At 39.1% G+C, this 144,179-nt stretch overlaps 1 protein-coding gene across 1 annotated transcript; it reads right to left on the reverse strand.

The window, feature by feature from the left end:
- Positions 1–42,301: 42,301 nt before the first annotated feature.
- LOC149211904 (uncharacterized) lies at positions 42,302–106,582 on the reverse strand. Its single transcript, XM_089388510.1, has 2 exons — positions 106,406–106,582; positions 42,302–43,111 (listed from the first exon to the last, which is right to left on the reverse strand). Exons 1-2 carry the CDS (start codon positions 106,580–106,582, stop codon positions 42,302–42,304), a joined length of 987 nt encoding a protein of 328 aa, XP_089244636.1.
- Between the last annotated feature and the right edge of the window lie 37,597 nt (positions 106,583–144,179).

Genomic DNA, 144,179 nt, shown 5'->3' on the forward strand with positions numbered 1-144,179 from the left:
CTCGGTACCTTGGTACACTTGCTGGAACTGCGGTTGTTGATACTGCACCAACCATGGTTGTGACGCCATTGGTTGTTGTGCTATGCTTACCACTGGGCCAAGATGAGGGGTAGGGGTACCCGTTTGTGCTTGTGTCGCCCCGGCAGTTGGCGATTGTGGTTGAGTTGCAGGGTCAAATGGTTGTTGCATTATAACCTGAGAAAACTGAGGTTAACATGCAACAGGTATTGTTTGAACTTGCGACACAGTCACAATAGCTGGTGTCGTCGGGATGTTCGTCACAGGCACCTGTTGTTGCATAGAATACACAACTCTTGGTTGCTAGGGTAGCATAGGTATCCAACCACTGGTAGTTATTCCAGTGTAACTTGGGTATGGTTGTGAACTCCCGTATGGGTAACCTCCCGGAGGGGGTAATGAGAAAGCATATTGCCCCCCATACGGTGGTGGTCCGGCACCGAGAGGATTTATTACACCTCGAGGACCGGATTGCCCAAGTTGATTCCCGAAAGGATCAATTTGTTGAGTTCCAACATAGGAGTTACCGGGTATTATCCCGGGAGAACAAACAGGAACAGACCACTCTGTCGCCATGCCCCCCGAAGGGACTCTCTCCAGCTGTTGAGAGTTAGGGACATATGGTATGTCGGCGAACATTGTCGGAATGACAGCAGGGAGTTATGCTGTCGCTGTGTCACTTGGCACAGTCCTAGATGTCGACGGCTGTTCAGACATTTTTAGTCTATCCAGTAGATTGCCTAGTGATTCTTCAGGAACTTCCCTGGATGATAGGCTAGCTTCTGATGCAGTAGGAAGTAGAGTGATCCCTGCTCCAAAATGTGTTGGAGTAGTTGCTTGCGGATTTTCTACAATTTCTTCTATTGCGATCAGACCGGGTGGAAGAGGAAGACCGTCAGGTCCGTAGAATATTTCTGGTGCCGAAGAAGGGGTTGTTTCGACAGCGACAGTTGTTTGAGGGGCAAGACTTTCTGAACCGATCACTGACGGAACTGATTCAGTAACACAAGTATTTGCTCTCAGACTAGGATCAGTATTACTGTCCTTCTGGGGCTGTCGAACTTCTTCACTAGGGGCAGGGTTTCCAGAAATGTTTGGAGTAACCGGAACCTCTGATGTCGTCGGAACACTTGTTCTAACTTTGACAGGAGATTTGGAACCAGTTGAACGAGGTCGCTTTGCCCGGGTTGTTTTCGATTCCGGGGACAAAGACTTTTTCCTCGTATTGCTCCGCAAACGACGGTTCATCGATTGACTTTCTTCCACGATTGCGGATTACTTGATCAACCAACAATGCACAGGGTAAAATGTGTTTTCGAATTGAATTAATTTTAGACGCTTTTTAAGACACAACTTGCTTTTTCATGTTTTAAGAGTCGAGAAAAAGCTAAAGATGACTCTAGTCTCCTTCGATGTATTAACGAGCCCGAAGTGACAAATGCTCGGATGGACTTTTTCAGTTATAGAGTTTGAAAAAGGCCAAAAGAAACTACTCTGGAGTTCTAGGCAAGGGTGTGCCAAACCTTTCGCGAAACCACAGAATACGTTTTACGGTACGAGTGGTCGATCTTCGTGAATGCTATGTTCACTGCATCGCGATCAGTAGGGCGGCCGACACGGTTTCCTATGGATAAAGGCTTTGTTCCTATAGGGGTCCCCCAATATACGCGACGATATGCGGGGGCACAAGTCCGTATTAGTGCTCTCGTCCCTCAGGAGGAATCACCCACCTTCGTAGAGATCGATAGTCACTATGTTTAACGACGCCGGTTCACGTCTCTACCTAGACCTCTAATGTGTGTCGTTATATTTCAATGCGTTGTTAGATAAATTCAGTTCTTTTTAGGTTGATCTTGCTTAGCGGTTTGCCTTTATGGATCACCACGTGATGTATGAGACAACTCCTAAATGCAGTCTAAGAATGATAAGCAAGCTTTTTTTCAATTCTTTCAACTTATGAAAACCTTAACTACTGAAGGAAAAGAAAGACATCATCTTTTCAAACAGATCATGGAGCACACACTAATGCACTTTCCTAAATCGTCATGCAAACTGTCAAAATGCACATGCACAATGCAAGTATTTCTTTTCTTCTCTCTTAATGTTTAGTGTATGACAAAAAGAAAGCTGTTGTACGATTTCGAATTCAACTTCAAGCGAAAGCAAACAAGTATTTGTCCAATAATCAAAAGAACACCTTAAGATTTACTCGTTTCTACACAAGAAATACTGAAATTCGAACCATATAATGAAAGCAAATGCTCAAGTAGCTATGAACAGCAATAAACTAGCTCTTAGAATCACAACGACACTTTCTCACAGGTCTAGATCCAAGAGGTCACAGCAAGACTAGTTCACTTTCGCTATGGGAAACTGTGAATGAAAGCAAGAAATACAATAAGAACAATCACGGTTTCAACATACAACTGAGGCGGAATGAGGGCAAAGAGAAGTGGTTTCAGCTGGGTATACAGGTTGACAACAGGCTGCAAAAACACTACTGAAAACTGGGCAACAGACAGTGGAGAATCCAAATTGCACAAAGCAAAACTGGATCAGCGCAGGTGCTGCACTGTCAATCTGAGATGCAGCGCAGGTAGCCCCTTCGGGACCTGCGTTGCAGTGCAGGTAGCCTTTGTTGCAGCTGCACTGATGAGACAACTCACGTCTCTCTCAGATTCCGGGTCACAGTTTGCTAAAAAATGAGCGGTTTTTGGCCAAATCAGAAGCTATCAGTCAAGTATACTCTAGAGGATGATTAAGGAAGATGAACACTATCACAAAGAGCTAAAAAGAGTCCTTGTGGATCAGCTCTTTAAATCATGAACATGCCCAGCACTGGGCTAGAGTAGCTGCCCTCTACTTTGCATTCGAAGGATTCGAATGTAGTTCGATTCGGTACTCCCTTTGTTCAAGAGATAAATAGCAAGAATACACAAGCTACCAACAAGACACGATCCCCAGCGGAGTCGCCAGTCTGTTGTGGGGGAAAGTATCCAACTCGGAATGACCCTAACCCACTCTAAGGGTGATAGTTTCCTTAGCAACAGCTGAAAGCAAAGCAATCTAAAGTTTCTTCTTTATAACATGCAAGAGATAAAAGGAAGAAATCCACTTACCGATGTCTTGCGCAAATGGTCGATCCAATCTCTTTTGTTTGCCGCTTGCTCCCAGATACAAGTCTTTTCACGGGCCCAGCTACACGAGATCCTGCAAATAAGACAAGAGAAGGAAACTACAAGAAGCATGCATGTATAATTGATTCAAGGATTAGCATAAATCAAAGACGCAAGTAAGACAATTCACCATTGAAACACATGCGAATAGAAGAAACCTCAAATGCTTTATTAATATATGGAAGTAAGGTTCAGGCGGTGATACAACCATGAGAGGTCCAATCCAGCATCACCTTCCCGACGGAGAGAAATCTCTTCTTCACCTCCCTCAAGCAATCACCCAATACTAACAACTGTAAACCAACAGCAATTCTTTGCACAAAATTCCGGCCTCCAGATCCCATGGGATGAGATCCTTATATAGAGTTTTGGAGTGAAGATAAGTCATCTTGATGTGTGACTTGTTGTCCTCTTCAACTCCAGTTGTTCTTCAGTCCTTCACTCAGAGTTTCTGCCTTCCACTTGGAGTTTTAGAACCTCTTAACTCAACCTTAGGCGAATCTTCTGATCCAAGTGTCAATTTAGAAGCTTCCTGGGCACTGGCACATTGAGAAAAGATTCCTCCACATGTCCAAGTACGCTCAGCACAGGTAGCCTTTGTCCTACTTGCTCTGCAACACAGGTAGCCTTTGCTGTACCTGCTATGCAGCGCAGATGCCTAGTGGATCAGCTGCAATGATCCAAAACTGACCTGTTTTTGAGTGTTTTTTAGTGGAGAACTGAACTGTAGTGCTGTGGTTTGCTGACCTTGTTCCTCTAGGGGTAGGAACAACATGTTTAGGGACTTTGGATCCCTCAGATTATTGACATTTCATGCTCTATGCTGTAAGGCACAAAAATGTCTATAACATTGAGGTGCGATGTCAGCGCGCCAGTATCGTCATAATCCGCGCTGATCCTGTTTGGGCGAATTTGTTCTAACAGCCAACCTTCCAGATGACTCCAGACCTAGTTGTTGGCCTTGTGAGTGTCGCCCTCCCTTCTATGGCAGGTCTGTTCGTCATATGGGCCACCTTTCTTGGAGATAAGCTTATCCTTCCACCCTCCATGGAGACTCCTTCTCCTATATATTCCTCCACCATTACCATCAGCAGCTAGTTTTTGACAACAAGGAATTCATAGTGTTTTTGTGTGTTGCTGCTAAAAGGTAGTTGGTGTGATAAAGTGTGGATTGCTAGAGAGCTAGAGAAAGGTTGTGAAGTCTTAGAGTTTTGTGTGAGAGAGAGTTGCTTGACTTGGGAGATCTACTTCTTGGGTGAATGCTTATGAGACTTGCTGGCTGGACCCTCTTGAGAAGGACTCAGCGTCAGAACAATGGTTGTATCTTTCTCTGATTATTGATTAATAATAGATGACTACTGTTATGGTTCCATTCTCATTTGTCTATGCAATGGTTAAATGTGAATTACATCCTTTCTGACTGATGTATAATTGCTTTTATTAGATTTCACGCTTGTGTTTGCATTTCTCTTTGTGTGTGCAGGTGTCCGACCACGAGGATAGTGGAGGATTGTGACCGGCCAGAGCAAAGGAGCGAGTGTGGCATCTCTTCATCAAACAAGAGCATTGGAATCCAAGTAGGTGTTCTTTGCCTATCTTTTAATTGCAATTAGGAGCTTGCATAGTAGCATTGATTGATTGTTGCTAGACCCATGCTGGGCTAGTAGGGATCGCCTCTATCCGTAGAGGGGATTTACCTCTCCAACAATTTGGCGACTTAGCTGGGGAAGGCCAGCCCTTGTCCTTTTTGTTCATCCTTGTCTTGAGTTTGATTGTTGGTCTCTTTTGAAATTTTGGGGATTAATTATCAGTCTTTTGCGTTTCCTGGGTTGATCTGGGAAATGCCCCTGTTTGATTGAAAGATTGGCTGTCTTGATTTGGGAGTTTTGATTTGCCTGTCACCATTTTTGAGCTCCATCGCGGATTTAATTTTAACAGTCGCGCTGACATCGCGCTCACCCTTTTGCAACATCCTATTCATCGCATAAATACGCCTAACAGTCGCGACGATCTTGGAAAATTGGATCAGCGCGGAAAAGACGTATATAGTCGCGATGTCAGCGCCACTTGCTTTCTACCCGCGCTGACCTTGGGTTTCTAGCTTAATTCCCGCGACGACTGTGTTTTTCTGAGATCGGCTCGGTTTTTTGGACAAAAGTCGCGCTGACAGCGCGGGTGGTCTGTGTAAAAGTTGCGCTGACCCTTGATCATCTCGGGTTCTCAGTGTAAAACTTGCGCTGATTCCTAAAAAGTTGTTTTTATAACTTTATCTCCTGAATTCATCAATCTTTCTTATCCCCTGTTGTTTCTTGTCCCTCATTAGCTTGCTTTGATTGCTTTTGGTTAAGGGACGCTCTCTCTTTGATTTCATTCGAGTGAGTCTTGTGTTTTTAGACCATGTGACCTAGCCCTTTAGAAGTTTCATCGAGAAACCGTTTGCTTGGGTTACTTGTCTATTCAAGGTTCATCCACAACCCTCTTATTGATTTGCTTGAGGCTTTTCCACTGCTTGTTGCTGGTTGATTTTTAGTGTCGATTATTGAACCACTTTTTATGTTGATTCGATTTCTTCACTACCAAGCATAGATCACAATTGTTTGGATCGATCAGTTCACACTTGCTTCCTTCTTGCTTGAATTCCTTTTTGCCTTGTTGGGCTTAGATCACATAGCTCGTACAAGCCTTTGTTTTCCTTTGATTTGGAGAACTGTTTTGGTGTCTTGGGAACTTTGTTGTGTTTTCATTGAGTGATTTTGTTTCTCTTTACTCGGTGTTGCTGTCTCTCAAAATTCATTTTAAATGCATTGTGCCATTGGAAAAAGAAATTGAACTAATATCTTTTGCATTCAATAGTTAATGGGAAAAAGAGCATTTCATTGATTTGTATTCTCAAAAGAAAAGTTTCATTTCCTTGCCATTAGCTGCATTAGATTGTTTGATTTCTTGTGTTCCTTTTGTTGGATTGAAAACTCTTAACCCTCTCATAGTTAGAATTCATCGAACAAAATGGCATTCTTTGGCATGTAGTTTGCATCTAAGCAATTGTGAGAGATCACACGGTAGGACCTGAAACCGAAACTTAATTCAAGATCAACCATAAAATAAACTGAATAAACCTAAAAACGCATTGGAACTTAACGCAAACAATTAGAGGTCTAGGCTAGAGACGTGTTCCGGCGTCTTTAAACATAGTCACTATTGTTTCACATTACGGTTGGGTGATTCCTCCTTCTGTGACTCGATAGTGGTCTAACACGGACTGTGCTCCGACGTACCGTCGTGTATATAGGGAGACCCCACTAGGCTTTTATCCTTGATCCATAGGAAGCCGAGTCTGCCGCCTTGTGAGCCGTAACGCACCGAACACGGCATTCGGGAAGATTGACTGCAGTACGGAAAGTCCTTGGTTCTCATAGATTGCCAAGGTGTATAAGCAGTTTTACGAATTGCTTGGTAAACCCTTTGCCTAGAATCTCCAGAGCAGTCACTTTTGATCCTTTTCGGACTCCTTAAAAGAAAAGGTGCCAGTGAGCGTCTTGTCACTTCGTGCTCATTAAACATTCGAAGGAGACTAGAGTCATCTTTTCGTCCTTTTCTCGACTCTTGAAACATGAAAAGGTCAAGTTTAGTTCCAGTGTCTTAAAATTTTTTATTCGGCCACGTTACATTTAGCTGGTTAGATTTTGTGTGCGATAGCTTGAGTAGGTTTCGTTTTCTTTCTCAATGGCAACTTTTCCGGGGTTCACCAACCCAAGCTCCCCTACTGACGGGAATCCTGGTCATTTCCCTCCTCTCGGGAATGTTGGTGCTCCTTATATGGCAACGTTATCCCTTCCAGGGTTAACTGTCGGGTTGCCTGTCTGGTTGTTTTCGACCTCTTTGGTCCCTGCCGTGTCGGCTGTTAGTCCATCAGTCCCTCCACCTGAACAACATCATGTTAATCCTAAGGTGGACCTCTCCCCTTCGACGCCTACTTCTACGTCCTCATCTTCTACTTCGCCTGGTGAAGACCTCGGTGCGAGTAACCAGGTGGCTAAGAAGAAGAAGAAGAAGACCAAGAAGAAGAAGTCCCCTAAGGGAGAGGCTAAAAATACAACTGTTACTTCCTCGAGTACACCTGAAGTCGGGCCCCCTTCCACTCCTCCGCGGAAGGTTAAGTTTCCTTGTCGATTATGCAAGGAGGACCATCTTCTTCGCGATTGTCCTGGCATTCCCAGGGTACTAGAAGTATGGTCTCGCGATCCGGCCCGCCCCTCATCGTCCGCTGAAGCTCACGGCGATGCTACCTCATCAGTTGGGAATGGCAAGGGAAAAGGGAAGATTCGAATCCCCTGCAGACTTTGTGAAGGCAATCATCCCCTTCACCTTTGTCCACTCATGGATAAAGCCTCCACTGTTTTGGAAAGTCTCCCAGCTCCCTCACCCCAACTCCCCGTTGGATATCAACGTCTTTCTGCAGCTGCAGAGCATTCGCCTCCCGACAATGAGATTGGTTCACATTCTTCTCTTGTCCAGGCCCCTCTTCCCGAACCTGGCTGTGTCCAGCCTGTTCCAGACCAACCATTGGTCGGAAAGAGTGTCGACTGGAGTTCACCTCCTGTCGACCACTCTGTTTCGGAAGAGCAAAATTCCCATGTTCTTCTCGTCTCATCAAATTCTCCTGAGCTTGATAATGGTTTTCCCATCCCAACCTCTCCGGAGAATTCTGATTCGGTTCCTTCCGAGCAGGGGGGCAACCATATGGTTCCCCCACCAAGTAGTTCGGTCGTTTCCTTCGATTGGAGTCGTTTGACTACCCCTCCCCTTCCATCCCATGTGCCTTTCTGGGTCACCGCCTATGCCTCCCATATGGCGCTGCCTGGCACTGTGTTAGATGAAGGAGCATCGGTTAGTCTTATGCCCGTTACTACTTGGCAGGCTTTGGGTTCCCCATCACTTGTACCTGTCGCACCGAATCTCACCGCTTTTGACGGAGGAACGAGTCAACCATTAGGGATCCTTCCGCAGTTCCCTATTACTTTGGGAGGTAAGACTGTCTATATAGACGTCTCGGTTACCCAAGGTTCGTTAGACTTCAGTCTTCTCCTTGGTCGGGACTACGTGTATGCCATGGGAGCCCTTGTTTCTTCACTTTTCCGTGTGGTTTGCTTTCCACACGATGGAAGAATAGTGACAATAGACCAATTATCGTTCGTTCGTCCACAAGCCCCTCCGGCACAATTGTCCTTCCCTCTTGGTTCTCATCCACCAGTTGTATCTGTCTCACCCCAGATCAACTACGTGGCCACCTCTCCCGTGCCTATATCCAGCAATGCCGCCGTCGTGCATAGTGTCCTAGGGGCATTGGGTCCTGACTTCCGAGACATTGACCTCCCACCGGGAGCGCCACTCTTGGAAGCCCCGACTTCCTGTTCATTATGATGAAGTTCGGTCGGAGCATAGTTCACTTTCCTATGTCAAGCTCCCTAAAAAATGAAATTAGGTCGGAGCATAGTTCACTTTCCTATGTCAAGCTCCTTAAAAAATGAAATTGGGTCTGGTCGGAGCATAGTTCACTTTCCTATGTCAAGCTCCCTAAAAAATGAAATTGGGTCTGGTTGGAGCATAGTTCCTGATCTTGTGTCAAGCTCGTTAAAAAATGAAACGAGGGTTATGAGGATAGTTCTTTTACTGTGTCAACCTCATTAAAAAATGAAACAACTCCCTTTCCAAATCGAGTCTTTTGATTAAGATCTCGTAAAATACAAGTCGAGTCTTTCCTAGATCTCGAGAGTGAACCTTCATTCCATCCACTTTGTTGAATGCAATGAAGCTGGGGCGGCATGTACCTCGATTTGCGTTATTATGCTGGGGGCATGCGAACTTATAACAAGCATAGTTTTTCGTTTCAAGCTTGTGTAAACATGAAACCGAATCCAAGCAAAGTTCTCCATGGTTCAAGCTTGTGTAAAAATGAACCCATACCTGATTTACATCTCGTGATTGCCTTTTATCTGCTAATTTCTGTTAGATGAACCTTGGTTGTTTCATTCCATTGCTACCATCTCTTTCGCCGATCATATGCTCTCACTTGGTTGTTTATCCTTTCCTGAGGAACCGCAGCGATGAGTGGTTTTATTAGCCAGCCTCTTGACCATTACATGTTTTGAGCAGTTCCACCATTGCCGGAACCAGTTGCTACCCTTTATACCACTCGTTCCTCTAGGACGAGTCACCTTTAAGCTCTTTTCTGACTCGTAAAATGTGAAAAGATTGCCAAGTATTTTTCCCTTTTTGACTCGTTAAAGAGAATAAAAATGGAGGTCTGCTTTCAGCTCTTTTCCGACCGTTTAAAGATGAAAAGATTGCCGAGTTCCCTCTTGACTCGTTAAAAGGAATGAGAGGCGGTCGCCTTTAAAGCTCTTTTTTCGACCGTTTAAACTAAAAAAGATTGCCGGGTTTTTGTCGTTTCGAACTCGTTATTGGCTCCAAAACGACGTGCTTCTGACCGCTTTTTTACTTTTTCGGGTCGAAGTCACTACTTACGAAAAGTACTCCTCGATCATACTGATCGGGCGGTTCTTTCGAGCATTGTTTTATACTTTTTCGGGCTCGAGAGACACAACTTTACGAAAAAGGACCCCCCTGGAGTTTTCTTTTCCGCTGTCTTTTCAAACTCTCTAAACAGGAAAAGGCGCCGAGTTCTTCCTTTGTCAGACTCGTTAAAACTTAATGACATCAGATAGCGTCGTAATGACACTTCTTCAAGCATATGCTATCCCCGTCAAGCTTGTCATCCAAAAATAATCAGGGTACCTGCCAGAAATGATGGGGAAAATGGAACTATAATCATAGTCGTGTCGGCAGTATGTCGCTCTTGAACATGGCACTTCTCTGCTTCGTGTCTGGGTGGGACCATCTCATCTTGTTTTTCACTGGCCTCCATGGGTTTGGGTTATCCTATTTGACCTCTCATCTGCTCGTTTGCCTTGTCACCATGACCTCTACTCATTTGATGTCAAATACTGCCAAGTCCGCTGTCGTGCCGCCGATATGTTCAAGAGAAGTTGACCTCTGCAGAGTTACAATCTATCCCTGACGCCTCACATACTTCTGATTCATCACACTAATCTTCCTTTGTCTCGTGTCGATGATGTGGGAAACATTATGGCCCACCTTCGATCAAGGTTACCTCCTGTCGACTTCAGCTCATTATCCAGGATGGTGACTTAGAGACCCCTTCCAGGTGCCTTAGAGCCTGCATGCCTCAATGGCAGGTTCTTCGTGTTCGACGCGAGGTTTTCATCATTGGCCTCCGATCGGATGATTCCGCGGGTGTTCGATGCCAGCTCATTGATTCGCATGCCGTGGATTGTACCTATAGTACCTTGAGGACCATTGTCATTATTGGTGGCCCCTCTCGCGTCTGTTAACAGTTTTCATCATTGACTGGTAATTAGACGATGCTCATGCATGTTCGACTCCAACTCATGAATTCACATGCTTGAACTTGTACTCTGTTCGGATTGGGATGGAGCGCAAGACCCTGGTTCTAGTCTGTTGTGAGCCAGGCTGCGATTTTTGTGGATTAATATTACATGACTCATTGATGGATGGCTGCGACCATACCTGAGTCTTTTAGGATGGCTGCGACCATACCTTGTTATCATCATGGTCTCTTCAGCTGGGTGGCTGCGTCCATACCACAGACCTTTCTTCATATGTCTTTTGGATGGCTGTGCCCATGCCTAGACTACATGTAATCAAGCTATCAGTTGTACATACGTGCAGGTACTTCCTGGTGGTGTTCCAGTTCGGCAGTTTTGTAAAGCATTTCACCCCTCCCACTCTCTCGGGCTTCATGCTTTAGGGGGCATCTGTTACACAGCAAATTGTCACTGTCATCTAGTCAGTATCCCTACTGTGTCATAAAATCACACTTATGCTTTCTGAATTGGCCAAATGACCCTCTTTTCCAAAGTTTACTGCATCAGCGTGTCTGTTATTAAAATATCCGCGCTGACTGGCGGCTCATAGTGTAATCAGTGCGCTGCCAGTGCGGAAGCACATCACTTTTCCGCGCTGGTCGCATTTCATGAGCCAGCGCACCTCTCCTTTGTATTGGGTCGCGCTGACATGGCCTTCCCAGTTATTGAGGTGCGACGTCAGCGCGCCAGTATCGTCATAATCCACGCTGATCCTGTTTGGGCGAATTTGTTCTAACAGCCAACCTTCCAGATGACTCCAGACCTGGTTGTTGGCCTTGTGAGTGTCGCCCTCCCTTCTATGGCATGTCTGTTCGTCATATGGGCCACCTTTCTTGGAGATAAGCTTATCCTTCCACCCTCCATGGAGACTCCTTCTCCTATATATTCCTCCACCATTACCATCAGCAGCTAGTTTTTGACAACAAGGAATTCATAGTGTTTTTGTGTGCTGCTGCTAGTAGGTAGTTGGTGTGATAAAGTGTGGATTGCTAGAGAGCTAGAGAAAGGTTGTGAAGTCTTAGAGTTTTGTGTGAGAGAGAGTTGCTTGACTTGGGAGATCTACTTCTTGGGTGAATGCTTATGAGACTTGCTGGCTGGACCCTCTTGAGAAGGACTTAGCGTCAGAACAATGGTTGTATCTTTCTCTGATTATTGATTAATAATAGATGACTACTGTTATGGTTCCATTCTCATTTGTCTATGAAATGGTTAAATGTGAATTACATCCTTTCTGACTGATGTATAATTGCTTTTATTAGATTTCACGCTTGTGTTTGCATTTCTCTTTGTGTGTGCAGGTGTCCGACCACGAGGATAGTGGAGGATTGTGACCGGCCAGAGCAAAGGAGCGAGTGTGGCATCTCTTCATCAAACAAGAGTGTTGGAATCCAAGTAGGTGTTCTTTGCCTATCTTTTAATTGCAATTAGGAGCTTGCATAGTAGCATTGATTGATTGTTGCTAGACCCATGCTGGGCTAGTAGGGATCGCCTCTATCCGTAGAGGGGATTTCTCTTTCTGCCTTCATTAGTTGCGTTTGCCATTCTAGGAACAGGATGTCTTTGTGTGATTCTAGAATTTTGGGCAGATTCGAAGCCTGTCCTTCACTAGAGTCTTGCCAAGCAAGAAAGCTGGTTAAGGTCTCGTCGGCCTGCTCTAAATCCTGCCTAGCTTCAACTGACTTATCAATTATTGATGTAGTAATTTCACAAAGAGGTTCAGCTAGCGAAATGTTATGACATAGCAGTTTTAGCTGTGTCATCAATGCCTTGTTGATTTGTAGAGCTTCTGTTCTGAATTCTGCTACTTGTGGGAGGCTCCTGAACTTTTCTATTTCTTGTGACAGTTGAGCGATTCGCTCATCCTTAGTCTTGCTCATTTGTTCATTCATTGCCTTTAATTTAGCCAATGCCTCGGAAAATTCTTTCTGTTTCTGTACTGCACTTGAATCTATCCTCTGTTTTTCTTTGAGCAACTGCTCATTCAATTGACTATTTGTCTGCCTCTGTGCTGATAATTGTTGTTCTAATTGTTCCATTTTCCGCTGTGCTTCAGATACCTGCGATTGCAATGAACCAATCATTTGATCCTTTTCTTTCAGGAGACTGCTTACTTCCGAGGCTTTATCCATGGTGGCTGCTGAATAAGCTCCAGCATACTGGGAAAGCTTCGTAAGGTCATCGGAAGGGCTAAATTCCTCCTTCCACACCACATTAGCTATCTCTGATTGTTCTGGCAAAGGGAAGGTTGATCAAGTCTCCTCCTTTTCCTCTGTCTTTTCACCACAGCCCTGTGTTTGGGGCTGTAGAAGACATCTAATGGCGGTATGTCTTCTATTTGTAAAACAATTTGATCAGATGGATCTTTGGGAATTATTTCCGTATCTTTACTACTGGGTAGGCCGCTGGTCCCTTCACCTGGAACCGTAGTTGTGGTTGTTTCTTGACTGACTGTCACTTGGGGTATGCCGAATCCTGGTGGAGTCTCAGGATTATTTATAATAGAGTCAAATTGCTGCCACTCTTGGAGGAGTTTGGGATCAATTTGGGTCTCTAAATCAATCACTTCACTGCTCTGCTTTCTTTCTTTTTCCTGTTTTTCTTCCTGCTCTTTTCCTTTTTCGGGCTCTTTTCCCTTTTCGGGCTCTTTCTCTGTTGCAGGAGGCTCATCACTACTCTTCTGTCCAGGCTCGCTTGACTTAGTTGTTGGTGTAGTAGCCAATAAGTCCAGAGGCAGAGTTTGCAACCTCTGTTCTCTGAGCCTATTGAATTCTACTAGTCCTTCATCATTAAATCTCATTCTGGCCAATGTTTTAACTTGAGACAATGATTCTGCCGAGGAGAATAAATCATCAAAATCATCTTTTTCATGGTCAAACTTAGTAAGTTTGGCCTGTTCAAGCACATTATAGGCAACCTTCCGGGGGTCGAATTGCCTACTAGGAATAGTTGCAAGGTTGAGCATATTTATTTTCCCTGCCTCCTTCTCAGCATGTTTCCAATCAAGTATGGTATAAACACCACATCTTAAAGGGAATATGGGCCATAGGTGCTTTTTAGAAGTCCTCAGGGTTTTAGATGTTCCAGCAGTTGTGATCTGGTAAGCCAACTCTCGTGCCAACAGTTTATCGGGTATATACAATGGGAGGACATGGGGTCTTGTGGCGCTACCAAACACCCATATACATGTGAATTTATCTTCCCCGAACCAATTTCCCACAGCAGTCAAGTCAACTTCTGCCTCTTCGGAAATCCTTGGGGTAGGATTATCAAAAATGGTGTAATAGATAAGCAACATAAAACCATTACAGATTTGATATAAGTGGTCCTCTGGCGTCCACCTCCACCCAAGTATTGGGTATTCAGAATTAAAACAAAGCATATCCATCACATAAGCACTATAATAGAAAGGAGGAATAATCTTGGTAGTTTTGCGTGACTTGAATCTAAAATCAAGAATTGCAGTGGCTAGTTTATCAGACAAAATATTCGCCCAATCCATGACATAACTACTAGTTGCCGCTTCCATTAAAGGAACCATTTCGATATCAAATTTTGATGAATCATGCAATCCCCATATCCTACACATCATTGCCCCAGCGTAACAGTAAGGAGATGCCAAGGAATCCACGGAGTACTTACCCGATGATTCATGTTTGTGCTTTGCAGGATTCTGTCTCCACTGTCTAATCGGGGCTGATTCTGTCTCGTTCTCGTCTGCAAATTTCTTCAGAAAATCTTTGTTGTATTTCTTCTCGGGTTCGGGCAGATGATACATTTTCCTTAAGTCGTCTGGCTGAAATGAACCGAAAACTCTTCCATCAACTGTGCAAAATGTCCTGTTAGAAACAGGAATCTCTTCAACCACCCATCTGACCACATCTGTGTAAGGAAGAATCTTCTCTCGAGCTGCTATTCTATGCAAGAATGAGTCGGCCAAATCTTTCAGAGAGGCTTCAGATTTACTAGTTGAGCCTGCAGTAGCCTGTTCTTCCATTTCCTCTGGTTCCTCGGCCTCAATTAAATTATATATACTCTGCCAGCTTGTGTTTCCAAGGCCGAGACATGTGGTGTCTGAAATTAGGCCCTTTTTGCTTGGTCCTGGATCACTGGTGGGCTGGATTGTTACTGCAGGGGCCGCTGCCGTAGCAGATCTTTTGGATTTCTTTCCCATTTGCTTAAAACTTGGTTCTTCGACGGAATTCTGCACAGGGAAGAGAAACAACGTGATACAAAGAAATAGATAGCAAAAGCCAATATGAAAGAGTTATATTGAATAATCAATAAACATAATGACATTGCCGCCGATATGATCTAAATGGAAATCTCGGCATAACTGCTTCATTAATTGGCCACTTCACTCGTCAATCATAATAAGGGAGCTTTTAAGTGTTTGTCATAACGTCCATATAATTCAAGCATGGCTTGGATTTTGGCGGCTAATCGCATTTGATGATTGGTGACGTGAAGTGGAAGATTTTAATATATAGCCCAAAATATCGTCTAATCACCAAAGGTGGTATAATGCATGGCAATCTTAAATATGCTTCGAAGTACACGCCATGAATTAATGCATCGCAATCGGGACATGGCTCGGGCCACTTTATTTTTGGTATTGCGAAATCGCCGATTGCCGATACCGATCGCCGATAGTGATACGCCTCATCGCATCGGGGATTTTGAATGTGTCATGGTTAAGGTGTTGGTTATCACAGCCGATGGCCGATACCGATAGCTTTTATCGTGTCGGGGAATGGAAGGGGGTGCCTTTTAAATGTGCGCTTTGCCTTGCTCCGATATCCGATAGCGATTTGCCTTTTCGGATCGGAGTAATCCAATGGGCCTTTATGCATGTTTTCCTTATTATTGCGATATGCGATCTTGCGATCGCTTTATCGTAATAATAAAAAGTTTTATGATTTTTTTAAAAGACCCATTTTATCATTATTTTAAAAGGTATATCATATTTTGGTTGGACCTTTTAATGAGGGTTTTTTCTAATAATGAGTTAATACCAACTTATTCACACATCTATGTTTAAAAGGGACCCATTTCATATTATGATTTTTGAGAAAAATTTTATGAAATGGGGGGTTGTTGTATAGCACAACAATTGGCGATTCACTGGGAGAAACAGTTATCTCTGGGAAAAGTTAGAATACTAAACTTTTTAAATCTGAAAATCTTATGTGACAAAAAATTCTAATATAACTAGGCAAACATAAATTCTGAATAAAATGATAACTATTTTTGCTATTCTCTTCTCATGTTACAATTAAATACATTTGATGTTTAAATTTAGCCTTTATTGGTTGATAATGATAAAAAAAAAACTTTTCTAACTTAGCTTTATAATGACTCCTTTGTCATAGGTAGAGCCTCTGCTGCCAGCAAACGTCTATAGTCTCGACAAGGATACCTTTTAACCATTTGATTGTTCATTATCCCATCCATTTCGAAGTATAATTAGAAAGAATGAATCTAGAAATATGTTTTTATATTTTTGTATCATTTTTTCTTTTTCTTTTGGAAGATAAAAAGCCATTGTCCTGGTTTGGTAGCCAGCTATTTGACAATGCCATTCACTGGTTGTAACTTAACTGAACAAGCTGGCTCGTGATGAGACCCCTTGTCTTATAATTATAAGCCATTACCCTGTTTTGATATGCAGTATTGGTAATGTCAGTTGAATTATTTCCCTATGATCATGGTAAGCAGGCTTGTAATAAGACCTCTTATCTTTATATCAAGTATATTTTAGAATTACACTCTGAGTAATTATAATCCTTGATGAATGGGATGAACAATTTTCTCCTTAAGAGAAGATGGATGACATGATAAGAGTTGAAGATGCTAAGATTGAATCAGTATTTGTTTTGTATTGATAACCTCTTTCAGGCTGCTTTAAAAACATCAAAATGATTTACAGTAGTTCTAATCTTTGAGAAGAGTTTACAAAAATAAAATGGGGTTTCAGAATCTAAATAAACCTAGTTTTGCAGAAATTTTCCTTTCGTTTAAGGCTTCCATTTTAAAAGAAAATATCACAACTGTTCCTTTAAGAAACTTTTTCAATATAGAAAAAAACAATGGAAGGCTAACTTTATTTTTCTATAGTCTAAAAATCTTAAGCTATGTACAAAAATTTAACTAAAAATTGAATATTTACAAGGGAGAAGGGGTTACCTCCTCAATTGAAGAATTTTTTCAGGATAAGGCCATTAACAGGAAGAGAGTCTCTCTTTCCTGATAGATCTTGCAGGATGAAAGTAGAAGGGCCTATCTTCTCATTGATTTGAAATGGTCCAAGCCACATTTTCTGGAACTTTGTGTGTTTTCCTTTATCTTCATGGGCTTTGTCCCACTTCAAAACTAGATCACCAACTTGTAATTGTTTTGAACTGGTTGAAGTTGTATCGAAAGATGACTTGATCATTTGCTGATGTTTAGCATGTATGTTTCTGGCTTTTTCCCTTTCTTCTTCTAGTTTCAAAATTTGATCGTGTCTTAGTTGAATAGAAGATGAGGGACTTTCTTCAATAAATTGCACTAAAGCTAAGGATGGAAGCACTAAGTTGGCTGGTATGACAGCTTCCTTTCCATACACTAGATTGAATGGTGAAGTGCCTATAGAGGCTTTTTGAGTTATTCTATCAGCCCATAGTGCAAATATCAAAGATTTATGCCAATTTTTATGATTCTGTTCGATGGTTCGCTTAATAATTCTAATAAGGTTTTTATTGGTGGATTCTGCCAAACCATTGCCATGAGGGTAGTAATTTGCAGAATATCTCAATTTAAATCCCCTTTTGATAGCAAACTCAAACATAGAATTTCCAGAAAAATAAGATGCATTATCAAAAACAAGAGCATTCAGGACACCAAACCTGGTAATAATGAATTGGTCTATGAATTCCATAATTGCCTCAGAGTTCGTTGTTTTTAAAGGAACTGCTTCAACCCACTTGGTAAAGTAATCAGTGGCAGTAAGGATATAATTATGCTGTTTGGATGAATGTGGAGTGATTTCTCCAATGATGTCCAATCCCCATTGCTCAAAAGGTTGCTCAATGTTCACTGGTTGCAAAGGGAAAGCTGGCTTTCTTTGTCTTCCACTAGATGTTTGACAACTTTGGCATTTCCCTACATATTCATGAGTATCTTTGAACAAGGTGGGCCAATAATACCCAGCATGAATGATTTTGTGAGCTGTTGTGTCAGCTCCATAGTGTCCTCCTGCTGGTCCATCATGTAGTTCCTGCAAAACTTTTTGTGCTTCAGTTTTTTCTAAGCATCTTAACAAAATTGAATCATAATTTTGTCTAAAAAATACATCATCTATAATTCTGAAGTTTTTCGCTTTCAATCTAATGGCACGTTTGTTTTTATACGAAAGATTAGAAGGAGCGTACCCATTTTTTAAATAGAAAATCATATCTGCATATTGTGATTGAGGATTTGTAGTACTTATCTGATTGATTTCTTCAGTCTCCTCTGTACTTTCAGGTTCATGAATATTAGATGCTCCTGCTAACAATCTGCAAAAACCTTGGCCTTTGACAATTTTTGCTGGCTTGATTTCCAAGTCATATTCTTGTAATGTTGTGACCCAATTTTCTCTCTTTTCTCCTAATTCCCTTTGAACTAGTAATTTTCTTACTGCTGAAAAAGGAACTATAACCTTTGTGTGAGATTTTAAGAGGAAGGGTCTGTAGTGTTTAATGGCTTTGTATACAGCGAAGGCTTGTTTTTCAACTTCCGAATAATTTAGTTCAGCACCTTGAAGATTTGAGCTGTAAAATGAAATTGGTGCTTCCAAGTTTTGATCATTAATCTGAGTCAATACTGCTGCATATGATGAAGCGGATGCGAGGGTATATAATATGAAATGACTAGAAAAATTGGGAGTGCTTAAAGCAGGGGCGTTTATTATTGATTGTTTGATGGAATCAAATGCCTCTTTTTCTGGAGATCCCCACTTGAACACTGAATTTTTCTTAATCATCATTTGTAATGGTAAAATAATCTGGGAAAAATCTGGAACGAACCTTTTAACAAAATTAATTTGACCCAAAAATGACTGCATGGATTTTTTATTATGAGGAAATGGAATTTCGGAAATCTCTTTAATTCTATCTGGGTCAATATAGATACCATCTTTTGAAACAATGAAGCCTAAAAGCTTTCCTTGATTGAGAGCGAAAAAGGACTTCTTTGGATTAAGGGAGATACCATACCTTCTACAACGTTCAAAGATTTGTTTTAAATCATGCAAATGATTGGACCTTTTCTTGGAAAATACAGTAATATCGTCTAAATAGACAACTACTGATTTATTGAGCAATCCTTTGAATGTTGTGTCCATTGCTCTCTGAAATGTAGCTCCTGCATTGATAAGTCCAAAAGGCATTTTCTGGTAAGCATAAGTTCCCCATTTAGTTCTGAAGGTAGTTTTGAGCCTGTCATCAGGATGAACCAACACTTGGTTGTATCCGGAAAAACCATCTAAAAAGGACATTAGTTCAGAACCAGCTACTGAATGTAGTGTTTGCTCCATAGTAGGTAAAGGGAAGTTATCCTTTTGGCTCGCCTTATTAAGATTTCTGAAATCTATGCAAATCCTGATGTCACCATTCTTTTTCCTTACTGGCACCATATTGGAGACCCAGTTTGAATGTCTAATGGGAAAAATTATCTTAGCCTTTAAGAGTTTATTTAATTCAGTCTTTATTTGACTCTCTAGGTTAGGATGAATTTTCCTCAATTTTTGTTGCACGGGTTTTTGTTCAGACAGCATTGGAATGGTATGTTGAATAATTGATGGATCGTATGTTTTTAAATCATCATATTTCCAAGCGAAGACAGATTTATTTTTTGTTAACAGCCTAATGAATGTTGTTCTTTCTTCTAAAGAAAGTCCTAGTCCCAAATTGATGTTTTGAGGATTTTCCTTAGTACCTAGGTTTATCAATTCAAATCTTAAAGTGGAACTCTGGAGTTTTGAATTGGTCACCTGTTTAAACCTATCTTTAATATCATAAAGATCTTCAAGCTTGACTACTGGTTTTGGTATTGAGTTTTCCTCTTGCTTTTCTTTCATTTGCAAGTCATGATCACTTTCATCAATGATTTGGTCATCATAGGACTTATCAGAAGTCAAGAAGTTTAGAATGTCTTCATCATGGTTGAATACTCTCCAATTGGTGACATTATCAGGAATTGATGGTCTAAAAATTAACTCAACTGAAAATCTATCTGGACTGTAATCTTCGGATGGAAGGAGTTTGGAGGCAACATTAGCTAGAAGGTCTGCTGCAGAATTTTGAGATCTAGGGATGGGAGAAATATTGAATGCTAAAAATTGAGAAATGAGTTCCTGTACTAAAGACTGATAGTGTTTAAGATGACCAGAAAGGCAATGAATTGCATTTCTAACCTGTTTAATGACAATCTCTGAGTCACCAAACACTTTCAAATATTGTACTTTGAGACCGATTGCTTTATAGAGTCCTTGGACCAGGGCCTCATACTCAGCTGTATTGTTTGTGCACTCAAATTCTAGTCTGCATGATAACATAGTTTTTTCTCCATCAGGGCTAACTAAAATACATCCTGCTCCTGCACCTTCACTAGATTTAGAACCGTCAAAATATAGTGACCAAAATAAAGGATTATCAACAATTTTATTTACATTTCCCTCAGCAATATTAACACATCTTGACCTATCAGTTTGTGAAAAGTTTTCAACCTGAGATGTGAAATTATTAACTGGGAAAGGAGATGGTTGGGCAGTGAAATTGCCAAAAAATGATTCAGATGAATAATTCCCCAAAATATTGTTATTGAACGCTATTGGTTGATTTTCTTGTTCAAATTCAGTGACAGTATGGGTCATGTGTTTTTCCCGATCGATTTTGATCTGATTTGGCTTGCCTTTATAAGGGAGCCACATATGGGACCAATCAGTGGAAATATAACCATGGAGTTTTTCAGACCAATCTCTGCTTAAAATTAACCCATAGAATTCAGGTATATCACCGATCAAAATATCAATTATTTGAACCACTCTAGGGTCAGCTGATAGCCTAATAGTTATTGAGTTGATTTCGCCTAAAACCTGGACCTTAGTTCTATCCAACTGTACAGTATGAATTGCAGAATTTTGGGGTTCAATGTTTAGTTTTGAAAAAACTGAAGTTGGCATTATATTATAGGAAGCCCCTGAGTCAATCAAACAGTTGTGTAGATTTCTATTATAGATCTCATAGGTTAAAAGGAAAGGATGTGTATGAGAATTTGATCTATCCCCAATTAAGACTGCATCAGTAGCTTCCACTCTACCAGAAGGTGGTTGACCTGAATCATTGGCAGCCTTGGACAATACAACATTAGGAAGAGGTGAAGAAGGAACGGCATTTAACTCTTTAAGGAGTAATTTCTGCTGATGTTTGAGTTTGCTAAGTTCAAACATGGTTATATTTGCCTTAGTCTTCTTCATATCTTCGATAATATTGTAGTCCATAGAATCTGATACTACCAATGTCTTAGATGTTGAAGGTAGATTTGAAGATGAAGGTTGATTTTGGGATGGTATCGTTGTTGCTTTCTTTACGGGAACCTTTTCTTTGGTAGTAGTGGAACCTGCATTCCTTTTCTTGGAAGTTGCCTGAAGAGGTTCAGGAGTACCTTTACTCCTAGTAGTCACAGGGAAAGCTTCTTGTTCGTTTTCTGTATCAGAGTTAGGTAAAATGAAATCCCACATTCCATGGCATTCAATAGTCTCCTCTTGTTCTGGTTCTTCAGATGGTAAGACTGTTTCATCTTCTTCGTCTTCTTCAGGATCTGAATCTGCATTAGATATAGCATTTGGTGGCTTTGGTTCAGGTTTTTTGAAATTTCTAAATGGCCTTTTTGTTGAGGTTTCAGCTACTTGTTTTTTGATTTCAACCATTTCGTTGGACATAGTCTTGAGGACTTTTTGTAAACCTTCCATATCATATGGATCCTTAGGGGTTTTCTTCTTTGAATCATCCTTGAAAGAAACTTTTTTGGATTTCCTATCTTCAAGAGCAGCTTTCTTTTCTAAAGAAATAATACGTTTCTCTACGGAGAGTGCCTCTTTCATGTTTTCAGCTAACGTTGGTTTTGCAGCCCTGTCTACGAAAATAGCTATATTTGATGGTAGGGCGGTTATATACCATTCGCTTCTGATTTGCTCACTTGGTTTAGAGGCGGTTGGAATCTTATTCAAAAGTTTGTTGAATCATGAGTTGAATTCCTTGATAGGTTCTTTAGATTCTATCCTAAGATTGGCGAGATCATTAATTAATGTTGCTAAAGATCTATCATCACCATACTTAGTAAGAAACTGTTCTTGGAAAATATTCCAGCTAGTGATGGATCCAGAGGGCAGGGAAAAATACCAAGATCCCGCTGATCCTTGTAAGGTATAAGGGAAAAGCCTAACTACAACATCTTCTTCTGTCACTCCTTTTAAATTAACTGATAACATGAAATTGTTAATATGTTCTTCAGCTTGTGTTCCCGCATCTGGATTAAATTTGGGTAACCATTTTTCAGGAGAATCAGGTAATGGATGTAATGGTGCAGGCATATTGACCGCACCAGGACTATTCCATGGATTCTGAGCCATTGAAAAACTGATAGCAGATGAAATTCCAGATGTTTGAGAAGGAGTTGATACTGAGGATTGACTAGGTTGGGATGTTGAAGCTGTTGATCCCTGTTGAACAACAATATGTAATGGAGGAGTGGATGGCTGACTTCGCACTGGAGAAAATGAAATGGAGGATGATGATGAAAAAGATTCACTCTCAGATCCTTCAGTATTATTTTTTTCCCTTTTCCTTTTGGGTAAAGGCAATTCAGTTGGCTCGATACCGAGCTTACCACTCTGAAGTCTGGTGAGAGGGTGAGGTATATTGAATTGCGAAGTTTGACTGCCTTGAGATACTTCAGATTTCTGGGGCGATATTGAAAAGCCTTGAAGTTTATGGATGAGAGACTGAACTTTAGGAGATTCAGTATCTAATCGTTCTGAAGTATGGTGGGTTTGAGCAGTGGTAGTTGACTCCTCTTCTTCTCGTTTGAACACTGGAGTTCCAGCAGGCAACCGAGAGGTACGAGGTGAGGTGGAGGGAGATTTACTCTCAGAATGGGTTATTGGTTTGGATTTGCTCGCCATTCATAGTTCATGCCCTCCTTCTAGCGCCAAAAATGTTGAAGCCTCGAAAATCGCTGCAACAACATCGGGGATAACCACCCGGTCCGGACCTTAAAGGCAGCTCCTTTTCCGTTTGGTGTGGTGGCTCCGACTGGATATAATGGGACCAGTTTCCCAATGATTGATAAATAGGTTGGATAAATGGTGGGTTTTCTGATATTTAATGATAATGGATGAATGTTTTTAATCTAAAAGTAAAATTATAAACAACTATTCTATCCCGGGAAATTTCTGCTATTAGTGTAACTTCTGATAGTCTTTATTCACGCACAGGCATATAGATGACTCTCTAGGTAAATAAAGATGTTTATTTGTATAATAATTGCTTTGCTCAACTATTTGGATTTAGCAATTCTTATACAAATAAACATCTTTATTTACCTAGAGAGTCATCTATATGCCTGTGCGTGAATAAAGACTATCAGAAGTTACACTAATAGCAGAAATTTCATGGGATAGAATAGTTGTTTATAATTTTACTTTTAGATTAAAAAAATTCATCCTTTATCATTAAATATCAGAAAACCCACCATTTATCCAACTCATTTATCAATCATTGGGAAACTGGTCCCATTATATCCAGTCGGAGCCACCACACCAAACGGAAAAGGAGCTGCCTTTAAGGTTCGGACCGAGTGGTTATCCCCAATGTTGTTGCAGCAATTTTCGAGGCTTCAACATGTCCTTAAAAGGAAAAAGATAAAAACATTGTTTTGTTGCCTTTCTTTTTCCTTTTTGGTTTTGTTTTTGGTCTTTTTATTGTTTTGAGCAATTGTGAACTTTTTTCATTAGGTTGAGTTCACTTGATTTTAAGAATATTTTGTGATTGAACTTGTTCTTCCTCTTGTTAAGTTTGGCCTCTTGATCACTTTAAGAAACACATTTTCTTGTTTTTAGAGTAGTCTTTTGAATCTTGCATAAGAAATTTAGTTTGCATTAAGATAGTTGCATTGTAAGCATTTTTAGTCCTTTTTTTTAAGATTTTGAATATGTGAGTGTTTGTTTTGAGAAAAGAAAATTAATTTTTTTCTTTCATAGTTTGTTCATAGAACCTTGTAGAAATATCTTTTCATCGAAAGAAAAAAAAGTTGCATGTGCATATAGCTAAGTTTTCTATTGATTTCTTTTGCGTCCATAACATCATAAAGTTGCACTTTCGTCTTACCCCTTACCAAAAGAAAAGCCATTATAATCAAGTGCCTAATTTAAAATGAACTAGAATTTTTTTATTTGTCATTAGTAACATCAACTAGTCTAGATCATATTAGGGCCTTGGAATAGGCGAGTGGAGAGTTAACTCTCCATGGCCACTCTAAATTCAAAATGTAGAAGTTGATTAAAAGAGTGAAATTCAGTGTCATGAAGTTGATCGGGAAATATCTTCTCTTCTCGGAGTTAAGCACGAGGGCAAGTGAAGGCAGGAAAGAGAGATACCCCCTCTCCACTTTGTTGGATCCTAATCAAAGACTATTTCGCTCAGCTGCCGATATGAACTGGTATCCATAGTTGCCTTTACTAGGGACCACATAAGTGACTGCGGGGGGGAATACACGTGGTACCTGAGGCAGACATTGCATCACTCTCATTAGTACTTTTGGAGGGTGCCCATACGAATCTTGGGTACTTGCACCGGCAAAGGATTTTGATTGGAGGCCAACGTAACTGTATCTGTTACCTTTGCTGGTAGGATTGGGCCATAATTATCCCAAACTATCTTTGGAAGGTCCTTTATATAACTTTCTTGTATTTTGGTGTCCAATCCTAATCACCCGGAGCAGAAATACCTGAAAGTAGCTTGATTTATTGTATCTTTAGGGATATTTTAATGAGTGCTCTTTGCTCCTAGATTGCCATGGATTTGTAATTTTTTGAGTCTTTACAAGTTCTCATAATAATAAAAAGTGGTTGATCGACCAATTCATCAGTCCAGGAGGCTTCATGGGCTCTCACCTATGAGTGTCGAGCCTTCTTTTAGAAGGTGTAGGAGAAATTCTTTTGGTAATTTCCAATCAGTAGCAGCGAACGCATCAAAGATTGATCCTCCACATCAGGATATAGTTTCACATGGTAGACCTAGTGCAAGTCGTGATTTGGATAGGGATACCCCTGTCCTTTCTAGGGTCCTCTTCCAATTGGAAGACGAAGTTGAAGTTTAAGAGACACCTGATTCACCTATGACTCTTTATTCACCTCTTCCTCCTAATTATCCATACGTTCTTTTATACATTGGGACCCCGACTCACAGGTTGGAAAGCCTTGGTTTTTATCGTCCTTTTCCTTCGATGGCCACTAGTTGGAGCAAGAATCCGACTATGAGTGCTACTAGTGAGCATACTCCTCTTTCAGTTCAAGGAGGAGGTATTATTTCTATATCTACTATGAATCCTAATACTGCAATATTTGGCTCTTCCATTCCATATTTGAGTGGGGGAAACCAAGATTTTTCTTCACACACTGGTTCCTTCCCCTTTGGGATGCCTTCTAGTGCAATTCCTTTGGTTCCTCTATCCACCCATCTGTTGTTTCCACAACCATGACTTATATGGCCAGTGGTTAGCCTCTTTTCAAGGTTTTCCTTTTGTGAGTGGTCACATTCCTCATTATAATCCTTCTTTAGGATCTCTTCCTTTTTCCACTCAAGGTCAAAGTTATAATCCTTTTCAAGGGTGGACTAACCCTGCTTTTAGCGGTTAGGAACCGGGAATTAGTTTTATTTTGTCAACAAGGGCTCATTCCTTACTCCTCCATAAGTTCCCTTAAAGGTTTTTCTCCCTTTGCTAATGCATGGAACTCTTATCAAGGGCTCTCCTCTCCTTTTAATACTTCGCTTGGGGGAAATATTCCTGGTTATGGTAACTTTATGACAGGAGTTGGTAAAGCTCCGAATTTCTTTGGACCACAAGGTTTTCCTTATGGTTCAGTTCCTTCTACGAGAAATCCTTGGCAACTTGGTGCCTCTACAAATCCAGGATATTCTTTTCAAACTGTTGGGAATTCGTCTCATAGTGGATGGAATTCTCAAGCTCCTTCGCACTTACCATTCCTGGCAACCCTAAATTTTCTAGATCTATCAAAATTGATGAATGATCCTATCCGATATAATCTGGCGTGGCCTCCGGTTCCTACCAAACTTCCATTGGATATTCCAAAATTTGAAGGAAAGTCTAGGGAGGATCTGGCTGACCATATAACAACATTTCATTTATGGTGTTCCTCTAACTCCCTAATTGACGATTCAATCAGGTTGAGATTGTTTCAGTGCACCTTAACTGGAAATGCTACTAAATGGTATATAGAGCTTAATGGGGGTACCTTTTCTTCATTTAGTGAGTTGGATGCTATGTTTTTAAACCATTTCTAGTTGCCTGTTTGATATGATGATGGAACTGAGCTATTGGCCAGTTTCCACCAAGATATGACACTCACATTTCTGACCATATTCAGAAATGGTGGAGAAGGGAGAGGCTCATCAAAGCCTATATTCCTAATGTAGTATACCTAGGGGGGATAATATGGGGTAAAAAGGGAGGTACCCAAGGGAATAATGTAATAATGGGATGGACCATAGTAATAAATAAGGTGGTTAACTCGTATCATGTAAGGGACCACAAGTAGTTAGCAATAATGTAGTAAGCCCATGGTCTTAGATAGATGGTATTGAGGGAACCATGGTAATGACCCATGGTATTGTATGTATGAGGCCTATATAGAGGCTAGAGACTCCCCATTGAGATATGTCAAGGATTGTTGTATGAACATGCATATGGCTTGTGGAGTGTTCTCCTTCCTTAAGGAGTGAATGTATGGTGTTGCCCTACCTTAACGGTTTGATTAGTAAAGTGAAGCATTTCTATCTATATTCATATCTTGTTATTCTTGGGTATATTTGTATTATCTTATATTTTTGGATCAGATCTATCACAGGTGGTATCAGAGCACTTTCTTGGGCAAAGTGGAGCATTTTTTTTTTATTTTTACAGGAATTTTTTGGGGCGGTGAGTTTGCAGATCAGATCTGTATGTTCTGGTGCAAAATCTACAAAATCTAATTGCAGATTTGGATTTTTTGTGCAAAAATACCCAATTTCAAAAAAAAAATCGGCCGAATCGGAGTCCGGATGAGGGAGATATTGTTGATTTAAAAATCAGTTCGTTTGCAGACATTTTTCGGGGCGGCGAGTTTGCAGAGCAGATCTGTACGTTCTGGTGCAAAATCTGCAAAATCTAATTGTAGATCTGGATTGTTTGTGAAAACAAGATAAGGAGAAACAAGTGGGGTTATTTCCTACTGGTATCTCATTATTTCAGGTTCATGGATTGATTCAGAAGGAGAAAATCATTGTGTCTATAAATCCGAGTTGCAAGTAAAATATCATAAATGTCAATTTGGTAAAAAAATTACAAGTGCCAGCGAAACACACGGAGCACACACAAGTTAATAATGAGCAGGTGAAAGTTTATAAAGATTTGAAGATTTCTATGGACAAGTATGTATTGCATTCTGATTTTTATGCTTCATATATGGCTAATGATGATGTTGTTTTGGGATACCCGTGGATGGAATTGGTGGGTACTATAAATATTAATGTGCAAAAGAAATTCCTGAAGCTCTGGTATAAAAAGAAGAAAATTACATTACAGGATATTTCCATCAATAAATGGGTAGAGTCCAAGGAGACTGAAGTAGAAGATGTTTCAGGGACTGGCATATTAGATGATGAGCCATTGATGGTAAAAAACCAAACACAAACATCAAACCAGGTACTAGAAAAACAGGTAGAGTCTAAGGAGGCTGAAGCAGAAAATGTTACATCAGATGAGGATTCAGTGGTAGAAGTAATATTGGAAGATAAGAAACAATAGCAGGCACCACAACATGTACCAGATACCAATTAGGCTCCATTAGGTGGTGAATTAAAGGAAAAGACATCGTTGGTTAAAACTTCAGCATATCACCACCCACATCACCCCGCAAGAAAACAACCAACAAGATGGCAACAAACTAGCCACAAGGACAACGACCCCTGCATGACAGATAAAGAGGGGGCAACGATCCACCTACTACACATCAACACAGAAGAGCAGCCAGGGTCAACTTCCATCTCAAGCAAGCGAGGCACTAGCTAGATCGAGGGTTCACCTTTCTCTTGGATGGCTAGATGCATGTGCATGGTACCAGTGGACTACTCTTTTGAGTAGATCTTATTATTTGTGTTCTTCCCATGTTTCAGGGACGAAACATGTTAAGGGGGTGGAATGTAGTATACCTAGGGGGGATAATATGGGATACAATGGGAGGTACCTAAGGGAATAATGTAATAATGGGATGGACCATAGTAATAAATAAGGTGGTTAACCCGTATCATGTAAGGGACCACAAGTAGTTAGCAATAATGTAATAAGCCCATCGTATTGGATAGATGGTATTGAGGGAACCATGGTAATGACCCATGGTATTGTATGTATGAGGCCTATATAGAGGCTAGAGACTCCCCATTGAGAGATGTCAAGGATTGTTGTATGAACAGGCATATGGCTTGTGGAGTGTTCTCCTTCCTTAAGGAATGAATGTATGGTGTTGCCCTACCTTAAGGGTTTGATTAATAAAGTGAAGCATTTCTATCTATATTCAGATCTTGTTATTCTTGGGTATATTTGTATTATCTTATATTTTTGGATCAGATCTATAACACCTAATGAATTCCTTCTCGAATGGTTTCTAAAATCCTTACAACTAGAAATTTAGAAGGATGTATCACACTCTGGAGTGTTCACTGAAGAACAGGCTATCTTTAGAGCCCAAGAATTAGAACTTATATATTCTCAGCCTAGGATTCTTGAGAATATTTTTCCTGATGCTCCTCGATCCAAGATATATTTAGCTAAACCGAAGTCACATCCCCACGCCAATGAAATTGTCAGATCGATTGATAGTAGTACGAATATCCTGCTAAGTCAATTGTATCAATTGTCTTTACAAATTGCTTCTTCAATTCATGCATCACCGTCAGTGTATATGCATTCCAAACCTTCAACTATTAATATTGTCCAATATTCCAACCCCAAAGGAAATTAACAATCCGATGGGAAGAAGAAGGGACGAGGTAAGAAGAAAGATAAGGATGGGAAGGGTAATGCAAACAAACCTAGTAATAATACTAGGGAGGTTAAAAAGGAGTCTAAAAAGAAAGTTAAGCTCCCTTGCAAATTATGAAATGGAGACCATTTAACTCACGTTTTCCCCAAGATTCAGGACTATTAGCACTTGTTAGTACAACAGGGTTCTTCTAACTCCCAGGAAGTTCTAACTAATCCTTTTCCCCAAGGGTAGCAAATGTTTGTTGGCGCAAATGATAGTATTAGAAATCCCACAGGGGGTAACCAGGGAGGGGAAAATCCATCAAATGTATATATGATGAGTACGCATGTCGATGTTGCAACAATATCACATGATTATGGTGAACTGGAATCCTTTAAGGCTAAGGCCGCTCCCGATGTTTTAGAGCCGCTCCATATTTAGAGGTACTCTAGTCGTGTCTGACAAAAAGGAGTGTGTTACTCAATGTGATCAAGGCTATAGATCCGAAAAAATCTGCTATTGTTACATTTGACATGTCAAATATTAAGAAGAGACTACCTCATCACATTTATTTCAAATTAAATCTACATATCGTAAGATCAATATCTTTTAAACTATAGTTGATGAGGGAGCTTCCACATGTGTCATGTCTATCACATGTTGGAAAGCTATCGAATCTCCTCAAGTTGTTCCTTCACCTACTCTCTTGACTACATTTGATGGTCATTATCATAGGCCAAATATTCCAGCCTTTCCTATATGTGTTGGGGGAAAGGTTGTCAATATAGAGGTGGAAATAGTTGATGCAAATTTGGACTATAATCTTCTATTGGGGTGGAATTGGATTTATGAAATGGATTCCATTGTATCATCATTATTTTGCATCATATACTTTCCCCATGAAGGGAGAATTGTTATTTTTGACCAGATGGATTATTCTCTAAAAGAATCTAATGCATCCTCTGATTCCTCCATTCCTTTGGTGAATAATCCCAAGCAACCTGTTGAGAATCTAGGAGTTGGAATGTATTCCTCATTGATGGGTACTTTTGATCTTCCTTCTCATGTCGCTTGAATAAATTCCATTTCATTGTCCAAGACTCCTTCTAGAAGAGAATTTTTTAGAACTCATTATTTTTCAGATCCTTGGCCCTTACCCTCTTCTACCACCACATTCTAATTATGGCAAGTGGGTGGAATGGCATATCCTATGTGTGCACCTGAAATGGCATATCCTACTCCGTTTTCACTGGAGGAATTGGATGGAGATGTGGCTCCGACTTGAACTCTTGACTCTAATTCTTATATGGACTACCTTGATATTGTTTTACCATCTGAGGAATATATCCTAGAAGCAATGATGGGTATAAACAGACCATGGGATGATTTGCATCATTGGTCATATTTTCTCCCAGACTTGCATGAAGTAGAATCAAGTTTGTCTAGTCCTTCGTCGACTGGTGATTTTTACATAGTTTTAAATCCTTTGGCTCCAGCATCGGTTTCTCCTAAAGGTAACATGTCTGTTATTTCAAAAACTATTCTGGTGAACATATCTAGGAATCCCAATATAATCGAGAATGTTTTCATTGGAGCTGAGTGCTCCCCTAAAGAAATTCAAATATATACTGATCTTTTTAAAGAATTATGTGATGTGTTTTCTTGGTCTTATGAGGAAATTACTGGAATCGATCCATCAATAGTCTGGCATGAGATCAAGACTTACGCGAATGCAAAGGCTATACAGAAAAATCTTCCTCTACTAAACCCTAGGAAAGTGGTAGCTATCAAAGTTGAGGTTGAGAAGATGCTCAAGGTAGGTTTTATATACCCCGTTCCATTGACTGAGTGGGTCTTGAATCCATACCCAGTTGATAAGAAACAAGGAACAATCTGTGTATGCATAAACTTTAGGGATTTAAATAAGGCTTATCCTAAAGATAATTTCTCCACTACGTTTATTGATCAGATTATCGATGAATGTGTAGGAAATGAGATTTTCACATTCATGGATGGTTTCTCGAGTTATAATCATATTACTATTCGTACTGAAGATCAACATAAGACAACTTTTATCTACCCCTGGGGTACTTTTGCATACAAAAAGATGCCTTTTGGCCTTAAAAATGCTGGAGATACTTTTCAGTGGTCCATGTCATACTCTTTCCGCGATATCAAAACATATCATCAAAGATTATTTGGATGACCTAGCTACTCATTCTCAAAAGAGAATTGATCATCTTCATCATCTTTGATTGGTTTATGAGCGATGTCGTTTTTACAAAATCTGGTTGAATCTAAATAAATGCATTTTCACTGTCACATCTGGTTAATTATTGGGATTCATCGTATCTATTGAAGGGATTCATGTAGATCCTTTCAAGGTTGAGGCAATACTTCAAATGCCTCCCCCGTCCACCATCCATCAACTTCAAAATCTCCAAGGAAAAGCCAATTTCTTGAGGAGATTCATCGTCAATTACGCTGATATTACAAAGGGATTTATGCGATCACTGAAGAAATGAGTTTCGTTTCTATGGGACGATTTCACTCAACACTCGTTCGATGCTTTGAAAAAATCAGTGACCTATGCTCCATTACTGAGTCCACCCGATTATAGTAGGGATTTTATCTTATATCTTGCTTCAACATAATCAACCATTGGTATGGTTCTGGCTAAAGAAGACGATGCTCTCTGTGAGCATGTGATTTATTATCTGAGTCAGGGCTTAGTAGGTCCCGAACTATGATATTCGCCTGTAGAGAAATTAGCATTGGGAGTTGTTCATGTTGTCCAACGACTTAGACACTATATTCTGCTTAGGAAAACTTTTGTCTTAGCGGCTTCCAATCCACTTCAGTTTTTTCTCAGTAGGTGAGTGATTGGGGGGAAATACAACAGATGGATTGTTATTTTACAAGAGTTCGATCTCGATTTCTTGTTAGCCAAATCTAAGAAATTGCTAGTATTTGAAGAATTAATATCAAAGTAGCCTTGTGAAGAAGAAATAGTTTATGAGTAATCATGCCCCGTTGAGCATATTTTTCTTATTTCTTCACAAGATCCTTGGTATGGAGATATAATTATATATCTTCATACTTTGAAGTTTCCCCTCTATTTTTCGAAGGATGAGCGAAGAAAATTGCGTCACTTAACGAAAAGTTATATTATTATCAGTGACACTTTATATCGTCATGGGGTTGATTCAATCCTTAGACACTGCTTAACCTTATAAGACACTGAGTCAATGCTGAATGATTGCCACAGTGGAGCTTGTGGTGGTTATCTATCTAGGCTTGCTATTGTCCAAAAAATCTTGCATGCAAGGTATTTTTGGCCTTCGATTTTCAAAGATTGTGTTGAAGTGGTAAAAAAAATTCCATCCTTGTTAGGTTTATACTCGAAAAATGTGCGCTCATCCAGCTCACTCTTTCTTGTTATCACCATCGGTCCATTCATGAAATGGGGCATTTTTTTTACAATTTGTAACCCGAATTCAGCAAAGGGTCATACGTATATTATTGTAGCAGTGGACTACTTTACCAAGTGGGCCAAAGCTATGCCTATTGTAGTGAATAATGGTGAAACAACAACCCTATTTCTTTTCAACAAAGTCATTTCTCATTTTGGTATTCCAAAAGAGATTGTCATTAACCATGGAAGTCATTTCTAGAATAAGATGATGGTTGAATTGGCTCTTAAGTTGGGTTTCTGGTAGGAGCATTCATCTCCGTACTATGCTCAGGCCAATGGTCAGGTGGAAGCCTTGAATAAATCCTTGAAAGTTATCCTACAAAGGACAATTAATAAGGCTCAATCCAATTGGCATATCATGTTATATCCTACGGTTTGGGCATACCGGATGTCGGTTAAGACCGCTACGGGTTTCACTCCTTTTCAACTAGTTTATGGTTTGGAATAAATATTCCCTATGGAATTTGAAATTACTTATCCTAAATTAGATGTAGCACTTCTTCCAGACACTTCTAGTATTGATGAACACCTCGTTCATTTGGAAAATTTTGATGAGGAGTGTTGAAAATAGCAACAAGAAATGTTAAAAATAGAATCCAGAAATTGCAGTTTAATTTATCCTTGAATTAAACTGAGAATTAAAATTGAATTCTATTCTCATATCAACTTGTAATAGTTAAATAGAGTGAGTTTACTTAATTAACTTAGGAATTTTGAGTTGGAAGTATTTCTGAAGTCATATATATGTTCCCCCTATATTATAGGGGTCTAGGATGAGTTAATTGTGAGTTGTAATTAGACAACTCAGTTTACTAAGTTAAGTTCAATTAAATTAGTTCCAAACTGTTTGAGGAACTAATAGTGAGTTAGCAGTCAGTTGGTGCACTAATGCATTCACTAGTTCTACTCTAGTTAACTAAAGATTCCCTCATCAGAAACTCATGCATGTCTATTATGAGAAAGACCAAGTTGAGACTAGAGTGTAGGGACAATGTACTACCAATTGTATAATTTTGTGAGTTGTACAGATGGTGCATGCAATGAGGAACTGAACTTAGAAGGGATTGCACAATTTTGGATGCACTGGCTTCCCTTTAAGATGGGTTAATCAACCATAGGAATTGCGCAAGGAAATAGGGGCTTGGGTAGCTGGAGAATTGGTTAAGTGTTGGCCAAGAGTTTTCTTGTGAGTTGGAGATTGATTTTACTGAGTGTTGGGATTGTTCTTGTGAGAACAAGCATTGTATTATCATCTTGGATTTTTGATTAATGCAATATAGATAGTAAGGGGTTTGAACTGTGGCTTTCCCCGAGAAAAATTATTGTGTTATGTGCCATTGATTTGTCTTCCTTTTGTCGATTACTATTTCCATCGATCTATTGGATTCCACTGGTTGAAAGTAGAAGTAGATTGTTGTCTTTTGCTTTAGTACATTGTATGTGTTTGAGAATATATAGGTAATTCTAAATGGCATTGAAGATAAGAAAAATATACACAAGGAGATTTTAACAGATGACGTTCTACGGTTTGCAGCTCGAGTATGCCTTGGATGGTAGCTCGAATTATATAGCCTGGAAGGACAATATGGAGGCCATGTTCGAAGACAATGGCTTGAAGGAATTCATTGATAAGGATATTCCTAAGCCACCAACATTGGATGCTCAGAATCTAGTGGAATGGAAGAAGTGTGTGGCAAGGGCGAGGCAGATTATACTTGAGGGAGTTCAAGACCACATTGTCTCGAGTCTCCATGGGAAGGAAGCTCTACATGCTATGTGGAAAGCATTGAAGGACCTTTTCTAGAATAGCAGTGACCAAAGAAAGTTGGCACTGAAAGATAAACTTTGAGAAATCAAGATGGAGGCATGCAAATCAATTCCAAGTTACTTTACCAAGTTCACTCAATGTCGTGATGAACTTGGAAGTGTTGAAATCATGGTTGTTGAGGATGATATGGTGAGCCTAGCTCTTCTAGGACTTCCCGAGAGTTGGGATAGTTATCAAGACTCTGCCAATGGTCCGGAGAAGCTACCAGATTGGGAACGACTGTGGTCTGATTTGATGCAGGAGGAGGTCAGGAGGAACACCGAAGATGGGATCTCTTCCAAGGAAGTGGAAGAGGATTTTGCCTTAGCGAGTAAGGAAAATAAGGCCAAGGGAAACAAGTGCCAAGGCGAGGAGGGCAGAAAGAATATGGACTTGAAGAAATTCAAGTGTTTTCACTGTCACGAGCACAGGAACTATGCCAAGAACCGCCCATAGAAGAAAGAAAGCAAGAAGGAGCCGATAGTAGTGGCAATAGGTGAAGCTCTAGCTTCACAATTTGAACTTGATTTCACTCTCATTGCATGCATGACCAACAATGCCATAGGAGGCGTGTGGTATCTTGATAGTGGTGCCTCATTCCATATGACGGGGAATATAGATCTCTTTAGTGATTTTGCGGAGAAAGACATCAAGCAAAGCATAAAGTTTGGAGATGATGAGAAGTATAGAGCTACCAAGATCAGTACAATTACCTTTCAAAGGGATTCTGGCTCCCCTCTCAGGATCACAGATGTGATATATGTTTCAAGACTAAAGAAGAATCTTGTTTCAGTCGTAGTATTGGAAGACCGTGGCTATTATGTGGTTTTTAGTAAGGGAAAGGTTTTCCTTAGACACATAACCATGGGAGGTGAAACATATTGGTTCACGGGTCAAGAACCTGTATGCTCTTTAGGTTCAAGATACATGCAAAGCCTTGAGGAGCAAGGCAAAGGTTAGTGACGTGGTGGTTGAGACGAAGAGTAAATTAGCTCTCAAGATGCAGCCCCAAAAGAAGCTTCGGAAGCAGCTTCAGGAAGTTATGGAGCAACCACAACTAGAGAACCTGAGAGGAGACTGAGTGGAGGGATCGACTCAATCAGAGAAGAAGCAGTCTCAAAAGTAGTCTCAAACAATTGTGGAGCTGCCACAATTGGAGAAGTAGAGAGGAGACCGAGTGGAAGCATCCACTGACACAGATACATCTAGTAGGGGGGGAATTTCGAGCCAAGTGGGCTAAGGGATCACATGCAACCATACCTCCATGTGTGAGGTGGGTAATGTGAAGTGCTAGTCCCAAGGTGGTTGAAATTGGGCAGGGTCCATTGAGAGGTTTTATCTCATAGATCGTACCTTGCTATGGGAGCCCAAACTACATAGTAGTGGGAGGAATTAGTGGGATTGATGCAGTCAGATATCAGAGTGATAGAGGCTAGAGAAGTTAGATACTGAGGAGCATATATAAGGTTTGAAAATAGTACATAAAGGTAGAGTCAATAGAAGTGCAAAGTTTTCAGTTGACAGAGGCAATAACAGTCTGAGACTTTGATGGCAGAGGCAACATTTTGATTCAGGTTGGATATTTTTTTGTTTTTGGAGTTGCTGGAGAAACATCACTAGAGAGAAGTGTTGCATGAAAAACATTCCAAAGGTTCAAGATCAGGATCAAGTTGAATTCCTTTCTTTTTGAGATGGAGTTTTGAAAATAACAACAAGAAATGTTAAAAATATAATCCAAATATTCCAGTTTAATTTTTCCTTGAATTAAACTGAGAATTAAAATCGAATTCTATTCTCATAGCAACTTGTAATAGTTAACTAGAGTGAGTTGACTTAGTTAACTTAGGAATTTTGAGTTGGAAGTATTTTTGAAGTCATGTATATGTTATTCCTATATTATAGGGGTCTAGGATGAGTTAATTGTGAGTTGTAATTAGACAACTTAGTTCACTGAGTTAAGTTCAGTTAAACTAGTTCCAAACTATTTGAGGAACTAATAGTGAGTTAACAGTCAGTTGGTGCACTAATGCATTCACTAGTGCTATTCTAGTTATCTGAAGATTCCTTCATCAAAAACTCATGCATGTCGCTTGTTAGCACCTAAATCTGCCTTAGGCTGAAGGAAGGAAAAATTCAGGGTAACCACAAACCACGCTCAGTCTGGTAGCTAGCCCTACCAGAACAGGAGAGGGCTCTCTCCGGGTCATGCTCAGTGAAGAATAAACAATATGGTATGAGATTACTTACAATGAATATTGATTTAGGCTAGTAAACAAATGTGACAGAGGTATTTTGATGAATGACTGAGTTTTCTGGGATGTGTGGAGCCAAGGAACAGCATGAGCAGAGAACTTAACTCAAAGACGCAGATTATTTCGTGAGGCAAGACAGGCGGAAAGTCTAGCAATTAAATTTTGAAATAATATGAGGTGGAGAGATTGTTTAAGAGTGTGAAAAGGGCATACATACATGAATCCTTTTCAACAGACGAAAACATAGAACATGAAAACTATCCCAAGGCAGAGCAGTGCACTGAATTCTACCTTTTTTACTTAGAAAGCTTTCACTGGAAATGAATATGAATGAAAATATGAAACATAACGAAATACATATGAAACATAAAGAAGATACATTTGCAAAACTCACGCCACAGGAATCTCATGAACTAGAGCTGCAATCTTTCATTAATTCTCTGTCAAAATGTACAGTGAGTGACTGGGTGTCTCTCCCACAGTTTCCTAGAAATTCCAACCCTTTACAAAATGACTCTCAATATAATAAATAAGATTTTCCATGAGAAGGTCAATCAACCCAGGAAGTGAAGAGCCAACCATCAGCAATTACATTCAGTTTTCTATGAGGACCAACTAGAAAAAAGAAAATATGAGCATAGATTTTGTGGGTGGCTATTCGCCTTCATTTGGCCACTTGGATAGAAGCCAAAAATGATTTTTAAACTTTGCCTTTGATGCCGGGAAAAAATTATTGCAAATGAGCAGGCCCACTTGGAGAAAATTGCGAATCGAAATTTCGCGAAGCGGGCGCGATTTTGGCCTTTGGGTGTCTATGCGCCGCGCCAAAAACTGTATGCGTCGCGCTACTTTGGAGCTAGTTTTGAGGCCCTTGCCGAAGTCCAAATTGAGCCCAAGTGTGCTTGTTGGAAAGCCCTGCCTGTCTACTCTCCAACCCAAGTGGAATTTCTGAATTTTGTTCCCATTTTCCCCTCCAAAACTGCAATCTCCCAAGACTGCTTCCTGTGTGTCAAAATAGGGGCAGAGAGGTCATTTTTTGGGTGTTTTTGACCTCCTGAGGACTCAAAACTGGCCCAAACTTCTGGGAAATGCACCAAAAGTCATGATTTTCCATGGAAAATCCAAAAATTCAAACCATTTGTCATTTGGGGCTCCCTATTGTAAGCGCGCGCTAGGGAGAAAAACCTTGTTTTTTGCACAAAAATTTCCAAAAACAAAAAAAATGTCCCAAATTTCTTGAAATTTGGGCTGGAGATTCCTTATCAAGTGTTATGCTGGGCCAAAGAGGATTTGGCCAATATATGAATTCGATCGAGCTCCCTTTGCCTCTTTTGTTTCTTGATTGCCTTCCTCAATTTCGCCTTCAAATTCCTGATTCGGGCCTTGCACACTTTGTTTCGCGCCATGTAGTGGAAAGCGATGTGTCTGAGCAATGCATGTTCCTTGTCGGCCTTGTCCAGAAGCCTCTCTAAGTGCATGTTGACTGTCTCGAGATTGGCTTCCCGATCCTCATTAATCTCTTGCTCCAATGACGTGAGCTCAACTCTTCTTCTTTGTGCAGCTTGGCGATGCTCACGAATGTTTTGTAGCTCCATGATCACTTGCTGATCCTCCAACTGTTTGTTCCTCTGCTCCAGATATTTCATGTGTCATTTGGCTCTTTCCAAATCAAGGGACAAGGCTTGAATCTCTGCTTGCTTCTCCTGGATGATCTCTTTAAGCTGTGCACTTGTCGGATCTATATCTGTATCATCATCGTGAAGGAGAACGAATTCGGTCTCTCGTTCACCTGATGGCTCACCTAAAGGTCCCTCATCCTACATTGGCTCCTTACCTCTGTCCTGTACCTATAGTGCTGATGTCGGAAGCGAGGCCCCTTCCACCCCGGGTGGAGATAACACTCGCTTTGCTGCTGCAAACAAATGTCTAGCACCCCTCTGATATGTGATGAAAACCGGCACACTAGCAGTCTCATGGCGCTCATACCGATGAGAAGGTTCACCCTCATGCTTAACCTCTGTTACTCTCCATGAAGCTCTGAAGAAATCACGTGAGATGAAATCATCCCAAGTGATGCCCTGCAATCCAAGCTGATGAACCACCAAAATCTTGATAAGAGAAAAATGATAGACACTGTTAAGTTGCTGCTGAGGTGTTTTGCGCTGTATAAAGGTGTTCATCCTCTCTATGTTCCGGAAAATGAAATATGGAATGTTCATCATCCGTACCCTGGTGAAATGCATGAGCAACCTGATGTGATAAGCATAAAGACGAGAAAATCGCCCCTCACAGCTGAAATATTTCATTATCAATCCCATTAAGGAGCATATTCATCTTTCAGATACCGGAATGGGAACACTCTCTTGAGATTCCTTAAGAAACTGGTTTTGATGTATGGCTCATAATGCTGCCGGTCAATCTTCTTTTTCTTGTGCCATGGTTCGCCAATGTTCGGTATACCGGTTGCTAATGAGACAGATTCTGGTGTAAGTGTGAAGGTGACACCAACCAAGATAGCTTGATCTTTGTGTAAGTGCAACACAAAAAGATGAGCCAACTCATGATGAAATTGTACACTTGCTACCTTTTGACAAAACTCGTAGCATGACTGACGCTGAAAACATGACATAGCAAGAGGACAGGCCTGCAATTCTGTAAGGGTGGTTGGTTCCTCTCTCACATGTCTGCCACTTTTATGAGGCCTCCGGGTGCCTGTTCTTCCAAGGATGAATCACTATGTGTTTCCATCTCATACTCCGATGAATGCTCAGATGCCATGACTGTTGTATGTGTACTGTGCTTGGACTGCCCTTTGATGATGGTATGAAACTAGGTGTTGTTGTAAGATCTGCCACCAAGGGGAACAATGCAAAAAGGGAGTGTTAGGAAGGGGAATAATATGTGGTGGGCTCCAGTATTGCAGCAATAATGCTGCAACTCCTGGGACTCCTGTCTTTACTTTTATCAACCCGGTAGTTCGTAACAAACTTGGAAGCGACGGTGCTGTATGCACAAGTACTAGCTCTTGCCGCAGCTGTCACTTGGTCAGCTGGCACAAGTCTGCTAGGGGCTTAAGCCAACTTCTATGAGCTCTTAGAAGAAGCTTTTTAACTGATGGATGAAAGCTAACTCAAAGGAAGCTAATCTACTTGCGGAAAGAAACTGAAAGCCAAAAAGAAACGCAAACCCTAGCAAACCCTAATTCTACCAGCTAGTCCTACTGACGCAAAGGAGAGCATGCAAACTACTGAAAGAGATGCCATTACTTCTATGAAGGTAAAATACATGTGTCTAGACTACCTCTATCTGAAGAAAACATCTTTTTGTATTTTTGAATAAGTTGTTAGAATTATCATGCATGTGCTTTTAACTATTTTTTTACTGTGCAGAGGTGGATTGGCGAGAGGAAATGCTTGGAGGAGGTTGGGAAGGTTTAGAGAGGGCCTAAGGGGTCCCTAGCACCCTTCCAGAGAGTTTCACAGAGTTTGGCTATCAAGAAACCTCATTCGTGAGCTTCTACAGGAAGTCTGCAGGGGTTCTACAGGATGTTCAGGAATTTCTACAGGATGTTCTGTAATTTTTCTACAGGATGTTCAGAAATGGGATTTTGGAGCATGGATGGAGGGAAAAAGGTGGAGGAATGAGTATGGAGGTGAAATAGGGGTGTAGGGAAGTTCAAGACTTGGGGAATGGAGCTGAGGAGTGGCAAGGATGTTGGGATTTGTTGAAGGAAGAATGAAGCAATGTTGCACAAAAGTTAGGGTTTTGGGAGCAAATGGAAAACGTGAGGCAAGGATTCTAAGTGGAGGGTGGAGTGGATGGTGCTGATGGAGAATAAGTAGATGAAGAAGTGGTATAGGTGCTCTGCAAGTCGTTTTTCCAATCTGAACCAACAAAGACTTGTAAATTCAAAGACCTAGTTACGTTGACCTAATATGCTAGCTGCCAGTAAAGAGAATGAACAGAAGTGTGACCTGCAATGAAACCATGTATTTTAACTCATGCAACTAAGAAAATGAAAGTCTGAACTTGTAACCAACTTCTACACATGAAGATCAAACACTAGTGATTGCATGGCAAAGCAAAATCAGTGTTTTTGTGGGCAGCAAAGTCATCCTAGTCACAGCTCCTGATCCCACTGAGGGAGAGGTGAAACCACAGATGTTTGATGGCCCTTTTCTTGAAGCTTTTTCTGTTAACAACCTATCAACTAAATCTGAGCATGAAAAGCTATTTTACTCATAAAAAACAACCTAAATAATAAAACAAGATTTAAATCTAAATAGCAGATTTTATTCTAAGAATGCAACAAAGACAAATGAAAGTAAACAAAGGAGGTACTGGGCGCTTGAGATGGGCCCAACCCCAAGAGCTACAGCCTCCTAAGAGAGATTTAGAGCTGGTGAAAAGCTGGATTCATCTTTATTGATCAAAGGAAATGTTACATTCCAAAAACTGTCCACAAGGAGAACTTGAAAATGTGCTGAAAGAAAAGCTAATCTACTGCCTAAAAATCGAACTACAAAATGACTACAAAATGACTACAAAATGACTATAAAGTGACTATAAAATGACTAACTACTGGCTAACCAAAATGAGGCCCTAAGCCTTCTTATTTATACAAATTGAGGACCCCAACAGTCCTCCTAAACTTTAGGGACTCGACTGCCCAAAACTTGTAGTTAACAGCAATCCTACTTGACTTGCTTGGCTGCCCTTGTGATAATCGATTTGGTGGCCCTTGAACTCTGAGCTGATGGTGGAGAATTCAAGGTAAGGGCCCATAAATGAAGGGGACACCTTCCTACAAATCCTCTCCCTTGTTCTCCCACGAATTTGGCTACCAAGTGCTCATTAAAACCTTCAATTTTGTCTCCAAATTGACCAAAAAGGCTACACAAAGCACACATTAGACTTGTTGGCATAATGACTAACCCAATTCACTCTATTAGCATAAATATAATAAAAAACATGCAATAAACTAATGAGAATGGTGGATTAAGTCGAATTAGGAGGTTGAATGAGCCCAAATAATTATCCATTTTTGGGGCTCATCATCACCCCCTACTAAAAGTGTTGCTCATCCTCTGAGCAACCAATCTATCTCCTCATCTTTGATGGCCCTGGTGGCCTCCCTGTCATGCCAAGCTTCTGAAGTGATGTCCTCTTCTCGGTCATGAAATCATGCTTTTCTCTCTGCCTCTTCCCACTGCCTCCTCCTTTTCCTAGAGAATTCTCAGCTTTGGTATGATTGTGCAAGTATATTCAATCAGATGGTGGCAATGGTGGTTAAAGGAGATGAAACCAGTGGAGGATGGAAGAAAAGAGTGGTTGCATGCCTCCTCAACAGACTTCAAGCTTCAAATCCCTCTCCATAATCGATTCTGGCTTGCCCAAAGGCTCTACAGGATGTTTCTGGTAGAAATACAGAACTTCCTGTAGAAAGTCCTGTAGCTTCCTGTAGAAGGTTGAACCATGATTAGATTGTGTCCGAACCCTGAAAAAATGAGTGTTCATGGAGGGGATGGATGTGAGGATGCCTGGGAACTTGGTAGGGACCCTTTTGCTTGTGTTGGGAGGCCCCCTTTCTGCATTGTGTACCTGCAACCTGCAACAATTACCAGGGATTAAACTTGTTTTTTTCTCTCTGTTTCTTCCTTGTTTCTCTTTCTTGCTTTTCCTATGATGGTTTGCCCTAGGTTTTCTTTCCCTTAGCTTCCTTACCCTTAGTTTTCTTCTCTGCCTCAATATCTTGCTTCCTCACGCTCTGTTTTGGCTTGTGCACTGATCAGAATGGGAATTCTGTATATGGTTTCCTCCCCAGAACGTGGAGGACAGTATCCCTCAAGTGTTTGTTCTTTGCAAACCATTCAACCAGTCCTGTCATGTTTTTCACTCTATCGAGTCTTGCCATAGAAAAGATAATGGGCTTTTTACGGTCATTCAAAATACACATGTGTTCAACTTTCTGTTTAGGATTGAACAAGAGTTCCTCAATTGAACCATGTAAAGAAGTAAGACGATGCTGCTTCTCTGTATAAGGGAAATAAATCTGCATGTCTGCTCTAGGAGAAACAATGATGAATTTGGGATCAAAAACATCAATTCCATGAACCACACGATAAAGACTAGGAAGGGTGAAAGCAGTGCGGCTCTCATACTGTCCAACAATATCCTTGCTTCCGGCAATCTCTTGATATGTGTTGGTGATAATAAAATTTGCATGATTCATTGCAATTAGATCTGCAGTAAACTGGCAAGAGAAATGAGATGGCCGTGTTGGGCGAGGAAAAGATTCATTGAAGGGCTCAAGGTCTAGCTCCCATGCATATTTATCCTTGACACTTTCATCCACAAGGTGCTCCTTGAATTCCAAATATTCAGCCATAGAAAGAGATTCATTGAAGGGCTCAAGGTCTAGCTCCCATGCATATTTATCCTTGACACTTTCATCCACAAGGTGCTCCTTGAATTCCAAATATTCAGCCATAGAAAGTTGTTCAACAGCAAGTTCATCAACATTGACACAGACATAATCCCACACACCAGGCCTTGGCCGTACTGCAAGAACAATCCATGGTGGAAGAATGATGGCCTCCTGTGTGGACCTTAACACATCTCCAAATAGCCCATCTTTGAGCGTTTGAAGTTCATAATTCTCTCCCAATACCTCTATTAGTCCATCTAATAAATGATGAGGCTGCCAAATCTTCTTCCCTTGTGCTACATATCTCTCTTCAGGCTCCAAATTTGATGAAGAAAAACTCGGGATTTTCTGCTCTGGAAGGCTTTGCTATACTTTCCCGTAGGACTTCTTCCTGTAGAAATGCCTGTAGAGTGCCCCTGCGCCTCTGAGAGAGCCTGATACGCAGCAGAATATTGAAGACATGTAGAAAAACTCAGTGGAGGATGATAGGTTAACCGATTGTGCACACTTCAGTTGAGGATGTGGAAAGTGCAGATGAATAGCAGTTCATTAGTTTCAGCTAAGCCGTCTTTAATTGCTGCGTGATTTGTGGTGAGGTGGCAAAAACATGTGCGCCATGCAGATGGAAGTGCTGCCACAAATCATCACATTTCCTACCTATGATCACTCCATCAATCACGTTGAAGGTCAAACAGTCACCATTACCTGTTTCCCAATTTCCTCCTGAGATGGCTGAGCGCACGTGTCTTATTCACCCACCGAGTGCTGTTGAACTGGATGAGGGTGGCCAGTTAGCTGGCCACCGATTTTTGTAATCCCAACCATCTCATTGCTCATGTTGTTTCTGAATTACATTCATGCAATCAGAGGAATGAGTTTTAGTCACGTACCTGAAGTCAAATGGTTGCTGTGAGGTGCTTTTTGCTGCTGCATGCATCTGTTTCGGTGGTTGCATGATGGATCCTTTGTGCTATAAGCTCTTTGCTGTCTGATGTGTGGTTATTTTTCTTGTGCAGGTATCCTCTAGCCGAATCTAAGCTGCAGGAGTTCGTTTCCACGTTCAGATCTGCACCCTCAAGCTGCTGCTGCTGAATTTTCACAGGACCAAAACTTGTTTTCGCCATTGCTCCCGAACGATAGATCGGATCGATCTGAAACTTGCTGAGCATGTTCCTATCATCATGATGCACCTCCCATAGCAAAATTGAGATCAATGGATGCACAGATTTCGAGAAAAATGGAAAATGGTTGAAGATTTTAGAGATCAATTTCTCGGAAACCGTGCATCGGAATCAGCTGAAACTGCTTGGGTAGGTTACTATCACCCATATGCATCTCCCCATGAAACAGGTTTTGAAATGGATGCACGAATATGGAGAAAATGCAAAAATGGCTGACGGTGATGGAGGCAGATTTCTTGGAAACCGTGCATTAGAATGGGCTGAAACTGCTCGGGCATGTTTCCATCATCCCTATACAATTCTCTGTAAAACGGTTTTTCAAATGGATGCATGGTTTTCAAGTTAGGGAAAAAACAAATTCTGTTCTATGTATTTTTTTCTTCAAAGCATTCTGCAAGTTTTTGCATGGAAAGAAAAGCTGAGCTTGGGCTGTGATGCAGGCATGGAGATGATGGAGGAGGAGTTTTAAGATTGCAGGAGGACTTCTGAACCCTTGCAGAAGCTATCATGTTCGCCAAACCACCTTTTTGCAATCCATTTTTAGCTTCTTGTAATTTCTACAGGAACTTCCTGTAGAAAACACAGTTTTCATAAAAGAAGCACAATGAGGTGGAAAAAATGATGGAAAAGGGTGAGGAATGGAAACATGGATGCTTGTAGGCATAACCAACAGATTCCAAGCTTTAGATTCCCTTCCAAAATCAAATCTGGCTCGCCTGAAGGTTCTACAGGATGTTTCCTATAGAAATACAGAACTTCCTGTAGAAGGCACAAAAACTCCTTTGTCTTTGTTTTGAGTGATCCTCCTGACCTGTAATGTCCTTCTTGCAACCTGCAATTATTCAATGGAAATTAGCTTTATTTTCCTTTTCTTTTTCTCTTTTTTTTTTTTTGAAAACAACTAGGGCGCCTCATGGAGGTTTTCACCCAGGTATCTTATTCTCTTTTTATTTCCTCTTCTTTCCAACCCATTGACCGCCTCATGGAGGTTTTCGATCGATGAGCCGATCTAAGGCACCTCCGAGGAGGTTTTCACCTTAGATCTTTATTTCTCTCTTATTTTCATTTTTTCTCTTTTTTTCTACCCTACCCTACTTGAAAAACAAAATCATTTTCAAGTATAAGAATACTTCCAATGGAGCCATGTGCACATTGAGATTAGAGACAAAATGATGTGGAGGCTTGAAATGCATGCTTTGACAGCTATCTGGATCTTAGAGACCAAATGATCTGACTTTGAAGGGACCAAACATAGTTGAGGAAGAGAGTACTGCTGCAACTTAGTGACGATTTGAAACCATATCTCAATATAGCTCTGATATCCTTGGTCCTTTTGCTGATCTGGATCATTCTTTGTGTCACCTTCTATCATGACCTTCTCATCTTCCTCTTTTTGCTGATTTTTCTCTTGATTACATGGAGGATTTGATGGTAACCATGAGGGAACTCTCTTGATCTCTGATTCTGATCTCTTCTCTTCATCAAGAGCAGCCCATGGTGCTTTGATCTCCTCTTTTGAATCTTCTTTTGCCTTTGGTCCTTCAATGTTGTCAATATAATCTCTGATTTGCAACACTCTTCCTGAGCTATGGTGAAGATCATTGAGCTCATGAGGAGTCATTTGGACATGTTGTGCCTCAGCTTTGCAATTGGATGGAGCTACTCCATTGTATGGTTTTGGGAATGGTGGTACGGGTAGCTGAGTGGGGATGTTTATTTGAGATGGATGTGGATGGGGTTGTGGTTGGGCAGGCATTTGGGGTTGCCTTGGTGGAGGAGGAGGCGATGGTTGTGGACGAGCAGGTGGTGGAGGAAACGAAGCGGGAGGAGTGTTGTATTGGGGTCTCCACCCCTGATGAGGTGCATTCCACTGAGGCTGTGGCTGAGCATAAGAGTGAAACGAATGAGCAGCTGGTTGGGCATAATATGGATCTATGAAGGAATAAGGAGGAGGTGTGAACCAAGAAGGATGAGCAGGGGGACCCCAAGAAGGCATGAAAGTGGCTTGATAGGGTTCATAATAGGTCTCGGATGTCCCTTGCAGTTCCTGCTGATAAGATCTAGGTTCATGTGGCCTCCTTTAGTTCATATAGTAGAGTGATTCAGTGGCTCATTTTGCCCTCTGATATGCAGCTTTGATTCCAGGCAAGGAAGGGCACTGATTCGTAGGATGGTATTCTTCACAGACGAAACACACTTCTAGGGAGTGCATTGGACATTCGTCCCTAGGATGCCTTCTAGTGCACCTGGGACAAAAGATGGCCAAAGCCCTCTTGGCTTCCTCTTGCTTCTTTTGGATCCACAGGGTATCCAATTGCATGGCAAGAAACTGCCTCATATCACTCTTGAAATCTTCCATCTGATCTTCAAATTCGTCTTTGGACAAGGTGCTGCTCCCAACATTTCTGCTTGTAGCCATTTGCTCTAGAGGAATGGTTTCTTCTTCTTCTTCCCTTGAGGTTCTTCAAATATGTCTTGTTGTCCACCTAAGGGTTCTTTAATCACAGCCATCAAAGAAGAGAGAATGTTGGCTATGTGAAGCAGTGGGGGTGTTGTGCAATCATTTTTCTAACTTATCTCTACTCCTACAAGGCATGAAATGAAATCTTTTTGGTTGATTTTTGCTTTTTTCAACTTCTACCTGCAAAACTGAAATAGATTGAACTGCAACTAACTATCTTGCTAAAATGAAAATGCGGAATTGAAATGAAAACAGGAAAGGACTAATCTATTTTGCTCAAATTAAATTGCAGGAATGAAATGCTAGTCTACGCTTGTAGAATTGAAATGCTAATCTACGCTTGCAAAAATGAAATTGCGGAATTGAAATGCTAATCTATGAAAGCGGGAAATGCTAATCTACTTTTGCATAAAGGAAATTTCATAATGGAAATGAAATAAACTACTTAGCAGAAGATTGTAATGGAAAATAGAAGAAAAGCGACAATCACCAATACTCTGACGCTTCCCTGGCAACGGCACCAAAAAGATGGTGGGCTCCAGTATTGTAGCAATAATGCTGCAACTCCTGGGACTCCCGTCTTTACTTTTATCAACCCGGTAGTTCGTAACAAACTTGGAAGCGACGGTGCTGTATGCACAAGTACTAGCTCTTGCCGTAGCTGTTACTTGGTCAGCTGGCACAAGTCCACTAGGGGCTTAAGCCAACTTCTATGAGCTCTTAGAAGAAGCTTTTTAACTGATGGATGAAAGCTAACTCAAAGGAAGCTAATCTACTTGCGGAAAGAAACTGAAAGCCAAAAAGAAATGCAAACCCTAGCAAACCCTAGCAAACCCTAATTCTACCAGCTAGTCCTACTGACGCAAAGGAGAGCATGCAAACTACTGACAGACATTCCATTACTTCTATGAAGGTAAAATACATGCTTCTAGACTACCTCTATCTGAAGAAAACATCTTTTTTTATTTTTGAATAAGTTGTTAGAATTATCATGCATGTGCTTTTAAATATTTTTCTACTGTGCAGAGGTGGATTGGCGAGAGGAAATGCTTGGAGGAGGTCGGGAAGGTTTATAGAGGGCCTAAGGGGTCCCTAGCACCCTTCCAGAGAGTTTCACAGAGTTTGGCTATCAAGAAACCTCATTCGTGAGGTTCTACAGGAAGTCTGCAGGGGTTCTACAGGATATTCAGGAATTTCTACAGGATGTTCTGTAATTTTTCTACAGGATGTTCAGAAATGGGATTTTGGAGCATGGATGGAGGGAAAAAGGTGGAGGAATGCGTATGCAGGTGAAATAGGGGTGTAGGGAAGTTCAAGACTTGGGGAATGGAGCTGAGGAGTGGCAAGGATGGTGGGATTTGTTCAAGGAAGACTGAAGCAATGTTGCACAAAAGTTAGGGTTTTGGGAGCAAATGGAAAACGTGAGGCAAGGATTCTAAGTAGAGGGTGGAGTGGATGGTACTGATGGAGAATAAGCAGATGAAGAAGTGGTACAGGTGCTCTGCAAGTCCCTTTTCCAATCTGAACCAACAAAGACTTGTAAATTCAAAGACCTAGTTACGTTGACCTAATATGCTAGATGTCAGTAAAGAGAATGAACATAAGTGTGACCTGCAATGAAACCATGTATTTTAACTCATGCAACTAAGAAAATGGAAGTCTGAACTTGTAACCAACTTCTACACATGAAAATCAAACACTAGTGATTGCATGGCAAAGCAAAATCAGTGTTTTTGTGGGCAACAAAGTCATCCTAGTCACAGCTCCTGATCCCACTTAGGGAGATGTGAAACCACAGATGTTTGATGGCCCTTTTCTTGAATATTTTTATGTTAACAACCTATCAACTAAATCTGAGCTTGAAAAGCTATTTTACTCATCAAAAACAACCTAAATAATAAAACAAGATTTATATCTAAATAGCAGATTTTATTCCAAGAATGCAGCAAAGACACATGAAAGTAAACAAAGGAGGTACTGGGCGCTTGAGATGGGCCCAAACCCAAGAGATACAGCCTCCTAAGAAATATTTAGAGCTGGCGCAAAGCTGGATTCATCTTTATTGATCAAAGGAAATGTTACATTCCAAAAACTGTCCACAAGGAGAACTTGAAAATGTGCTGAAAGCAAAGCTAATCTACTGCCTAAAAATCGAACTACAAAATGACTACAAAATGAATACAAAATGACTATAAAGTGACTATAAAATGACTAACTACTGGCTAACCAAAATGAGGCCCTAAGCCTTCTTATTTATACAAATTGAGGACCCCAACAGTCCTCCTAAACTTTAGGGACTCGGCTGCCCAAAACTTGTAGTTAACAACAATCCTACTTGACTTGCTTGGCTGCCCTTGTGATAATCGATTTGGTGGCCCTTGAACTCCGAGCTGATGGTGGAGAATTCGAGGTAAGGGCCCATAAATGAAGGGGACACCTTCTTACAAATTCTCTCCCTTGTTCTCCCACAAATTTGGCTGCCAAGTGCTCATTAAAACCTTCAATTTTGTCTCCAAATTGACCAAAAAGGCTACACAAAGCACACATTAGACTTGTTGGCATAATGACTAACCCAATTCACTCTATTAGCATAAATATAATAAAAAACATGCAATAAACGAATGATAATGGTGGATTAAGTCGAATTAGGAGGTTGAATGAGACCAAATAATTATCCATTTTTGGGGCTCATCAATATGATCGGAATAGGGGTTATGGGGGGAAATTTTGTTTAGGGATATGTAGGAGGGTTTGGGGATTTTATAGGGTAGGGTTTTGGGGTTTACATTGACCAATGAGTGGAGAGATAGGGAATATGGGTTTAGTAATGTTTTAGGGTAGGGAAAATAGGGAAAAATGGGATAGGGGGAAGGGAACAATGGAAAGGAGTGAAAAAATGAGAGGTGAAAGAGGAGCCTTGGCATCAATACCACAAGTTTGCAACCCTAGCAACAATGGCTTTGATGTTTTCTAGTGGTAGGTTTTAGGCATTTTTATTGCAAGTATAAACGACCATGAACCATCACTACATTCCATAAAATTTGATAAGCAATCCAAGATATAGAGCCTACCAGTCAATTTGAAGGGTTTCAAAATGATTGGTTGCAAGTTTGGCACAAATTCGGGCCTCTGTAGGTATGCGCCGCGCAACAAACCCAGTGCGCCGCACAACAAACCCAGTGCGTCGCGCTTGGTATATGCATCGCGCCCATGTTAACTTTACATTGCGGGGTCACGCTCTGTGCGCTGCGCTCCCTATGTGCGCCGCGCCCCTCTGTGTGTGCGTCGCGCTCCTGAAAACGACTCCAAACTCACTCCAAATGCGTGCTTGCACTCTTACACTCACTTTGCAATGTTTCTCTCTTCCTTGTTGTTCACAATGACTTTGTTTCTTGTGGAAACTTGTATATAAAGGCCTGGAAGTCATGGGTTTGATTTTTTCTTCTCCAAAACCCATTTTGCTAATGTTTTGTTTTGACACTTTTCACTGATTTAATGCAACACTGAATTTCACTTTTCCCTTTGAATTTTTAGCTAAAATGATGAAATTTTTTGGCACTTTGGCAGGAATCGCATGACATGGCGTTTGGCCAAGGAAACCATGACTGTGCCTGAAGAGATCAACCGGAAACTTTTTTTGAAAATTATCACAAATGACACACTGTTTGACTTTTCTTCAAAACAGATTTTTGAAGAACAATCGTAATCTATCAACATGACGATGAAATTCTTTAAATCATAACTTTGTAAGGGCCTCCCTCTGGCCTGCATGGCTTTATTGGACATGTTTGAAGACCAATTTATCTGATCCCTAGACCTAATGACTGAAAATGACTCTCGTCCATTAAACGATCGAACATTGACTGTCATGGACTTTAGTGAACCTTGACAAAAGACTTGAGCCAGCAGGTGCCAGACATGAGGGGAATTGACTAACAAGACCTTTTCCGTCATATTATGGCATGCCCCTAGTAGAATGTAGCTAAGTGAATGGAGCGAGACACCTAAAAATGAAATGCAAAAAGAGTTTTGATCTTTGAGGAGGACTGACAAGACCGACTCTAACATTGGCTCCAATGGGGGATGGTAGCTCCCTGGAGGTGCCAAGAACTGTAGATCTTTGGGAGAGCAGACAGTGCCTTCATCCATTGGGCTACAGAGTCCATTATTCTGACAAACCAACATGACTCAATTTATTGACTGAAACTTGATTGAAACTGACTCAATGCAAACTGAAATGACTGAAAAACTTGACTCTAACAAACTAACTCAAAATACCAAGACCTGAACTTAAAACTTAAATCTTGGTGGTAGTACATGACCACATGTGTTTCTTACAAGACAATATACCATCAAACTATATCAAAATGCCAATGTAACCAATCAAGCAAATGCCTTGCTGATTGATTCTCCTGATCAGATCTCCTGGTCAACAACAGATACTGGTAATTGGGCATCCACAAACACAGTTGACCATGATCTCCTTCATCAAGAATACTGCAATAATCACCTTCACTACTGACTGCAATAGATTTGCCATTGGATCATGAAAAACATGAAGATTTACCTCTTGCTGAGGAAACAAGACGTCTTTTTCTTTTGATTCTGATCTTCCTTCATAATGTACTTCAGAAAAAGTATGGTCCTGGTCCTCAAAAATTTCTGAACAAGTGGATGAGTAGATTTCCTCTTTAAATAACATTTCAAAACATGAAACATAGGAAGAAGAAAGGGAATCCCGAATGGTCTGGTCTGCTGAACTCTGAATATATTGTAGGTCATCTTCATATGATATGACAGCCAGATTGTCTTTGCATCCATCAATCATGAGAAAGGAAACTTCAAATGATTCTTGAAACCCAACACTAACATTTATATCATCTACCACAGATTCATCCAGAGAAACCCTTTTACTTACTTGAACAAAATTTTCATCTTGTTGTTCATGAACAGACTGGATTACCTCTTTATGAAGGCTTCGTTCTGATGACATGAGAACGTTTGGATTCATAACTCTGTCTTCTTTATTCCAGATGATTTCAGCAACGGGGTTCCCTTCATGAGATTCAGCACACTGTATTCTTCGTCATTAAAATATGATTCTGTATCTGAAATAACTATCTTGACATTATCACATTCTGGAATTAGAACTGGACTTCCTTGCATGCTGTCTTCTTCTATGGACAGATCTGAAACGACACTTTTTCTTTCATCACTTTCAGCCATATGGACATCTTCAACCTGCTGATCTATAAAGCTGTTTACAGGACTGTCATCCTTTTCAGCAGAGGAAGAAGTTCCACCATCACCTTCTTGACCATGTGCACACTGCAGATCTGTGTTGACTTGAGCTGTAACATGACCGTGCAAGAGTTGATCTATCTCATCTTCAGACCGAGGAGATAATACTTTTTGTTGTCTTCTGCTCAAACAGTGATTTTCTTCATTAATTTCAAGTGAAGGTGTATACAAATTTTCCTTATACAGCTGATCCATTTCATGTAATTTCTGCTGACTGTCAAGATGCAAAACTCCTTCATCTTCCACCGTACTAAGATCTTGATTCTGCTGCAAATTTTCATGATCGTCTTTATGCTGCTGAAGTGGTTTTTCATACAATGCTTCCATGATTTCTCCGTCCATTAAGTCATCACGCCCATAGAAATTCTCAAGATCTTCAATAAAACTATGAACATGGCTACAACAGTCTTGAACTAAAGCCAAGGATGGATACGATTCTTTATACCTTTCAAAGAATATTGTATGAAAATCTTTTCAACAATAAATAGAAGCAGGTGGCAAACTTTCATACCAAGATCGGGCTTCGTCTTCCAGAGTAGCCATAAACATTTTCATCAAACAGTCTTCAGGAAAATTGATCTTTAGTTTATGCACATGAATGTGAAATTTCACTAGATGAAGAGCAACGTCATTACCTTCCACATTTCTGAACATAGGCAAATTCTGAAGCCAATCCACCTTGGGCATTTTATTCAGAAAACCTCGGATGTGATCTCGGCTCATGGGAGCGTGTCTTCTTGCAACCCGCTCCATTTTGAAAATCTCAAAGCTACTGATCTCTTTGCAGTGGAGTCACCATCAAGGACTGATTGCTGGATTCTTCAATGAATGGAGTCGCCAGGTGAATGATTTCAGCCTTCTTATGTCTGATCGTTGTTCACCATCAACAATCAGCTCTGAACTTGAGATATGTACTGGGGCAAAACAATCTTCAAGCAAACCATTTTCTTCCTCAGTGGAGTCGCCACTATGTTAGCACCTAAATCTACCTTAGGCTGAAGGAAGGCAAAATTCAGGGTAACCACAAACCATGCTTAGTCTGGTAGCTAGCCCTACCAAAATAGGAGAGGGCTCTCTCCAGGTCACGCTCAGTGAAGAATAAAAAATATGGTCTGAGATGACTTACAATGAATATTGATTTAGGCTAGTAAACAAATGTGACAGAGGTATTTTGATGAATGACTGAGTTTTCTGGGATGTGTGGGGCCGAGGAACAGCATGAGCAGAGAACTTAACTCAAAGACGCAGATTATTTCGTGAGGCAAGATAGGCGGAAAGTCTAGCAATTAGATTTTGAAATAATATGAGGTGGAGAGATTGTTTAAGAGTGTGAAACGGGCATACATACATGAATCCTTTTCAACAGAAGAAAACATAGAACGTGAAAACTATCCCAAGGCATAGCAGTGCACTGAATTCTACCTTTTTTACTTAGAAAGCTTTCACTAGAAATGAATATGAATGAAAATATGAAACATAACGAAATACATATGAAACATAAATAAGATACATTTTCTAAACCCACGCCACAGGAATCTCATGAACCAGAGCTGCAATATTTCATTAATTCTTTGTCAAAATGTACAGTGAGTGACTGGGTGTCTCTCCCACAGTTTCCCAGAAATTCCAACCCTTTACAAAATGACTCTCAATACAATAAATAATATTTTCCATGAGAAGTTCGATCAACCCAGGAAGTGAAGAGCCAACCATTAGCAGTTACATTCAGTTTTCTTTGAGGACCAATTAGAAAAAAGAAAATATGAGCATAGATTTTTTGGGTGGCTGTTCGCCTTCATTTGGTCACTTGGATAGAAGCCAAAAATTCTTTTTAAACTTTGCCTTTGATGCCGAGAAAAACTTATTCCAAATGAGCGGGCCCACTTGGATAAAATTTCGAATCGAAATTTCGCGAAGCGGGCGCGATTTTGGCCTTGCGTGTCTGTGCGCCGCGCCAAAAACGGTATGTGTTGTGCTACTTTGGAGCTGGTTTTGAGGCCCTTGCCGAAGTCCAAATTGAGCCCAAGTGTGCTTGTTAAAAGCCATGCCTGTCTATTCTCCAACCCAAGTGGAATTTCTGAATTTTGTGTCCATTTGCCCCTCCAAAACTTCAATCTCCAAAGACGGCTTCCGGTGTGTCAAAATAGGGGCAGAGAGGTCATTTATTGGGTGTTTTTGACCTCCTGAGGACTCAAAACTGGCCCAAACTTTTGGGAAATGCACCAAAAGTCATGAGTTTCCATGGAAAATCCAAAAATTCAAACCATTTGTCATTTGGGGCTCCCTATTGTAAGTGCGCGCCAGGTGGCGCGGCGCACAGGGAGAAAAACCTTGTTTTTTGCACAAAAATTTCCAAAAACACAAAAAATGTCCCAAATTTCTTGAAATTTGGGCTGGAGCTTCCTTATCAAGTGTTATGCTGGGCCAAAGAGGCTTCAGCCAATATCTGAAGTCGATCGAGCTCCCTTTGCCTCTTTTGTTTCTTGATTGCCTTCCTCAATTTCGCCTTCAAATTCCTGATTCGGGCCTCGCACACTTTGTTTCGCGGCATGTAGTGGAAAGGGATGTGTCTGAGCAATGCATAGTCCTTGTCGGCCTTGTCCAATAACCTCTCTAAGTGCATGTTGACTCTCTCGAGATTGGCTTCCCGATCCTCATTAATCTCTTGCTCCAATGACGTGAGCTCAACTCTTCTTCTTTGTGCAGCTTGGTGATGCTCACGAATGTTTTGTAGCTCCATGATCACTTGCTGATCCTCCAGCTATTTGTTCCTCTGCTCCAGATATTTCATGTTCCATTTGGCTCTTTCCAAATCAAGGGAAAAGGCTTGAATCTCTGCTTGTTGCTCCTAGATCATCTCTTTAAGCTGTGCACTTGTCGGATCTGTATCTGTATCATCATCGTGAAGGAGAACGAATTTGGTCTCTCATTCACCTGATGGCTCACCTAAAGGTCCCTCATCCTACATTGGCTCCTTACCTCTGTCCTGTACCTGTAGTGCTGATGTCAGAAGCGAGGCCCCTTCCACCCCGGGTGGAGATAACACTCGCTTTTCTGCTGCAAACAAATGTCTAGCACCCCTCTGATATGTGATGAAAACCGGCACACTAGCAGTCTCATGGTACTCATACCGATGAGAAGGTTCACCCTCATGCTTAACCTCTGTTACTCTCTGTGAAGCTCTGAAGAAATCACGCGAGATGAAATCATCCCAAGTGATGCCCTGCAATCCAAGCTGATGAACCACCAAAATCTTGATAAGAGCAAAATGATAGACACTGTTAAGTTGCTGCTGAGGTGTTTTGCGCTGTATAAAGGTGGTCATCCTCTCTATGTTCTGGCAAATGAAATACGGAATGTTCATCATCCGTACCCTGGTGAAATGCATGAGCAACCTGATGTGATAAGCATAAAGACGAGAGAATCGCCCCTCATAGCTGAAATATTTCATTATCAATCTCATTAGTGGAGCATATTCGTCTTTCAGATACCGGAATGGGAACACTCCCTTGAGATGCCTTAAGAAATTGGTTTTGATGTATGGCTCATAATGCTGCCGGTCAATCTTCCGCTGGTTGAAAGTAGAAGTAGATTGTTGTATTTTGTGTTAGTACATTGCATGAGCTTATGAATCTACAGGTAATTCTACAAGTAGCATCGAGATGCTGCCACAATAAATGAAGCTCATAAAAAAAGAGTGAAAGTCTAATATGATAAGGTTGTATGTCCTAGGGTTTTCTTTGAAGCTGACCTTGTCCTGGTCTATGACCAAGTCAAAGACACCTTGGGGGCAGGTAAGTTTAAACCCATGTGGTATGGTCCTTTTATCATTAAAAAGGTATTAAAAAAGGGAGCTTACGAAGTGGTTTATTTTGACGGAAACGAGTTGTCAGAGCCCATAAATGGGCTCTATCTTAAAAAGTATTATGCATAGGTTCCTACCTAGAATTTTCTTGGTTGTAGATATTGTATATATTTGTGCATATTCGTCTATAGCTTTCATAGTGATATCGATATTTTGATCTTCTTTGGCAGGTATAGATGGACGATTTGGTATATCTAGGGTTTGACGATGATGCTAGTCGACATACCCAGAATTTGGCTTCTGTGACTTGGGTAATTTACTATCCATCCATTCAATTGTTGGATTCAAGAGGCACATGTATCGGCCTTGCTTCAAATAAGGTTGTTGAATATAATTTTGTGGTTAACCTACTATCTGAGTAAATGTCTCTTGGTATTGATTCGTTAGTAGTATATTTGGATTCACGATTGGTGGTTTCTTAGTTAAACAACATCTATCGTGTGAGAGATACTTATTTATATCGCCAATTTTTTAGAGTTTGTTTATTACAAAGATCATTTAATTTTATCACATTTATTCATATTCCATGATCAAAAAATTCATTTACTGTTTCCATAGCTAATCAAGCATTAGATTGGCATATTAATAATTCATCGCATTAAAAATAAAAGATAATTGAACATCATCTGTATATATGATCATCACATTATGAAACCATCTGTATATAGATAGAAGTTTTTTGTTCAAAATGTTATAAAAAATCGGGACAAAAATGTCCTACAAAATTAGGGCTTACGCACAATCATGCCTATCAAAATCTAGACATCTCTAATCTATATCTATGGGTCCATCTGTAGATGAGCATCTCAGAAGAAGACGATAGAATTAACCACTTGTTGGAAGAGCCACACCCAATCTCATGGTACTCCTACCACACATCTCTGCATAGCCTCTGGTAGTTCCTCTATCGCCACCATAGGTACCAGGTGAGTTAACCTCTCCAAGTTCCTTTGTACATTATGGAGGAGTGTTACACAGTATTTTGTCATGCCTCCTATACTGCCTTGTGTCATACCCAAAAGTGCCCGAAATTTGGCAATCATGTAGTGCACCCATCCTAATATGTAGCTTAGATCCTCCATAAAACACTAATGGAAAAATGCCTTGAGCCTTCCCTGAAGAAAAGGGCTCTAAAACCTTAATTTTAGCATCATCACTACCCTAACACTGGGAACCCGTGGTGGTTGCTAGTTTCACTATACTAGCCTCATGATTCCAGCACATTTTTGGCTTGGATACCCACGATGATCCCTAAAAGGAAATTTTTCCCAAAGAGGACAAGAAGCTTCGTGATCTAGAGGCTTCCAGAACGAAGAGCTAGAGGTTGTTCGGTGTGGATGTGGATGAATTCTCCCAATATTTGCCTTTGATCTTATCCCTATGAGCTACCTCCTTGAGATGAGGGCCTCCCCCTATGTTTGGATAGATCCTAACTCCCTCTCACTACCTATATATTCATCCTCTAACATTCCTAAATGGTTGGTCTTTGGCTATTTACACCCTGATGCTGAGATAGTGCCTACATGCTACTCATTTGGCTTGGAGAAGGAGTGCTTGGAGAGCTTGAGCTTGGACTTGGAAATTCACTCAAGGAGAGCTTATTGACATCAAGGCTTGGTTGTATGCTTCCTAATTTATTCTATTAATATATACAACTATTGGTTCTCTTTCCATAAATGTGTGTGTTAATGCATCATTTATCTTAATGCTCCTTGATCTGTTAAGTGGATTACTTTCGATTATGTTATTTGTATTTGTATGCTTTGTTGTGTCTTTGATATCTTGTGCAGACATTCAAACAATGTGAGCAGCAGGAATGAGCTCGAAGTGCAAGTGATTTGAGGTCTTCAACAAATGAGGATGTTATAGCATTAGAACGAGGTAGGCCATCTTCCTCTTCTCTCATTTCGATTGTAATTTAGGAAAGTGTCTTGTAGATTGTCATGTAGGTTTCTAGTCCCACTCATTGGACTATAGGGATCATCTCTGCCCGCAGGATTTTCTTAGAAAACAAAATAGAAACTCCACTAGGGAAGCTATAACCCTTTCCATCCATTCCTTCAATCAGATTCTCTGATGAGTTTGACCAACCGTCAGTCTCTTGGTTTGTTTGCATCACTATATCTATTTGCAATGATTGTTTCTTGCTTGAGGACATTTAATTTGCTCTGATCTTGAAGATTTTTTATTTTCCCTTACTTTTCTCGCCCAACGCGTTTTCTACTTCAACAGTCGCGGTGTCATCGCTTCTTTTTTAATTACAATCACGCTGATCTACGTTGCATCACCCTTTTTCCTATAACAGGTGCACTGATCCTAGAGGATAGAAGAAAAATAAGGGTTTATTCTTTCTTTCATTATTTTTCGCCTCTGTCAATGATTTTCCAGTGTGACTGCAGTGTATTTGTCTTGATTTTCATGATTGTATGATTGCAATTATATCTTGACTCTGTTAATGTGTGTTTGAAGCTTGATTGAATTCTAGGGTTTTTAGGCTTTCTAGGTCACCTGCCACTTATTTCTTGGTCTACTCCTCTTAGGTTGATTGCTTTCATTTAGGGGTCTTCCTGCAATTAGGACATCTTTTTCAAGTTTCTGTCAGTTCATTTATGTGAACTTGTTTTCATTAGTGTTGACTCATATTGATGCTTTGAAGATTTCTTTTGTTCCATTGTCAAGCATAGATTACAATTGTTTGGTTTGGTACGACTGAAAGAGAGTACTTTTTTTCATTCTTTGTTTCAGAAAGAAAAAGAGAAATATTTCTTCATTTAAGTACTTTTTCGAACATTTTTTCATTCAAAACCATAAAGTGAAAGAGATTTTCATTTTTATTGAATTAGATTGTATTTTCCTTTGATCATTGTATTAGTTTGCATTATTAGATCAAAGTGAAAGGAAATGATTTAGTGCATCTTAGTGAAAGTAAAGTGATTTTCATTTCTCATAGGATTGTATGTTGGCATTGCATTTATTAGTGAAATGAAAGATTAGATTTCATTTACATTTTTCATTGGAAGATAAAGTGTGGTGTTTTGATGCATTTCTTGCTTGTTTGATGCATTATTTGGTTGTCTCTCTTCCTTCAGTAGTATAGACTTCATTGAATGAAAAGATTTCATTTTTATCATTTAGTTGCATTATAGGAACACGTGACATCTTTGAGCCATCAAATTGAAACTTAATTCAAGATAAACTTAAAATTTACCTCAATTAACCTAAGGAGCATTTTTCACTTAACGAAAATATCTAGAGGTATAGGCTAGAGATGTGTTCTAGCATCTATAAACCTAGCAGCTGTCGTTAACTGCCTGCATTGTATCCTGGGGGTGAAATCTCATCCCAATATGGAAGTATATAGAAGGTTCTCCAGTACTTTCAGGTATATCAGAGGCACTCCAGTATGATAAGTATATAAGGACGCTCTCATTGAACGGTTCTGCTTTAGACAACGCTAACATGGACTTGTGCTCCCCGTACTGTCGAGTATATATTGGGAGACCCCACTAGGTTTGTATCCTTTATCCATAGGTAACCGAGTCAGCCACCTTGTAAATGTGATACAATGAACACATCATTCAGGGAGAATGCCCCCGTACATTAAGTCCTTGGTTTCAGCTAAGTCGTATATAGCAGTTCACAGATACTTGGTAAACCCTTTTTCCTAATCTACCCCTTCCTTATTTATTTTTGTTAAAGTTCTAAAATCAATTAAATTGATCGTGAAAAAACATTCTTCCTGTGGAAATGCTCCTTAGTAGATCTTAGGTTGATACCAATGGCAACATTTCCCGAGTCTACCAACTAAGGAAACCCCCTTGACAGGAATCCTAGTCCTTTTCTTCATTTTGGAAATGTCGATGCCCCCTATATGGAAACATTGTCCTTTCCTGGATCGACCATTGGTCTGCCAGTTTGGTTATTTTTGACCTCGGTGATTTCGAGTGTCCAAACTGATTTTAAACCAAGTTCTCCTCCACCAGAACAACATCAACCTCATGTTGATCCTAAATTTGAACCCTTGCCTTCTTCACTATTTCTTCACCTCATTCTTCCTCTTCACCTAGTGAAAGTATGGATTCTGGAAACTAGGAAGCTAAGAACAAGAAGAAGAGGATGAAGAAGAAGAAGAAAAATAAACAAGGGGGCAACCAAGAAGCCATTGCTACGGATGCAACTGATGTAGAGAAATATTCCAACCAGCCTCGAAAAGTAAAATTCCCTTGCATGTTATGTAAGGGTGACCACCTTCTTCGGAATTGTCCTGGTATTCCTAAGGTCTTAGAAGTGTGGTCCACGGGTTCACATCAACCTTTGTCATCATCCTATGGAGTTCATGTTGGTGATAGACCTTCAACTAGTAAAGTCTATGGGAAAAAGGGGAAAGTCAAATTTCCCTGTCAGTTGTGTGAAGGTAATCATCCCATTCACCTTTGTCCTCTTATGGATGAAGCTTCCAAAGAGTTGGAAACCTTACTGCTTCCCAGCCTCGTCTTCCGGTTGGTTATCAAAAGCTTTCCCTTGATGCTTCACTAGTTGATCAAGTGATTGATCGAAATCCATCTTTGGTCAACCCCGCTCTCTCTGAAAGTGAGTCTCATGAGTCCGTTCTCGACCAATCATTGGTTGAGGAAACGATAGAATTGGTGCTGCCTTCAGTTACAATATCTTTCCAATAGAGAGTGAACCTCATATTTCTTAGGTTCTTCTGATTTCTTTAGTTTCCAGTGAACTGGAGGGAAATGCTCCCATTCCTGAGGTGCATGAGAGAATTTCTCCTATTCCCATAGCGCAAGGGGGAAGCTATCACGTTCATATGACACCCACTCCAAGTAGTTTAGTCACTTCTTTTGATTGGAGTCGACTAGAAGGATATCGTCTCCTATCTTATGTGCCTTTCTAGATTATATTACAAGCTTACCATATGCCGTACCTAGCACAGTCATAGACGAGGGTGTATTTTTAGCATCCTATCCTCAACTGCTTGGAAAGATTTAGGTTCTCCACAACTTGCCCCTGTCACCCAGAATCTGTTAGTTTTTAACAGAGGAACCAGTCAATCATTAGGGATCCTTTCAAAATTACCTATTTCTTTGGGAGGAAAGACTCCCTATATAGACATGATGGTTTTCCAAAACCCTTTATATTTTAATCTACTCCTTGGTCGTGACTATGTTTATGTCATGGGAGCTCTTGTCTCTTCCCTCTTTCGAGTCATGTGTTTCCCGCATGAAGGAAACATTGTGATCATTGATCAACTTAAATTCATTGGTCCTTAATCAACTCCCACTCCACCATCATCCCTAAATTTCTTATGTGCAAGCGGTATCACCCTTGCCAAAGGTTAATTATGTGGCCACCCATTCCATGCCCACATCTACTGATGATATAGTAGTTGATGTAGTACGCCTTGTACTGGGGGCATTGGAGCATGATTTTTTGTTTCGATCCATGGACATTTATCCCTTTCAGAGTGTTGTTCTCCCATATGATGAGAACCTCTTGGAAGCCACGACCTCTTTTGGGTTGTGATAAAGGGTTTGGAGCAAGTTCCTTGTATTGTGTCAAGCTCGTTAAACAATGAAGCAAGGGTCATGCGGATAGTTCTTTTACAAATAAAATAGGTCCCATGATCATAGTTCCTTTACTTGTGTCAAGATCATTAAAAAATGAAACAAATCCCCTTCCAATTCGAGTCTTTGATTAGATCTTGTAAAATCCCAGTCGAGTCTTTCACTTGATCACATAAGTGAAACTTCATTCCATCTACCTGTTAGTAACCAGTAGTCTACTTAGATGAATGAAATGAATGTTGGGGGGCATGTAACTCAAATTGAGTCATTATGTTGGGGGCATGCAAACTTATCTCAAACATAGTTTATCGTTGTTTCAAGTTTGTGTAAAAATGAAACCGAATCCAAGCATAGTTTTTCCCATGTTTCAAGCTTGTGAAAAAATGAAACCATCTTCAAACATACTCAAGCATAGTTACTCATGTTTCTATCTTGTGTAAAAATTAAACCATTTCCCTTTCTACCTCTCGTGATTGCCTTTTAATCAACCTTTTTTCCGAGATGAGCCGTGATTTTTTTCATTCCATCGTCACCATCTCTTTGGCCAATTGTATGCTTTCACTTGGTTGTTTTACCCTTGCCTGAGGAACATCTTCAATGAGTGGTCTTATTAGCCAGCCTCTTGACCCTTACATGTTTTGAGCAGTTCCATCATGATCAGAACCAGTTGATATCCTTTTATACCACTTGTTCCTCCAGGTGGAGTCCCCTTTCAGCTATTTTCAGACTCCAAAAATATGAAATTAAATGAATTGACGTCGTCTCAATATACATTTACACCTTTTTTGGGATGAGATTGACTATTTACGAAAAAGGTACACCTTGGTTGATATGGTCAAGAGGTTCTCTCGAATATTGTTTTCTACCTTTTTGGGTTCGAGAGACAAATTATGAAAAGGAGCATGATGGAGTTTTATTTTCGTCTCTTTTTTAAACTCTCTAAATATGAAAAAGATACCGAGTTATTCTTCCATCGGGATTGTTAATAATTTTGCGATGAAAGACTTATCACCATGATGAGACTGAGTTTCTCCTTCCTAGGACTCATAAAACTTATCCGGGTTTGGGTGATCCATTTTGCCTCTCATCTGACTATTACATTTTGTCATCATGACCCTTGGTCCTATGTTGAGTCAAATGCTCCCACACTCCGGAGTCATTTCGCCGATGTTCAAGAGAAGTCCTCTCTGTAGTTCATTACCTATACATTGTCTAACCCTTTTCTACAGTCTTGGATCATACTCATTCACTTCACTTTATTCCTTGTTTTGTGTCGAAGATGGGGGGATCATCATGGCCCTCATCTGACGGGTCACTTCCTGTCGACTTCAACTCATTATCCAGGAAGATGACTTAGAAATTCCCTTTCAGTACCTTATAGATTGCATGCCTTAATGGTAAGTTCTTCACATCCGATGATAGGTTTTCATCATTAGGCTTCGAACGGATGATTCAACGAGTGTTCAACTTCAGCTTCATTTTCACATTCACGGATTGTATTGGTGGTTTCTCTCATGCCTATTAACTGTCCACATCATTGGCTAGTAATTAGGTGGTTTTCTAGCATGTTCAACTTCAACACATTCATTTGCATGTTAGATTTTGTACATTGATCGGGTTGGGATGGAGTGCAAGACCCTGAGTTTTTTCTGATATAACTCAGGATGTGGGGAATTATGTATTTTTCATGATTGTACACATGTTTCTTCTATACGGATGACTGTGACCATACTGTGGGACTTTATATTTATGATTATCCTTCTATATTAGGTAGCTCTGTCCATACCTTGGATCTTATATTTACAAATAATTCTTCTCATTCATATGGCTACACGCATGCCGTGGATCTTTTCACATAGTCCTTTCTATCCGGATGGTTGTGTCCATACCATGGATTCATGTTTTGATATCAAATATGTATATGTATATGGTCCTTGATTTTCAGGTCACCTAACAGTGTTTGTTCTCGTCCTTGCAAAAGCTCGTAAAGCATCTCAACAATCACTCCCTGTTCTGTCTTCATGCTTTAGGGGGCATCTGTTACACAGTATTTTTTCATGCCTCATGCACTCCCCTATGTCATACCCCAAAGTGCCCAAAAGTTGGCAATCATGCAGTGCACCCATCCTGATATGCAGCTCAAATTCTCCCTAAAACATTGATGAAAAAAATGCCTCGAGCCTTCCTTGAAGAAGGGGGCTCTAAATCCATAATTTTAGCATCATCACTACCCTGACACTGGGAACTCATGCTGGTCGCTAGTTGCACTATACTATCCTTGTGATGCAATGAATTTTTGGCCTGGATACCCGTGATGATCCCTAAAAGGCAATTTTTCCCAAAGAGGACAAGAAGCTTCGTGATCTAGAGGCTTCCAGAACGATGATCTAGAGGTTGTTCAGTGTGGATGTGGATGAATTATCCCAATATTTTCCTTTGATCTTATCCCTATGAGCTACCTCCTTGAGATGAGGACCTTCCCCTATGTTTGGATAGATCCTAACTCCCTCTCCCTTCCTATATATTCATCCTCTCCCATTCCCAAATGGTTGGTCTTTGGCTATTTTCATCCTTATGCCAAGATAGTGCCTACATGCTACTCATTTGGCTTGGAGAAGGAGTGCCTGGAGAGCTTTAGCTTGGACTTGGACATTCACTCAAGGATAGCTTATTGACATTAAGTTTTGGTTGTATGCTTCCTCCTTTATTCTATTAATATATGCAACTGCTGGTTCACTTTCCATAAATGTGTATGCTAATGCATCATTTATCTTAATGCTCCTTGATCTGTTATGTGGATTACTTTCGGTTATGCTATTTGTATTTGTATGATTTGTTGTGTATTTGATCTCTTGTGCAGGCATTCAAACACTGTGAGAAATAGGACTGAACCCGAAGTGAAAGTGATTTGAGGCATTCAACAAAGGAGGACGTTATAGCATCAGAACAAAGTAGGCCATCTTCCTCTTCTCTCATTTCAATTCTAATTTAGGAAAGTGTCTTATAGATTGTCACGTAGATTTCTAGTCCCACTCATTGGGCTAGAGGGATCGTATTTGTCCGCGAAGAGGATTTTCCTAGACAAGAAGGGGTCTCTCATTCTCCGTTGCGGCAGTCTCCATGTATCTTCCAGGACGTCTATGCCTGGGTAGACCCTTAGGTCTTACTGGTCCCACATATGTATCATGATCAAATAATTTTGTGAGAATATTTGTCTCATCAAAAATAATTTCAATTTGTAATTTTTTGAAATCCAAAAAAATCAGATAAATTTAAAAAAAAATAAAAATGTTTTTATCTATGGCACCCCATGCAACATCTGGTGGAAGCACTAGATCTGAATCCCCTTTGAAGTCCATACCTGCATAGGGGCAGAACTCGATGGTAATGAATTTTTGTTCCTAGCAAAGGAAAAAATTGTCATAAAAAGTTGTTCTAGGGACCTCGCCACCCCCTAGTCTCTTCATCAAATCAACCCATCTACCTATACATGGATCTCTCGGGATGCTGATGGTAGAGAGCACTTTGGGTCGAAGCCCTGGTATCCTCTCAAAGAATAAAGTGCAAAGGATGGTACCATACCCAAAATGTTTGGTATTACTCTTTTTTATAGAAGTGAGTTACTTCTTTAGATTTATCAAGAGGGTTGTGCACCAATCAAAGATTGTGGTGAGGCAATCCACTGTTAGTCTCATTGTAACATGCAATGCCTGGTGCAATGAGGCTGAACCTGCAATCCTCACAATAGTAAAAAGGAGAATTCTGAGGGTTAGACTCTCCACATTATTTATTGGGATCTGTGTCCCTACCTTATCATTATTTCCAGGGGCAATATATGTGAATATAATCATGTATGCTAAGATTGCCTCGAGCCTTCCCTTGCAATTTAAATGGCTTTCTTCTTCGGGAAAGTCCAGTCATAAAGTAGATATCTTCTATTTCAATTCGCAAGGGCATTGGATAAATCATAAAAGCATCCTCTTCTAGATCCCAGTAATTCACGAGCATCTCCAACAAACTTGTGTTGGTTTTCATATTTTTCATTTTGAATTTTTTTAATAATCCAAACCCTTTCAATGCATCCAGTGACAATGGGTCATTCATTACTTCATTCTCTACTACACTATTCTCTCTTCTTTCCATGTGATAGTCATCCTGCAATTGAAACAATTTCATCCATTAAAAATCATAGTTTAAAATTTTTCACTACGCACACGCGGGTTCACTTCATACAAATTTGTGTATAGGGCTTACTCATACGTGGCTTCGATATGCCTAACCCACGTACGCGTAGAGAAAAAATCTAAAAAAAATTCTTTATGGTAGAAAATATTAAATAATTGTTTGAAATGCACATAAATTCATTAAAGGATCGAATTTGAGGAATACATGGACGTTTGGTAACTATTCGGGCCGAGAAATTGGGTGGATTGTGGTTGTTGGTTTTTTGCTCCAGAGCTCCTTCTCTCAATTGTTCAAAACACAAATGAGGTTTATTGGGCCAAAAGGTCTATTTATTGCTTATGATTTGAAAAACTTTTCTAAAACCCACTTTTACAAAGTTTATATTTTATTTTTAATAATTTTATAAAATTTGTGAGCTTTTGGCCTTGAGAGCTGGGATAGGTTGTCTTTCAGGTTAAAATCAAGACTTTTATATTTTGTCTATTGCTTCAATTACATGACCGCTGACCCGTCATGGCAGGTATCATTTTTCGTCCCTGGTATATAGGTTAGAAAAGGACACTTTTCTGTTGCATTATTCATTCTAGCCTCCATACTGTGATATATTGCCTTAGGGTCGACTCCATTATGTTATGATTCTTAAAACCATTTTCACTTACCGAATTATAAAATCATGACATGATGGTAGAGCCTTCCTCTACATGGGCTTCTTAGTTAGATCCTCGCTGACATATGAGGCCTATGCTACAAAGATTGAGTAGGCTTGGGAGTCCTCTTTAGTCCTGCCATGAATTCTTGCGATGAAGATTCATTCTCCTTCTTCTTCGCTATATTTTTAGATTTATACCCTAGAGGCTCCAAAATCTTGAGTTGTACTACGACATTGCATGTTGACTATTTGTACCTTTTGGCCTTAAGCTGGCTTCACTTCGACTCGTGTATAAGCCACTTTTTGAACATGTCTTTCTACAAAATCAACATTTCAATAATTTAGCCTCTACAACTTGACACCTTATGCTCGTGGAAAGAACATTCCTTTGAGTATCATTGACCAATTTCATCACCTTCCCTTGAGCATAGGAGTGTTTCCCTCCCAGGAACTAGCACAGTTATATTTAGACACTTGTTCTTTCCACTATAGCATAGGCATTCTTTTATTCTTTTTTAGGATGTCAAAATATGAAAAAGACAAAAAAATAATATATTCCAAAAAGAGTGGGAACGGTACTTTACTTCCATCATTGTTGGAAGCAAGAGTTAGTAGTGTCACCCTTGAACAAAGCACTTGAAATGAGTCTTTCCTCCATCGGGATGGGCTTTAGTTTGACTTAGGAGAGCCATAACCTTGTTATTGAGTCAGTACTCCTTCGGTTGGTTATATCTTCCACTCATATGGAAAGTTTGTTTATGCCTCCTGCATGAGAAACTTATACAAAGTTATCATATACTTCCATATAGTCACAGTTGAGTCGTGCTTTTGTTCAAGGGAAGTAAACCTGAGTCGAAATTTCTACGTTGTCTCTTGATTCATATTCAGTCGAACATACCCGGTATGTCAGAGTTATGTTCAATATGACATTAGCTATTTCATCATTTGCTCATGTTGGTTTGAGAAGGTCTCCATTGACTTCTTGCTAACATGTCTGCTCTTATCGAGTTCAACATATTTCTCTGAGAGTAGGCCTAGAGCCATACCCTAGCCTTATTTACATCATTGATAGGTGACCTTGTGCTCAACATTGATCAGTATTATGGGTCTTTGACTGAGTGGTTTCCCTTGTGTTCGACGTGATATTACATTATCACACATTGGGATTTGTGTAATACCTTGGTTTCCATTTGACCCTATTAGTGGATTCCTTGCCTCTGTATAAGATTTCATTATTGGTTGGTTCAAAGGGTTTCTGTCATGCACTAGCCACATCTTGTGTATGCTGGAAACATGTTTCAGTTTGGTTACTTCATCTTTCTTCGTCCGATTCCTTCCACATTATTGGCCTGTAGGTTACACTTGCACTGGATTGATGTAGGATGTCTTAATGCCTGCCTTCCAATAGATCTTTTCCCATCGACTCTGACTCATTGCTTTGGGAATAAGATCTAGAGTCCTTTTTTAGTACCTTAGGGTTTGTAGTCATTAGTGGAAGATTCCTTCGCTATCGACAGTGAGAATACACCAATGTCTCCTGATTGATAGATTTTTTCAAGTGTTTGACTTCAACTCATTTATTCACCCTTGTTAGATTGTACTCAGGTACCTTGAATCTCATCATCATTATCGATGGGTTGTCTCACATTTGTTAACGTATACATCAATGAGTGGTAATCAAACGATTTCTCACATGGTCGAATTCAGCTCATTTATTCCCATAGTGTAGAAATGTACCATGGCAGTCTGTGAAGAGCTCAGGTTACATCGTCATTTCATGGTTCACATGTCAGTCCATCCAATTTACTACCAGTGACACCATCCACCTTATATGTTGCAGTTCATCACAACAACATCCTATATGTTGGCACCCGAGTTGTATGCAATACCATTATTCCACTTTTTGACTTGGTACTTTTGAGGATTAGTTATATGACTTCAGTGATCAGATATCTACTTCAGCATCATTGATCAGTTCTTCTATATGTGATATTGTGACATGGCCTTGATATGTACTTTTGCGGCTATGATCAGATGATCCACTAGGTATTTCTCAGTGTTATTTGTACTTGTATACATATTGGATCCACTCTATACTTGATATGCAGACATGATTTACTATCTCTGAGCATGGGTATGCTTGCCTCAGACATGAGCTTTCTTTATGATCTCTTTCATTGGTTTGGCAAGCTGGAATCTGGTGATCTCCTCCTGAGTCCTCGCATGATTATTTCTATACAATTAGTACATTTCGGCCATCATGTACCCCTTGTGACCTCATATATTAGGGGGCATATGTTATAGCATCATTTACCACCTTTGTATACTTGATGCCCTGAGTTGTGGCCTTCGGTATCCCTTTCCCTTCAGACTTAGTCCAAATATTAAAAAACATTATTTTAAATTCCATACGCGACTTTGCCCTGTAAAAAGTGTGTGAACAGGTGGTTTCAGTTATACCCAACCCCTGTATATGATTTAAAATATGAAAAAAATATAAAATCCCTATTTTTTGGGTGGGGTTTATGGGTTACACCAGAAGCCTACCTACACGAGACCATGGCCTAACTGTTTCCCAACTGAAAAAAATTGTTTTGAGGTCATATAAATACACCTCATGGGGAAGGCCTAAGGGGAGAGAGAGAGAGAGGATATTGATATTATATCCAAGTTGTCCTTGATCAAGTCTGATTTTATCCATGTGGCTCCTACACTCCCAGCTATAGGAAACCCATGTTTCCTCATTGTCATTTCCATCTCCTTTATATGGCATCCATGTGTATGCTTTTGAAAGAGGATTGTTGAGGCTTGCGCTGGAAGGATCTGGAGGAAGGTTTCGCTTGGAGCCGGAGAAGGATCAGGTTGTATTCTTCCATATTCTTTTGTTTTCATCAATAAAGAAGCCATGTCTTGTTCCTGATGATTAGATCTTAATGTTTTAATTCATGTTTTAATATAACTGATGTATGATTTCATGTTTTATGTGTATATTCTTATAGATGTAACACTTATATCATGACTATGCTTTCAATTATGGATGTTGCATATGTTTTTCTTGAATCAGTTGTAGGTTTCAAGGCATTAAAGGAAGCAAAGGGTTTGGACTCTACGGGAATGACCTCAAACATAGGACCTTTAGGTAATACTTATTCTTCCTACTTCAATAGTTTAAGTATAAAGGCTGCTTGTTTGTCTGCTTCTTGTTGTTGTATGCCCTCTGCTCTGTTGGGGTGCTCAACCCATACCCTAGGGTGTATTATTCTCGTAACATTAGGAAAAATACTGAGAGGGGGTGGGGGGTGAGTCAATATTTTTAATTCTATTTAACATTCAATTTCATATTCTTAATTATGTATGCTAGTGTTTTTTGTGCACCAACATATGTATGTGATTCTAGTGAATTTAAACTGTGTATATCCATGTTACTTAATTTATCATAACTTCTATCAGTGAGTTAGCTTCAACAATGCATTGTTAATTCATTCACTATCCAGAATGTAGTAAAGAACAAATAAATCAAAACACATAAGCAATACACATAGAACACTAGGATTTAAGGTGGAAACCCAATGTTGAAGAAAACCACCATTGTCATCATCTTTGCCTTCTTATTTTATTATTAAGAAAACATCATTACATCTTGCACATGTGCAAGATCTTAAGAGTACACAAGAACCCACTTGTAGGAGGCTACAACCTCCACTCGTTCTATAGAACCCACTGGAAGGGAGCTACAACCCCCTGATCTCATTTACTAGATCCTACCAGAAGGGGGCACCTACCTCCTGAACAAGTTTATCATCTACCACTAGAACGAAGTTTTAACTCCCTTACTGAAAGCTCCAACCCTCAGCACCCTTCATGGACCACGTTTCATAATATTTAAGAATGGATCCACCTAACCAAAAACATCAAAACTCATAGACCACCTTTCATCATATTTTTGAACTCGGACCACACCTAATAATATTCCCAATACCAAGTAATAACTTTGAAACCAAACACTGAAACAAATCATCCAATCTATTAAACAAACCAAGATACCATACTAAATCAAAGAATATTGAATCAATGTTGAATCACCATAACCATATCATACCAATGCACAACAATTCATCAAATACTAATCTATACATTGTTAGTCATCACAAAAGTGTTGTCACTACAAACCCTAATCATATTTACTTTAGAATGTATACATTGTTGTTATGAATAAAACCCACTTATATACACGCTTCCTCTATATAACACCTATATCCAGATCTCATATTACTGATCACTTAATCACGAATTAATGTAATACTGAATTAACCACTAAACCATACATAGATCATTGAACCAATCACATATCACCACACTGTAGCATCATTACCTATCAATATTCCATTCCACATTTAACTCAATCAACATGTTTAGACACGTGTCATCAAGATAGAGACATCCATGATAGGAAACAACAAATACAACAAAAATCATCAACTGTCATCATCAAGCAACACTGTAAACCCTGACCAGATCTATCTCGGAATATATACAAGACTATTATCAAGAATACTTGCATATGTACGTGGTCATAATATTTATCACTCGCGTAAAAATCTCAACATACTGCAAAACATATCTCAGAATACAAATGCAACTTTACATATCCTCGTATGTACGCGACCATTTAGAAGCAAACCAGTGTATAGATCTTAAATCACTAAAACATACCTTTGCTACAACCACAACCTTCACTATCACACATTCATATCATAACATCATCATAATCGTAGATCCATCATTATTATTTACTTATAAATTTGCAAAAAAAATTAAATCAAGCATATATGTAAACATATCTTCATATGTTTCATATCTGAGTCTTCTCCATGCTTCCTGGTGCACACATGTTCTAGATCAAATCATACATAAATAATCCATTACTTTCACACATAACACCTTTATCCATGTCTCCTTATATATCTTTAGCCTTGGCCAATACCTTAGGTAAATCCCTTGGTAATATCATTAATATTCTTTGATGGGATCAAGTAAATGTTCCCACAACCTTTACTATGGGCCAATACCTTGGTAATGACCTCTGGTATCTAGATTACCATTGTTTAGATTGTGTATGTGAATTTTCCTCACAAGACCTACGTATGTACGTGATACTTCTTCACAGGAACCATGTATACCTTCTTAAACTTCACTTTTGTCATCCATCTATCACTGAATTTCCATTTCTTTATCCACAACATTTGTACCGATCTGCACGAGTTCCATAATCATCATATTATCACATTAAGTACATATTTTTTAAGTAGTTTTTTTTTAAGGAAAACACATTAATTGTAATGCTAAGAGGCTCTCCTAATCATGTAAAAATATGGGGTTGTTCACTTAGATTGGTGGAGATGAACCATTTCTTTCACTAGAAGTGATGTACGAGATGTCTTCTTTCTTTTTGGAAAGGAAGGGGACTTTTTTCTCTATCCTTTCAAACTTCTCCATCATTTCTGCCATGTAGACTAGGATCTCATGATGAGTGTCAGATATTTCAATGAAGACTCTGTCAATAAGAATTTTGATTTGTTAGCATAAAAAAATTTCATTGACTAAGTAAGAGTGCCTATTTCAGAATCCATTCCCTAGTATTCCTTTCAATGTGTTGATTAGGGATTAACCTAATTTTTTATCACACTTCTTCTTCTACTTTTATAATGATGTGTTTGACAAATTTAGGTATTACATCTACATATCAAGCCATGGATTTTCTTGCAAATTCTTGGGTTAGAGAATGTGAGGAGGGTGGTAGAGTGGTGATTGGGCCCACTGAGGAGCCAACTCTGCCCCTTTTTCTACCTTTATGGCCCAAATATATTCTATGTCTAGCCATCAGAGTCCAGGAAGTGAGTGCCTGGGAGGAGGCAAGGAGGTTAAGACACACAACCAAAGGTTGGAATAATAGAAAGTCTGAAACCTAGTTAGATGAGAGAGAGTCTTGATGATGACTTGGAAAGAAATCAGGGGAGAAGTGTTAGTAAGCCTACATATAGCAACATATTGCGATGACCATAAGTAGGGTGATTGAAGAAAATATTAAATAGTAGAGAGTTAATATAGGGGGAGGAATAGAAAAAATAGTGAATAGGGACTTATACATAAGTGTTAAAGAAAACATAACTAATAGCAGGAAGTAAATCTTGTAATTATATTTTTAACATCTTATTTCTATTTATTTTTTATGAAAAGAATTTCTTAAATTATGGTGGGAAGTAATTGGTGATTGTTGGAAATACTAAGGGGTGGGGTGAATCAATATTCCTTTTCAATTGTTATTTTTATCAGTTGAATCATTTCTATTTAAAACACAAAATGAACAACAGGAATAAATGCTTTTATTAATATAATCTTTACAATAAATCAAGTACAATGTATATAGGGCTTCAACCAGTTTCCAAGCACCAACTTGGACTTTTTGTGAGGCTCCAACCTCCAAGGCATCAACCCTATCTTGTCAAGGCACCAACCTTGGATTTAGGAGCACTAACTCCAAGGACACCTATCCTTCTGTTGTATATTGTCTAGATATGTTTGGTAGTCATTCTCTGCTCCCAACCCTGCTAGACCTACGACTTACTTCTGTCCTCCTGCTCACTTCTCTCTCTCTCGATCTTCGGCTTCTTTTGTACCTTCATCATCTGCCAGACCTTTGGTTTCTCGACCTTTTGACTTCTTCTTTCATTCGCTTGACCTTCCAGCTTCCTCTGTTCCTTCAAGTTCACAAACTGTTACCTCTTCTCTGTGATAGATGCCTGAGATACGTTACCCATATGGAGATCCCACGTGCCACATCATCACCTTAATCGCAATCAGTGGTTTACCATTGTTACATTTCTTCACGACTTTCGATATGCGACGCATGAAATATTCCAATAGGTTATGTCATAGTGGTGCAGTTGTGTCCACCATAATATCACAATCACAGTTTTTACTATGACATCCATTTATGAATTGTGATATCAAAGTTCTGACACAACGGATGTGATATTATAATAGGGCATGTTATAATGGAGCAATCGGGTTTGTAATAATATCGTGATCAAAGGTTTTAATGTGACAAGGCTTTAAAAACTTGTGGTATGGCGGATGCGATATTTCCTTAAGATGTATTATAATGGTGCAGTAGGTCCACAATGTTATCTAAATCGACGGTTTGTGGGACATCGACTGCCACATGGATTAAAAACTGGCCTTAACCCCCACAGTTGACCGTGATCTAAGGGTTGACTATGAGATCGACGGCTAGGATTGAGTGCGGGACTTCAACCACGATCAAGGAAGTCCATATTTTCCTACCCCTGCTCTTCCGATATGTTAACTCCTCTAATACTCTGCAGTACTCCTTCGATATGTTAACTTTGCTTCTTTACTCCTCTGTTATCGCTGTTCAATTGCTGTTCAATTTCTCCTATTCAATTGCTGGTCAATAGAAGTCAATTGACCTCCTACGTTAATTGCTATTCAATTGTTGTTCAATCGACCTCCTACGTCATTTGTTGTTCAATTGTTGTTCAATCAACCTCCTGCGTCATTTGCTGTTCAATCGACCTCCTACGTCATTTGTTGTTCAATTGATGTTCAATTGACCTCCCACGTCATTATATCATCATATATCAAACTTTCATCACTATGAGCATTATGATCAATGGGCATCAATGGGAAATCATTGTATCAAAGAATTTTCCATCACAAACACTGCTATATTGACATCAGTGACAACCTAGAATAACAATCTCCCCCTTTGTCATTGATGGCAATATTCTTCTTCTCTCCCCCTTTGACATCAATGGAAAAGGAGTGCACAAGGACTCCCCCGATCTAACTACTCCCCCTGTCATGCAACATATTTATGAATCAACTTAATGTGATGCTCAAGAAATAACCCCCATCTTTTGACGAAGTTGTTCAAATGCTTCTCAAGGAAGAGGTTTTGCGAAAATATTAGCTATCTGCTCCTTAGTATTGATATATTCCAAGATGATGTTTTGTTCAGCTACTTGTTCACGAAGGAAATGATACTTGATTGGTATATGTTTGGTCTTTGAGTGCATCACTGGATTTTTGCTGAGGCTGCTAGCACTTGTGTTATCATAATAGATGGTGATTGGTTGATTTGTACCTATGTTGACATCTTTCAGAGCTTCCTTCATCCATAATATTTGAGTACAATAATCTGCGGCAACTATATACTTGGCTTCAGCTGTAGATAGTGATATGGATGTTTATTTTTTGTTGAGCCAAGATACTAGACAATCTCCCAAGAAGAATGCATTTCCTCTAGTAATTTTCTGATCATCGACACTTTCGGCCCAATCAGCATCAGTGTATGCAGTCACAGTAAGATTTGAGCTCTTAGGGTACCAAAGACCGAAACCAGGAGTTCCTTTCAAGTATCTGAGAATTCTTTTTACATCCAACAGATGGGATTGTTTAGGAGCTAATTGAAATCTTCCCACCATTCCTACTGCTTGCATAATGTTGGGTCTCATAGAAGTTAAGTATAGAATGGCTCCAATTATTGACCTATAATGAGTTTCATCTACTAGAGGAGAATCGTTTTCTTTGCTTAATTTGGAATCTATGGTCATAGGTGTGCTCATGAGTGCACAATGTTCCATTCCATATCTTTTAAGCATGTCTTTAAGATATTTGGCTTGAGATATGAACATGCCTGTCGTGGTTTGAGATACTTGTAGTCCAAGGAAGTAAGATAACTCTCCTATCATCGACATCTCGAACTCTATTGACATATTTTGAGCAAACTCATGGATCATCCCATCATTATTACTAGCAAAAATCAGATCAACAACATAGACAAGTGTGACTAGTAACTTATCCTCATCCATCTTTATGTAGAGATTACTTCCTACCACCCCTTTCTTGAAGCCTTGTTGTTGTATATAGTGATCCAATCTTGCGTACCAAGCTCTAAGAGCTTGTTTCAACCCATATAATGCCTTTTTCAACTTACAAACAAAGTCTTTTCCTTCTGCTAGATTAAACCCTTCTGGTTGCTCCATGTAGACCTCTTCCTTGAGTTCCCCATTCAGAAATTCTGATTTTATGTCCACTTGATAGATTTTAAATCCTTTTGAGAAAGAAAATTCCAAGAACATCCTTGTAGCTTACACACGAGCTACTAGTGAAAAATTTTCTTCAAAGTCAATTCCTTCAATTTGTGAATAACGTTTACAAACAAGCCTTGCCTTATTTCTGATGATTTGTCCATCTTCATTCATTTTTTTTTTTGAACACCCACTTGGTTCCAATTATATTTTTATCCTTTGGATGAGGTACTAGCTCCCATGTCTCATTCTTCTCGATTTGAGACATTTCTTCTTCCATGGCTTTTACCCAATGAGGATCCTTGTTTTCTTGAGTAAATGTTCCTTGTTATGTCTTGGATAGAAGAGCAACATCATTTTTCTTTGGTGTACTTGTCATCCTTCTTCGGGTTTACATCCCTTCATCTATATTGCCAATAATCAGCTCTTTTGGGTGATGTTTTTGGAGAAACTTCATTTTGAAGGGGTTGTAGATGGTTCTTTTTCCTTGTGTTTTCCTTGATCTTTTTCTTCTTTTTTAGATTCTTCTTCAATGAGAGGGTCAACTTCATGATCTTCAATTTCTTTTTCTAGAAGGTCTTTGTCAATCTTCACATAAATTCTTTCCACTATTTTCCGTAGTCGACTATTGTAGCACTTGTAGGATTTGCTCCTTGTAGAATATCCAAGGAATATCCCTTCGTCAACCCGAGAATCAAATTTTCCTGGTGAGCCATCATTGATTTTTATGAAGCACTTGCTTCCAAAAATCTTGAAGTATTTTACTGAAGCAGGTCTTCCTTTCCATAATTCATAAGGAGTCTTCTCATTATTTGGTCTAGTTGACTTCGATTTCAAGTATAAATAGCTGTCCCGACTGCTTCTCTCCAAAATTTTGGCTGCAAGTCAATTGCTATTAACATTGTTCTTGCCATTTCTTGAACTGTTCAGTTTCTTCTTTCAACTACCCCATTTTTCTTGGGTATTCTGGCAGCAGAGAGTTCTATTTCGATTCCATGTACTTTACAGAATTCATCAAATTCTTTTGATGTGAATTCTCCCCCTCTATCCGTTCGAAGACATTTAATCTAAGAATCCATTTCATTTTCTACAAAAGCTTTAAGATTCTTAAAACATTCAAATGCTTCGGATTTATATTTTATGAAATATACCCAGATCATTCTACTATAGTCATCAACAAATAAAGCAAAGTACCTTTCTCCTTGGAGTGTCGGAGTTCTAGTTGGTCCAAATAAATCAACATGGATGATCTCCAAAGGTTTTGATGTAGAGAACTCCTTGGTCTTGTGGCTGGTTTTAGTTTGTTTTCCATGTTGACATGGATCACATACTCCTTGATTTGGCTTGTATAACTTTGGGATGTCTTGTACTGCATTAATCTTGTTGATATTGATTAAGTTATCGAAACTTGTATGTCCAAGTCGCTTGTGCCACAGCCAACTTTCATCTGTTTGACTTAAGTAACATTTATCTTCTTGAATTTTGTTCAGAATGTAGATGTTATCTGTTGTTCTAACTCCTTTCACCACAAGTTCCCCTAACAAAGAGTTTCTTATTTCACAATCTTTAGTGCTAAAGACAACATTATGTCCTTGGTCACAAATTTGGATAACACTCAGGAGATTGTGTTTGAGCCCGTTTACTAGCAAAGCATTTTGAGCCTTTCCTTTTCCATTAATAAGGGTAACAGTTCCTTTTCCAACAATTTTGGCAGATCCACTTCCAAAGGATACATTTCCTTCCTTTTTGTTCAATGAGACAAACTTCCTTTTGTCCCCTATCATGTGTCTGGAGCACCCACTCTCCACAAACCAATGATTTTCATCACTGTGAGCACATAGAGCTAGGCTACATGTATCCATGTTGGGATTCTCATTTTTTTCTTTTCTTCTTTTGAGGGGGCAATTTTGTTCATTATGTCCATTATCATTACATAATGAGAAAATTGGATAAAAGTTGGCCAAGGGATCAAAAGAGTCGTAGGCCTTGATTTTTCCTTGCCCTATGGGGCCATATGGTTTGTTTGTTTGATCCTTCAATCTTGGTGTTTCATTCTTACGAGCCATGCGATGTTAGCTTGATGACCAAAATTTTTACAATAAAAACAATCCCCAAAAAAGATAGTTTGTACCTGTTGTAATAGCCATGATTTGAATCAACATTCTTCCTTGGAGTTACTCTCTCTTCATTCTTTGGATTTTAGATGGGCCTTTGATGAAATAATCTTTCTTCTTTTGGGTTGCTGGAAAGTATGTCGGCATAGCTTTTCTTATTATTCTTACTGCTTGATGGTTCTCCTTTAAAACCTATCCCATATTTGTCATGTTGAGGTTTTTTATTATTTAGGATAGAGTCAAGTATTTGAGAGCTTTCCCTACCCTTTTTGACTTGCTCCAATTCCTTCCTCAGAGATACTATTTCGGCTTCACGTTCTTCACAAATTTCTTCTTTTTCTTTTAGCTTATTTTTCAAGAGGTATTCCCTTATTTTTGTTTCCTCGTTTTCTACCTTGAGAGAGATGATTTTATTTCGTAATTTCTCATTTTCTTCAATGGCACTTATTAACAATTCATCTACATTTCCTTCTAGACCTGAATCATCATCATTTGTGAATTCCATGAATAATACTTCTTGGCTTCCAGCATGGTCATTTTCTTCATTTGATTCTTCATTACCTCCTTTATGGTGAGGGAACTCATTAGTTGATTTTTTTTTTTATGGCTACAAATTCACCTTCATCAGACTCATCTTGCTTAGAGAAGAAATTCTTCTTATTGAACCCTTTCTTTTTGTATATCATCCTTTTAGAATTTTCCTCACCATCACTATCATGCTTATGAGGACATTTTGCAGCATAATGACCTATTCTTCCACATTTGAAACAAATAAGAGGATACTTACCTTTTAGCTTAGATCCTTTCTTTAGTTTTTGTACAAATTGCACCAATTCGAATTCAACATTGGAGTCATCACTACTGGTATTCCATTATTTGCCCTTTTTTTATTTTGAGGCCTTGAATGCTGCATCTTTGGAACTTGGGATTCCTTTTCTCATCTCATAGGCAATGAGGATTCCATGAAGTTCATCAGTCTTGAGAGTATCTAGGTCCTTCATTTCTTCTATAGCACTTTGGAGTCAAAACTGTCTGGGAGAGATCTTAAGACCTTTTGAACAACAATGCTTTCTTCAATGTTTTCTTCCAATCCTTTAAGAGATTTGACCACTTCAGCTACTCAGAGAAAGTATGATGCAATATATTATTCATCATCCATTTTCAGACTTTCAAATTGCCTTCTATGAGTTTGAAGCTTTGCCTTCTTAACTTTGGATTCCCCATCGTATAATCTAAGTAGCTTATCCCATACTTCTTTGGCCGAGACACAATTCATGACTTTTGTAAATTTAGAACCAATGATTCCTCTAGTGATGGAATTTAAGGGTTTTGCATTTGCAATGTAAGTTTTCCTTTCGTCTTGATCTATTGGAAGAGTGGAAGGAGCTGTCTATTCATTTAAAACCAAATGCCAAACTTCAGGTCCAAGGGACATTAAGTAGTAGGACATTCTTTTTTTCCAAAAACCAAAATTTGTGCCATCAAACAGAGGAGGTCTTCCTGACACTTCTTGATTTCTCATTGTGACTAAGAATCCTTCTTCTAGCTATTAGGATGCTATGAAGAAGTTGGTTGTGATACCAATTGTTGGAAATACTGAAGGGGGGGGGTGTGAATCAGTATTCATTTTCAATTGTTATTTTTAACAATTAAATCATTTATATTTAAAACACAAAATGAACAACAGGAATAAATTCTTTTATTAATATAATATTTACAATAAATCAAGTACAATGTATATAGGGCTTCAACCAGTTGCCAAGCACCAACTTGGACTTTTTGTGAGGCTCCAACCTCTAGGGCACCAACTCTGTCTTGTCAAGGCACCAACCTTGGATTTAGGAGCACCAACATCAAGGACACCTATCCTTCTGCTGTATATTGTCTAGATATGTTTGGTAGTCATTCTCTTCTCCCAACCCTACTGGACCTACAACTTACTTCTGTCCTCCTGCTCACTTCTCTCTCTCTATCTTCAGCTTCTTTTGTACCTTCATCGTCTGCCAAACCTTTGGTTTCTCGACCTTTCAACTTCTTCTTTCGTTCGTTTGACCTTTCGGATTTATCTGTTCCTTCAAGTTCACGAAGTATTACCTCTTCTTTGTGATAGATGCCCGAGATACGTTACCCATATGGAGATCCCACGTGCCACGCCATCACCTTAATCGCAATCGGCAATTTACCATCGTTACATTTCTTCAAGACTTGTGATATGCGACGGATGCGATATTCCAATAAGTTATGTCATAGTGGTGCAATCGGGTCCACCATAATATCGCAATTGTAGTTTTTACTGTGACATCCATTTATGAATTGTGATATCAAAGTTCTGACATAGCGGATGAGATATTACAATAGGGTGTGTTATAATGGAGCAATCGGGTCCATAATAATATTGCGATCAGAGGTTTTAACGTGACAAGGCTTTAAACACTTGCGGTATGGCAGCTGCGATATTTCTTTAAGATGTATTATAATGGTGCAGCAGGTCCACAATGTTATCTCAATCGACAATTTGCGGGACTTCGACTGCCACATGGATTAAAAACTAGCCTTAATCCCCGCAGTTAACCGTGATCTAAGGGTTGACTATGAGATCGACGGCTAGGATTGAGTGCGGGACTTCAGCCACGATCAAGGAAGTCTGTACTTTCCTACCCCCGCTCTTCCAATATGTTAACTCCTCTGATACTCTGCAATACTCCTCCGATATGTTAACTTTGCTTCTTTACTCCTCTGTTATTGTTGTACAATTGCTCCTGTTCAATTGCTGATCAATAGAAGTCAATCGACCTCCCGCATCATTTGTTGTTCAATTGATGTTCAATTGACCTCTTGCGTCATTTGTTGTTCAATCGACCTCCTGCATCATTTGTTGTTCAATTGATGTTCAATCGACCTCTTGCGTCATTTTTTGTTCAATCAACCTCCTGCATCATTTGCTGTTCAATTTTTGTTGAATCGACCTCCTGCATCATTTGTTGTTCAATCGACCTCCTACATCATTTGTTGTTCAATTGTTGTTCAATCGACCTCCCGCGTCATTATGTCATCATATATCAAACTTTCATCACTATGAGCATTATGATCAATGGACATCAATGGGCAATCATTGTATCAAAGAATTTGTCGTCACAAACACTGCTATATTGGCATCAATAACAACCTAGAATAACAGTATAGATGTTATTAGCTTGAGTAAAATTTATTTTAAGGTATTTTATTTTTGTATGGTTTTCGTGCAAGGCTTAAGAACAAGAAATCACTACACAAATATCTAAAAATCATGCATTAATATTGCAACCATATCCATAATTTATGACTTAAAATATTAATCCAATTATCCACATGTCATTATATTGTGCAAATGATGCAATAAGGCCTTCAAATTATGGTCCACTCAAATCTTTGATAATTATTTTTTAATAGTATTTAAAAATAAATATTTATTTTGCATTGGTCAATGCTAAACTAATAGTGATCAATAGATAAATCGATTGTTAGAGTCTTTCTTTAGCAGGGACTAATACCGATTCCATAACAATTTTATTAATCATGGATATCCACCCCCACTTAACATTGGATATTATTAACTTGTAAGTAGGTTTTGCTACAATATTGTGGGCCAATACCATGGAGTATCAATACCACATACCAAAAGAAAATAACTCATTTCACAATAAAAATTAAAATGTAAAATAGTTTAGACATTACATATAGCATTAACTACATAGAGTGAAAATTATCCATCATGTGGATGGAGGGAGGTAGATAGAGGGAGAAGGAGAGAGATGGAGGACAAAGAGAGAGAGATATGGGTAGGCGAGAGAGAGATGAAGGTGTAAGAGAGAGGGAGAGAAAGGAATGAAGAGAGAGAGGAGGGGAGGAAGATGAGAGGGAGGGGGAGAGAAATATGGAGTTTTATGGGGGAGAGAGGGAGGGAAGAAAAGAGACATAGAGAGATAGAGGTAGAGAGAGATGTGATGGGTTGTGTTATATTCTTTCACGTAGTTAACAGGGGGTTTGAAGGGCACCCGTAACCCCACTTTATGGTCAGTGCCCCAGAAAATTTTGATTTTTGACCCTATGTTAGTTTGGGCAGACCCACCTATGGTTTTGTGCATGATTTTTGCACATGTTTTTTGGACGTGATGGTTTTCGGTCCTTGGAATTGGATGCGATGGTTTTTCGGTTCATGGTATTGGATGCTTCGGCATGTATAAATATGTATTATAACATTGAAGGGAACATAATGAAAAATCAAGCTAGTAGTCCTGGTTTTGGGATCCAGGGGAAAATCTCTGTGTATATGTGTTTTATGTGTTATGATCTCGCATTTTTTATTTTCTGTGTTTTAGAATTCGTATGTAGGTAATTTTTGTACAGGGTTAAAACCTACAATTCGTATCAGAGCAGTTTTGGCTTCAAGGGGATGCCTTTGTGGCTGAGGGGTTTCGCTCGGGCCTATGGTAGACCCTGTTCAGTGGGAGATCTACAAGATCGATTCTAGTGGTGAAAGAAGATGGTGAGCAGTGGAAAGATAGAGATCAAGAAATTTAATGGTCAAAGTTTTGAGTTGTGGAAACTCAAGAAGGAGGATCTGTTGGTGGATAAAGATCAGTGAATCGCGGTAGATCTGGGTACTAAACCAATGGGAGTGTCCAATGAAGAATGGAAGAAGTTGGATCGAAAGGCAAAGAGTTCAATACGATTATGTGTTTCAGATTCAGTATTGTTGAATGTATTAGGGGAAGCTACGGCGAAGGCTTTGTGGGACAAGTTAGGGACTTTGTACCAATCTAAGTCTAGTGAATAAACTTTTCTTGCGAAAAAATCTGTATAACTTGAAGATGAAAGATGGAGACTTGGTGACAGAGCATCTAAACGCATTTAATACTGTGGTAAGTTAGTTAGCATCTTTTGATATTAAAATTTAAGATGAAGATAAGTGCATCAATTTGTTGTGTTCTCTACCAGATTCGTGGATAGTCTAGTTATTGCAATAGGTAGCAATGCAACTGCCTTGCATTTTGATGAAATAGTCTCATCCTTGCTGACGGAGGATATGAGACAGAAAAATACAGAGAGCTAGAATGGTGATGCCTTGTCTGTATGAGGAAGGTCCCAGAACAGAAACAAAAATAATTCATCGAGTGGGAGATCTAAATCTAAAGGGAGATCTAAATCTCCAGGAAAACCTGTAAAGGTGGTGTGATGGAAATGTGGAAAGGAAGGGCACTACAAAAGGGACTGTAAATCTAAAGCTCCTGACAAAGGAAAGGGATCTGATGAGGCTCCTTCTGCAGAGGCGAAAACCACCTCAGATGAAGGTGGGGATGTGTACTTGGCTTCTTCAAGTACACATGTAGATCATGAGGCATGGTTGATTGACTCAGGTGCATCCTTTCACTTCACTCCCCATAGAGAGTGGTTCTGCGAGTATGAGAAATATGATGGTGGTGATGTCTTCTTGGGGGATGATAGGAAGGCTAGAATCATTGGTCGCAAAAAAGTAAAGTTGAAGTTGCAAGGTGGAAGGGTTAGAATGCTTCCAGGTGTCCTACATATTCCTGCACTAGCTAGAAATCTGATTTCTGTTAGCAAGTTGGATGATGCAGGTGTAAAAACAGTGTTCGAGAAGGATACCTGCAAGATGGTTCGGGGAGCACTGGTATTGATGCGGGGAGTTTGGATTGGAACTCTGTAAAAGCTACAAGGTAGCACTGTTATTGATGGGTGCAATAGTTCTGTGGTTCCTGAAAGTGGAGCAAAAAATATAGTGGTCTTTGGAGAGAAGACCATGTTGTGGCATCAAAGGCTTGGACATATTGGAGAAAAGGGCCTTCGGATACTTCATGGTAAAGGTATGGTAGAAGGTATGAGTAATAGCTCTCTCGATTTTGATTTCTGTGAAAATTGTGTATATGGGAAGTAGAATCGGGTGAGTTTCCCCTCTGGTAGTAAGAGGGTGAAACAGATATTAGAACTTGTGCACAGTGATGTGTTTGGACCTGTGAAGGTTGCATCACTGGGTAAGTCTGTGTACTATGTATAATTTATAAATGACTTCTCAAGGAGTACATGGATATATTTCCTTAAGAAGAAATCTGAAGTCTTTGACAGGTTTAAAGAATTTAAGGCTCTGGTGGAAAACCAGACAGAGAAGAAGATAAAGGTGCTGAGGACAGATAACGGTGGAGAGTTTTGTAGTAAGGAATTTGAAGAATTCTGTAAGAAGTGTGGTATAGCACGGCAGAAGACTACTCCATATACACCTCAACAAAATGGAGTTGTAGAAAGAATGAATAAGACGTTGATGGAAAGGGAAAGAAGCATGCTCAGTGGTGCCGGATTAGGATAGGAATTTTGGGCAGAGGTGGTGGATACTGCATGTTACCTGGTCAATAGGTCACCTTCATTAGCATTGGAGGATAAGACTCCACAAGAGGTATGGACTGGTAAGAAACCCTCTCTTTCAGATCTGAGGGTATTTGGATGTGATGCATATGTACATGTTCCAAAGGAGAAACGAACCAAGTTGGATAGTAAATCTTAAAAGTGCATCTTTATTGGATATAATGATGGTTTAAAGGGTTATAAGCTTTGGAACCCAGTCACACGGAAGGTTGTGTACAACCGAGATGTGGTGTTCAGAGAGGTGAAAGATGTTATTAAACATGAATTCCAACGAAAGGAACCTGAGAAGATAGATTTTAAGCTAAAGGAGGAAGAATCAAACTCTACAGCAAAGGAGGAACCAGAAGATGAAGAGCCATAAACTCCGGCTGTGAGAAGATCAATTCGAGAAAGAAGGCAGCCTGAAAGATATAGTCCATCTGCTTTCTGTTCAAATTTTTCTTTATCTATTACTGATGATGATCCCATAACTGTGAAGGAAGCAGTAGATTCAGAGGATGGAAAACTCTGGAAAGAGGCCATGGTTGATGAAATCGCATCTTTGCACAAAAATGAGGCTTGGGATTTGGTGGAGTTGCTAGCTGGAAGGAAACTGTTGGCATTATGACACTGGTTTGGTACTATGAAACAGGTGTTGTCCTTGATGGAAACTCACATAGATGACAGATCACAGTTCACATATACATGCGGGATCGTTGATCAAAAGTTGCGTATGCGTATGCACGCACTTTCATGCACGGAAAAGCGCGTACATGTGGGAAAACTTATTTTTAGTCCATGGTATTTGGACCTATGGTCTTGGACCATGGTATCACGTCCGAAGTATTGAACCCAGGTATTGGGTCCCAAGTATTGGTTCTAAGTGGTTTTGGACCATGGTATTGAGTAAGTCCTAAGACTATAAAAAGGGAAGGAGATCATTAGGCAAAGGTACTGACTCAAGGATTGAATATCTTATGAAGAGCAAGATCTAGAATACTGGTCATTGGGTTATGGTGCATTGCTAGATCTGAATCAAGGAGGAACCTGAGCGTTAGGAGAAGGATAAGTTCTCTTGATGGGTCAAGATATTAAGGCTTGAAGAAAAGTATCTTTGTGTGATTTTTGATCTGTTATATTTGGCGCATGACTTGATCTATAAATCTAATAATCTGGGTATAACTGATGTCTGAATAATTGAAAAGGGTAAATTATCTTTTATAGATATGTACGTAGGTTCGGTGTAGCAAAGGCGCATATACATGCTGGTTCGGTAATTCAAAACAGCGTATACGATGGTTTGCCTTAATACAGAAGCGTATGCCAATAGGTTCTTCATCTTGAAGTAGTGTACATCTCATAAAATATGTTTAGCTACTTCTGTTTATTACTACAGTATTGTGGGTTCAGGATTGGTGTCTGGTTACTATTACTGTATTTTGGTTACAACATTCAGAGAAGAGATTGATTGATTCAGTTTTGGTTGATGCAAAGGGGATTGCTTGATGTAGATATATTTGATGTTTGATTGATGGATACAGTTTGAAAATTTATAAAACGTGGTCCTTGGAAGAAAGAGAAGGTTGTAGCCTTCTGTAGGTCAGCACCTACGTACTAGTACATCAGCTAGTACAAGAGCTAAGGGGGTTGTAGCTCCCTTCCAGGAGAAGCTGGAGAATGAGAGAAGGTTGTAGCCTTCTACAGGTAGAAGCTTGTGTACTGGTATAAGACTGCACCAGTACAAAAATATTGTAAAAAGAAGTGTTCGATGTGGAGCATGATTGTTCAGAGGTTTTTGTTTCAGCTGGATGTATACCCTAGGAAGTTTGTACACCCCTCCATGCGAGGCGGTGCGGGGGGGGGGGGGGGGGACTTGTCCCCCCCACGAGGGTTCGTGGGGGCCGATCCCCCTCGGGATGGGAGGTTTGGGGGCCAGCGGTCCCCCGGCGGGGGTTCAAGGGCAGCGCCCTCGAAGCTAAAAACAGATGTAAAATTGCCTTGTAAAAGTATAGTAATTTCTAGTCAATCTGGGTCGTTCATTAGGCGGATGATCTGATGGTAGAACTTATGTTTAGTTTAGGGTTTTTTTCCCTAAAAGGCAACCCCTCTCTTCATATGAGGGCATTGTATTGAGGCTGTGTAATAGATGTGTATTCTCCGAGCGAGAAGCAGAGAGGTGAGACTGTGAGAGAAAACAGAGGATACTACAGCGGATCTGCTGTAGGTTGTGTCTCTTCATTTTTCTGGATAATAGAAAGGAAGGACTGGCTGTTTGGGGTGGACGTAGCCCAAACTGGGTGAACCACGTATATCTATGTCTCTCTTGTTTTATGCGCTTTCTGTGTTTATATTTCTGCAATATTTTATGTGTTCCATTGCTCCGAAATATATAATTTTCTAACAACTGGTATCAAAGCCGAAGGTCTATTTGGCTGATAAACTCGCAGGAAATAAGGGTTCCTCGTTCAAGTGGGAGCAATGGCGGAAGATGGTAAGTTTAGGGTCAAGAAATTTAACAGCCAAAACTTCTTGCTGTGGAAGATGTAGATGGAAGATTATTTGTATCAAAAAGATCTATACCTACCATTGGGTGGAAAAATAAAGATGCCGACGGGTATGACAGATGAAGAATGGAACCTTCTCGATAGAAAGCACTTGGAACAGTACGGTTGTACCTCACAGCGTCAGTCGCCTTCAACATTTCGAAGGAAACAATGACATAGGGTTTGATTAAGGCGTTGGAGAAACTATATGAAAAACTCTCGGCCTCAAACAAGGTATTTCTTATGAAACGGTTATTTAATATGAAGATGTCGGAAGGTGGATCTGTTGCAGACCATTTAAATGATTTTAATACTGTTACAAGTTAGTTATGTTCTGTAGGGGTAAACTTTGATGATGAAGTTAGAGCTCTGTTATTCTTATGCTCATTACCAGAAAGTTGGAGTAGTTTAGTAATGGTCATTGGTAACTCTGTTTCTGGATCTAGTACTTTAAAGTTTGATGATGTTTTCAGTGCTATCCCTAGCGACGAAATGCGATGGAAAAGCTCTGGTGAGACATCGAGTAATGCTTTGAGTGCAGAGTCTTGGGGAAGAAAAATGGAAAGAGGAAAGAGCTCAGGATATCGCAGTAAATCAATGAAAGGCAAATACAAGTCCAGATCAGGGATAGTGTGCTGGAAATTCGGAAAGAAAGGACACCTAAAGAAATACTGTAGATCTCGGAAGGGAAAAGAAGGAGATGCACAGCAAGAAAACAATCATGAAGCAAATGTGACAGGTGAGGTGTTACAAGATGCTTTGATTCTTTCCTTTGAAAATATTACTGATTCATGGGTGGTAGATTCAGGGGCCTCATTCCATGCCACAACTGATAAGAAATACTTTCATGACTATGTTCAAGGAGATTTTGGACAAGTTCGTTTGGGTGATGATAAACCCTGTAAAATTGTTGGAATGGGTAAAGTTCTTGTAAAACAGCAGAATGGAAACCAATGGCTACTAAAGGAGGTAAGGCATGTTCCAGATCTGAAGAAAAATCTGATTTCAAAAGGGCAGTTAGGCAGTGAAGGTTGTGTGACAACTTTCATAGATAAAGCTTGGAAGGTCACCAAAGGAGCCCTGGTAATAGCAAAAGGTGAAAAAGTTGGTACATTGTATTTATGCAATGGTATTTCTAACTCTGTTAATGCTTTAACTTCCAAAGGAGCAGATGCAACATTATGGCATCATAGGCTCGGACACATGACTGAAAAGGGGATGAAGATTCTTCACTCAAGGAATTTGTTGCCGGGTTTGAAAAATGTTGATTTGGACTTCTGTGAGAATTGCATCTATGGAAAACAGAAGAGAGTCAGATTTCTCAAAGTTGGGAAAGAAAAGAAGAGCGAAAAATTAGAGCTTGTGCATACAGATGTATGGGGACCTACTCAGGTATCATCTCTCGATGGCTCTTGTTATTATGTTACTTTTATTGATGATGCAACTAGAAAAACTTGGATTTATTGTATTAAGAATAAATCTGATGTATTTGATACTTTCAAGAAATGGAAAGCTCTAGTTGAGATTGAGACAGGAAATAAATTGAAGTGTCTTAGATCAGACAATGGAGGTGAATATTGCAGCAAAGAGTTTGATAGGTACTGTTCAGAGCATGGAATTCACAGAGAGAAGACAGTTCCAAGAACACCACAAGAAAATGGTGTGTCAGAAAGGATGAACAAAACAATCATGGAGCATGTAAGGTGCATGAGATTGCACGCAAGATTGCCTTTACAGTTTTCGGCAGTTGCTGTAGATACTACTGTTTATTTAATAAATAGAGGGCCTTCAAGTTCCTTGGATGGTGGTGTTCCAGAGGAAGCATGGACAGGTAAAAAGGTAAACTACTCTTTTTTAAAGCCTTTTGGTTGTGAGGCCTTTGTCCATATTGATAAAGAAAATAGAACAAAACTTGAGGCAAAGTCAAAGAAATGTACCTTTATTGGATATGGTGTTAATGATTTTGGTTATCGCTTATATGATTACGAAAATCACAAAATCATTAGGAGTAGAGATGTAATATTCAATGAAAAGGTCTTGTATAAGAATCAGTTGCAGGAAAAAAAACAGGAAAAAGAAAACAAGGAATATGCAGTTCTTGATGAAATCACTGAAAAAGTAAAGTTGCTTGAAAATAATAATAATCAACAACCACAACAACATCAACCACCACAACAACAACAGGCACCCCAAACACCAGAAAGTGGTGTTAGAAGATCTACCAAGATAAGTAGACCCCCTGAACGATACTCTCCTTCATTATATTATTTATTGTTCACTGATTCTAGTGAACCCGAATGTTATGAAGAAGAAATGCAGGTTGAAAGCAAGAAGAAGTTGGAGGTAGCCATGGAAGAAGAGATGGACTTCGTAATACATAACTAGACTTGGGACTTAGTCAGGTTGCCAGCAGGAAAAACTACATTGAAGAATAAATGGGTTTACACGCTGAAGGAAGAAGATGGAGGAAAACAGAGGTACAAAGCTAGACTTGTTGTGAAGGGGTTTGCACAGAAGAAAGGTATTGATTTTGATGAAATATTTTTTCATGTTGTTAAAATGACTTCAATTAGAACTATTTTAAGTCTAGTAGCAGTTGAAGATTTGCATCTTAAGCAGTTAGATGTAAAGATAGCCTTTCTCCATGGGGATTTAGAGGAAGATATATACATGCAGTAGCCACAAGGATATGAGGTGAAAGGGAAGGAGAAACTAGAATTCAGGTTGAAGGAGAGCCTGCATGGCTTAAAACAGACTCCAAGGCAGTGGTATCTAAAATCTGACAAGTTTATTTCTGAACAAGGTTATACTAGATGTCACTCTGATCATTGTGTTTATCTAAAAAAGCAAAATGATGGAAGCTATATTATATTGTTATTGTATGTAGATGACATGCTTGTTGCAGGGTCTAACATGCAGGAAATAAATGTGCTCAGAAGAAAATTGGCAAATTCATTGGCAATGAAGGATTTGGGAGCTGCAAAACAAATCCTTGGTATGAGAATCACTAGAGACAGGAAAAATCACAAATTAACATTGTTTCAGAATGAGTACATACAAAAGGTGTTGAAAAGATTTAATATGCACAATGCAAAACCAGTTAGTACACCTTTTTCTAGCCATTTCAAACTTAGTAAGGAAATGTGCCCAAAGACCCAAGAAGACATGGGTTATATGTCTAAAGTTCCATATGCATCAGCAGTTGGAAGCTTAATGTATGCAATGGTCTGCACAAGGCCTGATATTGCACATGCAGTGGGAGTTGTAAGCAGGTACATGAACAATCTAGGAAAGGAACATTGGATGGCAGTGAAATGGATTCTCAGATATTTGAAAGGTACCACAAATCAAGCATTATGCTTTGATGGTTCAAACATTTCTCTACAGGGATATGTTGATGCAGATATGGTAGGTGACAGAGATAATAGGAGGAGCACTACAAGATATGTATTTACTGTTGGTGGAACAGCTGTCAGTTGGGTTTCAAAAATCCAAAGTGTTGTTGCACTTTCAACAACAGAAGCAGAGTATGTTGCTGCTACAGAGGCTAGTAAAGAAATGATTTAGTTACAAAGGTTTATGGGTGAATTAGGTAAGGAGCATGATATGGGCATGTTATACAGTGATAGCCAAAGTCCCATTCATCTTGCAAAGAACTCTGCATTTCACTCCAGGACTAAACACATACAGCTCAAGTACCATTTCATACGATCAGTGTTGGAAGATGGAGAGTTGAAGCTGGAAAAGATACACACTAGCCAGAATCCTGCAGATATGCTAACAAAAGTTGTAACCAGGGAGAAACTGAGAATATGCTCAGTTTCAATTGGTCTTCAAGGATGACGATGAAGATGAGAAACAGCCAGGTCTAAAGAGGAGTCATTGTCCAGCAAATGAAGCAGCAATGGAGTTGCTACAATCATTCTCCAAGTGGGAGATTGTTGGATGTGGAGCATGATTGTCCAGAGGTCTTTGTTTCAGCCGGATGTATACCCCAGGAAGTTTGTACACCCCTCCATGGGGGGGGGGGTGTGAGTTGGGACTTCTCCCCCCGCAGGGGTCTGGGGTCTAGTAGTCCCCTGGCAGGGGTTCGGGGGCAGCGCCCCCGAAGCTAAAAAACATATGTAAAATTGCCTTGTAAAAGTATAGTAATTTCTAGTCAATCTGGGTCGTTCATTAGGCGAATGATCTGACGGTAGAACTTATGTTTAGTTTAAGGTTTTTTGCCCTAAAAGGCAACCCCTCTCTTCATATGAGGGCATTGTATTGAGGTTGTGTAATAGATGTGTATTCTTCGAGCGAGAAGCAGAGAGGTGAGACTGTGAGAGAAAACAGAGGATATTACAGCGGATCTGCTGTAGGTTGTGTCTCTTCATTTTGCTGGATAATAGAAAGGAAGGACTGGCTGTTCGGGGTGGACATAGCCCAAACTGGGTGAACCACGTATATCTGTGTCTCTCTTGTTCTATGCTTTTTCTCTATTTATATTTCTGTAATATTTTATGTGTTCCATTGCTCCGTAATATATAATTTTCTAACAAGAAGTTTCTTATTAAAAGAAGATAGAGACGAATTGCAGCAGGTGGTTTTCACCCACATTGGGTTTCCACCTTATATCTTGTGTCCATGTGTGTGATGATCTATTCTGTTTTACTGCACCTGTTTACTGTTCTTATGGTTAATGAAATTCTGATGCACTGATTAAAGATCAACATTTAATTAATCATAAGTTTACTGATATACGTTGTTTGCCTTAGACACAACAGCGTATATACGTAGTTTCCCATAACTGAAGTAGCGTATACAAATATGATTATGAAATGAAAAATAATTGATTTGATAATACTGATTCACCCCCCCCCCCCCTCTCAGTATTATTTTCAACAATTGGTATCAGAGCAGGTCCTTCAGAAGAAGCTTGATCACTTGAAGGAAGATCTATCATCATGAGCAACTACGAAAAGGAGGCATCTATCAGGCCACCAATCTTTGATGGGAGCAACTTTGTCTATTGGAAGGTAAGAATCACAACCTATCTTCAATCTCTTGGTACAGAGGTTTGGGATATCATGGAAGTAGGATACACATTTCCATCAACAACTCCTACAGATACAGCTGGTAAGAAGTAGTATGAAACAAATGCAAAGGCTGTCAATACTCTATTAGGGAGTTTATCTCAATCAGAATTCATCAAGGTTATGCAGCTCAAAACTGCAAAAGAAATATGGGACAAGATTGTTCTAAGCTATGAAGGAGATGATCAGGTAAAACGTGCAAAACTACAATCTCTCAGAATTCAATATGAAAATCTCAGAATGCACAATGATGAAAGTGTGGCTAATTATTTCTGACGTATAGATGAGATTGTTAATCATATGAAAAACTTGGGTGAAGAGATAAAAGAAGTTACTTTGGTTGAAAAGGTTCTAAGATCTTTGTCTTCTAAGTTTGAATAAAAAATTTCTGCCATAGAAGAAAAGCAGAATCTACAGAGAATTACCATGTCACAACTGCACGGAATCCTAACTGCTTTCGAAATCAGAAAAGGGGGACCATCAGATAGGAGAGAAGCCGCATTCAAAGCATCAGGAAAAGGAGATTACAATGAGTCAGGACATATGTCAGAAGGAGAGGAAGAATCAAACTTTGTCAAGAACCTCCAATGGGGTTCTGGAAGATTCAGAGGTAAGTTACCTTTCAAATGTTTTGGGAGTGGAAGAGTCGGTCACTATGCAGCCAAGTGTCCTCATAAAGATAAGCTTGACAAAGGTAAGGAACCAGTTAGATGGAACAGAAAACAGAATGTAAGTAAGAAGAGCTATTATACACATGAAGACAGTGATGGATTTTTAATTAGTGATGAAGATGAACAATGTAATGATTATAGACTTTTGATGGCTTTTGAAGATGATGATTTCTTGGATGCTATAGATGAAGATGATCTCTATGAAGAAATTTCTAAACTTAAAATCTATTTAGAAGAAAAGAGTATGATCATAGATACTCTGACATTCCAACTTGCTGAAAGGGAAAAACACAATGAAAAGTTAGAATGTGAAATTGTGGGACTTAGAAAAGATATTGAGAAAACAAAAGCTCTTAATCTTAGATTTTCTAAAGGATCTGAAAATTTAGATGATATTATCAAAGTACATCATTCTCCTCTAATCAAGACAAGTCTTGGATATTCTGAAGAAGCATCTCAAGCACAGAAGCCGTCCACCTCCAAAAGTTATCTAGATGCAGCAAGGAGAAGTGAACAGGTTGACGATTGACATCAAAGGCATAAAGCAGATCACCAGGTAAATCAGGGTCAATCTACTTCAAGGATGAACAGAGATCACCAAGTAAATCAGGGGCAATCTACTTCAAGGATGAACAAAAGTTACAACCAACTGCAGGTAAATCATTCTCAATTTGCCTATGGAAACTACAATCACCTGGACGGTAGGTTTGATAATCGCAGGAATTTCTTCAATGGCCAATGTTTCTCTTGTCATAACTTTGGACACAAAGCTGCTCAATGTGTTGCCTAAAAGACCATCACGACTAGAGAAGCACGAAATCAAAGGAGTATGATTGGGATCATGAAAAGGACCTACAATAACTTTTCTGTTTTGAAAATGAAATAGAATGTTATATTTGTAACAACTTCGGTCATGAATATTCTTAATGCAGGAGTAGGTTTCGGCAAATAACTCAGAAGGAGCAAGCTTCATTGAGTCCCAAAACATGGAGAAAGAAAGAACCACAACTAGAAATATGTGGTATAGCCTTATATGCGGAAGGACAAGAAAATTAGTGGTACATCGACAGTGGATGCTCGAAACATATGACAGGTGATAAAGAAAAACTTCAGTGATATAGTGCCTTAGAAAAGGAAAGGAAGGTCTCATTTGGAAATGACACCCCTGCACTCATAAAAGATAAAGGTTCTATTCTTTTGAAAGAAAAGGTAAAAGCTGGAAATGTTATGTATGTTGATGGCTTAAAGCATAATCTATTGAGTGTCAGTCAAATGTGTGATCAAGGAAATGAGGTAATATTTCGATCAAATGGATGTATTGTTCGTGAGCTTGATACAGGAGAAACAGTGATCAAAGGCATAAGAACTCCAAATAATTTATACATACTCAAGGGAGGACAACAACAATGCTATCTAAGCAAGAATGATGAACACTGGCTATGGCACAGAAGATTGGGGCATCTAAGCTTCTCTCAGATAAGGAAAGCATGCAAATATCAGGTGGTTCGTGATCTCCCTGACATCAGAATTCCAGACAATACAATATGAAAATCATGTCAGTTTGGCAAGAAAACCAGAACTAATTTCCCTAAGAAGGAAGGATCAGCTAGTAAGCCACTTGAACTTGTCCATACTGATGTATGTGGTCCATCCAGGAAAACGTCACCTCGAGGAGAAGAGTACTTCATATTGTTCATTGACGACTTTTCCATGATGTGTTGGATAGGACTTCTGAAACATAAAGACAAAGCTTTCGAAAAGTTCAAAGCATTCAAAGCCTTGGTTGAAAACGAATCAGATCGCAGAATCAAATGCCTCAGGTTTGATCAAGGAGGGGAATTTACCTCGAATTAATTTTTCAATTTTTGTGAAGAACATGGAATAATAAGGGAATTCTCTACTGCAAGGACTCCTCAATAAAATGGAGTAGTAGAAAGGATGAACGGAATGGTTCAACAAATGGCTCGTGCTATGCTTGATGAGTTTGGAACTCCCGCAACCTTCTGGGGTGAAGCTGCATTTTCTGCCGTTACTATTCTCAACAATAAAAAAGTCCGAGTGAACAACACTCAGACTCCTCATGAACTTTGGTATGGTAAGACTCCTACGGTAAAATACTTCAAAATTTTTGGAAGCAAATGTTACATCAAAAGGACTGATGAAAACCTTGGCAAGTTTTAACCTAGAGCAGATGAAGGCATTCTCCTTGGTTACTCTCCCCACAACAAAGGATATAAGTGTTACAATAAAAGACTTGGAAAAATTGTTGAAAGTATTGATGTAGTGGTTGATGAAGAAGGAAACAATCCTAGGCAGAAAAAATCTGAAGATTTCGAAGATGATGAGGACTATCCTTCAACATCAAATCAGACTTATGATGAAGAAGAAACATATGGGGCACCAGAAGAACAGATAAGACTCCATCCAGTTATGTCTAGAAGAATCATCCAGAGACTCAAATTTTGTGGCAGAAAGAGGCAGGTGTACAAACAAGAAGAACTATTTCATAAGCTTCAAGCTATCTAGCATTGCTCTCCTCCATTGAACCACGAAATGTAAGTGAAGCATGCAAAGATGAATGTTGGGTCAAGGCCATGAATGAAGAACTTGATCAGATTGAAAAGAATAACACTTGGGAGTTAGTTCCAAGACCAAATGATAAGAATGTCATAGGGACCAAATGGATATTCAAAAACAAGTTGAATGAAAATGGAGATGTTATTAGAAACAAGGCCAAACTTGTTTGTAAAGGGTATGCTCAACAAGAAGGTATAGACTTTGAAGAAACTTTTGCACCAGTTGCTAGACTTGAAGCCATAAGAATGTTCCTTGCTCTTTCTAGCTTTCAGAAGTTCAAAGTATTTCAAATGGATGTGAAATCTGCCTTTTCAAATGGAGACTTAGAAGAAGAAGTGTATATTGAGCAACCAGATAGATTCATCCTTGGAAATGATCCAAAACTTGTATGCAGACTTAAGAAGGCACTCTATGGTCTTAAACAAGCTCCAAGGGCTTGGTATTATCATTTGGACAAATACCTCCAACAAGGTTTTTCAAAAGGATCAGCAGATAGCAATCTATATATAAAAATTGATAATAATAAATTGCTAATACTTGTTGTGTATGTTGATGATATCATCTTTGGTAGCAATGAAGAAGCCATGAGTCAAAACTTTGCTTTGGTGATGCAGAAAGAATTTGAAATGTCCTTGCTTGGTGAGTTGACATATTTTCTTGGTTTACAAGTCCAACAAAATAAAGACGGTATCTTTTTATCACAAACCAAGTACCTCAAGCAGATCTTGAAGAAATAGGGCATGGAAGATTCGAAACCAGTATGTACCCATATGGTAACAGGATGCAGCCTCAACACAAATGATGATTCAGCAACATTACATCAACCAACCTATAGATCCATGATTGGTAGTCTGCTCTATTTGACAGGTACCCAACCAGACATCATGCATGCAGTGGGAATAGTTGGAAGATTCCAGGCAAATCCAAAAGAAGCACACCTTCAAGCGGTTAAAATGATTTTCAAATATCATCAAGGAACACAAAACTATGGCTTATGGTATCCTAGAGATACAGATCTCGCACTTCATGCATATACAGATGCAGATTGGGCAGGAAGCGTGGATGACAGAAAAAGCACTAGTGGAGGTGCATTCTTTATGGGTTCTAGATTAGTATCTTGGTTCAGAAAGAAACAAAGTTCAATTGCTTTATCTACAGCTAAAGCGGAATATGTGGCTGATGTATCTTGCTGCACACAACTCCTTTGGATGATGCAAACTTTGCAAGATTTTCAAATCACTTGTACTCCACCTATCTCTATTTTATGTGATAATACAAGTGCAATCAGTATTTCAAAGAATCCTGTCATGCATTCAAAGACCAATCACATACCTATCAAATATCATTTTCTCCAAGAACAAGTGCTAAAACAAAAGGTCAAATTGGAGTATGTTCCCTCCAAGGAACGGGTTGCTGATATATTCACCAAACCACTGCCCAGGGAGACATTTGAATACCTTAGACAGAAGCTGGGAGTAGTTGATGCATCATCTTGCTGTTGAAATTATCTGTTTCAGAGAACAGTGGTTGTACGCGAGTTTCATGAAGTGTATCCGTGTACATATGCCGGTTTCTGTGGATACAGTCGCGTATATGTGGGGCCAGACTCAGGATGAAAAGAGTCTAATATGGATCTGACAGAGATCCATTTGACACAGGTTCAGGGGGAGCATATACTTCTAATAATGAATTGTTGGCATTATTTTAGAAGATCTTGGATCAATTTCACAGCTGTTTTTGTTCATATGGAACAGGTGCAGAGGAAGAACATGGTTGCCGGTCTGAATGATGATTGACAAATGTTGTTGATGTTAGTTGATGATGACTATCATAGTCTTATCTTAGATATTTAGTCTCTATGTCATGTATTTCTTTTATTATCAAGGTCATGTAATGTCCTATTTTGGTTTTCCCACTATGCCTGGGATGGATGATGTAATGTTCTTGTTTTATCATGTGTAAACTTTTGGTGTATCCCCACTTGGTTGGGTGGATTGGTCAATATTGGTGTATCCCCACTTGGTTGGGAGATGGATGTATGTATGAGTCTTTGGTGATAGGAAGGTCATCTATAGAGTCATGTTCTTTCTTGTAGAACATCTTGTTGTAGACCTTGCCTACAGTCAGGGGGAGCATGGACAGCAGAGCAGAGCAGAAGATTTCAGAATGTACTCAGGGGGAGCATAACCCTTTGCCCTTGATGACAAAGGGGGAGAATGACTTTGAGTGACTTGGGGTTGCCATCAAGTCCAAAGGGGGAGATTGTTGGCATTATGACATTGGTTTGGCACTATGACACAGGTGTTGTCCTTGATGGCAACTCACACAGATGACAGATCACAGTTCAGGCTCTCAGAATAAAAGAAAAAGAGATATACACAGTTTCCACTTAATCAAGGCGTGTATACACACGGGATCGCTGATCAAAAGTCGCGTATGCGTATGCACACACTTTCATGCACGAAAAAGTGCGTACATGTGGGAAAGCTTATTTTTAGTCCATGGTATTTGGACCTACAGTTTTGGACCATGGTATCGCGTCCGAAGTGTTGAACCCAGGTATTGGGTCCTAAGTATTAGTTCTAAGTGGTTTTGGACCATGGTATTGAGTAAGGCCTAAGACTATAAAAAGGGAAGGAGATCACTAGGCAAAGGTACTGACTCAAGGATTGAATATCTTATGAAGAGCAAGATCTAGAATATTGTTCATTGGGTTATGGTGCATAGCTGGATCTGAATTAAGGAGGAACCTGAACGCTAGGAGAAGGATAAGTTCTCTTGATGGGTCAAGATCTTAAGGCTTGAAGAAAAGTATCTTTGTGTGATTTTTGATCTGTTATATTTGACGCATGACTTGATCTATAAATCTAATAATCTGGGTATAACTGATGTCTGAATAATTGAAAAGGGTAAATTATCTTTTATATATATGTACGCAGGTTCGGTGCAGCAAAGACGTGTATACACGTTGGTTTGGTAATTCAAAATAGCGTATATGATGGTTTGCCTTAATACAGAAGCGTATGCATGCAGGTTCTTCATCTTGAAGTAGCGTACGTCTCATAAAATATGTTTTAGCTACTTCTGTTTATTGCTGCAGTATTCTGGGTTCAGGATTGGTGTCTGGTTACTATTACTGTATTCTGGTTACAGCATTCAGAGAAGTGATTGATTGATTCAGTTTTGGTTGGTGCAAAGGGGATTGCTTGATGCAAATATATTTGATGTTTGATTGATGGATCCAGTCTGAAAATTTATGAAATGTGGTCCCTGGAAGAAAGAGAAGGTTGTAGCCTTCTGTAGGTCAGCACCTACGTACTAGTACATCAGCTAGTACAAGAGCTAAGGGGGTTGTAGCTTCCTTCTAGAAGAAGCTGGAGAATGAGAGAAGGTTGTAGCCTTCTACAGGTAGAAGCCTGTGTACTAGTATAAGACTACACCAGTACAGAAATATTGTAAAAAGAAGTTTCTTATTAAAAGAAGATAGAGACGAGTTGCAGCAAGTGGTTTTCACCCACGGTTTCCACCTTATATCTTGCATCCATGTGTGTGATGATCTGTTCTGTTTTACTGCACCTGTTTACTGTTCTTATGGTTAATGAAGTTCTGATGCACTGATTAAAGATCAACATTTAATGCATCATAAGTTCATTGATATACGCTGGTTGCCTTAGACACAACAAAGTATATACGCAGTTTCCTGTAACTGAAGTAGCATATACAAATATGATTATGAAATGAACTGATTCACCCCCCCTCTCAGTATTATTTTCAACAGAAACCCATTGGCAGCAAATGGGTGTTCAAAAAGAAGACAAATGCAGAAGGAAAAGTGGATAAATACAAAGCTCGGTTGGTAGCAAAAGGTTATTCCTAGGTGTCGGGAATTGATTTTCGTGATATTTTTTCTCCTGTTGACAAGGTAACTTATATTAGATTACTTTTATCTGTTGCTACTGCTTTTGATTTTGAGGTAGAACAGATGGATGTGAAGACAACATTTCTTCACGGGGATCTGGAAGAGGAAATCTACATAGAGCAACCTGAAGGCTTTGTAGCGAAGGGCAAGAAAGAACTGGTATGCAAGTTAAAGAAGTCTCTGTATGGGTTGAAACAGTCACCAAGGATGTGGTATCAGAAATTTGATACATTTATACAGGGACTTGGCTTCACCAGAAGCAAAGCAGATCATTGTGTGTATTTTAAATTAATTGGTGACCATGTTATTTATCTGGTCTTGCATGTGGATGATATGTTGCTGGTTGGAAATGACAAAGAAATTATCCAGGATTTGAAGACCCAATTGTCCTCCAAATTCGACATGAAAGATCTTGGTGCTGCAAACTATATTTTGGGCATGGAAATTAAAAGAGATTGGGCAAAGAGGAAGCTCTGGTTAAACCAGAGGAAGTATGTCGAGACAATACTGCAGAGGTTTAATATGCAGGATAGTAAACCGGTGAAGGTTCCTATTCCTGTAGGTGTGAGGTTATCTGTTGAACAATGTCCCAAGACACAAGAAGAGGAAGAGGACATGTCCCGTGTTCCATATGAAAGTGCAGTCGGTAGCCTGATGTATGCAATGGTCTGTACTAGACCAGACATTGCACATGCAGTGGGAGTATTAAGCAGGTTTATGTCAAAACCAGGAAAGGAGCATTGGACAATAGTGAAGTGGGTTTTCAGGTATTTGCGTGGCACTAGTGATTATGGTTTGTGCTACCAAGGAAGACCAGGATTGGACAAAGTGTTGGATATTCGTGGCTTTGTTGATGCAGACTGGGCTGGAGATCTGGATCAGAGAAGATCTACAAGTGGGTATGTGTTTAACCTATTTGGAGGTGCAGTCAGTTGGATGAGTAAGAAACAATCTGTAGTGGCACTATCAACTACAGAGGCAGAATACATGGCAACCACTCATGCAAGCAAGGAAGCAGTTTGGTTGCAGAGATTGTGTTCAAGTATGGGGTTAGTATAGGAAGCTATAAGGATAGACTGTGACAGCCAAAGTGCAATTTTCTTGGCAAAGAACCCTGCATATCATTCAAAGACAAAGCACATTGATGTTTAGTATCACTTTGTGAGGGTTATGATAGAAGACAAAAAGGTGTTGCTGGTAAAGGTGGACATTTTGAAGAATACTGCAGATGCATTAACAAAATCTGTGAGCTCTGAGAAGTTCTCTTGGTGTAGAGAGACAATGGGCATTTCAGCACTGGGAAAATGAATAAGCTCTCTTGTGGCCCCCTGTGGAAAGAAAACAACAAGTGGGAGAATGATGGGTTGTGTTATATTCTTTCCACGTAGTTAACAGGGGGTTTGAAGGGCACTCGTAACCCCACTTTATGGGGTCTGGAGCAGTGCCCTGGAAAATTTTGATTTTTGATCCTATGTTAGGTTGGGCGGACCCACCTATGGTTTTGTGTATGATTTTTGCACATGTTTTTTGGACGCGATGGTTTTCGGTCCATGGTATTAGATGCAATGGTTTTTTGGTCCATGGTATTGGATGCTTTGGCATGTATAAATATGTATTATAACATTGAAAGGAACATAATGAAAAATCAAGCTGGTAGTCCTGGTTTTGGGATTCAGGGGAAAATCTCTGTGTATATGTGTTTTATGTGTTATGATCTCTCATTGTTTATTTTCTGTGTTTTAGAATTCGTATGCAGGTAATTTCTGTACGGGGTTAAAACCTACAAGATGGAGTGATAAGGTACAGATGGAGAGAGAGGGAGAGAGGAAAGGAGGGAAGATAGAGAGAGGTGAGAGAGAGGGAGAGAAAGGGAAGCGAGAGAGAGGGAGCTATAGAGATGGAGGGGGGAGAGAGGGGGGTAGAGAGAAGGAGAGAGGGAGGGAGATAATGAGAGTTGGAGGGTAGAGAGAGAGATGGGGGAGAGAAATGGAGAAAGAGCAAGGAAGAGATATAGGTTTTTTGAGGGAAAAGGAGAGATGGATGGAGAGAGAGAGAGGGAGAGATGGGCCCAACCTAGATATGTGATGTGTATATAAAAATCAACCTAGATCGATCTTAACCTCACATCTATTAAGTTCCAAGATGGATCAAATATATTTTCATTTGATTCCTCTTGATGCTTGATAGATCCGGGGTTAAGATGGATCTAGGCTGGTTATATTTACCCATGGTGTCATAATTTATTATTTACCCATGGTGTCACAATCCATGGGTGAATACCACGGGTAAATAGAATAAATTATGACACCATAAGTAAATATAATAAATTATGATACCATGGATAAATACTATGGTTTACAAAATATATGGGTGAATACCATAAGTGAGTATTATAATTAAAAAGGTAAAATTAAAATCATCATATTAAAATTCTCACTTTAATATTATAACTTATTTTGTTTATTATCATACATTATCTAAGGTTTTAACCACCCTTCCTAAAAAATAATTATTAACTACAATAATTTCCACTTAAATAAAGTAACTTACCTATATCGAATAATCATAAAAAGCATATTCGCATGCCTTAACCCTTGGCTTGACCATCCGTAAATGTTGGCACATATATGCAACGAACCGCCTAGGCAACATTCAACAACCTTCATTAATATGATGGGATTTCATTCCTATGCTCTCGTTCATTCCTCCTAGTTGGGCACCCTCCGCGGGGGAAATTACCAATAATTTATTACTCAAATATCATTTATCAATTTTATTTCATATCTAGTTTAGAATTTTATATATTTATTTTAATTTAAAATTTATGATTTTATGAATAGATTGCTTAAGATTTGATGATACTAGTGTTCGTCCTTTAAAATTAATAAAGTTTTTGACCAATAAAATAAATTATATTTTAAAAACTTTATTTTTTATATTAAAATATGACGAAAATCCAAGCACTAAGGTCACTATAAGTTTCCTAATTCATGAGGTTTTAAAGAGTAATTAAGAGGTTTTAAAGAGTAATTAAGTTATAAAATTTGGTATGAATCAAAATATATAATGGCGTGTCTTTGCATTATAATATGATCATCCAAGTCTAATTAGGAAAAATATATAATTGCGTGTCTTTGCATTGTTTAGAGAAATAAAAGGTAGAGAGGGTCCTTGCATTTCTACGTTAAGGAATAGTTAATGACCATTTGTTGGAAACACTATTAGGGGAGCCTAGTTGACTAGAGAACCAACCATCGTAAGGAATGTGTTTACCAAGGAGTATAACAAACAAAATAGTTGGGTTAATTGATATTAATCTATGTAAACTTCTAGATAGTGAGTTATTATATTTTATTGTTGTGGTAAAACAAAATTGTTGGGTTAATTGATATTAATCGATGTAAAATTCTATATATTGAGTTATTATATTTTATTGTTATATTGTTGTGGTAGATTAGGAAATTTAATTATAATTGTGTCTTTTGTCTCCTAAATATACTAATGATATCTAGTTTTAGAATAATCTTATCTTATACATTTATTATATTGTAAAAAGAGGTTAGCTCTTCAAAGATATGTATTTCTCATTTTTATATATTTCTATAGGTTTTGTTTGATTTATCTCTATATTTTTAGGTTGTTGTCTAACATTTGGTATTAGAGGCTACAATCTAAGGGTTTTTCTCCTTCAATCAAGACATCATGGTATTTTCGTTATAATTCCTTTTTTTTAAGGAGATTTCAAATAATGAAATTTTGAGAAGAGTAGGAAGAAATATTGAGATATATGTGATAAAAATTTCAAGTTTTAGTTCATTGTATCTTTTAGAACATATTTTATGGAAGCTAGGGTTTGTGATTAGTGCTAAAATTGATATCAAATGAGTCATGTTCAAATTTTTAGTATTATTTTTATCAGATAATCTTAAGATGGTGAATATTTCAATTTCTTGAGTAGGCACTTTGGATTTTATATCATTATACTTTTTGAGATATGTCTTATAGAAGTTAGGCATTTTTGCAAGTATTGAAATTAGTTTCAAATGATTCATCTAGGAATTTTCATTATAACTTTTCTTTCTTATGTGAAGTTTCAAAATAATAATTTTTCAAGATTTTGAGAATACATATGTAAGTACACAAAATATAATTTTTGGGTTTTGAAATGCTACAATTCATGATAGGATTTTGACATGTTTTCGTTTTTAGTGTATAGGTTGTGCATATTAGGGTTTTTTATTAGTCCAAGAACTAGCCTCAAATATGTGTTCTTGCTAAAACTATCATATCTAAATATCATAAAGTCCAAATTGAGTTCCACTAACTTATTTGAAAATAAGACAGTCCTTAGTATTTTAAGTAAAAAATTGAAGTAGAATTGAAATATTGAACATGTAGCATTCCATATGGGAAGTTACCATAACTTTCACTTGGCACATCAAATTTTGGTCAAACCCATGGAATCATAGAGAAGATATATTAGAGAAGTAAATTATGAAAGTTCATACATATAAAAGCCAAAATTTCATAGATACATTAAGAGAAATGTTAGCTTTAGAAAAATCTCCAAATCAAGGTTTAATGGTACATAACTTATCAACAATGTAAATTTTGATTGGAAGATAATTTTTATTCATTCAAAATTACGTTAAAGATAGAAAGGGGAGTATTAATATTTTTCACATTGAAATGGATGTTACAAAATTTTCTACTCCATGTAAACTTCTAAAGAGATCAACTATGACTCAACAAGAAAGAGAACAATTTTTTCACTAGCTATATAAATTAGACAAGGAATTTAATGAGTTGGACATTAGGTAAATAACAGGTAATGATTTGGATGATAATAAGGAATATATGGAAAAGAAGATGAATGAAATAAGGAATATATGGAAAATAAGATGGATGAAAGTAGTGAAAAACTGGAAAAAAAGGATAATAATTGCAAAACTCCATGTCCACCATCTTCATATGTGCCCTAGATGGGAGATTCCATAAAGGAGATATTAAGATGCAAGTAATTCATCAAAATGTGGAGAAAATAAAGATCGGGTCCTATAATCATGATTTGTCATTACCTTCAAATTTGAATCATTGAGGGTGTAGTAAGGAACTTCCTAACTCCAAATTTATATATGAGGAAGTTTGATAGTAAAGATCCTATAACATTGATATTTTAGATGAAGAAATTTTTTCATATACATCAAGTACCAACTTTCCAAAAGGTAAATATTGCATCCTTGTATTTAGGAAATGACCATTTTTTCTAGTATCAAGGACTTTATTAAAGAGAAAATGATTGTATTGAATCTTGGTCCATTTTTAGGGATGAATTGATAACACACTATGGGGATATTGAGAGAAATAAATTCTTTAGTCAATTGATAAACAATAAGAAAAGAGGCCCTATTACATAGCACATTCAACAATTCCAAAATATTAGTCTAAGAATAAAGAATATTTAAGAGGATAATTTATTAGATCTCTTTATTAACACCAAAAGATAACATTTAGCATGAGGTATGTCTCTTTGAATTGAAATCCATAGATAATGGTTTTAGTGTCGTAAGGAAAATTAAAGGTAACAATATGGCTATTAGAAGAGTGCTCACTAACAAATTGATCCGATATACCTTTGATACCAGCATGATCCAAGATCTTTTCTTCAACTGATGTTAGCATAATTGCATGAAAGAGCATGTAAAAACCATATGTGCAAACACGTAAATAAGAAGAAACATAAATGAGACCATAAAGATGTTAGAAGAATTGAGAACTACTAAGAGCGGGGTGAATAAGTAATGTGACTTATGAACAGTTTTTACCAATTTTAACTTCAACTGATTCATGCAATAATTTAACCATATACACATTAAGAGATCATCACATAAGCATATAATCAAGTGAGTAGCTAAAACAAAATAATCATAAGAGAAACAATGTACAACACAACAATCAACCACATCAGAACATAAGATATTTGGTGGAAACCCTTTCGGGAGAAAACAACCCTTGTTGTTGTTGTGCTACTTTAAATCTTCTATTATGTCAAGAAAATGTATTTTACATATATTTTCGACTACCACTAGCTAGGAGACTCGACCTCAAACAAAATTTTTCTTTCCACCACATGCTATGAGACTTGATCTGAAAATACGATGAGTTACTGACCACCAACTATTCCAGTTCCCACTGGGAAAAAGTTACCACTTTCACAACACTGCTACTAGCATCCACTGGCACAGAGTCATTTCTACAAGTTAGAAATAACCCACTTTCCAGAGACCACTCTCCACAACACTATAAAGACCTTGATTTCATTCATTTTGAAACAAGAGGACCAAAATACTATGCTCAACAAGGCTCAACTCTACAATAAAATCCCCAGTAGCAAGACACTCTCTACAAAACATAATCAAACACCAAAAACAATAGGTTGTCTACTCTAGAAAAATAGTGATTGTAATATATACATAAAATCTCCAACCACATAACCATCCAACAACATAAACACATCTCGCAGTCAACCGTTGTTGGCTTGAGGGGCTGAGACCCAGGTTCAGAGTTAGCTGCGCTAACCAACAAACCATTTACCACCATCCCTTTTGATAATGATCTGCTCGCGAAGACCACAGTCTCACCTGAGGCGATATTGGGGGATGCTGGAACCAGGTTTCCACATCCAAAGGGATTATGGAGTGTGGATATTGACTAAGTCTAACTCACCTACAAATCTATTATTGCGCTACGCGATCTTACTTAATATTATACCAAATCTGGTCTATTCATACAAAAGTGACTACTTCACAGATCTAAAACTATCTACTGTGCATAAATAAATGGACCTTAACTATAACTGTAACAACATTCATATATTAACTCTGATCTTATCTTTTATGGCGCAACAAAAAAGTAAATAGTAATTGCGTAAAATAAAGTACAAAATGTAAGTACACAGATCTACCTTCAAAACCATCTTTATTATCTTCAGATCTTCACAATTACAATCCTTCTTACCCTATGCACACAGTTGTCGGGGCCTATGCACCCAACTGCAGACTTACCAAGGTCTCCGCGCACACAACTGCAGGAGTCTTCCCATTCGCTCTAACACAGAAAGATATGAAAATTAGAGACTCAAAACATCAAAACATATCCATGTTCTTAATTGATGTTCTTTGACTTACTAAGACAACCCTTTATATATATTTTTCTCTTAGAATACCATGGTCCATAAACTATGTGAGGAGCTCAAAACATACAACTTGATCCCATCCTTTTAAAAAATAAGGGGCTTTGACCCACCCTAAAGCCCCTATGACTCCTAAAACACTGCGCAAAGCATGCTCCACTCCTCAAAATGTGGGTTCTTTACAAAACTTTGACCTAGGGGGACCCTACCCAATACGCCCCCAACATAAAGATGTGACTTGTCCTGAGTCACTCAGATGGTATGTCTTGAATCTTTGATTTGAGACTGTTGTGTACATCCTTCAAAGGTTGAAGTGTCTCTGCGCACTACATGGGGGCCTATCGTACTTCCTCTACCAACTTCTCTGTCATCGGACCTGTTGTTACCAGACCAATGGTTCTTTGTGTCTACCTTATAATATTCATCTTGTTCTCCATTGTCTATGAGAGATGAATGGCTTCATCGACCCATCGTTGCGTCCGTGCTGAAATAATCTGTTCCTTTCGCTGCAACTCATTGATATGTCCCTCGAAAAACTTTCCCTCCTGGAGACGAGCAAACCGTTGCATAGGTACTAGGGTCCATGTCGTCACTTTGATTTCATCAAATTGTTGCTACTTGTCGCGGATCGCTACCTGTATCTACTGTACATGTGGGTCCTCTTGAAGCAAGGCCCATATCTTCATAATGTCTTGAAAGGTCTGGCTACAATCCTTGACTGTAGTAGCTATATTCTCAATAGAAGCCTTGATATCCGCTTCACACTGCTTGCGCACCTCTGGTGGAGTTGCTGGGTGCAGTCTCATCTGCAACTCTGCGATCTGCATTTCCAGCTCGAATTTGACTTTATCGACTTCCACCTTTGGTTCTTTTACTGTTGCCACAATCTTCTGAAGCTTCTCTTAGGGTGTTGCCTCTGTCTAGGTATGGAGCTCCGGTAGTTCACTGCAAGCTTTGGTGATGGCCTCTTCTAGCTATTGCCTATGCACAACAGCCTCATCATGATCCTGGTGTAGAAAATCTGTGATAGGTTAACCCGATAATGCAATATAATTCAAAGCAGAATACTATAACCTACTTCTACTATCAATTTGCGGAAGCGTAAAGATCGAGCTGAACAATATAGCCAAAAGAATAAGAATCAATGGCACAATACACATGAAAATACTTTTGGGGAAAGCCTCAGCTAAAAACCCCACAATATTGTATTATCATACATGGTGGAAATACATAGGAATTATACAAAGCCTTAGCTCTCACAACTAGCCAGCTCTTAGTACAATCCTCGCAGATGCTCACAAGCAATCTTGGCTTCTCTCCAGCCTTCCTCTCTGCCCTCCAAGCTCCTATTTCCTTGTGTTGTTCCTTCTGGATGATTAACCTGTTACCAAGTGGAAAAACAATCCTTTAAAACTACGCAATCCTCAAGGATGAATCCTTGACTGCATGCATGAGTTTTCTCCATGAAGAAACACATGAAACTGATAGTACACTATCCTTGAACATTAATCTCAACTGGGTCTTTCCCAGAATAGACATGCATGAGTTTCTGAGGAGGCAATCTTTAGTTAACTGGAGTATCACTAGTTGAGTGCATTAATGCATCAACTGAATGTTAACTCACTATTAGTTCCTCAAACAGTTTGGAACTAATTTAACTGGACTTAACTTAGTAAATTGAGTTAACTAATTACAACTCAAATATAACTCAATCTTATCTCCTTAATTTAAGGGATAACTCTTGCATGACTTCAAAAAGACTTCTAACTTGAATTTCTCCAACTAATTAATTTAAAATAAATTAATTAATTATTTCCAAGTAGCTGTTAATACTAAATTCGATTTTAATTCACAATTTAATTCAAGGAAAAATTAAATTGGAATATTCTTTTTGCCATATTTCAACACTCCCTCTCAACAAGAAAGGGATTATTTGCCACCCCAATCCTGTCTCTATGGAACTCGAATTTACACTTTGACAATGCCTTTGTCAGAATGTTAGCATCTTGCTCCTCTGTCGAAATATACTGCAGCAACATGATCCTCTCGACCTATGAAAAGCCACGGGAAACAAATCTTGCCTTATGCTTCTCCACACTACCATCAACAGCTTGCTTTACCTTGTAAAGCCAACGGGAACTCACAACTGACTTGTTCTCTAGTCTCAGAACCACGTCCCAAACACTGTTATGAACTATGGAGTCATACTCCTCCACCATAGCATCAACCCAAATCGGCTGCTGCACTGCTTCCTCAAAGGAAGATGGCTCGGTCTCAACACATTCCCCAGCAAGGGCCATGTATCCAGTGTACCTCTCAGGTGACCTCCTCTATCTGAATCCCACATTCTCTCTCGCATCGTTTAACAATGTGTCAACTTCTCTTGTGTGCTTCCATCCATCTCTGGAAGACTCTGCTTGAGTGGATGTCTCCACTCCTGGAACCTCTGCATGCTACTTCTCCGCATCAGTATGAGGTTCCTCCTCCTTAGGAACCAAATGTTTCTCCACAGCCTGTAGTTGGAGCTCCCTCTCAAGGGAAACTCGCATGGCCTTCTACTCATCAAACTTGAGATCTTTGCGAACTACCATCCTCCGACTAGTAGGGAAGTACACCCGATAGTTGTGAGGTGTATCAATGTACCCCACAAATATCCCCAACTCTGCTATCGGCTCAAGCTTCTTATGTGCATCCTTTGTCACATGGGAATATACCGATGAGCCAAAGATCCTAAAGTGACCCACATTTGGTCTCTTACCAGAGAAAGTTTCCTTTGGTGTCTTCATCCCAAGTATGCGATGCGGGTTTCTATTATGAAAATAGACCGATGTGTTGCATGCCTCAGCCCACAAGTGATGTCGTAGGCCTTGGTCATGCAGCATTGCCCATGCTGCCCCTACAATAGTTCTATTCTTCCTCTCGACCACCCCATTCTGCTGTGAGTTATGAGGTGTCGTCAACTCTCGTTTAATTCCTTCCGCTACACAGAAGTACTTAAACTCTTGAGAGACATATTCTCCACCGTTGTTGCTTCTCAAGGCCTTAATCTTCTTCCCTGACTCTTTCTCGACCAAAGCTTTGAACTCACAAAACTTTGTGAAAGTTTGGTCCTTCTTCTGCATGAAATAAATCTAGCATTTACGAGAATAGTCATCAATGAAAATCACATAATACCTTTGCTTCGATGTGGATGCCATCAAGAATGGTCCACACAATTCAGTATGAACTTGCTCTACGATAGCCTCTGCTCGACTATCTCGATCATGAAAGGAAGACTTGGTGTACTTTCCCAAGGTACAACCTTTGCATGTGTCAATTTGCTCAAGTTTACCTTTGGGAAGTCCTGTAGATATCTGCTACACTATATTCAAATCCCCATGATGCAAATGGGCCACCTGTGCCACAACTCGCCAATGTCTTGGCTTTGCACCAATTCTACTTTCGTACTCAATGCTGCACAATCATCTACCTCTAGTTTATAGAGATTCTTCACCTGAGTCCCTATCCTCTTGGTCTGACCCATGTCTATGTGTCTTAGGAACGCCTTTCCTTTACTGAAGACAACATCGTAGCCTTCGTCCTCCAACATCGTGACCGATACCAAGTTCTTCTTTAGTTCAGACACATACATCACATCTGTCAAGGTGAGAGGAGCTCCATGCTCCCTCTGAAAAGAAATCATGCCCACTCATGAAACACTATACCTTCCATCGTCATCCATCTCTATGCGCATCTTAAGGTCTTTCTCCTCCAAGCCACTCTTCAGTTCAGACACATACATCACATCTATCAAGGTGAGAGGAGCTCCATGCTCCCTCTAAAAAGAAACCGTGCCCACTCCTGAAACACTATACCTTCCATTGTCACCCATCTCTATGCGCATCTTGAGGTCTTTCTCCTCCAAGCCACTGAATAATTTTTTATCATTGGTCATGTGGAATGAGGCTCCACTATCAAGATACCAGACACAACCCATCATCGATGACACCATGCATGCGATGAGGGTAAAGTCCATTTCGAACTGAGAGGCTAATGCCTCACCTTCCGATCCTTCCGAGGATCCCTTCTTGGACTTCTTCGATGGGAAATTAGTCGCATAATGTCCCATCTTGTGACAATTAAAGCATCTTACTTTGGACATGTCACCCTTCTTCCCTCCATGAGAAGAATTTGATTTGAAATGGGAAGCCTTCTTCTTCCCTTTCCTTGCCTTACTTGCTAAGGCCAGATTTTCTTCATCATCATTCTTGGATGAAGAACCATCTCGTGTGCTCCTCTTGATCTCCTCCTACATAATATCCGACCACAGTCGTTCCCAATCTGGGAATTTCTCCCTTCCATTCACAGAGTCCTGGTAGCTATTCCAACTCTTTGGAAGGCCAAGGAGAGTGAGGCTCACCATATCTAGATACGTCATCTTGCCTCTATATGATGAACTTGTTACTCTATTCTATGATACGTCGAAGGAAAATACGTACTCTTCGAAGTGAAACTTGGTGTAAGCACAACGCTTGCACGCTAACTAGCATCACCTTCTCTAGTTGATTGTTTTTTAGTTAACCCTTGTCAGCTCAGTCAAGTAGAATAAGCTGAGGGGGAAAACCTTAACAGGCACGTCAGAGATACATTAAACTACTTCTTTGTTGGAACAACCTCTTCTACTCTCACTAAGTTAAGATCCCTCTTCCACCTATGAAATGAATAAGTGTTATGCACAGAGAAAATGAAAAATGAAAAAAATGAAAAGTCAATAATTCAAAATGAAAAATGAATAAGGTGAAAGAAGAGAAAGGCTTCCTATTCAGGGAGGTGATGCAAGTAACTCCATCGGGGTACTGACCAGGCTCGCTGGCAGCAGAGCCATGCTTGTGCTCCTATGTGACTCCATCGGGTTACTGTCCAGGCTTGCTGGCAATGGAGCAACACCAGAGATGAAACTTAGACTTTGACGACTATACTGCTTGTGCACCTATATACCCCTCAACCCCAATCAAAAAAACTGTGTTGCCTTGGTTTGGAATGTGTGTCAATCAACCAAGAGTTTGGCAAATGCTATGCCTTACAATCAAGCTAGTGTGAATCCAAGACGAGTTGAGAGCTGAACAATACTTCTAGAGGTGTTAGACTTGGCTTTCACGAACAAGGTCCATTCAGAGAGCTGGAGTTCTACCAGTGTGTCACCAAGTGTTGTAGCAGCTACAACCACCCTCCAAAATTTTTCGTTAGCCTAGTTTGGAGCCTCCCTACCAACCTTCACAACAGCTTGCCTTGCTTCGTCAACTCGTCAAGATTCAATTTCTTTCTTTCTCAAAGGAAGCCTCTTGATCACAGTTTGATATTTTCCCTTCATAGGCTACTCACCCAGACTTGGTCCAGCTATAGGCTGAGTAGCTTCCCCTTGAAAATTGTGCATTTATGGAGGGAAACCAACCTTCCCTCCAGAAATTAAGCAATCCTCTCTGACAGCCTGCTGGGCTCTAGGATTGTGCAATCCTGCCAGCCAACCCTCCCAACAGGATTTGCGCAAATTTTCCCAGCAGCAGGGTGTTCAACCCAAGGTTTGCATAAATCTAGGAAGCAGTCCGCTGCTCTACCCAGATATTGCGCAAATATCCTGGGCAGCCAGCCCAGCTCCCAGCTAGAAATGCACATTTTTCTCTAGTAGTCGAGAAATCTCTTGCATGTGCAGCTGAGTTGACGAGTTCCCTCTGGGACTGAGAAAAAATGACTTGCATGCATGGCCTGCTTCTCCCAAGGCAGTATGCAAAGGCATCCCTTGTTTCAGGGATCTATGTTTAGCAGTTGGAGGTTACATGCAAGAATCATTTCAGAAACCTCCCACCAAGTGTCACTTCCCCTAGATTTGTGGCATGCGTGTCACAACCTCAATGTTATCAAAACTCATCAACCGGATGCTACAAAGCTCATTCCTCACATCAACGTTGTAGCTCTGACTTCCCACATCACATCTAGGAGAAGTCAACACATTCAGCTCAGTTGTTTTGGGGTAAGATCACTTCCCATGCCTTGTGCTGCATTTCTGTCACTTTTTGTATTTTTTCTTGTGGGAGTATTGTTCGCTTGATTTCTTTGATCGCTTGCTATCATTCCTATGTATTCTAGCTTGTCCTAGCTCTGTTTCAATTTTCATCTCTATCTCACTGTTGTCGTATGCATAAAACTATTTTTCACAGACGTTCGCCCAACTATCAAAAAGCCTCACCCGCATGCATGTTGATCTATTTGTTGAAGCTTCAATTCATGTTTTGCATGCACTGTTCATCACTTCTACTATCACTTAGTGTCACCATGCATTTCATCAACTTTCTTTCTTTCAGTTTCCTGTTGGTGAGTCAGGCCAACCTTGGCCCGGTATCTGCCTTCACCAAGGATGCATTGCGCAATATGGAGAAGGAAGGCTCACCTTCCTCTCCATATTTGTGTATTCTAGCCCAACATTGGCCTCCTGAACTTATTTGCGCATTCCTAGGGGTAGTGGCTATTTGGCCCAAAATTTTGCGCAAATCTATCCCTGGGCCAACAGTCTTTCCTGGTTGGGATTGTGCATTGTGCAATACCAGCAGCCAACTGCCCAACTGGGTTGTGTATTTCGTAGATCTAGTATCCAATCTAGACTCCCAGTCAGTCAAGATTTCCTTTTGCGCAGTCCTGGCAGCCAGTCACTCAGCCTCCCAATGAAATTTGTGAAATCTTGCTCATCGGTTCCCCAGGAATGTGTTGTGTCCTTCCCCAGATTTGCTTTGTTTTTGCTAACATATTTCTTGCCATGCATGATTCTTGTTTCCATATATTTCAGGTGTTCATTTGTCTCAATTGCTTCCAAGAGAATAGGATCTCAGGACACTGATGGTATGGTAGCTGAAGCAACAGCTGAGAAGGTGTCCTCTGGTTTGCGAAGATACGAAGCTATATCTAGACAAGGACATCAAACTAAAGTGGTAAGAGGTGAATGAAACATTCGTAGGTACTTTTGGGGAAGACCATGAAGACCATAAGGTGTATGTGAACATTCTTAAGTTCGGCTTGTACCAGATTGCATGCAGATACCCCCCGTTCCCATGTGCAGATATGATTCACTGGATCATCTCTCACATTGACCTCGAGATGATGACCCTGAGCAGTGTCATTGAGACAAAGCTTGAAACCTTCTGGGCATGAGACTACGATGAGATGTATCAGATGAATGAGCCCATGACTGTCATGACTCCTCCATTCATCTTGCCCAATAGCAGAGGTCACTCCAAAGACATTTTGAAGGATTGGGTAAAGGAGCCAGCTCATTTCAAGATGACTCCTAATCGGATCTATAAGATGAAGATATTGAAGAAGACATACCAATAATTGATTATATTCGCATGTTGACTGAATGGCCAAGTGAGCACGGAGACCTTCCTTGATAGTTGGGTGGTCGCGCTAGACCAACTGGCTAGAGAAGGAAGACCATGCAACTAGTCTGGCATATTGGCTCATCAGCTGAAGGAGAAAGTCACGAAGGCTTGACAGTCACCCGAAGGGTTGCATGCAGAGATTTATATGTCTGCCAACATTCTAGATGCAGTTTGTCCCCGACATAAGTTATCGGGCTTATAGTGGGCATGGTCACCAACAGAGACTATTGTGAGCACATATTTCAAGTTATTGTCTGAGTGCAGCTTTAGAGGAGTGATCATACGACTGTCCAACCATCATGTCACCCTAGTGTACAGGTTTATATTTGAATAGGATCCACCTAGCATGTCAGAAGAAGCGATGAAGGCATTGTTAGGAATTGCGGATTAGTATGCCTCACCAGATGGGACGTTCATCTAAGTGTTCCGTATAGAGAAGCCTCCACATGTTCTGCCAAAGTTTTCTTTGGACGTGCTTGTCATGCAGGAAGTAGTGTATCATATATGAGTAGGATTAACAGCTAGGATACAACGGAAGAAGAAGGCACCTAGGCCCACTCTTCTGTTGTGGATTGGGTTATATGAGATCTAGAGCATCAAGCAAGTGGATGTCGAAGATGAACAAATGAATAAGTAACTGTTCGACCTCCGAAGCTTCAACCCGTATGACCCACAATGCATTGTGAAGGATCACTGCATGAGAGTTCAGTTCGATTCCTCCAGTCCGAATGAACAAATTGGTTTCTCCATAGAGTGGTTAGCACAGTAGCGTGAAGCAGCATCACAAAGAACACCAACACTAGCAGTAGTAGTAGTAGAGGCAATAGAGCCAAGCATACCTGGGCGCGATAAAGGGAAGAGAAATATTGTCGATGCATGGAAGAGGAACAAAGCTACAAGTTTCGAGCAGATCCACTTGTAGAACGAACAACTAAGGCTATCCAGGCAAAGAGGCAGCAACGCGATAGGCGTATCGAGTGAAGGCAAAGGGAGAAGAAGAGAATGGAAGAAGCAGAGAAGGAGTTGCACGAGCTGAGAGAGCAACTCCAGAGAGAACAAGAGTTATGCCAACATGAGAAGGAAGCGCAACAGTAGAAGATTCAGCAAGGTGCGCATCATGTGCAAATAGACGATGCAGTGCCCATACAAGTAGTTGATTCTTCTAAACAACTGGCATCAAGTGAATAGGGTGAGCCCTCGTAGGGGCAAGACTTTGCTCATGAGATTGAATAGGCTCCTGAACAGTTGGATGCAGAAATGGAGCAGCAGGAGTTGGAACATGATACCGACCTCGTGCCTCACCATAAAGAGGTCGAATAGCTTGCTTCAATGCATCCAGACGATGAGCAAGTATTGAATGACCAGGGAGGCACTGAGATCCTTGGTTGTCAGTCGGAAGTAGAGATGCACAACAACTCCTTTGAAGAATCTCAACATAGAGTTGTGTAGCCTGACAGAGTACCAACTCCGGAGGACCGAACATCCTTTATGCAAGGTGAAGAACAAGTGATCATGACCTCTGTGCACAATGACCCAGCTACATTGGTCAATGCAACTAGAGTGTTTGCCGAAGCCACTAGCTCAAGTGTTCATTTTCTCATAGCTGAGAATGGGCGAATGGCGAAGGAACTACAGGTGGCCAAGTAGGGAGGAGACTTGGTGACAATGTTCGCTCAAGATGAACTGAAGAAGGAAATACTAGATGAAGTATTGTCCTTGGACACATTCATGTGAGCATTGTACTCCAAGTTCGGTACCGTGCATCAAGCAGTGGTTCATCTTCACAGATGGCAACATCGATGTGTGAGAAGAGCTTGCACCTTGAAGAACATACATGCTCTCGTTGACAACATGCAGGCATGGAAGATGAAGTACAAGGGAGCCCTACTTCATTTGCCGAAGATGATGAGGGCCAATGCGATTAAGTTGCAAGCGTGTATCCAGAGTCAGATCCAGAACTATGAGGACCTAATGCAACTCATCACTAGCATACAAGCTTCCCATGTATGAGTATTCAAGAGCATGGAGGTTGTGGTTCATACACATGCGATTCCATCACTTGGGACTCTCACCCAAGAAAGGAACAAGAAGCAGGTCCAACAGGAGCTTGACTCATAATTTGACGAGTTGATGAATGTCGCCACCAGTCCAGACTTGCCTATCAATGCAGACATCATGCGCAAGTATGTTGCTGGTCTAGGCATATTGAGGAAAATGATGCGCATTATTTCAGATGAGTTGGACAGAGGAGCCCGAGCAGTGTACCTGGAAGCCATGGAGGCAAGGTTCAGGTTCCAGACGGATGTCACAGTGGAACACACTGACACTATGAGAGACTACCAATCTTGGTAGAAATATGTTATTGTTGATCATCATGAGAATGTCGAGCAGTTGGACTTCTATAGTTGTCTAAGTTAGAGTGGTGTCTAGTTTGTCTTGTTCAAGCCATTGTTCACATGGGTACATGTGCATTGTAATGTTGAGTCATGTCAAGTGTAAGTCAAGTGTCAAAGTGAATGAAACAGTCATAGAGTAGTTGAAGAGTCATGAGGGTAGTTGAACGGTCACAAAGGGGAATGTCAAGGGTCACCCCACCCTTTGCTATAAATAGTCCATCATAACTCATTGTATAGGATTTTGGTTAGCCAAGCTTCTACTAAGACTATCTTGAAGAAGGCTTGGATAGTATTGTAACACACCTTGGCTTCTCCACTGCACGGATCTAGTACATCTCTTTGGACAAGCAGGTGGATGTGGCTGTAACGTTCCACTATTGGGGCTAGCAAGTTTACATGGTGTATTGTATGATTTTCACTTACACTTCTTTAATAATAAGAGCCAGCACATTTTCATGCATATGTTGTTATTGTAGTTGGAATGTTCCGGTTGCCTTAATGATATATGTTGTTTAACTTACGTACTTGTATATGAACTAATTTGTATGAAATTATATGAATCTTGTTGTTAAGGTAATAGATGATATAATGAGATCTTATGACATTTTCAACTCAAACAAAGGTAAGTTGAGTAAGCTCAAGCTCCAAAATGATGGCATCCAACTTCCACGTGGCAGTTACTATATATATCTAGCTAGAGGCTATAACATAAAGATCTTTTTTATATGTGAAGATAAAAAATGAAAGGAATGTGAAATTTTGACCATCAACTATAAGCTCCTTTCAAGGACTAGATCAAACAATAACATTGTTATCAAGATAATCAACTCACCCATGCTAGTATGCTTCTAGTAGTTTCATGATAAAACTCAAACTCAATAAACTTCAAACAACATAAATTAACCAACGATATGTCTCAGGTTGGTTACCTAAAGATTATATCATACTAAATTTAGGGCAGCTTTAGTGGAACCATTGTCGACCTCTTGAGGCTTTTGAATGTCTCGAGGGTGGTATCTACTAATCTTAGTCATCCCAACTCAATGGCCTATAAAAATGACTAGATCTCAGTAACTTTTAAGATATATTGAACCATATAACTGGGAACGAAAAAATACAAAATAAATAACTCTAAATGATAATGTTGGTGTAGACAAGAGTGGGAGTTTTTATTGGGAAGCTAGACACTGATGTTTTTGTTTGATTATTTGAAAATTTTCTAGCTAGTCATAAGGATAATTATGAGATTATGGTTTTTCAACAAAATTTAAGTGAGTTAAGTGATAATCATGAGATTTTTTTTGAATTATCCTATTAAGGCTTTTAAGTAAAATATTTATTATTTCAGGGTTTTAAGCTAATTGATATTTTCAGTTTCCCAATGTCTATGCATGAAAGAAAGGAATATTGTTTACAATGTGGATCAAATTTTGATATTTAGTTAATCTCTGTTTGCTTGATAAAGTTCCATAACCTTTTGGGAACACAATTCTTCAACTTCTGTCAGAAACATGAGTCCTAGGAGATCTGAGTCTAGAATATTTGAATCCATTTCCAATATTTCCTTGCAAATTGAATGTAATTATGGATCTGCATGCTGTGCACTTTTCTTAAAGATATAGCCCCTACCCATCATTATCAATTGTTGCATGGCACACATTGTTGTACTTATTCTCTTTATGGCATGGGTTTTCTCTCTTGCTTGAGGGACAAAGTGGTTGTTTTCTTACTAGCTATGATAGTTGGCTATAAGAAATGACATGAGGTGTGGAAATATGGAATGAAACAATTACGTCTATAGAAAATATATCATATATTTATTAGTGTAAAAAGGATAAAATTCACCTATAATGAAGCTAGCTAGTTAATAATATTATAGATATTTCTAATCAAATCATGGTAGTTAGTCCCAGCTAGTAGGAGTCCTTACTGATCTAAGTGTCTTTCATGAAATGAAATGGGATAAATACTACACCTACCTATATCAGCAGGTATGTTGTGGGTATGTTGGCTTGAAAGGGGAATTCTCTGCTCATAAACTTTGAATGGGTGGAGAAGAAGTTAGGGGAATTATGATGATGAGTGTTATTTACTACTTGATGTTTAGAACCAACCGAACTAACAAAAAAGGCTTTCACTCTAAGGCTTGAACATGTATATGAACTTAGTGCATGGACAAAGCTATAATACCTTATGGAAGTCCATATGGAAAGTACTTAATCCCGTGGGTCTTAAACTCGTCTACAACCTCCTTACTGTTAATGTCAACAAGTAACACACAAAACACAACCTGTTTCCTAGGAACATGGGATCTAGAACAGGTAAGTTTGAAGAAGAACTATGCTTGGGGATTATTGTAAGTATTTGTGGCATACCAAGCCAACCTGGATGAGTTAGAAATAAAGCTTCTTTATTCGAGAGGATTAGCTACGAATGTTGTAGTGCTCTCCCATGTTCCCGTGGGTTGGCTTCTCCTTGAATGGATGTCCTGAAATGGCTTAAACCAACACTGGCCAATAAACACATCCGAACATCCTTTGTAGACAAGGATTTTTCATTTGAGGGGGATGGTGCATTTCCATCATATCCAAATTGATCCAAAATTCCTGCCTCTTTTCGAATCCCCGACAACAAGTAGGGGATAATATTTACAACCCTATGCATTTTGGACATTTCAAACATTTCCAACTGAGATTATGTGAGCGGGGCATTCCATCCTAGCCAAGATGGACAGTCAAACTTAGTGGCCAAACCATCGTTTACAACCTACACAGGTAAGTAAGAACATACCCTCGCCCCCCCCCTGAAAAGTTAATTTTATTGTGTGAAACCTGCGATTGAGGCTGTTTTAAATAACTGGGAGCCGCTAAGTGTGCAGGTTTCTTCTAATCTAGTTCTATTAGATCATATTATTCAAGCAGATGGGAAGGTGAGTGCTCAAGAGATCATTGCAGTCACTAAGTAGAATTAGAATTAGAAACGACTAAGATATAAGAGCAAACATACTTATCGGTCTAATCAATTCAAAATCCTTTTGAAACTACAGGAAAAGAAAATAGTGGAAGTGAATGAGAGAACCAAAAACTACGATGCAAATAAACCAATCCATTCGACCATGGAGTTTCTACTTAATAAGCTAAAAGGCCCCAAGTCACATGCCTATCCATTTCAAAGACGTGCGTGCGTATATATGTATATGTATATATCTTTATATATATATATATATATATATATATATATATATATATATATATATATATATATATATATATATATATATATATATATATATATATATATATATATATAGATATATATATATATATATATATATATATATATATATATATATATATATATATATATATATATATATATATATATATATATATATATATATATATATATATATATTTCTCTTTGGATTTTTTATTTCGAGAAAATATTTTAGTGTTCTATTATGGTGTGCACACACTCCACATGCCAGGTTGTACCAAAGAAAGTTCTTGACCTGAACCCATCATCTCCAGTCAAAGCAGTGTACACTCACTACATCCTTTCACCCCTACTGAAAAGTTTCGTCTCTTCGAATGATTTTGTTTTTTTTTTTTTCATCAAGAAAAAACGATATGTATATTCATAATGGGAGCATATTACATATTATGATATTCCAGAGACCAATACAAATATTGCATATATCATGCAAAAGGAAACCCAGAATATTCTTACCCAGTTACTAGACGACATGCAAAAGGAAACCCAGAAGATGCTTACCCAGTTACCAGATGACAAGAATAGACAAAACTGGCCAATAATGCATAATACAACACCAAAGACAAATCACAAATCACATTCATGCACCGCCTACTACATAGAGAAATCACCATTTATCCTTTCAATAATCATTGGATAGAAAACACACACTGGACAAAGAAAACACTACTCATTCAACATACCTTGCTTGCTGATACCCACCCCCGGGGCAACAAAACTCCATATTCTGTTTCATGTTTATCCTCTCTCATCCATCCCTCCTGAGTAGTCTTCTACATCCAACACTACCTTTGGGTCCCTTTCCGATATCGTTGTTCATTGTTCCAAAGCCGAAGAATGTATCTTCCCAATTGAACTTGAACAACCATTCAGGGTCTCTGGGTCAGCCGTTCAGGGTCCCCACACTACCACCCATCTCACTTATGGTGACTTCCTCATCGCTAAATGGTTCCTTAGTTGGCACAGCAATGAAAACTCAGTTGTAGAGAATTTGTCAGCTATGGTGAAATGATTTGATAAGCTTCGGCGCATACACCAAACCACAGGGATTCTATTTATGGTGGGAATTGTTATAGTGAGAGTCATCCAGATACTGAAGACTGGCTCAATTTATTTGGATCATAATGTGTGCATATTGTTTTTTTGATTGAGTTGTTCTGTAAATCTGAGACTTGAAATCATTAAAAAAATAGGGTTTATATTTCAGATGGTAATAGGAGCAGTTGGCTACAACGAAGTGGTTTGAAAATAATCATATATAGAATAGATAACAGATCTAGCTGTATCGGCTCGGTGCTTATACGAATGTCACAACTCCCACCACCTCGATGGACATGGGAACCTTTGGAGTGATAGTCGGGATCAGGGATCTAACAAATGAGGAGAGAGCAACACTTTCACTCTTCTACTAGTCCAACTGTTATATGAATAAAGCCCAACAATAATGGTCGATCGAGGTAGTAAACACCTTTATTCAAGTGGTAGAGGATCTGACCTCTTTAAGGGTTAGATTATGTACCTCATTAATACGGATAGGTTTCTCCCACTTCCAAATCCTTGTGGATCGACACGCTAAATTGAGAGAATAGTTCCCTTATTAATAAAAGGCCAGTCAATGCATTAAATAGTTGGAGAAATAAATCCGAGAATGAATATGCACTCCTTCTTGGAAATCTATTTATAAATGTACTGCACCAAAAAATAGTTTGATCCTGTTAATACGTCTATAATTCAGATTGGAAGGATAGATGGATGGAAAGATAGTCGTTGTTAATACATAGATGGAATGCCGAACACAACTAATAGAAACTTAACCTATAGCAGTATATTTGATTTTTGGCCATGAGAAGCAGTAGTGTAGGAAATACCCCTTTTCGTTCCGGGTCCCCACTCTACCACCCATCTCACTTATGATTACTTCCTCATTGCTAAATGGTTCCTTAGTTGGCACAACAATGAGAACTCAGACGCAGAGAATTTGTCAGCTATGTTGAAACGATTTGATTGGCTTCAGTGCATAGACCAAACCACATGGATTCTATTTATGGTGGGAATTGTTACAGTGAGAATCGTCCAGACACTGAAGACCGACTCAATTTATTTGGATCATAATGCGTGAGATTGTTGTTTTGATTGCGTTTTTCTGTAAATCTGAGACTTGAAACCATTGAACAAATAGGGTTTATATTTCAGATGGTAATAGGCATAGTTTCCCCCTTTCCATTCAGGGTCCTCACTCTACCACCCATCTCACTTATGATGACTTCCTCATCTCTAAACGGTTCCTTAGTTGGCACAAAAATGAAAACTCAAACGCAGAGAATTTGTCAGCTATGGTGAAATGATTTGATCGGCTTCAGCACATACACCAAACCACATGGATTCTATTTATGGTGGGGATTGTTACAGTGAGAATCATCTAGACACTAAATACCAGATCGATTTATTTGGATCATAATGCACATATTGTTGTTTTGATTGAGTTGTTCTGTAAATCTGAGACTTGAAACCATCGAACAAATAGGGTTTATATTTCAGATGGTAATAGGCATAGTTTCCCCCCTTCATTTATTTTGTTTCAGCTGTTTGGAACTGGCACCGTCACTGTATTACTTGCAGGCTTGTGGTCGGAATTAATTGGGCATATAGACGGACTGAATTTATCATGATCTCTTTATTTTCAACAATGTCTGGATTTCAAGAAAGAAATAACGGATTGAACTAGAACTGTAGGCTAGCATAAACCACTTTTATCTGGGCCTAATCTAATAAGCAGGGGAGAATTGAAAGGACTATGTTGAGGGGAGTTCAGGATCAGGATGGAACCTTTAGATTCACATAAGAAACCTTGCTTACGAGGAAAGCTTTTGGATATGAAAATTCATCCATCTGGAAATTCATCGGCTGCCAGGTATTAAACTGTATTTGGCATTTGCGCACGAAGAACAGAGCTAAATCTCTGCTTGCCTCTACTAGAGGTAGAGATAGTTATAGGAGTTAGAGGTAAAAATAGTTGATCCACCTATCTCAGATTGAGATCAAAATCCATTAGTGTGCATATCAAAGCCAGTTCCAGTGGTTGACATTTCTATTGACCGAATCTCAATGAATTATGCCTGTTATTGCCTAGATTAAACTCAGGCTAAAGGGAGGAAATTCTAGGGTAACCACAAACCACGCTTAACCTAGTAGCTAGCCCTACTAGGTCAGGAGAGGGCTCTCTCCTTATGGATATCAGTCAAGATGACTGGATCAAGAACAAGATTTTATGCTAGGTATAGTAGCTCAAGGGTTTTGATTGAATTTGTTGGTGTTTTTGCCAGATCAGGAGGAGCTGGGCAATTTGGGTCTGGGAAACTAAGTCAAAATTACAAGGGATTCTATGAGGCAAGGTAGGTATGATCTTCAATAGCTTAAGCTTGATGGGGTGAAAGGCTAGATTGGTGAGGAGCTAAGAAGGGCTTGAGCAAGTCAAGAATCCTTCCTAAACAGAAGAGAAAACATGAAATACTGGTGTTTTCCCAAGGTAGAGCATTAAAACCTAATGTATTCCACCTATCTGACTTGAAAACAACCAATCAGAAGCAATTATATGAAAGAGGTATAAATAAATAACATGAGAACATATTAATAGAAGAAGAAAAGCATGCGAAAGGCCATACCATAGGTATCCCATAAAAATAGCTGCAACTTTATTAGTTTCCTTCCACAACTGCTACAAAATGATAAGTGTTTAGTACATGAGCATCCAATTGAATCCAACCCTTGCAAATGAGAAAGAAAATACATGATATAGACATTGCAATCACTCATCCTAACTATCAGGGGTCAAAACCATGAGAAGAGGAGCTGTTTCAACCATTTCCAAACAAGGACCAGGAATCTAGGCAGTCAAACAACTTGCCTCTAAAAGAAGGGAAACTGATTCATTACCCTCAAAACCACTTTCATCTAATGAATCTACCATCTACTAGAGTTTAACTATTACATTTACAATCCATGGCATTAATTACATCAGAAAATTCACTTACATGAGAGAGAAATCAAGAAAATAAGCGAAATTAGGCAAAAACGTCATCCTTAGTGAAAAATGCCTTACGCGCAGCACCACTGGTCCTAAGCACAGCACCTTTTTTAGTACACTTTTTGAGGCCTTACCGTCATCCAAGTTGAGTCCAGGATAGCTCATTGGAAAGGTCTTCAAGTCTAGCTTTTGGAACACCTGGAATTTCTAGATTTGGAGCTCATTTTCCCCCTCAAAAACTGTTTCTCCCAAGGTTGCTCCTGTGTGTCCAAAAACTGGCAAAGAGGTCAAATTTTGAGTGTTTTTGGACCTTTTGGTGGACTAATTCTGCTTCAAAAATTCTAAAAATTGGTAGGGTGTATGTTCTTAATGCCCTGAATCCAAAAATGTAAACCATTTGTGCATTGGATGCCCCTAGAAAAAGCGCAGTGCCGGTAGCATTACGCTTCTGGGCATATTCTTTGTGTTTTGTATTTCCAAAATTTCAAAATGACAAAATTTCTTCAAAAGCTGCCCAAATTTGGCATGAGACACCACCATCAACTACTTTGATGGGCTAGGGAGGCTTCAGCCAACATCTTCAATCTATCTTGCTCCTTTTTTCCTTCCAAAGCTCTCCTTAGCCTAGCCTTTAACTTTCTAATCCTTATGTTACAAATTTTGTTGCGGGTCATATAATGGTATGCCATGTGTCTGAGCATTTTCTTATCCCTGTTGGCCTTCTCAATGAGCCCTTCTAGATGTATGTTGACTCTCTCAAGCCAAGTTTCCCTATCATTTTCAATCTCTTGCTCAATAGGAGTCAATGTGACATGAGCCTCTTTGGCAATTTTCCTATTTGCTTTGATCATTTCCAGCTCCATGAGGACTTGTTTGTCACTCAACTATTTGTTTTCCTATTCCAAGTATTTTATGATGAACTTGGATCTCTCTAAGTTGTCTGCCAAAGCTTGTATTTGAGCTTCCCTTTCCTGTATGATAATGTCTTTGATGGTTTCTTCATCTGAGACTCCAAGTCAATGATATTAACTCCTTGATGAGTATAGCACTACTGCAGCTCCTCATGCTCAATCAAGTCAAAATCTCTTTCCTCCTCATCACTAAGGTTCTCCTCCTACACTTTTTCCTTGCCTTTCCTCAGCTGTTCAACTTGCACCTCTTTTGTCGACGTAGAAGGCAAATCCCCTTCCACACTTGTGGAGATAACATTTGCCTATGGGCTGATGAAGAAGGCAAGGTCCCTTCCACATCCCGTGGAGCAAACACTTGCCTAGCAGCTGCAAAAAGTCTCCTTGTGCCTCTCTAATATGTCAAGTACAGTGGCACCTCAGCAGTGTTGGTTTCCTTGACCTCTTCCCTTGTTTCCCCATGGCTAGAAGGCCCACCTTTTTCTTGATGCACTGATGAAGGGATCTGTGGACCTCTGAACATCTCATGAGCAATGAAAGTCTCCCAAGGAATGTTAAGAAGACTGAGATGGTGAAGAACAATGATTTTGATCAAAGAGTAATGATAGATGATGTTCAACTATTGAGGGTATGGCTTCTTCTGCACAAGGTAAGCTATTTTGTCAATGTTTCTAAACAAGAAATATGGGAGATTCATCATCTTTACCCTGGTGAAGTGCATGAGGAGTTTGATATGGTAAGCATACAACTGGGAGAATTTGCCTTCACAAGTGAAATATTTGATGATAATCCTCATCAAAGGAACATACTTGTTCTCCAAAAATTTAAAGGGGAAAAGCCTCTTCACCTGGTTTCTGTTCTAAGGCTTGGTTTAAGGCTCATAGTAATGCTCATCAAGGTCCTGAGCCTTGTGCCATTTCTCACCTACATTAGGAATTCTTGTGGCCTCTGAAATGACAGCTGGTGATATTGTGAAGGTTACTCCGGCAAGTGTCACCTCATAGTTATGCAAATGAGCCACAAAAATTCTGGCCAACTCATGATGAAACTGAGCTCTTTCCACTAGTTCACAGAATTCAAAACATCCAAGGTGTCTGAAACAAGAGACTGCAAGTGGGCAAGCTTGCAATTATCTCAAACTGGTGGGCTCTTCTCTTATGATTTTTCCTCCCTTGTGAGGATTTCTCTACCTATGTCTCTCTACAGAACTGTCACTGGCTGTCTCTTCATCATACTCAAAATCACTTCCTCTATCCATGGTTTCACTGTTTGATTTCACAAAAAATTACAGTGTAGGGAGACCAATATGAATGGAATGAGGGGTAGGCTCTAGGGTTTATGAGTGACTGTATGTATTTATAGCTAGGGCACAAATTATGAGAATGAAAGGAGGGTTTATGGGGATGAAAAACAAGTGATGAGAAACAGGTGAGGATGGAGGAGATGATATGTGGAAGGCTATAGCTCTGAAGCTATGTAGTGAAATAAACCAAATGATTTAGGGTTTATGGAGAGAATTAGGGTTTTACATAATGAGTGGAAACTTATGAAAATCTTAACATGTGCAAACAAAATTGGAGGGACAGGAGTGATACTTACTTGCCAAGTGTGGAATTGGAGGAAATTTGGCATAAATTTGAAGTTGGGAGCATTTTTTGGGTTGGCTGGCCTAAGCGTAGTGCCACTACCCAGGTGTGCAATGCCACCCTCTAAGCGCAGCGCCACTACCCAAGTGCGCAACGCCACCCTCTAAGCGCAGCGCCACTACCCAGGTGCACAGCGCCACCCTCTAAGCGCAACGCCCATTATATTTTGAACTGAGCAAGTGGCCCCTAAGCGCAGCGCTTGGCTCTAAGCATAGCGCCCTCCTCCCTAAGTGCAACGCCGGGCCAAAAACTTCAGAAGCGTAGCATTTTTCTCTCTAAGCGCAGTGCCTGACTTCCTTGCTCACAAACACTTGCTCATTTGATGTTTTTCTCTCCTTTGGCTTTTGCAAACATGGCATAATGATTTTGAAATTAGGATGGGAGGGTTTTATATGAACTCCATTTGATTTTTTCTTTTGAAAAACCCACTTTTCTAATGTCTATTTGTCTTTTTTAATACTCTGTTTTTCATGCTTGTTTTCTTTTGCTCTTGCAGGTGAATTGGCATGTAATTATTGGATTTGACCATGGTGGGACCCTAAAACCTAATGAGACCAAACCCTAAGACCTAATGAAATGAATTGCAAAGTGAACATGAGCCATGACTGAAATATATGAAATAGGATTATCAAGTATAGGTCATGAGGGAAAAAATTGAAGAAAACCCTACCGTCAGTGAATCCATGACCTAATGGAATGCAAACTCATCAGTATGGGACTCCTACTATGAAATGCAAAAGAGCAGATTTTGATCATTGATGGCAATGTGAAGACACTAACACTAACAATGCCATTTATTCAGTTGAACCTGCAACGAATCCTGGATTGTTTCAGATTCTCAAGCATCACCAGCAAAGGAAACATATGCAAATATTTTCATTTTAAAAAATAAACTTTCTTTAAAGTCAAATCCAGATCAGTAATTTTTTTTACCTAATCAAAAATATCATAATGATTAGTAATAGCTGGTTTTAGAATGTCAAAAATCTGCTCTTTAGTTAAATGGCCTAACAGCTTGGCAGTGACTTCTTCTATGATTTTTGGAGTGTTTGAATCCTCTAATATTCGCTTATTCCCTTCGTTTCCATCCTTTCCTTCAATTTCTGCACCAGAAAACACAAACAAAATCCTTCATTTAGTAAATATAGCCTGGTAGTTTTGACACACAAATCAAAGACCTGGGAAATTTCACAAATGAGTCGTTCAATAGTAGACAAGAGATCTTAAAACCCAAACAACCTAAACCATTCCTGTTAGTGAATTTGATTTCGATTCTTTTAAAGAGATCTTGTAGCCGGGTATTTGTCAAAAGGCATTAAAAAGGAAGAAAACAGATAGACATTCAACCCTAAATAGTTTTTGGCTTAATAGAAAGATATCGAATTGCAGATTTTATCCATAAAAATAAATAAAAATAAGAAAATAAGAAAATGCATCTATCAGATAACTCAATGAAAGGACAACATTTTGTACTAAAAAAAGATTGACAATAAGAGAACCCTCCCTGGACACAAATTCAAGCTCACTTAGTTTAAAGTTTCGCTATAAAGTCATAGGATTGACTACAAAGTTTCACAAAGAAATAAAACCAAGTAGAAACTTGCCCTATAATAAATGAACAAGCAATCTTCTCACATCATTTTCTAAAACAGTGAAACTCATTAGAAAAAATTTCATACCAAAACCTAGTTTATTGGAAAGCATAAGGACTCGAATCAAGAATAAATTATAGGCATAGGTTCAGTATATTGTTTTCACATTGAAACCTTGAACTGGTATATATTTCCAGTCCAAGTGTCAATCTTCTCTTTAACTAAAATGCCAACAGAGTTTCCTTGCTTTAAGAAAACAATAATACATTCCAGACATAGGTGCAAAATGCTTACCTCACACCAGAAATGAGCGGAAACAAAAAATTCTTACAAGAAATGCGCGGGAACAAAAAAATGCTTACCTTAGACGAGAAATGGGCGGGAACATAGAACATAGCAAGAAATTTGCTAGAACAAACAGCGAACCTGAAATCACCAATCCATAAACAATTGGAAGAATAGGATATAAAGAAAAAAATGGAGGGCCTTAAAAGAAAACCAATTCTTTCAATTATTCTCCGCAACCCTAATCTGAAATACGAAAACCTAATGCTTCAAGAAACACTAGCATTTATAGATCATTTTAGAAAGAAGGTCAACATCACATTACATTAGCTTAAAACTCATGGCCAGGGAAATATACAATGTATTTTTATTTAACACTTTTTAGTTCCAATAAAATTAGTTTAAATGTTTTAAGTTTTTAATATTTTTAATTATATTTTTTCATTTTTTTTTTTCAAAAAATTCAGTTAAAATTTATAAAGATTATTGGAATTGCAAATAGAATTAGATATCAATGATAATTTCTTAAAAAAAATCAGAAATATAGAAAGTTTAAACTTGCATAGATATATCTAATATATAGTAAAAGTTTTTGGATGTGTGCATTTTCTGTATAGTGCATATTTTTATTTGGGCATGGTCACATGGCTTCGGAATGTTTAATATGTTTTTTGGTTGGAGACATAGACTATGTGGGATGTGTATGTGGGCTTAACGAAGGTTGACTATATCTATTACAACAATCTAGCACCCCTATATAATGTAAATTCCTAAGCATTAAGGGGCTAGTTTTCTGCACTTAGGAAGGTTACCTATAGTGACCACAATAATTATTCCACATACTTCTAATTGAATCTTGTCCAACTTGAGAAAGACATCACTAATGATAAGATTACTAAACTTATCGAGTTGAGGCACAAGTTGAATTTTGAAGAGTGAGCCTTAACAAAATGGGCGGTAGTAGCATAATGGAATAGTGAGTGGTATGGAAAGGGAAAGATGAAGAAAAATCGTAAAACTAGTGCCTACCAAGTCTAGGGAAAATAAAGTCAAGGATATCACTCTAAAAATGGTTGTTTGGTGAATAGTTAAGGAGGGGAGGTTTGCAAATAACATGCTAAAATAAAACTTGATAATGTCAAAAATAGTTATGGTAGCGAGTCTTTGAGAGTCTTGTTAGTGCCTGGATCTACCTCAGGCTGAAAGAAGGCAGGTCTAGGGTAACATCAAACCCCGCTTAACCTGGTAGCTAGCCCTGCCAGGTCGGGAGAGGGCTCTCTCCTTATCAATCTCAATTAGAATATGGCAACTAGGGCTTGAGATGACTGAAATGAATGCTGATTTTAGGTTAGGTATTTTAGGTCAGAGGATTTTGTTTGATTTTGATGGTTGGTTGCTGAATCAATTGGAGAAGGCAGATTGGATTCGAGAAATCAACTCAGGAATACAGTCATGTCTTGTGGGGCAGGGTAGACAAGAGCTTATGTACTAGCACAGGATTGAAATGGTGGAGTAAGACAGTTGAGGAGTTGAGGAGGGCATAAGAAGCTATGAATCCTCTTCAAACAGTGAAAACATTGAAAACTAAACACAAGCCCAAGACCAAGCACTGTAAATCTACTGTATTTTGTCTATTCCCGTTGATTCATTTAGTTTAGAAGAAAGAGAGAGATGTGGATACATATAAAACATTAGAAAAACTCATTAAAAAGAAGAAACAATACATAAAACTCACTATCACAAGAATCCCACAAAAATAGTTGTGAAACCTGGTTTTATTCCTTGCCAACTACTGATACAAAATGTTCAGTGAGTCCAACACTTTTGCCAAAGTCCAACCTTTACAAATGAATCAAAAAGTACATGATATAGGCAAGGAAACTACTCAAGCTAGCTATCAGGGTTGAATCCATGAGAAGAGGGGTGGTTTCAACCATATCTAAACTAGGAACAGGAATATAGGCAGTGGAACAACTTGCCTCTAAAACCAAGGAAACCAATTCATTCAGCTCAAAACCACCTTTGACTTGATGTATCTACCCTATCAAGTGTTTTACATCCATAATTACATTAATTTACATCATTTACCATGCTAATTTCACCAAGAGAGCAAGAAAAATTCAAATGTAGAGAAAACTAGGAAAAATCTAGAAAATCAGGCAAAACTGGCAAAATTCATCCTATGGGCAGTGCCACTGATCCTATGCACAACACTTTTTCTAGGCCAATTTTGGAAGGCTTCTTGGAGTCCAAATTAGGTTCAGGATAGCTCGTTGGAAATCTTGATGAGTCTACTTTCTGTAACAACTTGAATTTCTGAATTTGGAGTCCATTTGCCGCTCCAAAAATTGATTCTCCCAAGATTGCTTCCTGTGTGGCAAAAAAGTGGCAGAGAGGGCACTTTTTGGGTGTTTTTTGCCCTTTTGGAGACCTAGAACTTGTCCAAAATTCTCAGCCATTTCTGAGCTTCCATATTTTTCCATGTTGATTCCAAAAATATAAACTTTTTTGCAAATGGATGCCCCCAACAAAAGCGCATTGGAAAACCCTATTTTTGACATTAAAATTTTCAAAAATGACAAAAAATGCTCCAAATTTCTTGAAATTTGGCATGAGTGATCATTTTTAGGTGCTTTGATGGGCCAATGGTGGTTCAGCCAAGATCTTTGAGTCTATCATGCTCTTTTTTCTTTCTTAAGGCCCTTTTTCAACTTAGCCTTAAGCCTCTTCATTATACTGTCAACATATTGTCCTTTGTTCCACTGTTCACCAACATTTGGAATGCCTATTGCTTCTGAGATAGTGGTAGGTGACAAGGTGAAGGAGACACCAGCAAGGTTCACTTGGCCATTATGTAGATGAGTGACAAACAACCGGGCAAGCTCATAGCAAGAATGATGTCTAAAACAAGATATAACAAGAGGATAAGCAAGCAACTCTATGAGACTGATAGTTTCCTTCTGGATGATCTTTCCCCCTTTGTGTGGCTTTCTTGGTACATGAGCTTCTTTGGAAGAATCACTGAGAGTTTCCTCTTCCCTCTCATAATCTGAATATGTCTCCATGCTTATGAATTTGAAGTGAAAGCAGATGAGTATGAAGAGATTTTGAAATATGAGGTAAGCAGTGTGTATAAGGAAGTGAATGCTAGGAGGAAGGGTTTATTTTGGGAAATGAGGGAAGTGAATGGTGTTATGAATGTGAGATAAGGGGTTTGATAGTGAAGTGGATGTAATGAAAGAGTAGGATGTGGGAGTTAGGGTTTGGGAATAGGGTATAGGGCTAGGGTTTGGTAAATGGGAGTGGGGTTTGGGGAGTGAATGTTGATGATTTTAGGGAGAGGGAATATGATTTGACAAGCTCAATATGAATGGAGTGACAAAGAAGAGCAAACAACCTTTAATAACTTGCAAGAGATGATTTAGCAACTATCTAGGGTTTGTGTTAACCATTTAGCTAGGGTTTGCTCTCAAGAAAACCAAACACATCCAAGCCACCAAACATAACTTTCCTGAGCAAGGAGGAGTGATATACTTACTTGGAACAGGAATAGATTTTCTTTTTAGGAAGTTTGGAGGAGTTTTGAGGAAATTCTGCTTCTTGTAACAGGTGCGCAACACCAAGGAACAGGTGCGCAACACCAAGGAACAAGTGTGCAATGCCTTTGTGTAGACTAGTTTTGAAGGCCTTCTCGGTGTCCAAATTGGGCAGAAGATAGCTCGTTGGAAATATTATCGAGTCTAATTTCCAGAACATCTTGAATTTTCCAATTTGGAGGTCATTTTCCCTGTCAAACGTCCAATCTCCCTCCAAGAGATGTTGCAGTCAACTGTTGAAGGTCTTTCTCAACTCCAAATTGAGCTCATGATAGCTCATTGGAAATATCTTTGCGTCTCGTTATCATTTGACTCATCATGCAAGTCATAGGGCCAACCAAGCTAGGAGAAATCTTGATTTTCCCAAGGTCACTCCAGAAGTACATCAATTCTCCTAAGGAAATTGTATTTTTGACATTTCTCTAAAACTGTGCCAGATGTGTAAAAAATGAAAGATTCTTTTATTCTTGGGTCACTAAGGGACAAAAACCTCTCTCACTTTTTCCAAATTCGTATTTTATTTCTCAAAAACATCATTTGAGTAAAACTTATCCCGATGTGTGGAACAGGGGATTTGTCGAAATGAAGTGAAATGAAGGGGATAAGGGGCTTCTAAATTCTTGAGAAAATTTTGGAAGTAGAGAGGGATGTTAGGAAATAGGGGAAAGTGGAATTTCAAATATTGAGTGAGGGGAAGGGGTCCAAAAGGAAAAAATACAGGCTTAGCCTAGAAAATTGTCAAATTGTAGCAAGAAACTAGGGTTTGTGGGAAAACGAGGAATTTGAGGGATATCAGTGATGGGAAGTGTTTAATAAGTTACATTAAGGATAGGGGAAGGTGTATGAACATTAGGATACAAGTTTTGTTGATGATTTGACCATACAGGAGAAATTACCTTCAAAACCCGAGGAGAGGGAAATGAGCCTTACCCAAGCACAACTGAAACAAGAACAAGGTGTAAAATGACCCATTGGAACTTGAAATTATGATGAAAACCCTTTGAATGATGGTACACTCAGCTGAATGGTGACATGGACCGACATTTGGACAACTTTGAAAGAAGTGAAAACAAATCCTAGACCTAATACTTAGTGACCAAATTTTATTTGAAGACTCACTGAAATGAAAAAATTTGACCTTGACACCTTAAAAACACTTTGTAAGGGCATGTTTGATCACTGGAGGAAGGTTTCAAAGACTGACACTAACAAGTCCTATTAGTACTACTCCTGAACAAGTTGGAGGACATGTTTCCTTACAATGATATATTAATTACAATAACAACTTCTTTGATAGTGAGTAATTAAAATAGATAGCATCGAGGTGGATTGAAAATATGATTGGAAGGTAGGTTTTTCACTCTCTCCACCCAATTTCAAATCCCCAATGAGACTCTGGCCCATTGTGATAAATCTAGAAGGGTAGATGACCCTCAAATAGAGGTGCACTCAAGTGTGCCTTGAGACACCTCAGCCCTTGTTAAGTCACAAGTTATTGGAATACATGGATTTTCGGTTGTTGAATATAATCTTAGGTTATAGTGCAACCAATTGGTTTAATAACAAGCATATCCTAGGTCAATATAACAAGTGACCAATTCTCATAGTTCAAAAAAAGGAATTAATATATGCAAATATATAACAATACAAAGAAAATGAGGAGAATCCCCATACAATACTCCCTTCCCAATGATAAATGCCCCATTATAAAGCCTTCACAACATATTCTTTGCAATAGATTCCTACAACTATCCAACAACATTAAATGCATGAAAAAATTAGGCCTCACATACGATATAATGATACCTCCAATCTTATGCTAACATTGAAGAATTGAAATAAAATGTAGCCCAACGAGAGACCTCCTTCATCCACAATTTCTCTACCATTATAATGGTGAGGGAGATCACCTTATAAATTGAATGTCTCATCTTATACAACTAAATGTTATCTTTTAACTAACTCCATGACAAGTCAAACAAATATTACATTGATGGAGTAATTATATCCCTCCTAAATTTGTGGTGGGCCACGTTACAACATGTGGAAACTAGCCCTTCCTAACAATTAGCTCCCATCCAAAAATAGTAGTAATATGCCCCAAATAGTGCTCTTTAATGGGATGCACCACCTAAAATAGGCATCAAACCAAGTCAAATACATGTGTCCACATAGAATGCACCCTCTAAATCTATGCATGCATGCAACCACTCTGCAACTATGAATTCCAAGGTAATCAACACCATAGATTCTTTTTATCTAGAAAATTGATCAAATTTTCACCTGTCACCGAGGATACATGGGAACAAGTCAATGGAGTTGTCATTTTACTCTTGATCCTAGTGAAAATTCCCACAAGCCTCACTAGACAGTTAAAACAAGTTTCGAACCTGGTTGGGCCCCTATATTGGTTGGAAAATGCCTTCCAGTGTAGGACATCCACCATTTTCCCAGTCCCGATGGGCTAACTACATAGATAAATGTGCAAGATTTCAAGTAAATAAAGCACTCCATGAGAAGATAAATGCTCAAAATCCTAAAATAGAAATTTGTTCATCTCCCCAAAGCAAATCTAAGGAGATGAGGGTGAATTAGGGTTTTTACCATGCCAAAACTTCATGAGATTGTGTGTGTATGTGTGTGTCCAAGAATAGTAAGAAATGTCTCCATGAGTATACCCTCCTAGAATATATAAAAATAGCAAGAAGAGACCCTCTGCAACTTCAACCTACAAGAATAATGTCCCAAAAATAGGAAGAAGACTAAGTACAAGAGCATGTTAAGTGATATGTGTGGACCTCCAAGAATAGTAAGAAATGTCTCCACGAGTATACCCTCCTAGAATATATAAAAATAGCAAGAAGATACCCTCTACAACTTCAACTTACGTAGTATCCCAAAAATAGGAAGAAGACTAAGTACAAGAGCATGTTAAGTGATATGTGTGGACCTCCTCATGTGCCAGAAGTCTTCCAATAGCAACCTCCATAACCATCCAAAATTAAATAATAATAATAGTAATCTAACTTTAAGGTCACATCCAAATCAAAAACCAAATTAGTGTATGAGACCCCCTTATTCATGGGGCAAGGGACTCCCCTCTGCATACTGATTTGATTGCTAATATTTATGAAGGTGTAGTCTCATGGTGGAGGCTAGAGTGGTTGAGAGAACAATTTTCTCTCTTATCCACCTGGGTTCAATTCCAAGGGACATATTTGGTCTATTGTGATAATGCTCAAAGAGTAGGGCCCCCCACCCACAATGTCTCAACTCTTTCTAAGTCATAGGTTATTGGCATATATGGCTTACACATTGTTGGATATTTACTGATCTAGGGACCACAACATTTCCCTATTCTAGGGATCTTCAAATCTTCCACCTAGTAGTGATTTGAGTCCTCTCAAAATCACTATTCTTGTGTACCAATTTCTTTGTTGTCCAATCTATGAAAAAATTTGAGCTACTCCTCTTATATTCCTTTTAACAATTTGTAGATGACTGAGCTAGGCCAAAAATTCATCCACTAAGAGTCCATTGACTAACTATTTATAGGTTGCTTCAAATATCTATCCAAAACTCTATAGACAGTCCACCAAAATCAACTCCTCTTCATGTCAATCCATTCCTCATATGGCGCATTTTTTTTGCTCAATATTCTTCTTAGGTTCTACCTTCCTTTGGATCCGTTAGCTCCACACATACTTTTGTAAACCATCTTCCAGACCTATGGTCTATATTGCAGATATAAACCTCGCTCTAAGGGTCACAACCCCTCTTTTTCTATGCAAATTTATCACAGTCTTAAGGGCATATCTTATGGACTAAACATGCTAGGAAACCTCCTTAAATATGGAATTATACTTATGTTCTAATTGCTTTCGAATAAACCCTATCCACCCATATAAAAAACAAAAACTCTTGCCTCCATAAGAGAATCGACCTAGCTCATATGGATCCATAGATTCCGAGAAGTTCTTTGATTGAATCTTGACCTGAACTTCAGATTTCTACGACCCTCAAAATACAGTTACCTCAGTTAATATTACACTTGCAACTACTTTTGTTATGGCCCTAAATTACAGTGCATGCCCTCGTACATTTGTGTTTGTCTTTATCACAAATATGTAGCCTACTAATCACCACAAGGTAGGGTGTCAACCCTCTCTACTGTTTTAGAATTTGATGCGGGCTTCACACATAAACACCACTGAAATCACATGCCCAAATCATCATGAGCCACCTCTCTTTAGCTCGATCTGCCAAAATATAACCAACAATATGCCATCCTACTTTGTAGCTCGAACTCATTAAGGTATGCACCATTATTGTGAACCCTCACATGATGATCATGCTCTTGGTGGATGATCATGGCCTCCCTTTAGCAACCCTTACTCATCCCTATAACTTCGCCTACTTTAGGACTACATCTCTCCTGGCCTACTTGAACAAATGAGTTGCTTCTCACTTGATTTTGTTGCCTTCATACTAAGGCCTCCTTAAATATATTTTCCTAGCTAAGCCTTTTAGGAACCCTATAGAAATTGAAACTACACCTTTGACAGCTCAAATGACCGAGATAGTGATTTCATTAAATTCCTCTTTTCGAGAGGACCAAAATCGACCTAAACATCACCTAATTTTGTTAAGCAGTAGTTGAGTTATGAATTATTTTATTCATACATATATTATGGAATTGGTCGGCCCTAACCACATGAGTAACTTCTTGGGTCAGCCTTAACCCCCAGTGAACCCTCAAGAAAGCCTATAAATAGAAGATGCCTCAAAATCATTTGGACACATATTCTCTTCTCTTTTGTCTTGGTTAGCATAGGTTTGACTGAAGGAGTTCGCTCAAGGGTCTGAAATCATAGGCGAAAGATTCACTCTGGGTTAGGGTATTCTAAATCTCGGTTGTTAGCTCAGAATAGGGCATTCTGGCCCCTGGTCGCTGGCACATAAACCTATAGGAGTGACTATATACCCTTGGAGGCTGGCACAGAGGCTTATGGGAGCAACTATGTGTTCATAGGTAGATCAGAAGGTTCTAGTCCTCTGTCACTCGCATAGAGTAGTCCTGGGAGTGACCAAGACATTAGGGTTGCTCGCACAACAACAATAAGGGAGCGAATTTTGATTTTAGTAGTATTATGCCACAATCACATGCATGCAGGCTTCTTCAGAGTGACTGTGCAGTCACAATTGCTTTCATATAGTGACCGAGAGAGTGACCAAGGAGTTCCGGTCGCACACAACCAGTCGTGATGAGGGCGACCAAAGTTCAGATCTAAGATTTGACATCTTGGATTCAATTGACTTTAGTTATCTGGTATATATGGGTTTCTCTCTATTGGTATACAGATTTGTAGATATGTAGATTTGATTTGTTAGTTTTCGCTGCAAACATATGTATTTTTCTCATTGACAGTGACAACAGTTCTCAGTAGTGTTCAACACAGTGACAACAATATACATCAATTGACATCAGTTTGTGACAACACATTACAACCATCAGTATGAGGGTTTTGACTCCTGGCATGATTAGATATGTTTCATAGATATCATTATTGTTTTGCTGCATAGATAAAGTTATGGATCATTGTACTCTCTTTTGTTGCATCACTTGATGATGATCTAAGAAGAAGAATATTTGCAAGGGTTTTCCCCATAGTGGGTTTTCCGCTGGTCTCAAACCAATCCTAGTGCCTCTATGTGTGTGCATGCTTTCTTCTACTATTCCTTTTATATTCTTTTGCATTGATGATGATGGTGATGTTGTTTCTTTCTATATAATTCCATATGCTGGTGTATAATCGTGTAGATCTGAATAATGTAATGATGATACAGGGTGAACTTAATGTATTAATGATGAAACGCAACTATCATAGAAAATAACAATGTTTCCCTATGAAAAATTAGCATGGTATGAGAGTTGGGCTAAAGAAAATCCATGGAGATCACCCCAATGATGACACGATTGATGGAAGCAATAAGAGGATGGTGGAGACCTAAAATAATTCTAGGGTTTGAAGGAAACCCTAGGTAACTTGATTATTAGGGTTTGATGGACTATATGAGGTTAGGGTTGGAGAGAAAACCTTGGTTTATGGAAACTATATGAGATATAGTATGGTCAATATGCTCAAGCACTTGTGGGAGATTTGATGAAGCCCTAGATGGGATAGTAAGTAGCATATTTGTTTGGATACTTGAAGACAAAATTTCTATATTGCCCTTGGACATTGATGGCTCTTGAAGATTGGTTCAAGACGGAGAGGATAACCTCTCATTGAGGATAAGTATGTCTTTTCTTATGATGCTACTTACTTGTTAGATATAATGATTATGTTTATTTCTTGTACTTCCTGCATATGTATTTGAGTATATGGGTGTTTCTAACCTCCTTGATGAGATGAGATGTGTAGATTCTTCTTAAGGATCATTTTGAGAGGCATATCTGGAAAGAGACAAAGAGGTGCTGGATGAAAAGATGGAAAATTTCTTCAAGTGACCTATGCGTAGGTGCCCACGTATTTGAATACCACAGTGATGGCAGATCCTTTCCATCCATGGTGTTTTAGGAACATACCAACGACCTGTTTCACTATGGAACTCATGAGAGTTCGTTCTAATCTTGGCTATATTAATTTTCTTCTTTGAGCTAGCTAAAACAGAGAGATACTTTTGATCTTCTAGGGTGGGGTTGATGACCTCCCTATAATATCTTAATTTTCTTTTAGGTGCTAAGTCTTTCTGACACCACATTTTTTCTTGAACTTAGAAGTAACAATATTTTTAATGTTATTAATGTTTTTCAATGCAACGTTCTCGTCGATCTCCCAATGGTTTAACCAAACCCTGGTGTCTTTGTACCAACCTCGTTTGAGCCTTAGGTGGTTTTGGCTGGAATTTAAAGCTAGCTTAGGAAGTCTATGGTCTCCTATGTTATTGAGTTTGTGCTTGTACAACAGAAGCCTAGTCATAACTAGGCTCTCGATAGGAGAAAGACCCACTTCTATAAGAATAGGATAGGGTGTATTGCTTTTAATTTTGAGGTTATACGTTATAAAACACTTCTGTATTTGCTCAATCTTTCTCTGAGATTCTCTAGAGATGCTACAACCCCAAACCTCACATCCATATAAGATAACAGGAGTGACTAAAGTTTCAAAGAGGAACTTCTTTCTCTCCCACATTACGAGGTTTGTCGTCTTACAATTATTTTCAAGTCCAAAATAAGCTTTCCACCCCCCATTAATTATTTTCTCAATGCTATAGTTCCAGTTGAGCTTGTGATGAATATCAATTCCTAGGTACTTATAAGAAGACACTTCCTCCAAATTACTATTGTCATACATAAAATTAACGTAAGTGTCCTTCTTGAATTTGATAATCATAAATTTTGTTTTGTCAATGTTAACAGTCATACCCATGGCAGAACAAAAATCCTTAAGAAGTCTAAGTTGCTAATGAGATGGGCACCTTATATTCTAATTTAAAAACAATAAGATTAATTTATTGTATATTAATTTTAATTTTAATTTGAAATTCTAATAAAATTTAAAATAATAAAATCAATTATTATAAAAAAATTTAACTATATGTTAATAGTATATATTAAAAATGGCAAAGCTTATCATTAGTAATGGTTAGAGTGTTATTTGAAATGCTATTGATATCAATGAGCTAACTCATTATTGTTATTCAAAGAAAACATGTGCTTCATATATATGAGGATGGTGTCGTAGAATTCACTCCTACCACATGACATTTAGCCTTAGAATATTCTTTCAGCGTAAGGAAGATGAGTTCTAGCCACTCATAAATATTTAAAGCTTTAAGTTATAGATAATTTCAACTTAAATATGAGTGGAGTCTGCAGCTTTGGGTGAGCGAGTCTTCATCTGTGCGTCAACTTCACATCGTGAAAAAGATTTGGGTGAACGAGTCGACAGATTGAATGAGAAAAATGTAGAGAAGTAGCTATATGGAGTGCAATTTCACCACCATCCATTGAGAAGATAAGATGCTCACGGCCTCAGAATAGACACCATGAATATGGGTGGGGTCTGCAATTTTACACCGAGAACAAAATTTGTGTGTGCAAATTGACAAAATGAATGAGAAAGACAAGGTAGATGGAGTGCAATTTCACCACCATCCTTTGAGAAGATAAGATGCTCACAGCCTAAGAATTGACATCACTAGCGGACTGGATGCTCAAAACGACCCCATTTTTGAGTCAAAACGACACCATTCTAAGAGAAAGGACGGTTTGATGTAAAATTAGCCGTGTTTTGAAACGTCAAAGCACTGAACTTCTCCACGCAGGGAAAACAAGGTTCAAAAACGAAACTCGTCATCAATTACATATAAATTTAATTTTAGCTTATATATAATATTTTTTTGAAACAAAATTTAATGGAAAGAAAGAATCAGTAAATTCGCACTTATAAAATACATTAAGAATTTATTTTTAAAAAGTGAATAAGTGTAAATCAACTTTCCTAATAAAATAAATTATTATAATTTATCTATTTATTATATTTATTATATTTTTTTGAATATGGAAAAATCAGTTATTATTCCTTTGTTAATCATTAGTGATAAAAAAGTGAATGTTATTGTGTTAATTGTAACTCAACCCTTCTTTTATTTTTATCTTTTATTTATGATAAAAATAAAAAATAATGAGATAAATTTTATATATATATCTTGAAGGTAGAAAATTTTATTATTATTTTGTTGTTAATTATTAAAGAAGATGTTATTGGGAATGTTATTATTAATTGGTATTTGTGAATTTGCATTAACTTATTAATTGCTATTTGAGAAAAAAAGTATGACTTAAAATAACATGATGATGGTTCTAAAATCTGAAAAGATCACTCCTATCACATGCCCTATTGATCTTGAGATGTTATTTAAATTTCATGAAGGCAAATTCTAACCACTCATAAATTATTTTAGACCTTAATTTAGTTTAGGAAAATTTCAACTTAAATAATATTTTTAGTATTTATCATTAAAACTATATTAATGAATTCATATATTTTTTAATAATTTTAACACAAACTCTAAATAAAATCAAATACTATCTTATAATACAAATTTGATTATTCAAGTTCAATACAGCGAAAATATTAAATTTTTAAATGGTTAAAAAATTCACAACAATTTTCATTACTTAAATCCAATCTAAGTAAAATCTTACCTGCTTAAAATACCTTAATAATGAACCCACAAGATGCCTGTACACAGTAGCCTCTACTACTTCTCCTAAAGTAGCATCCTCCTTCCTCCAGTTACCTGCTAGAGGAGTCTGCATGGGCTTGCACTTCTCCATGTGGAATCTCGTGAGTATCTCATTGGCATACTTTCCATGTGTAGGCTTTAACCCCTTACAGAAATTACCTGCATACGAATTATAAAACACAGAAAATAAATAATGCGAGAGCATAACACATAAAACACACATACACAGAGCTTTTCCCCTGGATCCCAAAACCGGGACTACCAGCTTGATTTTTCATTATGTTCCTTTCAATGTTACAATACACATTTATACATGCCGAAGCATCCGATACCATGGACTGAAAACCATCTCGTCCAAAACTATGTGTGAAAATCATGTACAAAACCATAGGTAAGTCTGCCCAACCTAATATAGGGTCCAAAAACAAAATTTCCCGAGGCGTTGCCCTGGACCCCACAAAGTGGGGTTACCTGCACCCCTCAAACCCCTTGTGACCCCCCCACTACGCAATCAACGAAACGAAGGCGGGGCTCCGCCCCCCCTCTAACCCCCCAATTAACTACGTGGGCTAGTCGTGGAAATAATATAACACAACCTAACATTCTCCCACTTGTTGTTTTCCTTCCACAGGGGGCCACAAGAGATCATAGTCATTTATCCAGCCCTGCAACACCCATTGTTTCTCTACACCAAGAGAACTTCTCAAAGCTCACAGATTTTGTCAATGCATCTGCAGTATTCTTCAAAGTGTTCACTTTTACTAACAACACCCTTTTGTCTTCTATCATATCCCTCACAAAGTGATACTGAACATCAATGTGCTTTGTCTTTGAATGATATGCGGGGTTCTTTGCTAAGAAAATTGCACTTTGGCTGTCACAGTCTATCCTTATAGCTCCCTGTACTAACCCCATACTTGAACACAATCTCTGCAACCAAACTGCTTCCTTGCTTGCATGAGTGGCTGCCATTTATTCTGCCTTTGTAGTTGATAGTGCCACTACAGATTGTTTCTTACTCATCCAACTGACTGCACCTCCAAATAGGTTAAACACATACCCACTTGTATATCTTCTCTTATCCAGATCTCCAGCCCAGTCTGCATCAACAAAGCCACAACTATCCTACACTTTGTCCAATCCTGGTCTTCCTTGGTAGCACAAACCATATTCACTAGTGCCATGCAAATACCTGAAAACCCGCTTCACTACTGTCTAGTGCTCCTTCCTTGGTTCTGACATAAACCTGCTCAATACTCCCACTGCATGTGCAATGTATAGTCTAGTATAGACCATTGCATACATCAGGCTACCGACTGCACTTGCATATGGAACACGGGACACGTCCTCTTCCTCTTCTTGTATCTTGGGACACTGTTCAGCAGATAACCTCACACCTACAGGAATAGGAACCTTCACCGATTTACTATCCTGAATATTAAACCTCTGTAGTATTGTCTCGACATACTTCCTCTGGTTTAACCAGAGCTTCTTCTTTTCTAGGACTCTTTTAATTTCCATGCCCAAAATATAGTTTGCAACACCCAGATATTTCATGTCAAATTTGGAGGACAATTGGGTCTTTAAATCCTGGATAATTTCTTTGTCATTTCCAACCAACAACATATCATCCACATACAGACCAGATACATAACATGATCACCAATTAAATTAAAATACACACAGTGATCTGCTTTGCTTCTGGTGAAGTCAAGTCCCCATATAAATGTATCAAATTTTTTATACCACATCCTTGGTGACTGTTTTGACCCATACAGAGACTTCTTTAACTTGCATACCATTTCTTTCTTACCCTTCACCGCAAAACCTTCAAGTTTCTTCATGTAGATATCCTCTTCCAGATCCCCGTGAATAAATGTTGTCTTCACATCCATCTGTTCTGCCTCAAAATCAAAAGCAGTAGCAACAAATAAAAGTAATCTAATAGAAGCTACCTTGGTAACAGGGGAAAAAATATCACCAAAATCAATTCCTAGCACCTGGGAATAACCTTTTGCGACCAATCAAGCTTTGTATTTCTCCACCTTTCCTTCTGAATTTGTCTTGTTCTTGAACACCCATTTGCTGCCAATTGGTTTCCTTCCAACCGGTAGCTCCACCAGATCCCAAGCCTCATTTTTGTGCAAAGATGCCATTTCATCAACCATGGCCTCTTTCCAGAGTTTTCCATCCTTTGAATCTACTGCTTCTTTCACAGTTATAGGATCATCATCAGTAATAGATAAAGCAAAATTTGAACAGAAAGAATATGGACTATACCTTTCTGGCTGCCTTCTTTCTCAAACTAATCTTCTCACACTCGGAGTTTGTGGTTCTTCATCTTCTGATTCCTCCTCTGTTGTAGAGTTTGATTCTTCCTCCTTAAGCTCAAGCTCTATCTTCTCAGGTTCCTTTGGTTGGACTTCATGTTTAATAACATATTTCACCTCTCTAAACACCACATCTTGGTTGTACACAACCTTTCTTGTTACTAGGTTCCAAAGCTTATAACCCTTTAAACCATCCTTATACCCAACAAAGATGAACTTTTCAGATTTACTATCCAACTTGGTTCTTTTCTCCTTTGGAACATGTACATATGCATCACATCCAGATACCTTCAAATGTGAAAGAGAGGGTTTCTTACCATTCCATGCCTCTTGTGGAGTCTTATCCTCCAATGTTGATGAAGGTGATCTGTTGACCAGGTAACATGTTGTCTCCACCACTTCTACCCAGAATTCTTGTCCTAACCTGGCACCACTGAGCATGCTTCTTGCCCTTTCCATCAACGTCTTGTTAATTCTTTTTGCAACTCCATTTTGCTCAGGTGTGTATGGAGTAGCCTTCTGCCATGCTATATCACACTTCTTACAGAATTCTTCAAATTTCTTGCTATAAAACTCTCCACCCTTATATGTCCTCAACACCTTTATCTTCTTCTCTGTCTGGTTTTCCACCAGAGTCTTAAATTCTTTAAACTTGTCAAAGACTTCAGATTTCTTCTTAAAGAAATATATCCATGTATTCCTTGAGAAGTCATCTAAAAATGATACATAGTACACAAAATTACTTAGTGATGGAACCTTCACAGGTCCAAACACATCACTATGCAAAAGTTCTAATATATGTTTCGCCCTCTTACCACCAGAGGGGAAACTCATCTGATTTTGCTTCCAATATACACAATTTTCACAGAAATCAAAATCCAGAGAGCTATTACTCATACCTTATACCATACCTTTACCATGAAGTATTCAAAGGCCCTTTTCTCCAATATGTCCAAGCCTTTCATGCCACAACATGGTCTTCTCTCCAGAGACCACTAGATTTTCTACTCCACTTTCAGGAGCCACAGAACTGTTGCACCCATCAACAACAATGCTACCTTGTAGCTTGTACGGAGTTCCAATTTGAACTCCCTGCATCAATACCAGTGCCCCTCGAACCATCTTGCAAGTATCCTTCTCGAACACTGTTTTTACACCTACATCATCTAGCTTGCTTACAAAAATCATATTTCTGGCTAATGTGGGAATATGCAGAACACCCGGAAGTGTTCTAACCCTTCCACCTTGCAACTTCAACTTTACTTTTCCACGAACAACGATTCTAGCCTTCCTGACATCCCCCAAGAAGACATCACCACCATCATATTTCTCATACTCGAAGAACCACTCTCTATGGGGAGTGAAGTGAAAGGATGCACCTGATTCAATCAACCATGCCTCATAATCTACATGTGTACTTGAAGAAGCCAAGTACACATCCCCACCTTCATCTGAGGTGGTTTTCGCTCTGCAAAAGGAGCATCATCAAACCCTTTCCTTTATTAGGAGCTTTAGATTTACAACCCCTTTTGTAGTTCCCTTCCTTTCTGCATTTCCAGCACACCACCTTTACAGGTTTTCCTGGAGATTTAGATCTCCCTCTAGATTTATATCTCCCACTCGATGACTTATTTTTGTTTCTGTTCTGGGACCGTCCTCATACAGACAAGGCATTACCATTCTGACTCTCCATATTTTTCTATCTCATCT

This window comes from Pinus tabuliformis, chromosome 1_1 (genome assembly GCF_031772625.1).
Source record: "Pinus tabuliformis cultivar Carrire ecotype Pingquan chromosome 1_1, CPIR1, whole genome shotgun sequence".
Lineage (NCBI taxonomy): Eukaryota > Viridiplantae > Streptophyta > Pinopsida > Pinales > Pinaceae > Pinus > Pinus tabuliformis.

Excerpts from the sequence above, each read along its gene's own strand:
- LOC149211904 (XM_089388510.1), bottom strand. The coding sequence starts at position 106,582 with ATGCAGATCGCAGAGTTGCAGATGAGACTGCACCCAGCAACTCCACCA. Across the intron at positions 43,112-106,405 it reads TGCTTCAAGAGGACCCACAT|GAGGCCATCATTCTTCCACC; the intron begins GTACAGTAGATA and ends AGGTCCACACAG.